Raw genomic sequence first — 144,179 nt, 5'->3', positions numbered from 1 at the left:
GAGCTGATTTATCCCATTAGGCTTTGGTGTAGGCACAGACCCAGAGCTTGTGCCACTGAGGCTCACTAGCAGTTATTGCCTGACATGAAAATTCTTCTTCAAGCGTAAAGTGTCAGAAAGTTAGATTGATGCTTCTACTCATTATTGCTTCTGCATTTTGGGATGAGAAAGGTAATATTAGCTTGGAAAAAAGTATGAATTGCAAAGCCTGTGATTGATATTTCTGAGAATTTTGTATCAGTTGGGACGTCAGCTAATAAGAATGAAGGTATAACAAAATAAACAGAGAATAAATGCTTTTATGTAAAAGTATATTATCTAATAAAACATTACATAGTTAAAAATATGGAAAAAATCATTGCTTTATTTCATTAATTAGCAACAGACAACATTTTGAAACCTTTGTTAGATAGCATATGCATGCATGCAATACAGTGCACAATACATATTTCACAGGGGGTACCCAAATGAGAGATTACAATCAGGAAATATTTTGGGGAAAATGATTATTTATCCTAAGCAAAGTAATAAAAACAAAAACAATGCCAGTCTTATCTTATGGTAATAAATCCTGGACCCAGAGTTACCTTTTTCTGATATTCCATTTTATGATATAAAGTATACATCAGCTTGAAGTGCCTTTCTTTAAAAAGTAATCAAGCTATAGGTCTCTGCAATAACAGAAACAAGAACATATTGGAATGCTGCTGACTTTTTTAATATATGGACTCACTGGTGTGAGACATTGTATTGCAGCAATGGCAGACATCTACTCTAGACATCTTCGACCCTTGCCAAATCAGACTGAAACTATTTGGATGAAGAGATAGTATTCCTGCTATCTGAACCAGTATGACTGTTTCTGTTTGCTCCCAGACTAATATCTGGGAGCTAAAAGTATGATTCAGACTATTAATTATATTTGTCATCAACGGCTTTAAAAAAACATTAACAAACTCTAGTGTACTGAATACAAAATAGATGAAGTCTTTCTTCACACCACAACAGCACCTTCAATTACCTTCATATCAGTATGACCTATGAAGGTACATATAGGCATAATCGTTGCAACACAATAAGACTGTCCCATTTCACGCCACTGGATTTGGATTTTCCGGATGCCTAACAGCAATATAGTAAAGGTGTAATGTGCAGGGTAAATTCAAATTGTAGGTTGAGATATATCTATACGAATGTGGTACAGCTAAGATTTGAATCTTACAAAAACTTTGTGATAGTTTTCCCACAAATTATGACAACTACTGTTTTTTTTTTTTAATAAAAATGTATATTCTGTGAATATACAAATTTCATTTCAGGGTAAGACACCCACAAGCCACAGACAGTTAATTCAAATGCCAGTAAGGCATCTATAGTTTGGTAGCAACCCTATGATAGAACAAACAACGCAATGAAGGGTTCTCACTGGCAACATTATATTAGTTTATGTAATGCACAATATATCTAACAAGGTTTGTATTGATGTTCTGAGAGAAAGAAACACATCATACTAGTGCAGGAGGAGTTCCCAAAATATACGGAAGTAAGTGTGGATAAAAATACTGATGGGTACGTAAAAGTGCCAACGGTTAAATAAAAACTATCAGCAGTGAAAACAACAACAACGATAACAAAAATAACCCAGAAATTGCTGGTTGCAAGAAAAAGAAGATTAAGGTGAGGCAATTATTTCACCAAAAACAAGCAAACAAAAGAGAAAAATACTCTCAGCAACCAGCTGGAGCAAATCTAAGGCTACGTTTGTGCATTACGCTTCAAGAATTCAAGAAGAAGAAAAATACAGAAGGAAAAGCATTTAAATCAGACACAATATTAAAGCCAGGTTAAATGAACAATAAGGACCAAAGTGTTACAATTCAATGATCTATTAGGAACCCTCAGGTCATGATTCCCAGATTTCAATTTGATTGAGAATTTGACAAGTGTTACACATGCAGGTCGAGGCCCATGTTCAGGGATGTCTTAGTGGCTTACAAGGCACCTGAAGAATATTGTATGTGGGTTTAACATTGTGGCTGATAACTTTATCAAATAATTCCATCATCACCCAGAGGTAAACCAGGGCAAGATGCCTCCCAGACAACGCGCACTTGTGTGAACAAATGTGACCCATTAATTTCCCTAAGAGCTTGTATTGGAACACAAACGTTTTCTGACCCAGTTCAAATAATATCACTCAAACAAATGTCACTGAAGGGCTAAAATGCCAGAAGACTGCATCAGTCCACCAAAGTTAAAAAAAAAAAAAAGATTTATAATTTTTGTGTTCGACATACTAAGAAATCCATTTTTTTTTATTTTGCTTTCATGGTGACGTGTTAATGAATAGAGAATATATAGTTTGCATATTAGAAAAATCGAATCTTTCCTGTAGTCTCGCTGTTGTGTGCAGATTTAAAAACAATTATTTGAACACGCTCGTGTTTTTGTTAATAGCTAACGAATAATGAAAAGTGTATCTTCCTCTTGTGAGAGTGAAGATACAAGAGTCTGAATGCGTGTGGAAAAAAGCTCATGAACAAATGTAGAACTCAACAGCTGAAGCCAGTGCACCAACAAGCTAATACAAGATTCTGGAAGAAAGAAAAGAAAGAAAGAAAAAATATCCAAATTGCACTTTTGGTTCTGATAAAACTAGATTGACAGTCACATTGGCAATTAATTTGCAACATAAATTTGAGTTGCAGTATTTTGCATTTTTACCCCCCAAGTTAGTGTAGGATCTTTAAAGCACCTTGAGGCAACTGTTGTTGTGATTTGGTGCTATGTAAATAAAACTGAATGGAAATAAAGAATCCCATCAGTCTTGAGAAATATCTACATGTCTTTGGCTTTTAAAACTAATGCTGGTAAAGTAGTATAAAGCCATTCATTAACCATCTCAAGGCAGGCGTTGCCGATTTGCAACAGTTAAAAACTAACAACCTGATTACCCCACATACATATTTTATGAGTTTGTTTTTTTTTAACTCAGAAGTACCACTGCAGGACTTGGTTGTGCATTAACAACGAAAAGTTTAATTTGAGCCTGAGAGGGTTAATGCTGGAAGTGGCAATGACTAGGGACTGTAGTGATTAATAGGGCAGGCTTGTAATGAAAAACATAGTCTGGAAAATAAATAGCATGCAGCTACAGGTAAGTTATTCCATGCTCACAGATTAAGATGAAATAAACAAAACACAACAGAATGACTTTGACCTCAGTCACACAGGCCTAAGGAACAGCTCGTGACCCCCTCTGGAAAACACTTGTGAAAAGTGTGGTACAGACCATAAATGCAAAACATATCAACTATGTGAAATGTTTGAACCTAGATAATTTATCATTTTAAGAAAAATATTAGCTTACTCTGAATTTGATGGTAGCAACTTTGCTCAAAAAATGTTGGGACTGGGGTCAACAAAAGGCTGGAAAAGTAAGTAGTATCAAAAAGAAACAACTGTTGGAAGACTTTGTAACAAATTAATTTAACTGGCAACAGGTCAATGGGTGGGTGTAAAAAGAGCATCTGAGAGTTTCTCAGAGGTGAAGACTGGCAGAGGTTCACTGATCTGCAAAAACTGCATCTATAAATTGTTGAACAATGTCAGAATAAACGTAAAAGTGCGAATGCTATAATTAATCATAATCTAGAGTTCATAATACCTTCAACAGATTCAGAGAATCTGGAGAAATCTCTGTGCACAAGGTTGAACATCGGTATTGGATGCCAAGATTTTACTGCAAACTGGTGTGTTTCTGCCATGGAAATCACTACATGGGCTCAGGAACACTTCCACAAATACTTTTCTTTGAACACAATTTCCCATCTCATTCAAAAATACAGGTTAACGCTTTATCAGGCAAAGAAGAGGGCAGCTTCTCTGGGGCACATTTCACTAGAAATGGCCCGAGGAAAAGTGGAAAACTATTTTGTGATCTGACAAATTGAAATTTGAAATTCTTTTTGGAAAATGCAGCATCCTTCAAACTAAAGAGAAGACAGAAAATCTGGTGTGTCAGTACTTACTTCAAAAGCCTGTAACTCTGATGGTATGGGGGTACATTGGTTCCTATTGGCAGTGTGTACATGAGGAAGAGCACCATGAATCTTGAAAGGTATTGATGGTGACTTTCCACTGTTTTAGAAAAACACGTGCTCCCATCCAAATGACTTCTCTCCGAAGGTCTTGTGAACACCTTGCATGTTTTAGCACAACAATGCTAAACCCTCTACTGCAGCGGTCCCCAACCCCTGGGCCTCGGACCGGTACCGGTCCGTGAGTCGTTTGGTACCGTTGAGTTGGTAGAGTTGAGGCTCAGGTGTGAAATGTATGGTTTTCAGGGTTTTTATCGGTTTTCAGCATTATTTTGTTATTGTTTTTATCGTTAACACGGTTTTCCTGGGTCTTTTCACGTGTTTTATGAATAAATAAATTCTAATACTAGTTTTATTTTGTTGTATTTATCCGCGACACCTTAAAGGTCGGTCCGTGAAAATATTGTCTGGAATAAACTGGTCCGTGGCGCAAAAAAGGTTGGGGACCACTGCTCTACTGCATGGCTTTGTAGTAGAGGACTCTGGGTGCTGAACTGACCAACTGAAAACATTTAGAGGATTATTAAATTGAAAATACAAGAAGACTCAGAACTGCTAAACAGGACTGTTGAGCAGACTGAAGACCAGTCCAGCAAATGCTCTTTTGTTCCCAGAAATATATGGACTGTTGTTAAAAGAAGTAGGGAAGAAGTGGTAAACATGATGCTATTCCAACGTTTTTCTTTTTTTTATGTGTTGTTACCATCAATTTCTAAAGTTTTAACTTTAGAATACACTTTTAATTCTTATCATTGTAAATTTTCTGTGTCCAAACACGTTTTACTATGGTGTAATGTGAATAAAAAATGGATTTCTGAGATCCATCTTTTGACGGAAGTTGGTCCCCCAAACGTGTTACATTTTTGTTTTAGTGTTCTAGATGAATTTGAACACACTTTTCTCATTGAGCAGATGGTCATGTTAATTACTGAAAAGTGAGGTGAAACTGAAGTAACAATAAGCAAAGGACGATTCTGAGGGAGTATTTCAAATGCAAGCTATCAGATTTATTTCTGTATATATATGCAAGTATGTACATTTTTATTTTATATTTAATTGTATTTACATGTATTATTTAATTGTGACTTTTTTGTAATTTGAGGTTAAAAAACATTAAAATAAAAACAAAACAAAAAAATGTAGTTCTCCATTAATAGCAACATAGTGGTATTGCTCAGCAGCAGCATATTTTATACTTTTATGGTCTAGTTAAAACAGTCACATACTGTGTGCGAATAAATTCTGCTGGCTGTGGGTTTTTAAACCAAAACATTTCCAAAGGTCTTGACATTGTTTAGACACCGTTGGAACCACATGCTGTCTACCAATCAAAGGCACAAAGACAGATGGGAGGTGGAAGGAAACCCCAGGGGAAAGGCCTTATGTCTCAGTTTCACTGCAACAATGGGGCACGTGCTCTCACTATTGTTGGAATTGTTCACTCACACAGTGTGCATCAGCTGACCGGAGAACTATATCACATCCTGTCTCAGAGCTATTGATCTTGAGTTACAGGGCCTCACGGTATTTTAACGGATGAAGAGATTTTCTTGGCAATACTCTGCTGTGAGTGGGACCCCAGCAACCCTGGCATCTGGCGGCTGCATCATTCAAACAGGACCAAAAATCTGATTCCTGCATTTCAACCAATCACATCATGACGTTTCATAGTGTTTAGCTGTTTTGACCAATGAAATATCCCTGTATGAATTTACATTTTCTATATGATATACAACCACTTTCTATCACTCTCCCAAGATGATAAAGGACATTTAAAAATAAAGATATTGTGGAAAATTATTTAACACTTAGACCCCCGGAGAGCAGTCATTTTGGTTTTCTACCTTAGACCCCTGCGGAGTCATCATTTTGCGTTTCTACCTTTAAAAGCCGGAGAGCAGTCAGTCAAATGCTGGAGTCGTTCATGCTCTTATATTGGAGAAGAATGAGTACTATGCAGAAATCGCGTATATATACCATCTGATTATACAGTATTTACAAGTGATTTTAAGCACAAAAATAAATACTGCGTAATGACTTAAACAGAAGTCAGACACTTATAACAATGTGCCAAAATAAAGGAGGATGTGTTTTTCAGATCACTGTATGATCACATTATATACTGATAAACACAAAAACATATAAAGATGTATGTGCATTAGATTAGTAGATATCTTGTAGCATTCACGAGCGTACGTTCAAAATCTCTTCTAGCAAAAAATCCAGAACTCTGTGAGTATGCCGGCAAAGACTGCTTGTCTTTATTTAGTCAAAAATAATAATAATAATGTATTTTTGATACATTACTTGCTCTTTTTATTGTGTCAAAGCCGTTCAAGGCCATAATTTTTGAGTTACACAACTGAATTTGTATGGACAGTTTTGAAAGGCAGGCAGCTGGGTTAAAGAGCAATAAAAGAAGCTTGGGTATTGAGAAAGCTAATGAAGTATATCTTTCTGAATGGGAGGGGCTGGACTGCTGGCGTGTGCTTCACACAAACACAGGCACCGGCCAGAGGGTAGTGTCAATAGACTTCTTGGGGGATGGGCACTTTCTACCGTTAAATTTTCAACGGCATTTATTTCCTTAAGGGTTGTCACGTGGCCCATTTCAAGGAGGAGGTTGGGCTGTCTGGAATAAGTCAAAGTAAAACTGCAGCTGGTTGATTTAATCACAGAAAAAACTCACAAGAACCTAATGGTTTTCATGGCTTTATACTTTATACACACTTTGTTGACTGAATATATGCATGTGATAGTGAGTATATATGTGTAGATGTGTTTATGTATAAGCAGTACAACAATAACCAAGTTTGTTAGCACCTAAAAAACCTGTTCGACAAGTCCTTTGCTTTCAGTAGCTGAAAACACAACATTCTAATTAATATTTGAGAAAATAATTAACAGTTACTTGGCAACACAACCACCAGGCCCACAAAAATAACAGCAATTTTATTTCAAAAAATGCTAAATCCTTATTGGTGTTCAGCAGTGACATCAGCTTTTCTAGCTGAGGACCACCTACATCAAATGAATGACACAGCACAAAGGTCTGCCAGCAACACTCTCTGAAATGGGGCCTGTTGAACATCACACAATAGATTGCTGTTTGTATGCTTCCCAGGGATCCTGAGAAGCATGAACAGTATGGAAGTTTACTTCTCCTTGTCTATGAGTCACATATAATGTACTTAGAAGTGCATTTCATGTCTGCACTGGTAACTCAGGTACCGGGTTACACGTGTCTGTTTTCCTTCAGCATGAGTATCCAAAAAGGCATATATTTCTCAGTAGCCATGTGATGAATTGGCTCCGTGAGTTTTCTTGAGAATAAAAATAAAATAAAGTTCTTATTATATTTGAGGAAGTACTCTAATTGAGTGGTATTCACGGAGAGAACTCTCTTCTCTGTGAGGAAATCAGATCATTCAGCTTCGTTAATGCAACAACGAGTGCCTGCCACTGTCTGCCGACTGTGGTGAGAGTCAACATCACAATGTAAAACTGAAAGTTAGCTGGAGAAGATAGACTGATCTGCTAATAGTGTAATATTTTGAAGCCAAAATAAACAGTGATTTTAGCAGTTTTAGATATTATAAATGAAAAATGTTCAGTATAACCGTCTTTAGCCATAACTTGGCACGTCACTCTTTGGTTAGGCATAGTGCATGATTTGGGTCAAAATACACCCTTTAATAATGTTAACCACATGTTAGACAAACTTCTCTTCCAATTCATTTGCTATTAAGTAGACAAGTGATTGATAGCACAAGCACAGAATATTTGGCTATTTCAGACCTTTAGAAACTTCAGTTAAAACATACTGAACTACCACTAGACCTAAAACCGCATCTTAAAAATGAAGCTAATGGGATACTTGTTCAAGAGGAGAGGGGGTTTTGCATTACTCCCACACCCCTTTAGTGAAAATGGGCTATGGGAATATCACAGAGGTAAAATAAGCCCTCTATAGTAGTTAATAAAATGACTTCAGTGTCTTATTTCACCTGCAAGGGAGCTGGATTTTGACTTGATTTGGCTTTGCTTCAACATTTACTTTTGCTCTTTTTCAGTCTGGCTTTGACAAAAGTATGATAGGGTACACTTGCAATTGGTTGAAGGTAGCCTGTGATAGACAGATGGCTCATCCAAACACCTGCCAAATATGTTTTGAAAATGCCCACCCCATTCCAGTTTTCAAGGTTAAATTCTCAGATGGTTTTGTGTAATAAACCATCTGTCATGTCAGGTTAAGCTTCATCATAAATTTAATCCAACAGAACTAGCAGTAGTTGTGCTTGTGAAGGTGTTGTAGGATTGTGTCCTTGTCACTGCAATCATGACTTAGTGGTTGCTCTGGGTGCTTTCATTGAACTCAGGGAATTGGATGAACATCTGTGTGGGGTGAGGGGTCTTTCTGGCTGGGGAGAATACAGCATTTAGCACCACAGTGCATATCTGACAATTTACATCCCTGTGTAAAGCAGGTGGAGTACAGAAGAACTGTTTTGTTTTGTTTTTTTCAAAGTTGGTAAAAATGAGCAGATAACCTTAAAATGTCTGGATGTCTTAAATTATGGAAACAACCCCCACTGTTCTATTTACTCGATTCATACTTCATTACTCTTACTTATTCATACTTTATTCATTTCAGTTCAGTTTAATGTCATTTATAGAATGACAAACCAAACCAAGAGTCACCTCAAGACACTTTATATTGTAAAATAAGAACATGCAATAATACATAGAAATCCTACCAACCAAACAGCCCCCTACAATGAAGCACTTAGCGACAGTGAGAAAGAAAGACTCAACAGGAAGAAACCATCTGCTGCAGTATCTGTATATAATGTATAGAAATGATAGCTGTGCTGGACACTGAGTTATACAGTCAATGCTCCTTCTTGAAACATTTTTAACTATTGGTAAAGTAGAATAAAATTTAAATCAGAATATGAAGTCATCTTGGCTTTTTTAGACTTTTGTCAAAAACAGGTGGCATGAACAACAACATAAAGCTGACAAACAGAAGGAGACAGCACACTTAAAGAATCCGACATACAAATAGATCCCATGAACAATTCATTTATTTTCATTGTATTTCAATTCTGGGTGAACTACACGATGAGGTAGGCACGGCCATATTGCTGTCCTGCTCTCAGGTGATAAGAGATTGTAACTTTAGCTCACACGAGGCCAGAAAAAAACTGCAGCTGCACAGCTCTCTGTAGAGGTTTTCAAGCATATTTCACTTATAACCACACCCAAATCAGTTATGTGTGGGCGATAAAAAGCTGACTAAAAACACCTGCATGCACTATCAGCCATTATGTCGCTATGCTTGCGTACTAAATGGGTTGCATCTGAAGCTCTTTCAATACCTGTTATTATACAAATTTCTCTGGAAAATTCAGATGGCCAAGTAAACCAGGAGCAGCCCAGTAGATTTCAATGCCATTAGCCGCCCTGCTCAATAATCAGCTTCATTTGCTAAGAAAACAAACTGGGGCCAGATGGCGAGGCTGATGAGTGTTCATCGATCTGGGGTCCCTCTTGCATACTTGCTTAATTCTGGAAATAGAGGGGATGGACCTCTGAAGGTTGAGAAGGGAAACACTGGGGCAGATGTGACTTCCCTCCTCAATGCTGAGTACAACACTCAAAATGTGAATAGTATATGAGCTTTGGAGCAGCCCTTGAAGTATAAAGCAGCCCCACTAGTGAACCTATGTTCACTTTAGTTATTTTTATACCTGCTGCCAGTGAGATGGTAAAGCCTGGGTGAAAATGAACTGCTCAATAAGCTGTGGTATGAATATTTTAAGAATAACCTTCAATTTAGTGCACTTTGATCTATTAAAACATGCAAATAATGTTTTATTAGTCTCAAAGATGTATTTGATAAGTCACATCTGCTAATTAAAGTAGTGTTTGATGAGCTTTATTGGGAAGAGGAGATTGATCCTTCATCTAATGCTATTATTCAACTAACATTTAACCTAGAGTCAGTGGAAATGTTACCTCTGGGACTTTTATGTTTGACTGGACCTAATCATTTTCATAAAATAAACATTTTTTTGCAAACCATGAAAGCAAATATTTAAGTTCAACGCAAGTTTAACTTAAAGAACAGTGTGTTTCATAATGTAGTCATTACGTTGGCACTCTAATACCACAGAAAAGGTTTTAATATTTAATTTTTTTTCCTTTTATGTTTCATTAGATACGATTTTGGAATTAAAAGTGAGCAGCAATTTCATCTGGATTTGACCTGAGTGACCCTGCTACTTAGGCTGAGATATTAGTCTCACTTCCTGAGAGAGAGGCAGCTTATTAAAAACAACCATTCATTACCATAAGACATAGCAAAGCAGTTGGCTTCCTAATCTTTGGAAGCTCCAGATGAATATCTTTCCATGACCTAAAAGCTATTATGTGCAGTGCAGCAGAATGCAGCATTTCCCTGACAGAAAAAAAAAGAAGAAGCTGGCAGTTGCGGCTGATTTTTAGCTGATGTTTGGGCCAAATAACTATTGTCTCTGTGAAATCTTGTTTAGTCACGCTGTGACTGTCCTGTACTTGCAGGAAAATAGCTGTTGCATATTGTTGGCTGTGAGGGGGGAAAAAGGCAAAGCAGAGAAAAGGCAAACAGATGGTGTCAGGATCAGAGCTGCACGCATTAAGTCAACGTTAACCCAAACGACAGAACAGAAATGATTTGGAGCTAATATTAACCTTCAAGAACGAAAACTGATTTTAAAAAAATCTGATTATGACCAGATGAACTGGTCCAAGGGAAAACTTAAATCCATGCCAGGATTTCACAAATATGGAAAAGCAATGAGAGACACTCGCTCAATAACAATTGATCTACTTACAGAGTGATGGCGATTGCCACCTAGAAAAGCTGGCATACATGGCTTCAACTCCACTGTTCACAAAGGACCATGAAACAGACTGAGCTGATTATGCTGCTGATTAGTTAGCAGGAAGAGAGACAAGCATCTTCATTTCGAAGATGCCTTCTTAATGAACAACTGACTTAGTGTCTGACCTAGCAATTTGGTCAAAGTTTAATTATGAATGACACCTAAGTACCTCCCAAATTAAGGGAAAAAAACCACACTGCACTCTTAGAAAAAGACGGTGTAGAAGGTATTGTTGAAAGACATCGGCCCATTTTTGCCAAACGTGAGCATGTTGACTCCTTGCTTTTAACATTTTTGAACACAGGCAAACAGATGGTGTCATGATCAGAGCTGCACGCCTTAAGCCAGTTAGTTAGCCCACCAAAATATGAATAAACAAAGCCCTTTCTCATAGACAAGGCATGTTTGATGGAAATGTATAATAGTTGAATAAACATAGGCTTTGCGCAATGAATAGAATAACTGTCTGCAAACACAAAAATGTCTGCAAAATAACAGCTTTGGTGCCACAGCCCCTGTCCTGCAGCTGTAACCTCTCGATCTTTGTGAGTTAAAGTATCACAGACACCAAAAGAGGCCAAAAAAACCAAAACAGCAACAAAAATCACCCTTGGTAAAGTGTTTACATATCTTGAGTGTCTTAAATAATTTCGAGAAAATTGGACAAGTTGGTCTTTTTATTTGTTTAATTGTTTGTTTTACATTGTTCTGATAGAAAATGTTTTGCTTAGATTAATAATTTGGAGGAAATAGATGGTTGTGGCTCCCTAAAAAAATCATCTCCCTAAAACAGATCAGTATCTTGACTGACATGAATCTGCAGTGAAACATGAGGTAGATGAGGTAGTTATGCTTTTTTTTCTTTGAATATGGCATTGAGGAAGCTAAGCTAAACTGAACAGATTTGGTGAGTCTGCATATTATTATATTTTCAGGCACCCTACCAGCTATACTTATCTCAACACTGACATTACAAATTTGCAGTAGATTTAGATAACTATCAAATCTGTTAAATCCTTTTTTGTTTTTAATCCCAGAATGCACAGACACGCAATACAGCCCACCCATGAGTGACTTTTTAAAATGTAAAACACTTAAATTTTCTTTGTTTTTCTTTCAAAGGAGCTACAAAGAACTGAAAATGGGGTTATCTTATCAAGGCTTCCTTGTAAATGATCTCGAAAAATATAACCTCATGAAATTGTTTTCTGGTAATTCTTTTTAGAATAAAAGATGAAAGCACACACTATAAAGAGATTGTGTATTGTGTTCCTTGAAATCTTCAACAATGTCAACCTGAAGATAACTGGAGCATAGTAAGAGCTAGTGTAAACATGCCTCTATTTGTAGTTCCAGCGTAATCTGTGAGCTTCAAGAAACTGATAGATATGCAGAAGACTGCATAAACAAGGGTTCCATGTATGGTCTTACAACTGAAACAAAGCAGGAGCAATACCTCCCATTTTTAAGGCGTATTTATATGTTTTCACTGTCTTGTTTTGCAGGACACTGTATGTAAGTTGGGCACAATGTGAGTTCTGAACTGCTTTTAATCCATTTCTTTTAGGTGTGCTGGTGTGGCTTGCTGCTGAATCAGAGGTGGGCAATAGAAAGGCTAAGGCTTCAACAGAGAACACAGGGTTTTTCCTGTTCTTCTTCTCCCAGCATTAATGGCTAGAGCATTCCTATTACCTGCTCTGAGCCCTGAAGATGGGATTCCTGTGGTGCAGGCCGGGAGCTGCTCTGCTGCACTGCATTGTGATGAGTTCTCCACTGATGTTTTCCTGCTTTTGCTCCTCTCAACTCTGCCAGTTCTACTTTTCTCTCCTGCCTGTCTTCAAGCGTGGTGACGTTTCTCAATACGTCTGCTACTTTGTGCCCCTTTATTCTAGCCTATTGCTGAATTCATGTGCATGTTATTTGCACTCATTTCATTACTATTTTGCAGTAAATAAATATATCAAGATTCAAAGATGTCACTGACTATTCTAGTGAAGTCATAATACTATTGTATGCACTTTACCTTGGTTTTTGCAACTTTTTCATGTTGAGGATAACATCTCATTTTAAGTAGGGTATGATTTTACGCTTTTTAGAGCACGCGCTTTTTATTTTTAAAACTGTATCTATCTACTCAGCAATCTTAATTCTACAGTTTAAACAGGTTTTTTTATATTGACACATTTGATAGTGGATTCAGAATACCAAAACATTTGTTATATTTATTTCAACTATCATTAACTTCACCAAACTGTGATCCACAGATTTTTAAATAAAGATTTTTTCAGTTATTACTGTGCATATATGTATATACTCCAAAAGCTGATGCAAAACATTCTCATCACAGCTTTCATGGTTCTGCATTTAATTCAGCTTGTTAACAATCTCAACTGCTGCATTGACGTCCATCACAGCTAATGAAGTAAGGCTTTTCATTTCAGCAGGATCTATTTTGGGGTTGTTTTGTTTTCAGACTCGAAAGTTAGACTATAAACTTATACTTGTAGAATTCTTACATCCTGTCTCTAGCTTCAAACAGATAAACTGTAACGTCAAAGATAGATAAAATGAGATCGTTTCTCAAATAAAATGAGGTGTTTTGTAATCACTGACTATGCTGCATATCAGGAGAAAGTTATAATCAGTGTCATTGTGAAGCTAAAAATAGTAAAAACCAACAAAAAACAGCATTATATTAGTCACATGTGCTCAGAATGATATTTTTTAATCATCTCTGCCCAATACTGTCATTTTTTTTTCTCTTTTCTAAGTTCTGTACTCGTTCCCATTCTGCTCTTTCTACTAATTCTTCTCTATGTTGTCACTCCACGTCCTGCTCTCAGACACCATCATTCTCTCATCTGTTCACACTCTCTTGGGAACCCTGTGTGTCTCCTTATTCCCTCTACATACTCCTCTCCAATTCTCCCCTCCTACTTTCTCTTTCTTCCTCAGGAGTCTCTTGTCACTTCCCAAGTTCCCAGCGGTACATCTTGGAACAAACAATCCAGAGATGGAAATGAAATATGGACAGAGTTAAAAAGAATATAGACACTGGAGGATCAAGAATATTGCACTGACAATGAAATGTTTCAGTAACATGTACTGGGATGTAACACCATCTAATTAAAATACAGTGAAGTACCCATTGAACAATGTGAATATGTACACTTGTGTGGCTTTGGATGTGTGTGTTTCACAGGTGGACTTGATAAAGTGAAGACGAAGTCCATATCCATATTCCCCAGACAGCCCCTTAGCATTTCTCCAGGCTCCCGCCCCTCCTAGTTTCACACCCATTTTTTTTCAGGGCAGTTCAGACGTGGGGCCCCTCTTTTGCTCTGGGTTTGACAGAAACCAGTATCTTCCCCATCTGAGCCTGCATGAAGTCTGGGTCTCTCATCACAGAGCTGGTTGCCTGACAGCTCATCCATTCAGCCCAACCCCAGAAGGCTTTGCCCCAGTGCTCACTGCTTTAACTAGGTCTCCATAACAAACCTCTTTGCAGTGTTGACTGTGGAAAGCTGAAGCTGAAACTGGCCAACCTGTATGGTGGTTGGGAGGGGGATGGAATCGAAGGGGTGAACAAGGAAGGACTCTGGGAGTAAGACATGGAAAATGAAGTAAGGCAGAATGAAGAGAGATGCTAAAGTCAATAAGTAACCTAATAGAGCAGGGTGGGCATACCAGACATTCCTCTTTGCAGTCCCTTGTGGGTAGCGCAAGGAGCAATTTTTCAAGTTAAAAGAAGGATCTGGGTTAGATGTGAGGCCCATGAGAGTCAATGTGGCATTTGCACTATGCATTGGGTACCAGCTGAAAAAAAGACAAGAAATACTGTAGAGGAAATAATAATTTGTCAGTGTTACTGACAGTACAAGGGGGAAAAAGCAAACAAACAAAAAGGAGCCATCCTCAATAAAAGAAAATAGTTTTCAAAGTTTTGTTGGAGACTTTGAGAGAAGTGACGATTTAAAAACACCTTCATTGAGAAGAATATTGGCGGAAGCCGCTGTTTTAATCACTTAGACCTAGATACAGAGGAGCTAAACTAAAATAGCTCTGTGTTCCGCCCCGCTTATTCCCTCACGTCTGAGTGGGTGCACGATTGCTGAATAACCTCCTCCACACTCCGATGGTGGCCAGCTTCTACTACAGATGGAGGGAAATTGGATGGATAGAAAAAGAAATAGAAATAGGACAACCTTGGCCTGAAGCAAATAAAACAGAAGTGAGAATCAATTTTATCATCCAATTATCATTTTGGCCTGACCCCCGTGCACTCAATATTAGTAGTTTTAGTAATAGATTTAAAAGTACTTTCTCTAAATCCCAATTAGAGCTAGTACACACACATACAGTAGACATGGGGATCTTATTAAATATCTGTTGTGTGTGCTTGGTATATACGTAGACTTTTGTATAGTGAAAGTTGGACACCCCCGTATCCTTATATTCATGTTAGTTAACACTAAATTAACCCTAATATCATTTTAAACTGAACAGAAGGAACATATTTTATTTCCTCAAAATGAAGCCCACCATGGAATCGGCATGATTAATCATGCTGCGAAATTGCTCCTTGGCTGCTGCCTCTACATGCAGATCTTCACAGAGCTATCTGTATAATTTGCTAGTTTAACATCACTGAGCATCACCATCTGAATCTCTTAGTTTTATTCATTTTGATCTGGAGAACTGACGAGTGAGAGGGCATTTATCAAACTTTCCAAGGGTGACAAAAAAAAGAAAACTGAAGAAATTATTTGTGCAGATGTTTCACTAATGAAAGTTGTCTGAAATTATTTAAAATTTTGTGTTTTACATGAAATCAGCGAACTGCCTAGCTCTCATTGTTACTGTGTATGGGTGCATACATGAAAAACTCAAAAACTATGATGGATCCTCTAGAACTTATCCTCTGAGCTACTCACAGTGGTACTATAAAGCATCACAAATATCTTCTCTTTGTAGTTAAAGCTTGGCTAGCTGACCTTGAGAAAAAAATGAAGTATTATGCACCACAGATGAAATGCTGCCTGCATTTCCCATTACAGTCAATAAGAGCTGGGTTATCTATCAGTTCGTATCTAAAATGTCAAACTTCAGTTGTGTTCATTGATGGGATTGTGTGAGAAAAGGGTGTTGTGGCTACATTTTAATGCATATTATGGGCTTATTGACATATAGCTGCAGGATTCTGAGACGTTTTCTTCAGTTTCCAGCAGCAAACTGTAAACTGGTTTCTATAAATGGCACACTAGTGAAATCTCCACAAAGCTCTAAAATTCTTTTACTTTTCACCTCTACACAAACACATGGCATCGAAGGGCCCAAGTTCTGTGAATTCTGAGGCTGTAGCTGCGCATATGTCAAAGCAGTAGGCTTTTAAAGCTGACTAGGTATGAAGAAATCTGACTGCACTCCCACGGGATCCCCTTCATTTTTATAATGTATAAAAATCTCAGTATGAAAATCTGCCCCTATAAATTTCAGCGCTAAAATTCACACATCTCCTAAACGAGCTCAACATTTTAGAAACTATGCTCCTTACTGCAAGCTCAAAGTGAATGATGTCAGTGTGACATGTAGATAAATACAGATTTTCTAAAGAATAATTAACAAGCTGACAAACCAGACAATTCCCACCACAAAGGGGAAACAGATTCAGATGCTGAAAGTGCAGAAAACATGCATATACAATATGTAATAGCATTTCTGTCCCATGCAAAAGGCTGTGCAGTCACCAGGCATGGTTGCTCAATAGCAGAGGTCATTGACCCTTAGCCCACATTAACTATTTGTGCACCTTAAAGGCCTCTTTATGTTCCCTGTATTTGCGCCTGTCACTCCTGGACTCTGCAGCTGCTTCCAACAATAACCTCTGCCAGCATGCCACAGACCTGAGCTGTTCTTGGAATAACAGAAAATTTATTCAAAGAGCTGAACAAATAGAATGAACACTTAGAACACACTTTGTGCCCTTCAGCTGTGATAAAGGCATGATTCCAGTCCCACACAGAGACAGATTGATTTTGCATGTTGAATTCTGTAAGTCTCATACATTGTTCGAATTGGAAAATTGAACCTTGATTCAATAAATAGTGGGACCTTTTGTGCATTACAGGATGAACACAATCCTGCCAAGACATAATCCTTCTAACCTCAGACTTTGGGGACGTGCAAGCAAAGCAAAATCACAGTGCAGTTACAACGACAGTGAAACATCACAACACACATTTCCATTTGAGGCCCTGAAAACTAATTAATCTCATATGGGACCAAACAATAATGTAGTGGTTACTGTTGCCTGACAGCTAAAAGTTTTCTCTTGTTGGCTTGAGCCTTCCTGTGCACAGTCTGCATGTTCTCCACGTGTGGTTTTCCTTCAGGTTCTCTGATTTCGTCCCACAGTCCAAAGACATGTTTGTTTGAATAAAGTCTTTTAAGCAAAGCACTTGAGCAAAACCACATCCATTTGAGGGCACTTAACGTGTGTAAGGTGGGTTCTTTTTGACACTTGATATTTTCAGTCACGCAAGCTGCAAAGATTCAGTCATCATCTGGTAAAACTCTACAGCTCTGATAATGTGTCTGTTTATTCAAAGCAGTACTTTATGCCAGATGCTCACAGTGAGAACATTAACACAAAAATCTTTAGACTGTTACAGTGTTTGCCATTGTTATTACTTCATGTTAGTATGTAGAAATGTGAATGAAAAAGTTTTACCTAATTATTGGGGTATGTGAAAAGGCAGGGCACGAGAACATTTCCATCACTTTCATGCAAATTCATTCACTGTTTGAATTATTTGAACTGATTTGCATTATTAGAGCTACTCACATGCCAAAAAATACTATAGATTATCGTCAAGTATTAAAAGAAAAAAAAAAGTTTTTTGGCCTTAATGGCATGGGATGGGTTACATCTGCTGGGTAGGTTGGATATATAATTCTACCACTGAACTTGATGTAATTGCCGTAAGTGTGCCAGGGGGACAATGTGCAAAGATGCAGTCCAATATGAGGTGGCTGAGGTTAGTAATAAAACTTAAAGTTATTGTAACAGTTTCCGTGGAGACTGATAGTAATCCATATGGGAACCTTGCAGAGACTGAAGCTTTTAACCTGAAGGCCAGAAAAGTTTAATTTCGCTAGATAAATGGCACCAGAAAGGAAGCTAAAAGTGATGACTGAACTCTTACTCTTCTGCTTGTCTCTTCTGCATGGCACGTCTGATTTTGTCTTTTTGTGCACAGAAACGTTTCATTTACATTTTGCTATGAATACAGCATTTTAAAAATTTCTTTAAATCTTTGCAAATTATTTTTTTAAATGGAAACAAATAGAGGATATTAATTTTAATTCCTGTGGTCAAACAATATCGTAAATGTGGTCAGCAAGTCCATTTCTCTGGAGCAATCACTGATTAAGTGGGCATTCTGTGTTCTTGAGCGTCTTTTTTTAGCTATTCAATTCAATTCAATTCAATTTTATTTATATAGCGCCAAATCACAACAAAAGTCGCCTCAAGGCGCTTCATAGATACAGAGAAAAACCCAACAATCATATGACCCCCTATGAGCAAGCACTTTGGCGACAGTGGGAAGGAAAAACTCCCTTTTAACAGGAAGAAACCTCCGGCAGAACCAGGCTCAGGGAGGGGCGGCCATCTGCTGCGACCGGTTGGGGTGAGAGAAGGAAGACAGGATAAAAGACATGCTGTGGAAGAGAGACAGAGGTTAATAACAGATATGATTCAATGCAGAGAGGTCTATTAATACATAGTGAGTGAGAAAGGTGACTGGAAAGGAAAAACTCAATGCATCATGGGAATCCCCCGGCAGCCTACGTCTATTGCAGCATAACTAAGGGAGGATTCAGGATCACCTGGTCCAGCCCCAACTATATGCTTTAGCAAAAAGGAAAGTTTTAAGCCTAATCTTGAAAGTAGAGATAGTGTCTGTCTCCCGAATCCAAACTGGAAGCTGGTTCCACAGAAGAGGGGCCTGAAAACTGAAGGCTCTGCCTCCAATTCTACTTTTAAATACTCTAGGAACAACAAGTAGGCCTGCAGAGCGAGAGCGAAGTGCTCTAATAGGGTGATATGGTACTACAAGGTCATTAAGATAAGATGGGGCCTGAAAGTGATTGTATGGTGGAGTGTGCTAACACTACCATGAAGCACGGACTGTTTCATAAAGGTGAAATGCAGGTTCAGACATGTCTCTCTACATTTATATAAATGTTCAAATGTACTAGTGGCTTTAAGTTTCCAAATCACAATTAATTTTTTGCTTTACTATAACATTTTTGTCATGCAGGTTATACACACAGGAGCTCATTAAAAATAAGAAAGCAATACAAGGACAAAAGGCCTGAAACTTCCAATAGAGAAGTCCTTGTTTCCACAGTGTCATTTTTAACATCACCATGTCTGCCACATGAGAACGTGCACGCCATTTGATACAAGACCTTTTCATAAGATACACAATAATATGATTGTTCTTGGAGTCTCCTCTTGCTTTAGTCCTCAGCTGATAATGATTGTGAAAGATTGACAGTATGACTTTTTAAATGTAAAATTCTAAATACATTTCCTTTAAAGTATTTGGTGTCACAATTCACATAAAGATAAACAGTTTCTAGCAGTCTGACTGAGTGGGGGGAGTCCAGTGACAGCCAAAGACCTATAAGAAGGTGTCCATGTGACTTACATTTCATTGTTTTTCTTCTACTGGTAGGGTAAAGTAGGCAGCAAAAGTGTTACAACACTGCTTCCAGTTCACACTCTGATTAAGAGGTTTTTAGTTCCCACATTTAGAAAAGCTAAAGAAAAAACAGGTTTTTATCCACTTGTTGTGCTGATGAAATGATGACTGTGTTTCCACACCCGAGCATCTCCTGCACTCCTGCACTTGCTTTGTGTTTTATTTAATAGAAACAAGCCATTAAATTAAAAAAAGAAAAGATATGTGGTCATTGATGGCCTCTCTAGCTTAGCACTGTTCATGTGCAGCACGTCTTAAAGCTAAATGTTTAATAACTCAGTGTCCCAGACACCAAATATTTAAACACTTCAGAAAATAATTACTCTCAGGCGGACTAAGATTTCAGTTTGAACAATAAGCTCAGAATCACTTTTTCATAGTGAATAATCTTATTCATAGTGAGTAATTTATTAGTTGACGTTTGGTCCATTTTCACTGTTTTCTTTCTGCCACATGATCTCTGTCCTCTGGGGACCCTCAACATGAACTTTAATTGAAAACAATTTAACCCTCATCTTACCTGTGCTAATATATACATATTATCCTAGTCATAGCTCTTTAGTTACTTAGTTGTCTATCTCCATTTCCATCCAAATGTATGATTTTTTTTTTGTTTGTTTTTAGAAATCTTTCAGTCAGAACTTGGTATATTATCTTTATTTGGTTGAAATCCTGAATGATTAAGTCCTGTAAGCTATTTTGATGACAACTCTTAAGAAGGTTTATTGTGTAAAACTCAACTTTGTTGCTTAATTCTTGCTCAGCAAGTTGAAATTTTGTTTTTTTACATTTTTTCAAGCCATTTTATTTAGTGCATGTCATACTGTACACACACTTGTATCTCCCAGAGAAGGTATCTTTGGCCAGTTCATAGATTTCTTCTAAACCTCGGCATGAAGGAAAAAAACACAAGAATTTAAAATAAATGTGTAAAATATGTGTATTTACAAGGATCTATCTAAAAAAGGAACAAGAATGCAATAATTGATGTTACCAGATATTTTCAAGGAGAAGCGATGAGCAGATGAATGCTCGAGCTTAGAAAGAAACATGAGCAAAGTGCCATAAACTCATGAGGCAATAAAAAAAAGAAAGTTATAGATTTGAATCTCATGTTGCAAATGAATAAAATAAAGAGCCATTGAAGTTAATCACATTTTTCTGAGACTGAATTCAGAGTAATTTAAAGCAATTTCAATATATATATTTTTATTATTATTTTCAGATGATTATTTTCAGTGTACCAGTGACATTACTTTTACCACGAGGCAGATGAAGTTAAACTGGTTTGCCTACTGCTGAAATCACAAGCTGGCTTGGGAGATAAACACATCCTTCTGTGCTGAAGATGACCGACAATGACACGAACGTCTTCTCCTAATTCAGCTCTGGAGGCCTTCATTTATAGTTGCCTTTCAGACACTCTGACAGTCTGGCCAGAGTAGATGGAGCAGGTTCAGCCAGGGCACAGCCACTTGATTTTGACTTGTCAAGGAAAAAGTGGTTGGCAGGAAGAAGCTGTTAGTCCTTGATTCCTTGATTGTGATTTAATCTCTGTGTTTTTACATTCCTTATCTATATGGAGCAATAGAATCTGTGGCATGGTTTTTGGCTTTAACTTATTAAAAAATAAAGAAAAACATCCACATGGAGAGCGCACATCAAAATTAATTTCTGCAAAACAAATACTGAAAAATCTTTGAAAGATAAGAAAAAATGAAATTAAAGAGACCAACATGGGGACAAGTGACAAAAGCAAGGCAAAAACGCGAGAGCATTAAAGGTAAGAGGTCAAGAGCTACGAGGGCGAAGAAGCTACACACTAAAAAAGGAAGAGTCTAAGAGGGCTGAGGAAGCCATGAGGTGCACACTACAAAGTGAGATTAAAGAGTTAGAGAGCTACGTTGAGCTTAAAGCCAGAGTTTCAGTGTCACGACAGTGGCTTTTTTTCTACGTCACTATGGGAACAGGTTATGCTCGAGTTTTGGTTTAGAATCAGCTACAAGTGCAAATTCTTTTATTTACTGCATGGGTTCAGTGGTTCTCTGCTTGGCAAATATGATTTATATGTGCAACTTATGCTGGGCCTCACTAAAACAACCAAATGAACCCCAGCTGTAAAGTTACAGCATCACAAACTGTGCATTACCTTTTCACTGGAATTCGTATGCATTCAGTTGGTAATGCAAAAAAAATGAATAAATATTTTCGTAGTTCAATCTAATCTGCTGTTACATCTGTTTTACATTCCTGGAATTGCAGATACTATCACGCAGATTAGAAGATTGAAACCGTTTATCACCAAGAATAAATAAAATTAATTTCAAACTAATGTAATTTCCACATCCTCTTTATTAGGCTATGCGGAATTGTCAGACTCTGAAAGTGCCGCCATTACATTGGAAAAAAATATCAACATAAATTGAAAATATAAAATAAATATATTCAGTGCTTAACAGTCCTTTTAGTTATTTACAGTCCCAGATTCAGTTCTTTCCTCCAGGTCCTGGTGTGCCACAGAAATAGGGGAGGCATGATTAGATGATAGCTGCTGGCCTCGCCGGTCAAGATCCCTTGAACCTACTGCACCACCCTGACCTACAGCCAAGCCACAGATCACACCTCTCTATTATTCTTTTATACTTTATTATTCTTATTTTAGCAATGCTGCATTTTACTGTTACAGTTTTTATGTTCTTTATAGGTCTTCCTAGATCATCTGACTAGAGTAGGTGGAACTCATATGGATCATTTTGTGTGGGGAAAAAGAATCATATAACACGTGACCTAAAATAGTGAGAAAACCTTTTTGTCATTCTTCATTTTCCTGTATCTGTATCTAAGTAATTAATGATTAAATTTAATGATTAAAATAGTTTAATGATTAAGCTTCTTTCTATCTTAATATCTTCACAAATCTGTGCTGGTTTAATAGGAAACTACAGGTAAGTAAGTATAAGTTATTTTGATCAGGCCAGTTTCCAGAGGTCAGTTTTATGGTCAGCGCTTTAGGTTATTCTTAGGCATTATGATAAAAATGTTGTGGCTTCTGTCATATTTTGACATGCATAGAAATCATCTTTCCAGCTTGAAACAATGACAATCTTACTCCATTAGATTTACCAATTTATTTAAAAATCAGCAAGAATACCAAATTATCTGATCACGTAAGGGAAAAAACATTCACGTGTAGGTTGGGGTAAGACATGTGATGACGTTTGTCTGCCTACATGTTAACCTTGCCACAGTTGTGCATTTCTAGATGTGATTTTTGATATGTACAGCTTTCATCACAAACACCATGAAAATACCATGAAATGTGGCAGAGAGATGAAAAACATGCAAAATATGACATTAGCTTTTGTGCCCCTCAAGTTTGCCATTGGTGTCAAGCAGAGCAAGTGCAGCATGCATGCAGTAGTTATAACTAACACAGATCATATAGAATTCAGTAGGTGCAGTATTTGCAATGCCCAAATGGTTTCGACAAGTATGTGGTAACTGATATAACTGTGAAACTCAATAGCTCTGCCATCAAACCCATTTTGATTAAGCCCAAGATACTGATGTCTGGCAGAAGCCTCTGCTATCCGGTCTGATGTCTTGATGACAGAAACTTCAGTTCCCTGTTTGGGACAATTACTCCCACACAAGCTCTGGAGACTTGAGACAAGGCTTCATGACTGAAAGAGAAAGTACCATATAAACTGTGACAAATATGACATGCCTGCTGACTGGTATACGACAGAGAAACAAAAGCTCAGTTCTCTGACTATCCTAAGATGTATTTTGTCATCACACCTGGGCTTGCTCAATGCTTTTCAATTTTTAAAAAGAGACTAACAAATGGGAAACATGTTTTGACAAGTATTTCTTTTAGTAAAGTTTTGAAAGGAAGGGACCGTATATCTTGAAGAACTGTTCTACAAAGGCATGACCTTAGTCTCACAACAGCTGAAATTTCACCTTCAACACAAACCTTAAAAAAAATATGTTATAATGCTCATTTTCTGTGCTTCTCTACAACAGATGTCTTTTAAAAGTAGTATTTTGTGCACACAGTTTTTGGTGCAGACAGAGGAAATTAAAACATTGCCTTAGAGCATGAAGATGAGTAAGTCCTGTTTGAAGTTTATTTTTCAAGGAGGGAAGCATTTGTGTATTATACGGTGAGCTGAATAAATATTTAGAAAGCAATAGATTTAAAGTCCATAGCCAGAGTCTTTATCAAAAATAGAGAAAGCAATACCAGTGTGCTATTGTGTCTTCACAACTTCAAGGCTAGACAAATATGTTAGAGGTGATTATTACAAAGAATTTTAGAAAACCAAAAGGAATATTAACCTAAAGACAAAGTAAGCACTGGGTTACAGACAGCTGGCTGACACCTCTTCACATTGTGGATTTAGACTGAGTAATTTGAATTTCCCTAACAGTACAGCTCTGCTCACTGGGCCCCAGCAGGGAGAAGGTTGACTAGAGGGTCATTACAGACTGTTTTTCATTAATTGTTTTGCCTTTGAGATTTGTCCTGCATTTAAATCGCTTTCATAATTGAATATTAAATATTGAAGGTTCAGCTCGACTTTTACCATGACTTCTCGATGTTACTGTTTGCACTCTTATCTTGTTTTTACTTCTTTTCCATCATAAAGCAGAGGTTCCAACTTACGTCATTTTGCAGTAATGTGCCAGTGCCAACCTGTATATAACCTGATATTTCTCAGTGAAAATGCACAGCATCATTATGGATTAGGTATTTCCGCCGCTTGTGGAAAAGAACTGCCTGTCATCACTTGAAGTCGGTGAGTATCGCTCATTTTCTATGTCTCTGGTCACCACATTGTTGCTAATTGCTTCCTGTGTGAATGGAGCTTTAGGACACCAGAAGCAGAAGGCTGGCAGAAACAGAAGAAATAAAGCTTTTTGTGAAGTTGTGAATACATTATCAGCACATTGTCAGTTGAAGAAGCTCAGTATCACATCATCTCTGTTTGTTCGTGTTAAAAGTGGGGAAAAATGTAACAGGCAAGAAAAATAGTTCATAGCTGTTTCTTGTGGGAAAAAAAGATGAATGGAACACTACATTAAAACACACATCTCCAAAATTCTATTGAGGTCCTCGTTTAAGCGAACACTCTTACCATCTATGATTTGTATATAATTAAGAACTCTGAGTTCTTTGCATTTGACAAACTTTTATATTTCAGATCATCCAACAAATTTTAATATTAGACAAAGATAATCCAAAAATAAAGTCAATTTATTTGATCATTTATTAAGGGGAAAAAAATCTATCCAAATCTACCTGGCCAGATGTGAAAAACGAATTGGCCCCATAGTTAAGAATTGTGATGAACCACATTTTTGGGAAAACTGAATTAAATGTCTTTAGCCACAGCCAGGCCTGATTACTGCCAGAGCTGTTAAATCAAGAAATCAGTTAGACAGAACATGTCTGACAAAGTAAAGTGGGCTAAAAGATCTCAAAAAGTAACACATCCTGCCACAATTTGAAGAAACAGCCGCGAAACAAAGTCAGAAATGTTTGGTTCTGCTTACATCTGGCATAAGATTCATAAAAAGAGCATCATACCAACAGACAAATGTGATGGTGGTAGTGTGACATCGGGGGCTGTGTCGCTGCTTCAGGAACTGTATGAATTGATGGAAATTTGTATGAGGGCGTAACACTTTTTCACATAGGACCAGGTAGGTTTAACCATTCAAAAGCTATATTTTGTATTTATCTTTTTCTAACATTAAACTTTGTTTGATGATCTGAAAGTGTGAAAGTGTCACAAATATGCAAAAAGTAGAAACGGTTTCCTAAAAAATTAAGAAAGCATCATATACGTTTTTATTAGCACCATAATTTCTCTAGGCAAGGATTTTATACTCAGTAACAAAGGGCTGTCTCTCTTTTCCTCTTTTATACACTTACCGTAATACCAAAGTCTGAGTATTATATCACTTTCGTCTTGATCAATTCTAGGCAATGACGGTAGATCAATAAGACATGCTGTTCTCCTCTCATGGTGTTTGGAGATGATGTCAGAGTGGAGTGATGAATGACAGAATAACAGGCTCAGCAGTCGAGAAAAATGAGCTGGACAGGGAACAGGGGGTCAACCAGGTTAATGATGTTGGCCGTGATTATTTGCAGGTGCGAATGATCTGAGATTAATCATTTAGGGGCAAAGCTTGAATGACAGGACATGAGAAATGGCAGTGATCAAACTGGAAACGCTCATGAGCTCTGCACCACCTTCACGAACATGAAACAACAACACGAGGCAAGGGTAAATATTGCTGCACTCCACTTTGCACAGTGTTTTCCAGGATGCTCATTGATTTTCATGCACTTAGGTCTGTCATTATCACTGTGAAATAAAACTGACAATATGTCCTGAAATTTATCAGAAATAATGTCGAGTATTTTGTAGATCCTCATCAATGTTAGGTGTATTCAATCCAATTAAATTGATTTTATTTATATATGGCAACAATTCACAACAACAATTGATTCCAACTGCTAAAACTGTAAGTTAAAGACACCACAATATTAGAATGAAACCCCAATCATCAATCACATGGCCCTCTATGAGAAAGTACTAGGTGACAGTAGGAGGGAAAAACTCCCTTTTAAGAGAAAGAACACAACATTGGCTCTTTTCAAGCATCTGCGCAGAGACCATGCTAGCAGATAGCTGCCAAAGAACCCAGCCGCAAAGCTTGAAACTAGACTTTAACAGGTAACGAAGATGTCATTCTTGTAGCCTGTGCATGTTCCTACAGTAAGATCACTGCAGTGTTGTCTCTTTGGACCGGTTTTCAGTTTTGTTTTGTGTCGTCATTTTTGTTGTTACATGTAAAGACTAAAAGAAAGATCATATAGATCATCTGGAACTATTGGAGATTATGTATCGGAATTTCAGGAACGCCACGCCTCCAAACAAGCTCCTTCCGGTTGTCATCTACACTCAACAAAAATATAAACGCAACACCTTTGTTACTGCTCCCATTCCCCATGGGATGGACGTAGAGACCTAAAATTCATTCCAGATACACAATATAACCATCCCTCCCAAACAGTGGTCACAAATCAGTCCAAATGTGTGGTAGTGGGCACATCTGCTATATTGAGATAATCCATCCCACCTCACAGGTGTGCCACATCAGGATGCTGATCTGACATCATGAGTAGTGCACAGGTGTACCTCAGACTGCCCACAACAAAAGGCCACCCTGGAATGTGCAGTTTTGTCTCACAGCAAAATGCCACAGATGCCACAAGCAATGAGGGAGCGTGCAACTGGCATGCTGACAGCAGGAATGTCAACCAGATCTGTCGCCCGTGCATTGAATGTTCATTTCTCAACCATAAGCCATCTCCACAGGCGTTTCAGAGAATATGGCAGCACATCCAACTGGCCTCACAACCGCAGACCTCGTGTAACCACACCAGCCCAGGACCTCCACATCCAGCAGGTTCACCTCCAAGATCGTCTGAGACCAGCCACCCAGACAGCTGCTGGAACAATTGGTTTGCACAACCAAACAATTTCTGCACAAACTGTCAGAAACCGTCTCAGGGACGCTCAACTGCATGCCCGTCGTCCTCATCGGGGTCTTGACCTGACTCCAGCTCGTCGCCGTAACAGACTTGTGTGGGCAAATGCTCACATTCGATGGCGTCTGGCACGTTGGAGAGGTGTGCGCTTCACGGATGAATCATGGTTCACATTGTTCAGGGCAGATGGCAGCTGAGAATGTCCCAGTTCTTGCATGGCCAGCATACTCACCGGACATGTCACCCATTGAGCATGTTCGGGATGTGCTTGACCGGCGTTTACGACAGCGTGTACCAGTTCCCACGAATATCCAACAACCTCGCACAGCCATTGAAGTGGAGTGGACCAACATTCCACAGGCCACAATTGACAATCTGATAGACTCCATGCGACGATGTGTTGCACTGCATGAGGCAAATGGTGGTCACACCAGATACTGACCGGTTCTGGGTCCCCAGACCCCCAATAGCGCAAAAAACTGCACATTCCAGGGTGGCCTTTTGTTGTGGGCAGTCTGAGGTACACCTGTGCACTACTCATGATGTCAGATCAGCATCCTGATGTGGCACACCTGTGAGGTGGGATGGATTATCTCAATATAGCAGATGTGCCCACTACCACACATTTGGACTGATTTGTGACCACTGTTTGGGAGGGATGGTTATATTGTGTATCTGGAATGAATTTTAGGTCTCTACGTCCATCCCATGGGGAATGGGAGCAGTAACAAAGGTGTTGCGTTTATATTTTTGTTGAGTGTATATAGGTTCTGCAAGCTGTTCATTCTCGTTTACATGCCCCACCCTCCCACCTTGTTCTCGATTCTTTAACTTCTTTACTCCTATTTAGTACATGGGGATCTGCCAGGCCTGGGAGCCGTCGCCAGGCCCCTTCGAGGCCTTCCCCAAACCGCAGCTCAGTTCATTCACCTTTACCTACTAAAATGCTGTCAAACCTAAAATGAGGACGTGGGCCCAGCTAGTGAAACAGCTTATTTCAGATCATGTGGCTGAGTAATGCAAAAGCAGTGTAACAAATGACTTTATTTGAGAAATAATTAAGCACAGTATAAGATGTACAGTATTACTTTTAACAAAAGGGACGAGTAATGTGCAATACATTACTTTTTCAGTAATCAACCCAAAAGTGTTTGGTGTCTAAGAGTAGATAGACAGATAGACACGCAATGAAATGTGTAGTCTATTCTAAATAGAGTGGTCTACTCCAGCACGATAAGGTGGCGATTCAAGTGACAATCAATACTTATGCTTTCCTTTGTTTTAATGGTCAGGGCATTCTGTCAGTGATGCGATACTTTGAATGGGGGATACTCTCCCCAGAGACACAATAGAAAAATGTCTGATTAGTTGCACAGAAAGCAACAAAAACAAATCTGTGTAACACTGTGATGTCACAGATAATCAAATCAGTGACGGTTTATATTTAAATCTTAGTTCATTGATTTTTTTTTTTCATCTAGTGAATCCAGAGCTTTCACAGAATACCTTGAAGATGGTTTGCCAGAGATGTACACACGCACATACTGGGTATATTTTCACACTGTCCTCTCAGGGGCATGTCAAGCATGTTGTGCTCAGTTGCCTGACCGGACCAAAGCACATTACCCAAGGCTCTGACAAGAAGACATACATACATGTTTTTAAGACACACTTGAGAGCTCCAGAAAGCAGCTGATATAGATTTATTTGCTCTGCTTAAAATGCGTCTGCACGTACGTCTACCCCAGCTGTCTGTGTGGCGCAATCAGAGGCTTAGTTCTGGGAATACTGTTGGAAAAGGAGAAAGTGTGGGTAGAGTTCCAGAAGGAAAGACTCTGATATTGCAAGCTGTACATTAATATACATATATCTATATGTGTGAGTGTGCATACACTGTCTATGACAGAAATCAAGTTGGGGCTTAAACACTCAGAATGAGGATGCATTTGAAAAGTAGTGGCTCTTGGGCTTAAATCTGTCCTCAGAAGTCAAGTCAGCTCTGTGTTGTCTGCAGCAAGGAAAGCAAAAAAGATAAATTGCCCACTCAGGTCCAGTTTGTGTTCACATTGCTTAATTACAAATGGACCAAGGACAGTACATTTAGTCATAAGAATTGATAATGCATGCTACTGGGTTTCAGTATAGAAATACAAACAACCATCTGCATATAAACAGCAATAATAGAAGGAAAGTTGCAAATCAACTGTTTACTTAGCCTGACACATGCATACACACCCACTAATATGTAGAAGAAGACATTATTTTAAATTTTCTGTAACACAAAAACCTTAAAAACATAAAATGCTGCTATTAAAAAAAATATTGCAAAATGTGATTACATCAAATATGAGATGTATAGGAACAACAAGTCTTGCAGATTCTGTTTTAACAATTTAATTCTTGTTTCTTAATGATTTTTCACCAGGGACATTTTCATAAGGCAATCATTTAATCACGATCAGAACATTTTTCTACCAGTGGCCTTTCACTGGACTAAAAGCACACAGCAGGAATCTAACTTAAATCAATTAAGTGACCTCCCACAGAGTGGTTTATGTCTTATACATCTGACATACAGTATAATGGATTGATAAAAGCGAGATTATAAAGTTGAACCAATAAGATGTTTTTTTTCAGACTCACTAGCTGTTGGTACGTGACTTCTGACTGAGGAGCGTGTTGATGAATGGCAAAGTGAGTCAGGCCACATTCAGTGTAACTGTACAGGCGTGCAGCAACAGTAACTGTACATGTTGGTATTTTGGAAGTGCTGGAGATGATGATAAGTGAATATAACAGTGATACATGAATTTCCATCACGGATGATATTACACCTCATGTTTTATTCCCAACAATGACACTGAATTGAATGACTTGTTCAAATCTACTGATAATTCAATTTAAAAGCAGACCTGCACACAAGGATAACAAGATTTCATGTGAGATTCATGTATGCTGACAAAATTTGCTCTCAGAGCTCATGGATTTCAGAAAAACAGTGGCTTGTGGTTGCATGCATAAGTATGTTGAGACTACCTCTAACAAAGTCCAGACAAAGTCAGTATAAATGAAATAGTTTGGAATTAATAAAATGAATAATACTAAAGCATAAGAATGAATTCTTTGATTATATTTGACCTGCGTGTAATTGTGTGTATAATTGCTATTATTGCTATTATTATCAGTAATTGCCATTCAACGTGTTGTACCAAAGTTAGCTTAAGCTCATTTTTATCTGTAGTGCCTTGGCTGGTCATGTGCAGAAGATCATAACAGTATCACATGATAAGCACAACACACATGACACAACCACACATCCACACATCCACACACACACCCACACACACACACACATACACACAAAACACATCAATGTCAACCAGTCTGTGAATCTTTTAGCATTTCAATTTGTTTATAAAAGTGGTGATAAAGCTGCAGTTCTTAATGATATCTTAATGAGATATACAAATATATATTTATAGGCCGTGTCTGTAGTTACAAAATTATCCTAAATGCTTTAACAAGACTAGTCGAGTCTTTATTCACAACAAGAGAGTCTTTCTAGTTTTCAAATCTGAAGGTCTGAAAGCCTGGACACCAAAAGCTGACATCTACTCCCACACATGCAAGGCTTTAGGTTGAAAAAAAAAATCAAGATAACAGGTAGTCTCATTAATTTTAGTGTAGGATGCAAGTGCTTTGGAACAGTGCATCTTTCAAAGGATCAGAAACATTTCAGAACTGCACTCAGACAAGGTCAAAAAGGGACTTTGTGAAATGAAGAACTGGCTTGTTTGAAAAGGCACCTGTACTGAAAATTCAACATCAGGGCTTTGTTACTCTGAGTGGGATGTGCAAAAATAAAAACAAGTATGTGCACTGTTCCACAACCAGTTCCACAGCCAGAGAGGGAGTTTGACACTGGCTGAGATTAGTGGGAATACATTAGAGGTGGGCATGACAGGGATTGACACCAGCCTTGACCCGTTAATTCACCTGTTTTCATTAACAATAAAAGCAGTACGCTCAGCCGAGTGGTTCCATTACCGATATTTTCTCAATAAATATAGACATGCCTCGAGTGAATATACTGCAACTAAATAATGAGTTTGGTCATGTGAAAAGTTTGGTTCCCTATAGATTGCTTTGAAGTGATATTATCATCATCATTGGCACTAGCTCACTCATTTCTCCCATCAAACATACAGTGAATGAGAATAGGGACTGTAAGCAACACAGGCACAGGAACGTGTACTAGTGTTATTTACTTCACTGGTCAGTGGTTTTAATGTTGTAACTAATGTGGTGCATTATGCAACATACATGCACTTAATTCTATTTCTTGTAATATGATATTAACTAAATTGAATGAAGTAGTTCATGATGATGTTATGAATGGACTATGGCCTGCAATTAACACTCCACCTCTAATTGGTCGTGATGGTTTCTGCTCCAGCATTTCCCTGTCTTTTTTAGGGCCATGTTCACCTGTTCATTTAGATTGCAGAGTAAGTATTAAATAAATAATTCATGTTGCACGACTGGCTGTTAAATATTATATGCCTCACAGGCTAAAACGTGAAAAGGATCTGATTAGTAGTCAAGAAGAAAATTAACAAATGTACATTCTTTTTTAATTTTTCATATTCACACTTAAAGATGATTACCCTTTTTAAAAACTGTCTTAATTGCTTTGTGCTCAGCTTAGTTAAGGAAAACAGTTACATCTGCAGCAGTGCTCCAGTACTGACAATCGCTCCAGTATGAGAATTCCCAATCTTCCAAGTGGCCTATCCTGAACTTCTAAATAGTAGCATCACTTTCTGAGGGAACTGCCATAACTTACATGCTTATATATAGTCTATAGTTCTTCTATGTAATAAAATGTAAAACTGATAGTTACACAACCCAATAGCTTGCAAATTTTATTACTCTTGCAGGCTATACATCTCCTTGACAGGAAGCTTCTGAGAAAGTACCCTTAAACTCTTTCATTTGGAGTGGGTCTCTTGGACTAAAACCACAGAGAGTTGGGGGGTTTTTTTTACAGGTTTTTTGCGCAGGTCTTTAACAAATCATGATAAAGAGAGTATTTGCCATAATATGTCCGTCTTTAAATGTTGAGTGTCTGTCCTGTGCAGTCCTACAGATAAATACAGCTAAATAATTTCCCAAAGTGTTTTTTTTAAAGGCTTATAAATGCAGAAGAAAAATGGACAGCAAGCGGCTGAACATTTGCCCAGCTGGCCTCAAAGTTGCAGTTTTAAGAAAAGACAAGTCAGAAGGACATTTTCCAAAGGACAGCAAATGAATGTTCCTCAGTAATGTTCTGTATGAATAACAATGAGGTGGACTGATGGACGTTTAAAGAGTCAGCCTAAAAACCTTCGTTAGCTGTCCATGAAAATCTAGAGGTCAAGCAAGCTCTGAAATAAAATATTACCTTAAAACACAACACAATATGAAACATACTAATTCATTCCAGTGGGAGTGCCAGGGTTACGGGCAGACACACACACACACTCCTCCCCCTCCTCCTCCCTACTCTAACTAATGAGAAGCTGTAAATGAGGAGGTTTGGATAGTGTTTATCTATGTGACTCTGAGGGGGCCAAGGTGCCCTCATACACAGCAGTGTGTAGAGAGAGCGACTGCTGGGCATAATACTTCACACATCAGCTGCCTCTCACATATGGCTGTCCTCGGCTGGCCCTGGCTCTTGCCCCATCTGCCTTCCCACCTCAGTTACCATAGTTTGTTTTTCCAACCACTGATTGGCTGCCTCTGAGTGCTTATTGTGGTGCCACATCGGCCCCAAAGCTAGTCGTTATATTTTTCAGTGCCCTCTTCTTGACTGCCATGTGCACATAACCATTTTGCCCTTCTCCACTCAGTACAGGCCCCATCACTATCCTACCTCCATAACCTTCCCTCCAACCCTCCCCTCGAATCAACGCCCTAATCCTGCCAAGCTTGGCGCAGGGTCACATCTGGAATGGAGAATTACTGCTGCCCCGTCCCAGCCCTCCCTGCTATCTATTCACAGATGGCCTGTTGATTTTAAGTTCTCGACTGTACAGTGAGTGCAGGGTGTTGGCATGTGAGAGAATGGTTAATATTGGGGGAAGCCTGTTGAGGGCAGTGATGTTGAAACTGTTTTTTGGAAAACAGATGCAAGGATTAGTGCTAAACATTTCACACTTATAATTTAAACCAAAGTAATGATCTGCTTAGATGACCATGGGAACTGGGCTGTGGCTCAGTAAGGCCAAATAGTAACACACTGAGATATTAGATAACTGAGAAAACCATGATTTCAGTAATGATTTCTATTACTTTTGCAGTATTGTTAAGATATCCTAGTGCTTTATTACAGCCCATTATGTGCACAGGAATCTATAAAGAGCAGCTGAAGGCATTCAGCTGAGGAAGGTGATGGCATTTACACTCATGTGGTATTTGATCAGACAACAAAAGCTTCAGGTACATTACTGTGGAAAACTCTTGAGCCACGTGTTTCCACATTTCCTTATTTCCCCACCCAAGGATCCAGACTTGTAATTGTCTGCACTGATCTTGAGCAATAGCTCTTTAGGGTTTCTGAAGGTGGTTGTCTTTGGATAATAGTCGCTTTTTCACTCATTTTCAGTCCAGTCTTGAGTGTCTGTCTTTGTTTGTTAAGACACTTAACACTGACCACTGATCTTGTCAATATTAATGGAAGTAACATAGAAAAATAAGCATACAGAATTGCCATCAGAGTTTAAGCCATGATGCAATACCATCTGGAAAGCATTTGATTGGCAGAGGCTTCATTTTACAGCATGCCAATGATACACACCATCAGTTATGAATTGGCCTCCCCAGAGCTTGACCTCAACATTACTGAAGCAGTGTGGGATCATCTTGACAGAGATCAGAACAAAGTGCAGCCATCATCCAGAGAAGAGCTTTGAAAGTCTTTCAAAAAGACTGGAGAACTACTCCTGAAGACTACTGAAAGAAAATGCAAGAAAGCTTGCTAAGAGAGCTCAGGATGTATTGAAAAGTAAAAGTTGTCATAAAAAATACTGACTTTCATTTTTGTTTTCAATCACATAACCTGGAATTCCAATGACTAATTACAACAATCTGAGCTCACAGAAATACTAGATATATTAAACAATTGGTTGTAAAGTAAGAGTTTGAAAAAACCAACATCTCTGTTGTTGAACATTCCGAAACCTTTTGGAAGCAAAATGTTTCAATAGTAACACCCGAAGGGCAGATAAGACAGGAAAGGGCAATCTGGGTTAGGCTGGAGGAGAACTGGAATATCCTGCCCACCAGAAAGGAAACCCTCTAATGTATATTTGATGGGTATGTTGTTGGTCTGATGCATGAGCAGAGGAAAAACTTCCCAAACCTCCCAAACCAATCAGCGCACAAAATACACGATTAGCAAACATTGTCAATTTCAAAATTTTCGTCTTTAATTCACTGAGCTGGTCGTGAAAATCGATAAAATACCAGATAAGATAATAAATTATGAAGTGATTAAAATAACCAAACGACATGCTAGAAAGAAGTGGAATGTGCAGCAGTGGCAGCACTTAAATCTATGCCCAAGGCAGGCTTCAAATGCACCAATGCACAGATTAGAACATGAAGGAAAGCAGACGCAAGGCAATCAAAGAGGCAAAAACCAAACAACTGTCCGGAAGTTCAATAATAATGAATAATATATTATACAGGGAGTGCAGAATTATTAGGCAAATGAGTATTTTGTCCACATCATCCCCTTCATATATGTTGTCTTACTCCAAGCTGTATAGGCTCGAAAGCCTACTACCAATTAAGCATATTAGGTGATGTGCATCTCTGTCATGAGAAGGGGTGTGGTCTAATGACATCAACACCCTATATCAGGTCGCAAGAAGCGTGTTGAAAAACCAAGGCACCAAATAACTGCCCATGAACTGAGAAAAGTCAAGCGTGCAGCTGCCAAGATGCCACTTGCCACCAGTTTGGCCATATTTCAGAGCTGCAACATCACTGGAGTGCCCAAAAGCACAAGGTGTGCAATACTAAGAGACATGGCCAAGGTAAGAAAGGCTGAAAGACGACCACCACTGAACAAGACACACAAGCTGAAACGTCAAGACTGGGCCAAGAAATATCTCAAGACTGATTTTTCTAAGGTTTTATGGACTGATGAAATGAGAGTGAGTCTTGATGGGCCAGATGGATGGGCCTGTGGCTGGATTGGTAAAGGGCAGAGAGCTCCAGTCCGACTCAGACGCCAGCAAGGTGGAGGTGGAGTACTGGTTTGGGCTGGTATCATCAAAGATGAGCTTGTGGGGCCTTTTCGGGTTGAGGATGGAGTCAAGCTCAACTCCCAGTCCTACTGCCAGTTTCTGGAAGACACCTTCTTCAAGCAGTGGTGCAGGAAGAAGTCTGCATCCTTCAAGAAAAACATGATTTTCATGCAGGACAATGCTCCATCACACGCGTCCAAGTACTCCACAGCGTGGCTGGCAAGAAAGGGTATAAAAGAAGAAAAACTAATGACATGGCCTCCTTGTTCACCTGATCTGAACCCCATTGAGAACCTGTGGTCCATCATCAAATGTGAGATTTACAAGGAGGGAAAACAGTACACCTCTCTGAACAGTGTCTGGGAGGCTGTGGTTGCTGCTGCACGCAATGTTGATGGTGAACAGATCAAAACACTGACAGAATCCATGGATGGCAGGCTTTTGAGTGTCCTTGCAAAGAAAGGTGGCTATATTGGTCGCTGATTTGTTTTTGTTTTGTTTTTGAATGTCAGAAATGTATATTTGTGAATGTGGAGATGTTATATTGGTTTCACTGGTAAAAATAAATGATTGAAATGGGTATATATTTGTTTTTTGTTAAGTTGCCTAATAATTATGCACAGTAATAGTCACCTGCACACACAGATATCCCCCTAAAATAGCTAAAACTAAAAACAAACTAAAAACTACTTCCAAAAACATTCAGCTTTGATATTAATGAGTTTTTTGGGTTCATTGAGAACATGGTTGTTGTTCAATAATAAAATTATTCCTCAAAAATACAACTTGCCTAATAATTCTGCACTCCCTGTACACATGATTTATTCCCAGGACTTTGTCTGCAGATGTGGTTTGGTTAATTTTACACACCAAAACTACTTGCTTAGGTTAATTGAAAGATCTTGTTTACAGGCATGTGAATAAGTGCATATGCAATCAAGGACATTAGAAACATTTAGAAATCCATCAATTTGTTTTCCTATTTGTTTTTCTGTTTATTTAACATTGCATAAAGTTAACCAATATGCACAACAGCTTCTGATGATCAGGATTAATTAAGTGCACACGTAAAGTGCATGTGAAACACAGTATTCTTCCTATCTCTTCTTATTTAATAAATCCAATCTGAAGTGATAGCACAATGAATAAAAATAAACACTTTGCTTTTGTGACAATCTGCTGTTTTGTTATCCGCTCTTTGTAAGTCAAAGCATAAATCTGCTTTGGGATTTTGACAGCCATAATTTGGCATTGTCTCGCTGTAGCATTTGTCCATAAATATGAGAGGAATTCATTTGAAAATGTACCTTCACCATATGTCCCTTTACGCTTCTAAAGCCAAAAACCTATTACTTTGAAACTGCTTACAGCTGTTCTTGCTCAGGAGTTTGGCAAATGCATCCCGTCAACATCAACACACCGTCTAAAGCCAGAGCAAAGAGCGAAGCCAAAGAATGACTTTCCAAATTTGAGCATCATAGTAAGGACACAGGCAATAAAGGGAGATCTCTTTATATGAGAGAACTCCAAGGTGATCATCATTGCATATCCAAATAACAAAATAAGACCAAAATTAATAATAGGAGACACAGGCTTTTGTGTTGGATTTCGGTCTGGATTCCTCTTTTCATTCCTGTCTTTACCAATGCTGAGCTTTGTGGTATTATTTGAGTTCTGATGGGGCTTTTTATGACATTTTGAGATCCTTTTTGGATCACTTTAATGGTTTTATATTTAATTTTTATGAATTTCCGATTTTATTGAGGGTGTTCCTGTGCAGACTTTATTTTTCCTTCTCATGTGTGTAGTTTCCTTAGCATTTCCTGTCTGTTTTCCTTCTGTTTCATCTGTGGACTTGTAACCTCTGATTTCATATTTATTGTCTATAATGTTAGTTTTCTATTCTTTTATTTCTTGTTTTTTTTTTCTTTGAAGGTTAGTTTTCTTTCATGTTCTGCTTAAGTTTTACATCCACCATAGTGAATTTCTGCAGGATAGGATTTGCTTTGCTCCGAAGCAAAGAAGAGCCATGTATGTATCAGCAGTAATTTAACACAATGCCTGCTTTTTTTCTTGTTTTTTGCCAAAACTGCTGCCATTTTGAATTATGAAATTGGAACTTTCCAAGTTGGAAATCTGTTGTTGTTAGCAAAAAAATTCCCCTGAGCTGACGTTAACTGGGCAACTGAGTTTGAAGGAGTTTTTGTTTGTAGTAACTGCTGGTCTGGAAGTTGAATCCAGATAAGATAATCTTAGTACAATGTTTTGTAACATCATACATAAATTTCTTCCTCCCAGCATGAGAGGTATATTATAGTGTCCGCATCTGTGAGATTGTTAGGCTCCACTTAGGCCCGGGTGATGCCAATTTTGTCTTCAGACAGAGCGCTTGAGCAGATGTCGCCGTCCCAATTTTCTGTGAGTGTGCAGAATTATCCGTTTAGACTTTACATTACAATGCACCAACTGCGCATGCACTCATCAGGCAGACTTCAAGCTGACGTCAAAGCAATATAACAGGAATGACTCCTCATCTGTGATGTCTCCAACTGTCTGTGTCTGCAAACTTAATGAAGTTGTCTTCTATTTCAGCACATTTTAAATATGTTTTTACTTTAATAGATGTGAGCACTGTCCTCCTCTTACTATTTGAACATAATGTCACTATCAGAGCTGTGCAGTAACTTTTTTTTCAAAGTACACTGGGAATAAGCTTCAACAACAAAGGGCAAATATTTAGAGGTGAAATTTGTCATTGCTTCACATCCATTTCTGTTAATAAAGAATTAAATTGCTGAAAAAGCTCTGATTTGCCATCATGTAGCCTCTCTAAGCTGGGTGTACATTAACTGCAATGCAGACATTTTCAAAATCTGCATCCTCTTCAGTAATTTTTCAATACAGCTGTCCACGGATGACATGGTCTGTTTGTTTCGCTTTCCTTATTTCATGCATGGAGAACAGGAGACAATCCATTCATTCTATTATTCTGTTACCATCCAAACAGAAGCAATGTAGCACACATGATTTACAGTACATTAATAATAGATTTAAAAACACAAGATGTCAAATGAAGAAAAATACTGCAAAGCGGAGGGCAGCTCGGTGCTTCCACTTAACCGTTCCAGCTTGATTCATCTGCAGCAGCCCTTTGTGCACTTTAAACCCAAATAGTTGGCTTAGTGTATTTCTGTCTGAAATCACTTTTGGCAAGCTTCCCTTAAACACCTCTTTCCCCTGATAGCTCTCTGCTGGTTGAAACTGGCAGCACAGGGTTATCTATATTTAGCATCAGTGATTATCTGAGTACTACTGGCAGATGTTTTATGATGCAACATGTGTAATATATTCAAAAGATACAAATATAGAAGATAATCTTTTTACACTGAGGTTTGCCCTCAAAATGGCCTTAGTTAACTGCAGTGCAGATGGCGAATGGTATGAAAACACACACACACAGGCTCATGGTGACTCCTATATTTACAGTGGTGTTAAATTGACTAAATACGATGTGAAGACTGGAAGTGCATTTAATCTTCATTTAATATTGACCCAGTTTTTTTGGTCACATTTCACTAACAACAGTGGAAAAGGGAAATTATTCTGCTGATGAGCCCATACAGTCTGTGACGCTGCACAAGCTTAAAGACAGTCTTTGTGTGGCCTCCAGTCACAGGGTACTGAAACCAGGCACTCCAGTTGAAGGGTGGTCTCCCTACTTAAATCAGCCTGCTGCTTATGCGATAGCATCTACTGACAGGGAAGGCAGCAGTGTGCTGAGTTTGTCATGTTTGTGTACCCATTTCTGGCCAGACTTAGCCTTGTGGTATGTGACATTATCATGCAATAAAAATGAGAGATGGCTTCATTACTGCAGTTAAAGGATGCACCTACATGGCAGTGATTGCAGTAGATTGTGTGCGGTTATTTCGGTGAGCCATGGCTCATCATTAGCTTGGAAACATAGGATCACTTGGAGATTTCCATGCTTTTCCTTTATAAAAAACATACAAATAAAAATATAGGAAATCAGATGAGGTTTTTTTTCCAGTAAAATGTATTTTGAATTAAATAAAAGTTAAGTAATTTAGCTGTCAAATTTCAAAGTATAATCAAATCAAAAAGTCTTAAAGTATAATCAAAAGCTTGGTTACAATTTTACATATTCCTTTTTTCACTGTGTATTACAAAAAATGCCAAATACTGTAAGATGTTTTGCGCGATGACTCCATTTCCTGTTATCTACTCTGGGTATGTTTGTTTTTTAGGAGAAAATTGATTTGAACATGTTTGGATGGAAGACAAGCAATAAACCCAGAGTGCACATCGACAAAATTTGAAAGTACTGTAAGAAAATCGTAAAAGATAACTCTCTGGACATTTCTCTCTCTGTTGATAAGTGTTAAAAAATGGATTTACTATTTCAACCGCCCAACAAAAATCAAAAACTACACCTTATTTAAATTGGTATGAATCCCCTCTTGGTTTTTTGATAGCAGGTCAAAAAGGTGATGAGACACTGCAGTACAGCAATAGCAATGGATTCATGATTGCTACTACTGGCTGCCTGGAAGTCTACTGCCTTTCTAGTATATGCTTAAACCTGTTGATAGGTGATTTTTGTTTAGATCAAAGTTCAGTGATTTAAACAGGATAGGATAATTGTAAAGTAAGTTGCAGTATGGTATTAAAAAGTACAATTTACAAACCCGTGTTAGACAGGTTTTCTACACTAGTAACTCGTGACCTAATCTGCCATTATTATTCCAGCTTCCTGAATCAGCATTAAGATAGACATTTTCAAAACAGGTTTTCCATCCACCCATCCATCCATCCATTCTCTAAACTAATCATTAAAAGAAAAGAAAACAATAAAACAGATAGTCGTTGAAGTTTAATACATCATCATCAGTTTTCAGTTCTAAGACTTTTTAATATTTGGCAGATAGCAACCTAAAATAAAAAAAACAAAAACATGCACAGTTTGTTTCACCTTACCTTACCTTAGTTAATCGGTTATTGCTTTGGTTATTTCATAATTATTTGTTGTAAAAAAAATTGTCCTATTAAAATAATATTATTATTATTTTTTCAGCTTTCTGACTTCCTGACTAAACAAAGATAAACATCCTCCAACCAGAGTTTCTAGCACTGCACACACTTAACTTTTTTTTAGAGGTTTGAAGGTTAGAGAAACAGCAGTCTGACTGAAAATTTGCCAGATCTGAGCTGATTACAAAAGCTGAGTGAATACCACTCTTACCCTCAATAGCAGCCATCAAAATGCAGTTGAGCAAGGCACTGAAGCATCAGTTGTTCTGGGGGTATTACATAGTTGCCAACATAGAAAAACCTGTAATGGTACTGGCCAAGTGTGAGAGCAAAACCCTGAGTGGGTGTCAGGCTCGCAAGCTTTTGGCTGCCTGCTGTGACTCTTACCTTGCCTCGTTTTGTTAAGTCGACATTAGAAAATCAGGTTGTTTTTTGTTTTTTAAGAGCTGTCTTAAGATACTATACTGTAACCATCAAAGTACATTTTATAATTCATAACATCACCTTGCCTAATTTCTTTTTTTGTATCATTGTGAAAGTGGCAGAAGATGTGAGCAGACTACTGATATGCCTTCATTTTGCATTTGAAAGTTGCAGCGATTTGTGTTATTACGGCTCTGTCAAGCTGATGGAGGCAGAATTGATGGGGCCGCTGAGCTGTTGCCGAATGCTCGTATGAGAATACAGGTTACAGTCTTTTTCTCATCAGCACCTATGACACTGTGATGAGTGGAGGCTTGTAGCTTTGACTGACACCTAAATATGGAGGCCTGCCACATACTTATATTTGGATAAGAGGCAGCATGGGACTCTAATTTCAGGGAAACACTTCAATTCATGAAGCATAGCAAGACATCGTTATAGAGTTGTATGACAAGGAGAGATATAATGGAAGAGAGGAGGGTGGCAGGGTGGGTGGGGGATGAGAGTGAAAAGTTGGCAAAAAGACTTTAAAGCCAAGAGAAGCAGAAACAAAAAAAAATATCATGAAATAACAGGGAGGAAAGAAACTCAAATGAGATTGCAGCATCAGCAGAGTGATGCATAACACCAGCTAACTAGTGTATAGCCTGCTTTATTTTGTGCTAGAATAAGCAGAGGTCTAGACATAGGCAAGGGCAGAAACTGCTCATGGAAGTCTATCAAACTATCCCACCAGGGTTTGGATACGCAACTGATATAAAAGAAGAGGTGAAACAAGCTAGTGTTGTGCCATACTGCAAATTTAGGTTTTAATCTGATACCAAGTAAACGCAGGGTCATTATTATACCAGTACTCATACTGATACTGATACTTTTACAATATAAAGCTTATACAGGGAAAAGCAGTGAGTTATCATTTATGAAATGAATCCTCATTAATTTACAAAATGTGAACATATTTTAATGACTACTAAATCAGTGTAATTTACTATGATTACTGTGATTACTTGCTACATTAATTAGTTAATACAACAAAACAAAACGTTTAGCTTTTAATTCATTTTGAAATCTTTTTTTTTCGTGTAGACCTGAAATGTAAACCTTCCTGTCTCTAAAGCACTTGGAGTCAGCTTCTGTTTAAATGTGCTACAGCATATAAATAAAACTGATTTGTTTGAGGTATATTTCCAAAAATAAATACATAATTATTTAACACATTTCAGTGGGCTGCTGTGTACTGAACTTAGTACTTAAAGTATCAATCCTATTGTGCTATTATCGATCTGATACCAATACCAGTGTAGGTATCAATACTATCGGTATTTCTATCCGCTAAACCAAATCCAGGTGCAGGCAATGGATTCGTTTGAAAGGTATCAAAAGTGATGACTGGCAACCAAAATTTTTGGTTTAAAGGTAAACCTGAGTTAGTCAAGGTAGAAATCCAGTTGTAATGATAATAATAATCATTATTACAATATTAATAATAATAACAAAGTTAGCCTGGTCAGCCAAATGTTACTGCAAATTTTACAGCGGGGCTAAGATGGCTTGACCTTTTCAGTGTCATGGTGTTCATCTGTTCTAGCATCTGTTCTTGGAAAAAACAGCCAAGACAGAAACAAGAATCAGGACATGTGAGTGGAGACTGTTTGATGATCTGCCCTCTCTTCTCCATTTTGTTTACATGCAGCGTTTACAGTGACCTCTACGATTCTGGCACAGAACCTCACGAGCGCCTCAGTCAAAAAGTGAAGTTAGAAGATGCACCAGATGACAAACAGATATTATAGTCAACACGCTCCTTTCCACGCACATGCCGCTTCTTTAATCTTTTTGTCTATCTCTCAGTCGAGTTCAGTCTGCTAGTGTGAGTGGCTGTATCACAGAGCCCACTGCCTTCTAAAGCAGACATCAGTGGGTAGTTTATCTAACTCCACAGCCCTCCCTCATCACAACAGACTTCCAGCTGCTGTAGTAGACATCTTTCCAGCCACCACACTGAGGAGAGAAGAGGTTGAGTCCAGCAGAGATGCTCTCCAACACATCAAGCCCTCCTAGGACGTAGGAAGCAGGAGCAAAGGGAGCTTTTCCTCTTTCCTGTGGCTCTCAGTGTGCAAAGATAGTTATTATCAGTAGGAGAAGGTGAGGGAGCACCTTATAAGGCAATGAGGCGCTGAATGATTGCACCTTTTTCTTCCTTTTCTTTCTTCCTTTCACCCCCTCTTGTGTACCTTCCCCTACAGTGCTTCTCTCTCACCTTTCCTCTCCCCATACCTCCTGTGCTGCTCCTTCTCCACACAGCTGACACCAACACAGGTAATTCTGACTAATGTGACAAATAAAGTCTTCTAATCTCAACAAAGCGGCTGTTGCTTTCTTCTGAGCATTCATCTGTGTTAAATCAAAGGTTTTATGCAAATAAATGTTTTTATGGGGTACTTTCCATCCAAATAAGCAGCTGTATCACGTTGTAAGCTGAACAGTTTTGAATTTACTGCGTAAACAAGTGTCAGGCTTCGTGCTGAAAAGCAAACCTCGCCAACATTCGCCTGTCAAAAGCAGACTTTTTTTTTTCTCCCACCTCTCTAAATTACACCTTTTCTAACGAAGAAACATCTCCTGCAGGCAGAGAGCTTTAAGTTTTTAATCAGGTGTGTCTGCTGTGTGATTCACCTTCTTTGCTATTTGAAACTGCTGTGACCTTAAAGAGCTTAGCACAACATCTCTGCTTCCGCCACGGAGCTGTACTCTGCATGTAAAGCTTTATGCTGTCACCTGTGCAAACTAGATAAATAATGCCGGCGAAATGCTGCAATTCCACAAGTAAAGATGTCAGATTTGTGGGTCTGTGCAGTCTCATCAGTCATATTCAAACTCTCATCTCCAAGGGCTTCACACACCCTATTTTTTCCATTTCTACATCTCATGCTTGTGGGGAAGTACATTACCGTGTTTTTGTATTGGCGTGACAGTAAAAGCGTTTAAACTTTAACAACTATACAACTGAATATATGGTGGCTGTCAGGCTGTATGCTGTGTTTGGCTGGGAAGAACATTGCCAAAGCACAGCTGTCTTGTAAGTGAGGGTAGGTTTAGTGCAGCAGCAAGACAAAGCGTCACGCTGCAGTATTTATGAACAGTTTTTAGGGGGAGGTACTGAGTGCTCTCTCACTCTGTGTACTCTCCAGTCTACATATCCTGGCCTACATAACCTATATGTGACAACAAGCAGTCGTCTGTTGAGTGCTGTCTGCTATCCAAGGGAAAGTTTTGTGTTCCATACACACTGGCAGCTCATGCAATTTAATGTGCAAAATACCTATTCATTGAGCTATAGGTACACAGTGAAATGCCACTTCACAGCGATCATAATATTTAGCTTCTCTAAGGAAGATCTACGCAGACAGTCTTGGGTGTAAAATGCCAAGGTTTTGAAAGTGTGATGATAAGAGTTACTTTTAATTGAGGTCAGTGGAATGTAATTGTGCATTTAAAGTTAGAATGACCAGAAATGTGAAATTGGTAGTTATTCAATTCAGTTTTATGCACATCGCACCAAATCACAAAAGCAGTGGCTTCAAGGCGCTTTATATTGTAAGGTAAAGACCCTACAAAAATACAATAAAGATTTCAAGTACCATAGTGTGTTGTTAATGCAAGTATATCGTGTTAAAAGGCTGATTGATTTAAAAAAAAAAAAAAATCCAATTATGCCAGCATAACCAAAAAGGGCTGTGCTAATTAAAGAAGCAATTTGCCTTAGGACTTTTGATTTTTGGTAATGTAATTTAATATTTACCAATTTACAGGCGTGATTTATGAAAGGCTACCACAAGTATTTCCAGGTAAGAAGTTGCAGTATTATTCAGATTAAGACTTTATAATGTAAAAAAAATAAAAGAATAAAATATAAATTCAATTAAAAAAAATCACTGTAATATGTCATCATGATACCATTTTGGAATCCAAATTTTGTACAAATAAAGCATTTTAATTATTAGAAACATCCCCACAATGTTATTAACTTCTTGTAATACTATTGGTATTGATTTTACCTCGCTTTCTATTATTATCCAGATATTTCCATTGGCTATTATAACCTTTTTACCTTGCCTTAGTTAATTGTATCTGGTTATTACTTTCACTATTACAAGGTATTATGAAATTATTTGTTTTTAATCAATATGATCATCCCAGTATGAATATAGCTTAAAACAAAGCTACACACATACACTACCAAAAAGTTTGTCAAAAAAAGTCAAAAGTTTGGACACACACTTTCTTTTGATGGTTCTTCTTTATTTTCATGACTATTTACATTGTAGATTCTCACTGAAGGCATCAAAACTATGGATGAAAACACAGGAATTATGTAGTAAACAAAAACGTGTGAAATAACTCAAAACATTTTTTATATTTTAGATTCTTCAAAATAGCCTTTTTTTTTTTTTTTGCTTTGATTACTGCTGTGCACACTCTTGACATTCTCTCCATGAGCTTCAGTCACCTGAAATGGTTTTCCAACAGTCTTGGAGGATTTCCCAGAGATGTGCATGATGAGCATTTGTTGGCCCTTTTGCCTTCACTCTGCGGTCCGTCTCATCCCAAACCATCTTGACTGGATTTAGGAAACTGTAGGTTATCTGGTGCACAACTCCATCACTCTCCTTCTTGGTCAAATAGCCCTTACACAGCCTGGAGGTGTGTTTGGGGTCATTGTCATATCAAAAAATAAATGATGGTCCAAATAAATGCAAACCTAATGGGATGGCATTTCACTGAAGGATGCTGTGGTAGCCATGGTGGTTCTGTGTCACCAGCAAAACACCCCCAAACCATCACTCCTTCACCTCCATGCTTCACGGTGTGGAACGACGCATGTAGAGACCATCCGTTCACCTTTTCTGTATCGCACAAAGATATGGCGGATGGAACCAAAGATCTCAAATTTGGAATCATTAGACCAAAGCACAGTTTTTCACTGGTCTAATGTCAATTCCTTGTTTTTTGGCCCAAACAAATCTCTTGTGTTTGCTGGTTTTCCTTAGTAGTGGTTTCGTAGCAGTTATTTGACCATAAAGGCCTGATTCATGCAGTCTCCTCTGAACAGTTCATGTAGAGATGTCTCTACTACTACTGTGTCTACTACTGGAACTCTGTGTAGCATTTATTTGGGCTCTAATCTGACGTGCTGTTAACTTGCCATTTCTGAGGCTGGTGACTCGTCAGCAGCAGAGGTGACTCTCAGTCTTCCTTTCCTGGGGTGGTCATCATGTACTTAGCTGACTGGACTGGTTCTTGCCATAATATGAATTCTAACATTTGTCAAATAGGGCTGTCAGCTGCCAACCTGGCTTCTGCACAACATAACTGACGGTCCCAACCCAATTAAGAAGGCAAGAAATTCAGGCACCTGTCAACACAAAGGTGTTGACAGCAAAGAGCTGTCAACACCTTTGTTGACAGCAAAGAGCGGCTACTTTGAGTAATTTGAGGAAAATATAAGACATAGTTATTTATCAATTTTTCCTTTGCTATATAAGTCCATATATCTTGCTAAAAATAAAGAAGGTAGTCTAAACTTTGGACTGGTAGTGTTACATACATTATTCCTACAAATACATGCATACAACGCTACAAACTACCACCTCATGTAAACTTTATGTCACAGCTGCCCTAAATTAACAGTGCTGGTAATTACCAAAATTATATTTATTGTTTCTATAATCATTAATCTACCAGCATGTTCAAACTCTTTGATAAAAATGATTTTTATAATGCTAAAATCTAATTATTGTTGTTGTTATCCATTAATTTTCATATTAACTGTTTCACCCAAAGAAAAGCTGACAAAATAGTAAAACACATGATTATTCTTTTAATTAATATGCTAAATTGGTTGTTTACTTGCATTTCAGAACAAAAAAAATATTTTTAGTGGTTGAATGTTATGCTTGATTAATTTATGACTTTTTTTTTAAAGAAGTCCATTATGCCGGCGCAAATTTGGGTGTAAAGTTTTGAATTTGATTAGTTATTTTCTTTAAAAAGCAAACAAAACAAAAAACCTACAATTTATAGTTTCAAAGAAGTTTTTGATAGATTTCTAAAATATTTGTATTTTGTTTTTATGACAGATAAGCACTGGACATATATACAACCATACATACATATGTACATACATCACAGGCATGCAGGCATTGGGAAATGCTTTAAATGACCCTGTTAGTCATCACTGGGCATCAGTCTGTACCCCTGTGGTTGGTGCCATCAGGAATGGATGTGGTCTAGATACCGCACAGGCCTCTCACTACCATGCCAGATGCAGCTTTGCCACTCGTGGCACCATCTCAACCTTTGAAAATTTAACGGTTCATGTACATCAGGTCTGAACCATCTGGCCCTCTAAAGAGTGTTTGCATGTCAAAATGACCTTGGAGGTGATGAATGGACAACATGATCAGCGCAAAATTCCCCTTTTTTATTTTATAATTTATGCTTCTTGATCACATAGTTCAGTTTGTCACACTAAAATTAAAAAGGGTGTTGTCGTTTAAATGTTTGCCACACTTTTATTTTTAAATATAATTATATGTCATATCTGTCCTTCTGTGCTTCACGAAATCTGAATCCCTGTCACTGGACATGTTACACAGAGCCAACTTGTCACCTTTTAAGGCTGTTTGCTTTTCCAAGTTCATCTTAACATATTTTTACAATTTTTTATTTCTTTCATCTCTAAAACATCATATTTGAGTTTCAGTTCACATATGTATAAATCAAATAAGATTTGCTGTCAGTTCAATAACCCAGTGATCCTCTATTGCACCTTTGTTTCCTCTCTCTGAAGTAGTTCTTGCTTCTCCGCTCGCCCTCTCCCTGTCTCTTTCTGCCGGTATCTCTGCCTCTTGAATTGCATGTTTCTGATATGTGGTTACTGGCTCCACCACCCTGCCAAGTGTTCATTGTTTGTTGTTTCTCAAGTTTTCATCTTTTCTCACTCTGCGTCTCTCTCACCCCAACCGGTGAAGGCAGATGGTTACCCTCTCTGTGGCTGGTTCTGCTGGGGATTGCTTCCTGTTAAAAGGATATTTTCCTCCCCACTGTTTCCAAGTGCATGCTCAAAGGGGAATAATCGTATTTCTCCTATAATATTGTCTCGTACTGTATTGTTGACCTTTGTAGGTAAACTGCACTGAAATGACTTATGATTATGATTAGTTGTCGTATGAATACAAATGAAGTGGTCATTTTGTGTGGTCTAATCTGCCACCTCTATGATTAAGATATAAAGCTACTTCGTTATGGTAATTACTGACAAGTAAGATTGATCACTCTATGGTTAGAAGAAACACATGTTATATGCATTTACATAATACAGTATATGCATATAAGACTTGCTATACAAAGTGTAGAGGCAGAAAAACAAGGTCATGATAATGTTTTCCAATGCTTCTTTGCTTCTAGTTTCTCCTTTAGAAGGATTTTATTTCCTTTTCTGTAGAAATATGTTTATGTGCAAAACACTGGTATATTGATGTGTCTCATTAGCAAATATGGGCTAGGCAGCTTGGGTATGTGAATCTAGTGTGAAAACAATCAATAGTTTTATCAATAGTGCCATCTGTTGAGCAGTCATCTGGTCAATAAATTGATACATTAATCAACTTAGAACTATACATGAGTTCTAGACTCAAAATGAGCCATTTGGCTTGATTAATTTATCCCCGTTCGCAGGCTTTGACGCACAGTGTGTCACCTTATTGTAAACGGGTGTCAGGCACATTGTGTCACACAGGCAGAGGATCTGAGACAGCACTGTCACTATCCCCCTGCCACTCAACTGACACTCGAAAACAGGGTGTTCAGATGTGCACTGGGCTGTGATCTGAGCTGTAACACTAGCCCAGATGCACAACACACGCACAGTTACACACTCACGTAACTCGTTCGCTGGGTGGTCTGGAGGAGGAGGGAGGCAAAGAGAGGCAGGAAAAGAGCAGTATATCTGAAGGGTGAAACATTAGAAGGGCATCTCTAATGTTTTCCATTAAGGTAACGGAGATGTGATGGCAAGGATGTTTGACCAGATAAGCACAGAAAGAGACATAAATGGAGATGCACCAATGTTTTTTTCACGGATAACCTAAGGGTAACATGACTTAACTGTGACTCCTAATGCACAGCTTGCAGCAGTGCTTCAGTGTTAAATTGCGCTTTCATATAAAGTTGAATTACTACCCCGCCCAAATACAGGCAAAATACTGTATGTGCAGTGCATTACCCATTATGTGCAAGATATTTTAATCCAATATATGCAGTGCAGACATTTGTGCAGTGGAACCTCAAACACAGACAGGCAAATGGTAAAATGATTTTACTATTGTTGAGCCAAACTGAGAATCTTTTAAGATAATTTCCGTGCAACTGGTTAAGTAAATGTCAGATAGCAGTCAAACAAATCAAACACCCAAACCAGGGAGCCTTTGTGCTATGTGGCACACATCTCTGGGGAGTGCCTGTTATTTACACCCTCTCATCCTGTCGAGGTTGGTGCTGTGCGGATTCATCACATTCTCACTTTGTTGGAGATCAGCTTTAGACTGCTTTAACTGTCAGCCGCAGCCCTTTAAATCCCACAAGGCCCATTCTATTTGCAATAGCCATTAGCCGAGGAAAAGGCCTCTGTCTGTCGCGCTGCTTATTTAGCAACTCTTTGTTTGTTTTTCCCTTGCTGATTCTTATTTGATCGTTCAGTTTCTCACTCCTAGATGTGGACTGCGTATTCATTGTGTTTCATTGTATAAGTTTGGGGAATAGTTGACGGTGGAGTTGGGGGGGTTCAAAGCTCTAAAGGATGGTCTAATCATATGCAGGCATGCTGTCAGAGGCTTTAATCGCCTTTGTCAGCCATGCCTCTGAGTTAAGAGAGGGGCCGACATCCCTGCATGATACCCACTGCTGTGCTCATACTGGATATACATAAACTTTGAAAACAATGGTGCAAGGCAGAAGAATAGGGGTTTCATCCGACTAAAAGTTGCCCGTTGCCATTGTTGTATACGCTATAGCATACCAAAGCCAGTAGTTTCACTGAAATAGAACAATTGAAAATGTGCCAACAGACAAATGTCTCACAGATTTTCAGCGGACAGTTGGGTTTCAAGGCCAAAGCCTTAAGCCAACACAGTGAAGAATTTTCCTGGTAAAACCATTCATCATGCAGTTCATGCAGACTTTCAATGAGCTGCCATAAATTCTCCACTCTATAGATGACAGGAAATGTGTAACATTTTGTTTAAAACTGCAAAGCATATTTTCACTGGATCAGTGGATCTCTGTTTAATGGTTTGCCATGTATTTCTCTGCCACACCCTCTACCAACTACCCTGCGTAGGCCACTTCAGGATAGCGGCAGTGCCGGCGAGGAAAAAGCCCACAGACCAGACAGAACTCGTAGCACTGATTTGTATAATTGCTTGGAAATGTCATTCATGTTCTTACTTTTAACAAAGAGAGTCAATATGGCAGATAAAGAGCACAAGCTAGTTAAAATTAATTATATGCCCCACTAATTTATTTTCCTTATCATGAGATTTATTGTGCAACAAAACATAATTGGAGTTTGTATGGAATCACTTCAGTATGCGTGTGTGTGTTTGCTTTTCTGCCTGCATACATATTTGAGTGAAATTTAACTCAGCGTCGTGCACGGTTTGTTTTTTGTGTTGCGCTGACCTCAGATTGGATGATGCTTGTTCTTTTTAAAGTTTTCTAACCTTGTCTTTAGTCCTACCCGGGAACTTATTTCACAAAGATGACTCTTGGACAAAGAAAGTTTAAATATAGAGTTCACTGAGTGGGTAGCTCAGGATATATTCCAAGGAACATTGTCAAAATGACATTGTGGTAAGGCTCAGTTAATGATGGCATGGCTAATTGATATTAGAGCATAGGATCAATGGTGCAGCTGTGCCAAAGGAGAAAAGCTTCAGTAGTAAGAAGAATATCCCGAAGGTCATATTCTGTTACTGTAATATTGACCTTCCTGTTCCCTCCTGACATTCTGTCCAAATCACATCCTGTTGTTATCGTCCAGCCATTTAGGTATCTGTCTTCTCTTTCATCCAATACATCCTTTCTGTGATGGCCTCTGTGGCAAGCTATCAACAAAGCCGCAAAGCCTAACAACCAAATCGCTTGCTTGTTCACTGTTAAAATAACGGTGCGAGCATAATGCAATAAGGAAGTGAAAGGAAATTGTCATCATGTCCACAGATTTACAGATTACAGGCAGCAGTGTACTGCAGATGTTTAGTGGAACGCACCACTTTCTATCTGCTATAAATGTGAACAAACATGAAAGACCACATGTTCAAACATCCATATGTACAGTAGTAGGTAGTGAAACTGCAAGAAATTCAGAGACTCCAACAACTTCAGAGTTCTCAAACTTGAGCTGAAACATCAAAAAGTAAAATAAATAAATAAATGAGATAAAATGAAGTAATCATAATACCCATAATGGGAAACAAAATAGGTGAACAGCATTGCTTTAAAAGTCTAGGTGGCATTTAGTGAAAGGTCCTCTTAACACTTGAGTGTCTTACACATGAGACATTGGATATTTATTGATTCAGCAGTGTCAGTCAGTCCTGCACTTTGCCAGGGGCGCTAATCCATGTGATGGAATTCATATGTCTACTTCATATTAAGTTTCCCGTGTTGCTTATTGACCTTTTCATCTAGCATTTTCCCTCACTGATGTGAGCTGGCCCCTTCACGGAAGCTGTCTAGAGCCATTATTTTGCTGCTTTCGATTCTGCTCCGGGTAAGAAACACGTGGACACTTACACACTTGAAAGGAGGGTTTTCATGTGTAGAGAACCGACAGTCTAAGGTACTGGGTGCAGTAATAAGTACAGTCAGGTCCATAAGTATTTACACAATGATGCAGTCTTTGTAATTTTGTCTCTGGACGCCACCGCGGTGGATTTTAAATCAAACAATCAAGCTCTGATTGAAGTGCAGACTGTTACCTTTAATTGCAGGGGTTTTGCAAAATGTGAACGGATTACAGTTATTTTCATGCATATTCCCATTTTCAGAGGCTCAAAAGTAATTGTTCATTTGACTGACAGCAGTCTCACAGCCAGTTGAGGCCTGTTCCCTCATTATTTCATGACAAACTAAGCAGATAAAAGACTCCAGTTGGTGAACTTGCATTTTGGGAGCTGTTCATTGGAATGAGGTCCAAAGAGATGTTGAAGAAAATTAAGGAGGCCACCACAAGGCTACCCCCCCCCCCCCCCCCCCCCCCCCCCGCAAAACAAACAAACAAACAAACAAACAATCAAACAAACAAATAACCAAATACATCTTAAAAAGAAGGAATGCATTCACAAGTTCAGCAAGCCTGAGAGGCCTTTAAGACCAAGGAAAACAATAAAAGCAGAGAATCACAGAAATCTTTCTTTGGTTAAGGAAAGAGCATTTTCAAGGAGGTAGGTGTATCATTCTCCAATCAGAATACTTCACCATGAATGCTGATAAAGAGGGTTTACCAACTGGTTATACTCAAGATTAGGAAGGCCATATTAGACTTTGCCAGAAAGGATCAATAAGAGGCTGCTCAGTTCTGGAAAAACATTTGGAAATAATCAACTTGATATAATTTGTACCAGAATGATTGGGACTGATAAGAAGGAGAGATTCTGCTCATGATGTGAACCATACCACATTACCGTCAAACATGGTGGAGGCAGCATTATGGTATAGGCATGTATGGTTGCCAGGGAAACCGGCTCACTAATGTTTATTGATAACAAAAGTAACAGGTTGACTCCTAAAGTGTACAAAAGTGGAATAGCACTTAAATGGATAATGAGCCAAAGCATACTGCAAAAACCAACCCAAAAATTTCTCAAGGCAAAGACATGGAATATTCTTCAGTGACCCAGGCAACCAACTAATCTCAACCCAATAGAGCATGCTTTTCAGTTACTGAAGACAAAAACGAAGGCAGCGAGACACACAAGCAGGCAGCAACTGGAGAAAAAGCAGATTTTGGTGATACCTGTGGATTCTAGACGTCAGGCAGTCATTGGATTTTTATCCAAGTGGTAAAAACAAACGTTCACATTTAAAATGATGTTAGTTTGTCCAATTATTTTTCAGCCTCTGAAAGTGGAACAAAATAAATTAAAATGTAAATGCAATACTTCTGTTAAACCCCTTGAATTAAAACTGAAAGTCTGCACTTCATTTAAAAGTTGAGTTTTAACAATTGGCAAGTTTTAATTTTTCTCATCTGCCAAACTTTTAACATTAACTGAGGGTGAAAAACGGTCACAACAGACGGCAGAGAGACGGGAATCTTTCCGGACATTTGCATGCTATGGTCAAAGAATCGTGAGCAGTTCCAAAAGTATTCAAATGAAGTCATGTTTAAATCATGTTTAGTAGTAATTTGGTGGCAATGAAGCTATTAAGGCTAATGATTTATAGGTGCATTGATGCTTCCGAATAACAGAAAAGAAATGTATAACAATCAGCGTAAATAGCTAACGATGATATACACGTACAGAATGGGGCCATTGCCACTCCTTCTTTTCTCCTGAGTTATACTTTCCTACTGCATTTCTAACGTTTCCAAATTGTTAGTAAATAAACATTTTCTTTTTCTCAGCTGTAACTGAGTTTAATGCATGCCGGGCAGAAACAGCCCGTAGCGCTGGTTTTCGCTAGGTTATATAATGGAAATAAGGAAAGTTAGAAAAAGGTCATCTGGTTTTAAAAAATAAATAAATCCACAATTACTGTTATTTAAGGCGTAAAGGTGTTGCACTTTGTAAACCTGCCATCCAACACAACCTTCTCTGGCTGACTCCAGTAAAGCTGAAGCTGGGAAAGCACAAGAAAGGAAAGCAGTTTAACTGTATAGGAACATCATTTTTAGGTGACAGGGTTGTGTTGTGAGGCATACATTTATATTACCAGGGTCCCTCACGTCTCTTTTATGAAACCACACACACACAATTACAGCCATACACATAACGCACATATTTTCAATTTGCAGTACCTTCCTGACCACAAATGAAAGGAGGATCCTTGTCCTTTAACAATACAATATGATGAATACTTTCTTGTCTTCATGTTGAAAAGATCTTCTCTCCATTTGCCCTTTTAGCCAGCTCAATACAGAACAGCACTTGATTAAATCCCATCAGCACAGTTATTTGGATCAAGGACCTTGATTAAAATGCTGAAATATGAGTTTGCTATCTTGTGTTAGGCTTAAATCACAAACTCATTTTAGTGACTGCGGTCAATATATATAACAAAACGAGCAAACAATCAAACAAATAGAAACACCATGTTCCTGTTCTTATTACTGAAGCTATAAATAGAATTTATGATTCTGTCCTCTCTTTGACATCAGTTTGTTTTTTTACTCATGCATGCTGTGAAATACAGTGTACACAATGTACTAACAGACACTGAGAGGTGCCTATTGCGCACTTGTGGCTTCTACTTATCGCGTATTACATCACGTCATTACTGTTTCGCACTTTACTGCAGTTTCAATAACAACTTGTGTGAGTTCAGAGAAATTCTGATTAGAAACGATTGGCACATATAATATAGGTAGGAAGGTACAATTTAGGTTGAAAGGAAACTCTTATCACTGGGCCAAATGAGACAACCATGCGATGCGTGTACAGCCACTGCAGTCCTACAAGCTGTGTGTGAGCGCCTCGACTATCTTTTTAATTAATATCTGCCTCGAGGCAACTAGTTAGATGAAAAACATAGAAAAAGCTTTGGTGCATACCAATGGTCTGTAAATCCAGGCTGGAGTAAAACACTCTCACTGTGGCCAAAATAAAAAGAGTTTGTTTGAGTCCAATTCAAAAAAGTTTTTTTTGTTCTTTTTGTTATTGAAATGTTGCACAGATTGATATTACTGATACAATTCATTTTAGCGTATTTAGAATAAAAAACGCAAGTATGTGGGGAAAAAAAATCGTGATATTTTATCACATCAGCATTGAGAAATGATCCACTTTCAGGTTGTAGGACATCTCCGTGTGAATGCTTAGAAGGACCGCAGTCTGGAAAATTACTGACTCGAATCCTTAGACAGCAGTACGCTGATGGATCCGTGGAGTCGCAAACACAAAGAGCCATATGTACTTCTGCAATTAAACAGTAATGATGGAATAGGTTCCTTAGATAAATGTAATGGTGTATCATTAGCTCCCATGGTCTGTCATTTTGTATTGGGAAACACTGAAATAAGACATTAAAAACCCATTTCAAAGCAATAATACTTTAAGCACCAGTCAGCAGTTCAAAAGAAAGAAAAAAGTTTGTCTACACTAAACACTAAAAAGAAGGTCAAACCTGCCACTCGGAGCATCTCTAACGTAACACACAAACAAATTAGGAATTAAGCAAACCAGATTTGGGAGCAATGTGGTATATCTAACCAGACCAGCATTGAAAAGGCATCAAATTGGCCGCTGAATGAAAATCTAGCTGAAGGGTAGAATACAAAATCTTATTTGAGAAGCAGTAGTAGACATAATTTCAACCGCCAATTTGTTTGCCTCTAAGCAATTCAAAAAAAAAAAAAGAAAAAGAGGCATGAGCAGTAATCTTTATGTGGTGAAAATGTGAACTAATGTAATGAATCGAGGATCATTTGCCCACAGCAAGTTTCTATGTGTGTGTACTTTGGTAGGATTTGCTCTGCGCATGTGAATTTAACATTGAAGAACACAATTGGAAATATTTCTGAAGTCTTTTATCTGTTCCAAACTAATCTGGCACTCGCTGAGTAAACAATGCATTTCTATTTGACAAGAAAAAGATTGGCTCCGTGGACGCACATGTGAGGTTATCGCTCGGGAGACGAAGGGGAAATCAAAACAAAGCTGCGACTAACCAATCCTCAACCGGCTCATAAAAGGACAAGAGCAAACGTTATTAGTAATTGCTTTTTTTATTTGAACTTTTCATCTTTTTTTTTCTTTTTTTTTTTCAGATAGATCACAATGAACACAGCCTTTAGACAATAGCAGTTGAAATAATCCATACAAATGAATGTCTCTGGTCTTTTCACCAGCTGCCCATTGTAGCGTGGAGTCCTATGCTATCAGTGCGGGCCTGGAGGGTGAGGGGACAACACTGACAAACATTGGGTGCTTGCTGTAACTACCAAAAAAAAAAAAGGCATGTTGTCTGTGTGTGTGAAGCAGTGGCTGTCTGAGTCCATGTGCACCTGCGTCGGTGTGAGTCAGAGACCAGAGGTGGTTAGCCACATTCAACAAGGCCCTGTCCTAATCACTTGATAAAACCAACAGTCTCAAGTGGTCAAAAATAACCCACTCTAGAGTTCAGTAATGCACTGCTAACAGTGTATGATGCCAACAGTGTGTAATTAGACAACAATGAAAGGCCTTACATTGTGCTCCACCTCCCACTATGTGTTGACCTCAGCAGCAGCCTCTGCTTTATTAAACAGCAAAAAGCCTGAGAGAGGGGCCATGGCTTTAAAGAATACCTTCTGTCCACTGAACCCAGCTCATTTCCCCATTTGCCCTCACGTTTGGGAGCGTACAGACAGTGGCTGGGCCTGTGGAACGCCATTAGAGGGGACAGCACTTTCAGCAGCAGGGCTCAAGAATCCTGGGATGACCTCTGACCTTTGTTGTTCAGTGAATGTCAAAGTAAAAAAAAAAAGAAAAAGAAAAAAAGAAAGAGACAGTGCAACAAAAGCGGTTTAATTTAAGGGCGAATTAAACCTCTCGAAAAGAAGGAACAGAAATCAAGGAGTGTTTAGTCAAAATATGAAGGCATGAAAGTGAATTCTGCACGCGCACACACACGCACAGAAAGCTTGTTCGAGCATGAAGACTGAGCACAAAGAGATAAAAAGAAAAATAAAGCATGAAGAAAAGTGTGGAAGTGTCACATTTGTCTGGGTAGTGTTTTGCCCTCTCTTTGAGCCTTTACCTCCAAGGGGCTAGCATTTAAATAAAAGGCAGTGTGTAGCTGAAGTGCCTTGGTGTTATTTTTGTGTATGTGTGTGTGACAAGACTTTTTTTATGGATCACAGTTGTAGCGTGCTCGTAGAACAGCACATTTTAACTGTTTGTATGTTGTGAATGTCAGGTTTGCTTGATTTATCCAGATATTTGAAAGAGATAACAACAAGGAGAGAGGAAAAAAACTCATTTAAAAAGAGCCATAAATATTTTCTTCCTCTGTCAAAATCCTCCAAGTCCTCTCTAAAAACAGCCTCTGCCATCTCCCAGGAAAAAGAGCAAGGGTAAGACGAAACCAAATACTCTGCAGATGAAAGAGAGGAGAAAAAGGCAACGCATACTTTGCTCCACAGAGGCGAGAAAGCCAGTGGCTTAGGAGGAGAAAAGTAAGCAAATGAAGGGTGGAATGCACAAAATGTAAAAAAACATGGCAAGTAGGTACAACAAAATGGCAGACTGACAAGAGAATGTCCAAACATGCATCTCAATTAAGAAAAAGGAAGCAAAAGAACTCAGATGTGATGTGTTCACAGGACTGAGGGTGTTATATCTGCTGTTGAGATTCCCATTCAGCTCTTCCCGGTGTTAAACGTACCAGGAGTCGTATGGATCTGAAGTCACTGTTCCCTCTCATGGCTGCATCTCCACATACATTTGGTGATTGTGGTCACATTTTTCCAAAACACATCTAATCTAGTAGCCTACTGTTCTGCGTATTTTACCACCAGAGAATATTAGAAAAAGCACCTCCCGCTATTATTTCAGAGAGTGGCCGAAATGTGCCAAAATTGTTTCAAAAATAAATGTCTGTATCTTTTTTATTCCTCTTAAGAAAGCCTGAATGCGAAGTCACATGGCTCTATAAAACCATGTACCTAAACAGCAAAGACATCAAAAAAAAGGAAAAAAAAGAGAACTTCAGATAGAATTTTAGATGTCAAGTTTCTCTGCAAACTATGATAATTCTAACAGGTATTGAGTACATACATAAACAACACAGACTGCTGAAAAAAGAACCTCGTTTGGTCCTTTATAGAAAATGCACATTCTGGTGGACCAGGGCTTTATAAGCAGTCACAAGCTCCACAGATACAACAAGCTCTCTGCAGAGACAGTAAGGCAGTTTTATGATCACCAAGGAAACCACTCCACTTTCCATATGGCAGGTTTCTTTTTTTGGAGATAAAGTAAAAACATAATGAACAGAAAATACGTATACTAGTTAAAGAAAATAGCTGCCCTGTAAAAATCTGCTCAGCAAAAATATTTGAACTGTTTTTTTTCTTGTGGTTGTTGCTTTTTGTCGTTGGTTCGAACCGTATTCTAGATCAGCTGGCTCATGAAGCTTTCAACAGTTATTGTATCTGATCCAGCTGGATCTCAGGGTAAAAAGAGGCGACATCTCAAAAGCACTGAAGCCAGCCTGCAAAGATGCAGAATAGAGATGGAAAAAAACGAAACAAAAGAGAAAACACCAACATAAAACCCAAACTAAAGCAAACTCACAGAGTTCGACAACTACTAAGGCAACTTTTGCCAAATACAATATAAGCCCAAGTATATTGCAACACAACTATATATTAATTTAATAAAATACACAATATAGCTTTTGTACACATAACAATTTGGCTCAAATGCACAGAAATTGCAGTAAAATCAATAAAAAATATGTCAATTTTTTTGATGTAAACACATCTAAATTGGATACATTTACACATATAATGATATTATGTATAGTGAGAATGTGAAGGGACATTTTCTTCTTCGCTTATATTTTTGGATATTTGTCTTTGAAACAATGGCAGTGTCCTCTGTAGTTCTTTCAGTTAATACGCCGCTCTCGACCTTAACGCCAGGACACATTTCGTTTAGTTTCCTCATTTCGTCTTCTTTTTTTTTTCGTTTTCTTACAAAATGTATAAATATTTTTGTTAATATTTGGACACTATACATGGATTCATACATACAGTCATCTATATAATCATATAGATATCATCTTTTCACAGTTGAGGAAAAATGTCCCTTTTTTTTTTTTACAACTTGCCTTAAGGCAGAGCCACACACATGATAATTCACCGTACACAAGGGACTGAAAGCTGATGACGTACATGTATAGGACAATTCCACAGATGGACAGTTGTGTTTAAGCATTTGTGTCTATGTGTGCGTGTGTGTGTTTGTTTGAGTGTGGTGAGGCATCAGTGTGTGTGTCAGCGTATGTTTGCGCAAAGTGTAGTGCACGTGTGTAAACTTGTGTGCGTGCAGCTACACCGGTCAGCAACGTGAACATTTAAATAGAGGTGTGAGACAGACACAGCTTACACATGTAGCTACAGATGACAGAAGAAGCATGGTTACACTGGTAATAATTCACCTTCAGCGGGACACTGAAGCCACTCCGACCCCCCAGTTCATAACAAACCCCTGCGAACACACCCCTGATTAACCAATCTTTTCAGACACAGGATCCAAACACTTAGATTAAATTCAAAAAGGATAAGGTCGGCTTGTGGATTTCGGTCTTTTGACTGCCCCAAAACGATTAGAATTTGTTTCTGCGTCCACGTCGATTGTCGCATCTGACCATAAATAGTCCTTTTTCGATCGTTTTTCATGTCCATCACACATAACAGAAATCCACCTACACACTTAAATATGTAGGATTTCACGAGACCATGAACAACACACTTATGAGCTGGTGGGCACTTAGATAATAAGCTTGCGAGGTGCCTGAGGCGAGAACCTCTGCAATTTGCTTAGGAATCCAAAACATAAGAGTTTATAAATTCAGAAGAATTCAGATGTTTGTTACCAAGTTCCTTTCTGTTGGTAGGGATCTCAGCACCGAAACTGGTGCTGAATGACTGATATATTAAATGTTCAGTGTTTTCTTACGACAAATACAGTGAAAAGAGCTCCTGTCATAAGAGCCATTTAAGCTTTTTTCAGTTTGTTTTGGTGAGAGTTTTGGTATGAGAGTTTGTGGAATAGCACCCTACTCCTCTCTCTACCGTCTTGACTTCTTTTTGCTGCAGTTCTTTGTGTCACTTCCTGAGTGTGCCAGTGGCTTCACTTCCCCTGCAGTCCTGCAATAGTTTGTCGATGTCTCTCACCACCTGGTCAGCGTCCATTCCGTCACGGCTTGCATCTGGCTCCACCTGCTCCAGGACACACTCCATTTCACCTGCTGCCTCTTGGCTGATCCTAGAGCGAGCCTCTGCGAGCACCTTGGCCACTGGGTCTGAAGGAGGCAAGGAAGGGTAGACCCCCTGTTCTCTGGTTTGTTTGGTGGGTGACAGGTACTGACCATCAGGAGGACCATAGTGACCAGAGCAGGTGGCCGGAGGTGGTTTGCCTTCGGCCCCGTCGGCGGGGCTTTTGACTGAGGAGCAAGGAGACATGGTGAAGCAGCCCTTGGTAGGACTGCTGGAGGCTGAGGGTACCTCTTGGAGCAGTGGGCTGAGAGCACGTTTCGCCTTCAAGTAGGGCTTGACGTTGGCAACCAGGACGGTGTGGTCACGTCTCTCCTTGCCAAAAGTACAGAATGTTTTCTTGCCATTGGGGTTGACAGTCTCGTAGGTCTCTGTCTCTGGCACAGTCTCCATCCCTGCTGGCACAAACATATTGTTGCGGTAGTCGATACCCTCTGCCTGGTTTCCTCCAGTGGGGAACTGGGGCATCCAGCAGCGGTCAGAATGACCGAGTACCCGGCACTCCTCTGTACAGTTCAGACAATCCTCATCTGCAGAGAGAAAAAAAGGGAGAAGGAGTGAGTGGACGGAGAAGAAAGTGATCTTTATGTCAGTAGTGAGCACAGAATTGAGTACAACCACACAGGGAGAGGGTAGAAGATTCATAGAAGTATCATGGAACTGAGCTGCACAGGAAGTTGGAGCCTTAAGTCTTAGAACTAGAGCCAGTCCTAATGAAATGATGCAAAAAAGGAAGTGCCCGATCAGGCTCCCCCTATCAAAACACGCATGCACACACACTTATATTCATGAACACATGCAGTACGTGCACATAGCTTTTCAAGGGGACTGGGGGACACCTGCTAGCAATTTCCAAAGCCCTGATCAAGGGGATGGCAAAGCATACAGAAAGGATGGGGAGGGAGCAAGAGGAAAAACAACAACAGTTGAGGTTTGGCAAAGGCATAGTGCCGTTATCATAAATTCATGTCAGTGGGCTTTGAAGCCCTCCCTAGACAGAGAGGCTGTGCCAAATGGCTTGTGCTTCTTCCCTGTGTGTTTGTGCCTGTTTATTTGTGTGCTCTTGTTGCTGGCGTGTGCACGCATGTGTGTATAAGTGTGTGTGTGTGTTCCCCGCTTTCATCTCTATGCAGAAGGATGCACACTCTGGCTGATTATGGGAGTGTTCATGCCTGTGTCAAACGGATCCAGAACTTGGTTTTAAAAAGAATAATAATAAAAGAAGAAGCACTTTTTTCCCCTCCTTTTGGGCATAAGTGAAAAAAAAATGTGAAAAATGAAACAAAACAAACAACCAAAAAAAAGCATCTGTTGTCCCATACTAAATGGAATTTCTACATTGGCTGGGTGGGACGAAATCAAGAGGACACACAGAAAGACAATATCTGAACAGTTCCAAGAGCACAAATAAAATGAACACAAATAGGTCCTTGTTTCCCATCATCATGAGATGTGACCGTGAAATATACTGTAAATGTGACAGAAAAACATTATCACGCCATTAGTTAAAGACGCATAAACTTAAAAAGGGACAGGTTGGGGCAATCTCACAAATGTTATAACACACAGGAAAATTTAACAGCCATCTCCGGTATAATAGAAAAGGTTATTTGCACAGACGTCTAAAGAGCTCAAGCTAATTGCATATTACTTTTGAGATACGCCATGCGCCTCTTTCTGTTTGTGGAACCATATATGGTAAACACCATATTTCCAATTTCTTGCAGAAATGCAACACTAAGGCAGCTGTCTCCAGGGAGAGAAGCAAGGCAGTTCTAGTCACAGGATTTTCATATCTGTTTATGTAGCCCAGTAAAAGTGAGAGCAGAACAGGTGGCAGACAGAAATAATTGAACATAGCCATCTCTCTTGCTCATTTTCATTACAGCTTGTCACCTCTTTCACCTCTCTGGCTGATAGGGTTGCCAACTCCCTGAAAAATAAATAAGGGACACCTCGTGGCCAGGGCCGGGCGACCCAGTTGTCTTCACCCTTCCCAGTGTGGTGAATTTTCTAGCTCTTTTTTTGTGTGTGAAATTATTTTTTTAACCATTTGACTTGAATTTGATTTAAGTAGATGTGTATTCTTTGTGATATGAACACATGGGAAACAAATGATCATTTAGCCATTTATTTTTAGCTCAAAATGACAACATTAACACAATAAAACAGGTCTCCTTCTTAAACAGAAGCCTGTCATGCTTAACTTTTGAGAATATAAGTAAATCTTTCTTTAAAAGAACTCTGTCCTGCTTAACTTAAAATAATAGAAAACAATAGAAAGAAAAACATTCTTGTAACAGTGCACATTTAGTGCATTTAGTACAATTGGCTTCAGTTGAGGTATTATTTCAGCTTTTCTAATGCTAATCAGCTGCTCCTGTTTGTAAACCCACTTGCTCCGATGATTACGCATCATAACTCATCATCATTATTCATCTATGTATTACTTTTATGTATTAGTCATCAATTTGTTGTAATCATCTATCCTTGCAGTTGTTTATTACACAAAATAAATTATATTATCACACTTCTGGCCACATAGCGCTGATATTCACTGCACATGCCCATATTAACTTTTTCCAGCCAGGTGTTTTCCTTTTCCCATTCTTCCCTTTCTCTGAGGGGGAACAAACATTGCTGCTCTAAAGCTGGGCTCACACTGTGCGATTTTTGGCCCATTTTGAGCCGATTTTTGAGTGATCGGACCGATTTTGGCCTTCATCGTGCGTCGTGTAGTATACGTGGGGTAACGAGAAGTGATTAACACCTCACGACCAGCTCCCGATCATCAATCGCTCGTGAGGGTGTCACCACAGCCGCTCACACTGCTCGCGCGCAAACACGTAAACGTCGGTGAAAAAGATGGAGCAGCACGGCTGTGCAGCGTGTGATCTGGACACAAGCAATGGAGGCACAACTTGTAGAACTTTGGAAAGCTCATCCGAGCCTTTTCGATGTGGCATCACAAAATTATCACGACCACAACAACCGTGAAAATAGTTGGATTTACACTGCTGCTCAGTCACAGCTGCCTGATCATGTTTTTCATTAGCAATTTAGCAAAGTTGATGGTAGTGGTGTGTGTGTCTGTGTGAGTGTAAGACGGAGAGAGAGAGCGCGACAGATTTTCTGTTATAACCTTCATTTTATGGAGGCACAGTGTGAGCACTCAGGTCGCATCAGAGCATCGGGCGGTATAGTGTGAGACCTGCGTCGTGACCTACCAACTGCGAGTCAATCGTGCAGTTTGAGCAGGAGCTGAATAACGTGACTGAAAAAATCGCACAGTGTTTGCCCAGCTTTAGGTGTACTGTCGTCCGAGACTTGCACCGCAGTGTCGGCGTTTGTTTCCCTGTTGGCCATGCTTCTTGTTGTGGTCATTTGTTGTCTTCCGGTATTTTCTCCGTAAGCGACCTTTCCTCGACCAATGAGATGAGTAGTAATCTGAATTGTCATACTCGTAAGTGTGCTGTCAGCTCATTGGTCACAAAGCAGGAGAGGGGCTGGGAATTATGTTTTCAAACAAAGCGTTAATTCCATTAAAAGTTATAGACTACTTTTGATTCTCACTGTATTACGGGACAAAGTGCGTCCCTTATTAGCTCAATACGGGACGTGTACTTTTGTTTCGAAATACGGGACGATTCCGTATTTTAAGGGACGGTTGGCAACCCTACTGGCTGACTGTTAATGATTTAAACCTTGATTTCTTCATTGTTGCACACTAAGTTTGGAACCAAAGCACATTTTAAAAATCAGCGTAATTTATCTTCGTCTAACAAGCCTGTTGTGGTTTCAGCTCTTGAAATGCAAATCGGTAGGTGGAATTTAGATGAATTTGTTACCAAGGAGAGTGTTTGCTTTGGCTTTGTTTTAAAGGCAACATTAATTGCAGTTAAAATGAGGCTACTAAGTGCAGCATTCCACTATTGTTTCCAACTAAATGTGAAAAGACAACATTGCTGTTAAGAGCTGCGACGCTACCCCCATCAATTCCATTGTGCAATGCATGAACCTCTGCAGCACGGTGAGAGTGCTGCTTTAGAGACCACAAACTTGGGACTAATACAATCTTTGGTTGATGCGAATGAGCAGGCAGAGTGGATGTGCTTGAGTGCACTTGGCTAGGCTGTCTTTGCTGTGTTGCGGGTCAGCAGTCTAGATTCCTAAGAGACTGCCCTCCTAAGCTGTAGAGATGAGCTTAACACTTCACAAATGTTTGAAGAAGCCAAACAGTGCTGGCAAAGAGAGCTTGACATTTCCCATGCTGAAGCAGTCATCTGAAGAAGAAATAAGGTGAGCTGGAAAGCAGAGGCCAGACCAGTACGAGACGGACTACATTTAAATAGTGTGGGGGTGAGTGCATGCGTCTGCACGCACTGAGAAATGGGAGAGTGTGTGCCTGTGTTTTGTGCAAAAAGTGATTTGGGTAAGAAAGTATAAACAACATGTCAAAGCGATTCGGTCCAAAGCTTGTGCATGAAAAACAAAAAAACAAACCTGAATGCACTTTCTAATGACAACGCGCTGTTATTGTGATCCATCACCAAGCTACAGCGTACAGGGAATACATGTAACCACGCTTGGTTAACAAACCAGTGTGTGAATTCCAGACACAAACAATTCATCTGGCCTCAGCAATGTCTCGTGATTGTCCATTCAACACGTGTAAATTAAATTATAAATAATCCATTTTGACATATTTCCCTCTGTTTAGTTGGAGGAATCCTCTGATAGATTATTCATGTCTCAGCTGCACGTTCAACCTTGAGGCGTTCTCCTCATATCTATGACTACCAATATGACATATGAGAGCAGAGGTGACATTCATCTCGCACTCTCCCTCCTTCTCTCACTTTCTTCACCTAGGCTTCACCAGCTCTCTGGGATGGGCAGTAGATGTCTGGATCAAGGACACATTTGCCTGTGTTGATATGGCCACCAGGGGCATGCTCAGCAGGTTCTCTCTTGCGATTATGTGGTCCAATATAAGCTACACCGATTGACTGAAAATCTGCTCATCTGAACTGATACGGCAGTATAAATATTTCCTATTTATATTAGCCAATCATCGAGGAAGCACATTACCTGCATTATATCTCCACCGCTTTATACCTGCACTCGTTTGGCATCTTCAATTTGAAGTCGGTATTCTAGATATTTGTTGTAAAATCAAAACCTTGAGATGAAAATGAAGATATTAATATATACTTTCACCATGCACAGAGATTTTTTTTTTATCTTTCTTTGTTCACTCATTTACAAAACTGGCCTAAACACCAGGCACTGACATTATAAAGAGATATATATATTTTTTTAGACTTCATCTTACATTCAAGTCTCAAAAAGGCCAGTACAGTGTCTGTGAAATAAATGGGAATCCATGAAAGGCAGGAGGGTGATCCACTCATATTTAGCAAAAAATGTGCGATTGATGACTAGAACATCTTATCGTTAGAAAGAAGAGGTAAGATTCAGCTGCAGCTTCAAGGGAAAGTGGGACTGTAACACTTATCAAAATTCCAAGTCAAAGTCAGGCAGGGTTGATTTTTGTATCTTTGTAGCCATATCGTAGACTCTTGACCTGAATCCTTTATTGAAATCAGATATGTATTATACCTCTATTGCCAGCAAAAAGGTTTAATTCCACACACACCTTTTTTTTTAAACTTCTGAATACTTTCTTAAAGAGAAACAGAGCTGCTACGTTTAGCAGGGTTAATTGCCTTACTTACGGGCAAAATTTCAAGAATGCGCGACAGTGACTTTGATAGGACATCTCTGTAGCTGCCAGTTATCTTCAATGCTAAAAGCACATTAAAATGGATATAAAAGTCAGAAAGCTGCTCTAAGAAATATTTCAGCAATAGCAAAAGGACACAATGTTTCAAAAGAAAGCAAATAAGTACATGATTCGTGTTCACTGTTTTATTTGTCAACATCAGTTTTGTGAGATGAGCCAGAATAAGATAATACGTTTGGTGAAAAGAAAAGAAAAAACGCTGAATGAAGGAACTTTATTGTCTTTAAAATGACCTAATGATCAGTAGTAACACCATGTAACCCACAACATCATTAAGGCTATGTTCACACTGCAGGCGAAAGCGCATCAAATCCGATTTTTTTGACCCTATGCAACCCATATCCGATCATGCTATGACAGTGTGAACGGCACAAATCCGATATTTTCAAATCCGATCTGGGTCACTTTCGTATGTGGTACTGAATCCGATACATATCCGATGTTTTAGAAAGCGACTGCTGTTTGAACGGTCAAGTCGCATTAAATCCGTCTTTTACGTCACTGACACAAGACAGACGGCAATTATCAGCTCCAGAGAAGCACCCGACAAGACATTGCGAACGCTTCCTGGCCATCCGGTGAAACTGCTGGGAAGACAACGTTGGAGAAACGTTAACATTTTATTTGTACTGCATAACCTGCAGATTCTGACAGAAATCTGCAACTATCCTTTGAAGCACAGCTCCTCTAAAACAGCAATAAGGATCATTATTAGGTTATCTACATTATTATGTAAATAACAAAATAACAAAGCAAAAATTGGGAAACATGAAGTCCAAAGTCTTTATATTAAGGGCCATCAGTCAAACAATATTGTTTGCTCTTGGTCTAAACAGAGCGCGTTGTGTGTGATGTCTTCTTTTGCGCATGCGGGCCGCTTTGAGCGTTCACACTAGAGCGTGTTTGCTGTCGCATTTTATTTGTAGTGTGAACGAGCAGACAAAAAAAAATCGGATTTGATCAAAAAATCGGAATTGAGCATTAAGGCTACGTTCATACTGCAGGTCTTATTGCTCAATTCTGATTTTTTGATCAAATCCGATTTTTTTTGTCTGCTCGTTCACACTACAAATAAAATGCGACAGCAAACACGCTCTAGTGTGAACGCTCAAAGCGGTCCGCATGCGTAAAAGAAGACGTCACACACAACGCGCTCTGTTTAGACCAAGAGCAAACAATATTGTTTGACAGATGGCCGTTGATATAAAGACTTTGGACTTTCCGTTTCCCAATTTTTGCTTTAAGTTATTTTGTTATTTACATAATAATGTAAATTTACATAATAATGCAAATAACCTAATAATGATCCTTATTGCTGTTTTAGAGAGGAGCGGTGCTTCAAAGGATAGTTGCAGATTTCTGTCAGAATCTGCAGATTATACAGTACAAATAAAATGTTCACGTTTCTCCAACGATTTCTTCCCAACAGTTTCACTGTCAGTTTCGATGTCTTCTCCGGAGCTGATAATTGGCGTCTGTCTTGTGTCGGTGACATAGAAGACGGATTTAATGCGACATGACCGTTCAAACAGCAGTCGCTTTCTAAAACATCGGATATGTATCGGATTCAGTACCACATACGAAAGTGACCCAGATCGGATTTGAAAATATCGGATTTGTGCCGTTCACACTGTCATAGCATGATCGGATATGGGTCGCATAGGGTCAAAAAAATCGGATTTGATGCGCTTTCGCCTGCAGTGTGAACGTAGCCTAAATCTCTCTGAGAGCTAGCTAAACTGAAAGCTAGCCATTACCCTTTTTTGTTATGCTACATTTGATCAAATTTAGAACAGAACATTTTGTATATGATTAATACTTATTAACACCAATTTGAATTCCTCTGTGATGTTGTCCTTGGCCTTGTTTTCCAAGGAAATCCATGTACTGTAAATAAGTTTTAAGAATTTAAGAATTATCGCAAAAAACACGTCTTTTGAGGAAGATTTAAAGCTGATTTATTAGTAATGGTTGAATTAGAGTCTTTACATAGTCCAAAAGTTTGGTTTACATTTTTTTCTGCTTTCAGTCAGTTCAATAGGTCGATCTTAAGGATCTACCGGGCTGAAGCTGTGTTTCACAGAAGTGTAGGATCTATAATCGGGAACCTTTCATAAACCTACTACATGAATAACAATCGAGTTTCCAGAGTGAAAAGCCAAGAAAGAATGAAGATGATGTTACCAAAAAAAAAAGAGGCTGAAAAGTTACACAACCAGTAGATTAAAGAACTGTGTCGTGCTATCGTTTAGTAAGTGATCACATGCATTCACACTCTTTTACTGTTTCACATTTTCAGCTTAACAGAAATTTCCATTCACCTCAGCAGCACAGCAGCAGTTAAGGTGTTATTCTTTAATGAGCCGCAAACACCTATTGAGTCTTTCTAAATTGCAAAAAAACCAAAAACCTCCCTCTCATTTGCTGACAAAAAGAAAGTCTTTCTAAATTAACACTTCATTAACAAGGACCGGACCACATGACATGACACAAGCAGGCAAAGCAGTGACTAATAGAGAGGTAATGGTCACATCTCTCTAAATAATGAGTTGTTTTTTTTCTCTCCTCTTCAACTAATTTTTCAAAGTTTTAGGCTGGATGCTTTCAATATGATGTGCACAGGGTGTGCAACGAAACCTGTGAGTGTAAAAGTGTGCCTGTGTATCAGTGTGTGTCATAAAGCATGGTGTGATTTCCCTAAACAGCCTTTTCTCCCTCCAGACGCCTGCCCCCCTGGCCCTACATGCCCATCCCTCCTCGCTTTATTACCCAGCCCTGTGATTAATGTCCCACTGTCACACACTGTGGTTCCTGAGAAGGGAGGGGTGAACCAAGAGGGAGGTGTACTCAAAGGCTGCGGCTAGCAAAAACATAACACTGGGAAAATCCATAGCATGTTAGAGTGCTCCCTAAGTTCAAGAACTTGTTAAAAAGTTACAAATCATAAATTTCATCAGTCGTTTTCCTCACAGTCACACCTGGGGAGTCTTTAGACAGCTCTATAAGCTACAGAAGTAGCCTATGAGGCTAAAAAAAAAAAAAAATCAGTCAGTGCATTTGTGTATATTTGCGGTTGTGTTGTGGTGAATTTCTCCCATACCACCCAAGGTGGACAGGAGGAATGGCAGCTGACGAATCGCGCAGAGCATCTGTGACAGACCATGACTGCACCTGTTCACCTGGGGGAGCTCGCAGTGTGGGTTTAGGTGTGCATGTGTGTGTGTCATTTTCCTTTTAATCTCCTCACCTAGTTCTATCTAGCCCAGCTGATCCATCCGTATACACCCACCCACCCCACACGCACACACATTCCCACATTCTCAGCCAATCAGGGTAACTAAATATTTGGACTGCACAGATAAGAGAGTCTCCACTCTGACTGAGCCTAATGTTTGCTAAATATCTGACTTCTCAGGTCGCCGGTCGACCAAAAACAGTACTTAAATAGAGTATTTCAGACTTTGGGCCTTAGTGAGCCGACTGTGCTACATTATCTTGTCAAGAATTCAGTTGTCAAGGTAGACTGGAGGGGCTACACAAGAAAATAAATTATATATAAAAGAAAGCAGTATTAATTAATGATTATTAATGAAATAGATTTTAATGTAAATGCATTTAAAATCTATGGAAGTGGTTTTATGCTGCCTCTGTCATTTAAGTTGTTGACAGACCTGTTATGCTTTAGTTTCTTCCAGATTAAAGTCAGTCTATATTTCTTTTTAGCAGCACAGTTTTGCTGTGTTGAAAATGAGGACATTACTCAAGTGAATTACTGCATCCGATACTGTTATGAATCTAAAACAAAGCTGTGCTGGGAACGTTGGCTGTTCTCTACAGTTGGCCAGTATATTTTGCCAACTTAATTTCAAGAGGCTGGAAAACAATAGTATTTCCATGAAACTGCTGCTTTGGTGTACTCATCACAGGCTGCTAGGGGACCAGCATTTTACGCCGGTCTACTGCTCCGCTTGAAACCAAAAACAACACTAAATTTTGCCTGTGATGTGATATAAATTGGTAATTTGGAGCAAGCTGAATGTTTAAATAGACTTTTTTGCTCCTCTTTAACTTATGTTCCTGCTAAATTGTGGAGTCGATGTAAAGCATACCTTAGAGATGTTGAGTGAGTAGATTTTATTTTTCATGTGCAGTGGGTGACTTTGCACAATGAGAAGGGTAGTCCTCTCCAGCGTGATAGATTTTATCTCAGTTGGAGGCATAAGAATGCCGACTTATAGGCAGAAATGCTTGGCAGCGGCGGTGGGGAGCACTGGGTGGCTGGCACAGAAGAGACAGAATCAAGGGCAGATATCTTAGGATCAAACACGTCCTCTCTTCAGGCGTTCCCTCATGAGCTACAAGTCCCTCCGTCAGCTAATGCCTGGCTAAGTTGTTCAAAGAACACCTTGGGGAAAGAGTCTTTGTGCATAGGAGAGAGAGGGATAAAAACTCAAGAGGAAGAGGAAGAGGAGCATAAGCTCATATTCAAACAAAAACAAACACACAAAGCCCAATCAATGATGAGCAAGCACTGCTGTGTGCAGTGGGTGGCAAGAAGGGTCTGTGGGTTGTGTAGATGAGGGCAGGCGGATGCTCCTTAGCTTAAATGACACGGTGTGCTCAAACAGCACTTTTCCTTTAACACAAAGCAGAAATGAGGGCAGTAAAATGTGGAATGCAGTCCTTATAAATACAAATGTGTTTGCAAATGATTTACGTGGTTTTATAACCGCTGCTGCTTGTGAGCGCACATGTGTGTGCCTGTTGACGTCCTTGCGGAGTGACCACTTACAGTTTTCCCGTGCCAGTGTGCAGGCAACTTGAGGACATATCGATTGGTTTTTAATGAACCTCGATTAATATACCCAGTTCGAATATGAATAGACTTCCCTGAATTTAGTGCATTTTGAGAACATGTTTTAGACTTGCAATTCACACACAATCCATGAGCTCCCTGACAAAAATATCAACTACAGAAGATTTCCACCCGCTTAATTGTTAGCAAAGGTCAGCCTACGCACAAGTGCGATAAAAAAGAGGTGAATGTCAGCATTTCTCTGTTTGTTGACAGGCAAATCTCAGACTAGAAGAACAGGTTCCACAGTAATAAACGGCCACGGGAACCTATTCAAAGCCAAAAAAGAGCTGAGGACAGACAAACTGTTGTTTATCTGTAACCACATCTTCGACATGTGACAAAGTTCCCACTGTTGTGTTTGAGAAACCCGCTCAGCCAAGTTCTGCGTGTTCTTCAATAAGAGATTTTCAATGCTGGAGACACAGAAACAAAGGAAAAGAAGGCTAACCGCAGAATAAACAAAGAAAAAATATATATTATCGAGCATGCAGCAGCTCTGAGTATTCTGTGTTCATGGCAGTCAGAGACGCTCACTAAATATTGTATGGTCAGTCAAGACAGATTCTTTCCACGGACAATCCTCCCAACCCCCCGAAAAAAAAGTCTTCCTTTCCAACCTGTGACTTAAGACCTTGTATAATTCACATTTCCTCTGGCAATAGATCGCTCCTCTTTCTTTCACCCTGTAAGTGTTTTAATGGTGGAGCAATTTCAGGAGAGTAGCCACAGGGAAGCTATTAGATATAGATGTCTGAGAGGAACAGCCCTCAGACATCTATCCTACTGTCATTAAGCTATTTATACCTAGCAAACAATAAATCTGAAAAATCTATAGCATTGAAGAACATTAGCCATTGTTTATACAAGCTAACTCTACAACAACTCTGCACTAATCAGCTCCAATGCAATGTGTTTATCATAAGTTAATTTAACAAAATCTTAATGTTGCCAGAGTCCAGAGGACTTTAAAGACAATTCCTCACAAACATCCTGCAATGGGTTATCAATATGCATTTGGCATAAGCCATATAAAGTCATATAAATACAGGATTACAAAAAATATTTTAAATATCTGTAAAAATAAATATAGAAATTGTACTATAAATAATCTTTAAATGTTTTTTCTTATATTGAAAGCATGTAGAACTACATAAATGTTCAAAAACAGATCCACAGGTGAGTAATATTTTCAAACACCTCTTTAAGACTCTTTATGGCGACGTGTTTGAAAGTAAAACATGCTCATGCTCTCTGAGCCTGGCATGCCGACAAGATGTAACAAAGAAAGAGAGAAAGCCGCAAGTCAATAGTATCTTGCTACCTTTACCTGGAGAGAAAGACATGGAGGGTGGCACAAAGGGTGGCAAGGAGACAAGAAAGGAACTTATTAGAAGATGAGGCGAGAAGCGTGGTGAATCAGTGGCTAATCCTCCGTTTCCTCTAAGCCTGTGTAATTAGGACATGGGGGATTGCACCGTGACAGGGGATGCTTCTGGACCGCCTTGCTTCTCTCCCCCCCTCTCTCTTTTGTTTATTTCTTCCCCCTTTAGCCTGGGTTTATGGCAGTTTGTCATCTAAATATAGCGTACTTGTGTGTGCCTTGTCTTTAGAGTGTGCGCATCACAGCATGTTCACTCATAAGCAACACAAATAGACACAGCAGGCCTGCACAATGCTTTATTTCTACTCACTACTACTTACTGTTTGCAGATGTGAAGACAGTGCACTCTATTTTTTCTCTTCTTTTGTCTTCGTCTCTGCATGACACTTTTAAATCGTTTTGGGGTATATTTGTGCGAATCAAATGGGCTTTTCAGTTAAACAGCACTTCTTCCACCGCATGCCAGTTCAAAACAAACGCAATGTGTTCAAAGGGAGCCTATAGCCCAGGATCCTCAGGAGGAGGAGAGCACAGTATGGACCGAGCATTAGAGCAGAGACCAGAAAGGCTGATCAGCATCCTTCTGCCTGTTAACAGCCTTAATCTACTTCCTTCCCCCAGTAGACGGCAAAGAAAGTTGCCTTGGCCCATTTAGAGAGACAGTGAGCACAAGAAATAAAGTGAGAGCGAGAAAGAGAAAAAAAGAGGGAGGAGGCAGGGAATTAAAAAAAAAAATTAAGCCGAGAGAATCAGTGACTCACCAGCTCATTACAGAAATCCTGTTTCTATCCAAGGAGAAAACAGGTTTAAAACACCCTATTAAAGAAAGAATGAAAGGAAACCTTTTGTTTCTAATTCACATAGGGTCGTCTTTTGAAGTGCTTCCCTCCGACAAATTTTTACATTTTAGCCATGCTGCATTAATGATCCACTTCCATTGCTCTAGAATTGGGGGATCTTTTCTTAAACTGACTCGATTTGTTGCCTAAAAATAAAGCGCCGCGGCCCTGTCCTGATAGCCGACCCAAAACAACACGAAGAACTGTGGAGGCTTCATTCGGGCAACCCATACAACAAGAAGATCAACTAGACATAAAATGATGTCACATTTACTGAATTAAATCACTTTCTTTTATTGTCTCCCGCTCTCTGTCTGCCCCTCTGTTTGTCGCTCTCTTTTGAACAAAAGGATTTGAACAACTCAGAGTGTCATGGCTTTGTGCAAGTAATCATTCCCATGTGTGCTGCTTTAGCAGGATTAGGGAAAGTGCTTCTGACGCTCTGTCTCCACAGAACCATCACTGTAATACAACACTTACACACACAGCATAAAGCAGAATAGTACTAACCTTACTATTGCATTAGGACATGGTTCTCCCTCATATCAAATGATAGCACTATTCTGCTTTGCAACCGAAGTCTGAGATAAAATGCATTATCATACAAAAGAAGGGCAAATGGAAAATTCTGCAAGCCTTGTGGATATTCGACAGGTTGTTGCTACTAGCAATACTGTTTCCTTAGCAAGTAAAACAGCAGAGCCTGATCAATAATATCAGCAATACATATTATATATTAGCTGAACCGCATTGTTATGTTGTCATAGAAAGAACTCATAAATAATTATACTTGATAAATATTTTGGAAATTTGTTTAATGTGTGTGAAAGAAGAAAATCTTGTGCAATCTATCAAATTTTTCAATTACCAAGTATCAGTATCGGTGTTGCAAATCACAATTTTTTTAATCGTAATTTTTGCAAGAAGCCTTAAATATTACTAGATGACGATGGAGGACAAACCCTTGTGATTTGCTATGACATTCGTTTTTCTCAGACTAAATTCTACAGAATTGAAAAACCAACCAACCAGAGCATTTCGCATTTCTTAGTGACACTTTTAAAAATGTGTATTTCTCTTACATTACTTCGGCTGAACTAAAAGCATCCCCTGGGTGAAAATCCCCCCACAAAAAAAAAAAAAATAATAATTGTGAATTTAATCACGTACCTGACATGACACCACTCAGATGTTTTCAAACAGACTAATCTGACAGACCAAGCCTGCTTGTTAGAGTGTGCATAATATTTTCATTTTTCTTCCACTTTGACTCACTGGAGCACAGAAAGTCAGTCTGTCTACATTAATCGAGTGTAATCACAATTCCTTTAATCAGAATCGGCTTTACTGGCAAAGTACGCGCACACATACAGGGAACTTGCCTCCGGATACGGACAGTATCAGCGTGACATATGCTCTACATATTGTTATTGTCTATTTATATGCGCAAAGGTCCAGAGTGCAAAAATGTTGGAGTAAATGATGAAATAAATAAGGGATGGATCAGCTGTTACATCATACGGAGTATCTGATATCGCCGTGTTGTCGTTGTTGTTCCTGCATCATCATAATAATGTTGGTTCAGGACCAACATTAGTCATGTTGTTCTGATGTCATAGAGAAAAAGGCCCTCATTTATATAAGAAATCTTTTAGAAGAAATGATGCACACTTTAAGCTTTTGCTTTATTCATTAATAAAATGCAGTAAATGCTGGGTTTGCTTTTGATAACTTCCTGGTTAACAACATCATTGGTCATTTGCGATGTTGATGCTTAACTAACATTACTATGATGGCGTAGGAAGAACAGCAACACGAGAATATGAGATCATGCACAATATATATGCACTATATATATATATATGCACTACATATATATATATATATATATATATATATAGATATATATATATATATATATATATATATATATATATATATATATATAGATATATATATATATGCACTACCTATATATATATATATATATATATATATATATATATACATATATATATATATGTAATTTCTTTACAGGAATGTACACCATTTACATGTATTTTTAAATATTATGGCACAAGTTAATACTAGCTACACAATAAATGGCATATATTCAAGTTAAAATGACTTCTTCTGTGTGCATGATCTGTCATATAAAAAATAGTATGATGACTTACTGTCATAAAATGGGATCACCCACACCCCGACTGCCTGCTGAACACTGGAGCGAAGCTGCCAAAGGAGGGAAGTAAGTGTGAAAGCACACCAACTGTAAAGCTACCTGCCACGCTGCATACCACCTACCTTCTCTAAATTCAGCACTTCAGGACGTGTACTCATGAGACTAATATGTATAATAGGAAAACTGTACACTTTAGCACCGAGTCATCTGATCAGTCGTGCCAATGAGCAGCACTGGAAAAACCCCCACACCCCCAACCATCCCACCCCACCCACCCCCTCCAAGGATATTGGCGGGTGTTGAACAGAGGCTAAGTGGAAAGGTGAAGTGCGGTAGGTTGAGTCGATGGTGTTGGCTTTCTCAGCTCCGGGGCCTAACACATTTAGAGAGCTAACTGACACACTTTGGATGTATTAGCAACAGCGAGCTCTGCCAGCCTCTCTATTTCTGCTGCGCCACCTCCTCCTCCTCCTATCGCTCTCTGTCTGTCACTGCAATCTCCTCTCCATGCAGAAGAACATGCCTAGTGTTTCAGCAGCATTGCTTTAGCATTGATGTTCCTCCATGCGCCAGCCAAATTGGTGTTTGCCGTCTAGACACTGGTTGCTTATGTCTCTGTATGGATGAATATACGCAAACACTAACACTCTCACTCATCTGTTTATAAGCATGATTAGATTAAAAGAAACTGACGGAAATGCAATAACAGTCTATTAGTATAGCCGTCGGGGAGGATAATCATTTCAAATAGAAATGTGTTTTCCATCTCACTATCTAATTTATACTTTCTTTGCCTCTCCATCTGTTTCACTCCTGAGACTAGAGGGTTATAAGCGCGAGGCTTTAAAATAGGCTGGGTTCAAGTCCCGGCCACTGCAATAAAACACAAATAAATAGAAATATATAACAATAAATACCTTTCAGACTCAACTCATAAGACAGAAAACCCCAAGGCTGGAGGACCCCAGCTCTCGCTGACAAATGTATGCATTGAATTTGAAGGTGAGAAAAACAACTCTTGTCAATCTGCACTGCCCCATTCTATGTGACGCTTTAAGATTAGGGTCAAAGATTAGAAGGCTTACACAAGATAAGAATGGGATTAAAGGAGCTCAGAGATGTAAAATTACAGATCACAGAACCACTAAAAACACACCTGAATTGTAAACAAACTCATAACAGAGCAGCCACCTGTCCTGCCGGACAATATCAGCGTCGTGGGGGGAAAAACAAAACAATGTATTCCTGACAAGAGAGAGGGAAGTGGGTATTATGGAAGCAGCATCCAATATTCCAGAGAGGGATTCAGCACACATCAAAGGCTGCCTCTGCAGTAAGTCTGTTAGATTTGGGATTAATGGACTCCAGAGGGGCCTGGACACACACACGCAGGCACACAAACTCACAAACACACACACACACACACACACACACACACACACACACACACACACACACACACACACACACACACACACACACACACACACACACACACACAATCCACTACCACAACTCTGCCTGATAAGATTCACAACCCAGGCTAGCAAAGCACTGCAGTGCAGACTGAGCATCTATCCTAGTAACTCTCCTCAGTAGGCTCTCAGCTGCAGTGTGATACAGTGTAACAACATGTGATAAGTCAGCGAGGGGCGGTGAATGTAATTTCTTAACATTCCAGTAAATGTTGGAAAATAAACGCTTTGTATTTCCAGGTGATTTGGGGCCAAGAACCCAGGGAATGCGGCGCAGCTTCTTTCGGCCACGTTTATTAGATTGTTTGGACTAGTTCTTTATTTTGCTTGTCAAAGTACAAAGCACATGCCAGGAACGCACGCATGCCTGCACATGTGCACACACAACCGTAAGTTGCCTCCGAGCTCCAATGAGTTCATGCAAATTGCGAAAATGCAAATACGGGTGGGTAGTAAGGCTTAGCTGGCCTCTGATCCATTTTGAGGAATCTATTACGTTTAATCTCGACAGACAGAAAGACAGTCTAATCCGAAATCTGACTTCCTTTCCACGCCAGTGCCCAGCCTCTTCCTTTTTTGCCCCCCACCCCCTTCATGCATCCCATGCCCTCTGGGCCGAAACCACAGGTGCAGGCAAATGCAAACCACTGGGTGGAAAATGCTCGTTGACAGCATTCTGGTGTGTTTGCGATTGGTCAGTGAACAATGAGGGAGTTTCCTGAACCACTTGTCGTGCTGATGGAACAGCTGGACGCCAACACCAGACACAGATCAGGGTGGGAGGAGACCATGCAGAACAACAGGGAAGTTAAGACCTAAATGAGATTCAGCAGAGCTTAAGCTTACTGTCATTTTGCAAACTGTAAGTCGCAAAGAAATGCAAAAAAACCAAACAAACTCATAAACAAAGTCCCAGTTTGTTGCTGTTTCACACTGCAAATGTTGGGGGTTTTTTCTACCAAAAGAGGTGCACTGGATGAACATAACATCTCATAAACTGTTGAATTTTTCAACAGACTTGAACAACCAAACACTGCAACTTTTTTAAAACAATGGCAAGAAATAACAGTGATGCTCCTGAGCAAATGGCACCATCTTCATTATTTAAATAAATTGTTAAAAATTAATTGATATAAATTTTGGATACCTTTAAAGCCATAAAGATTACAATTATGTGTTTCATATTAGGGCAACTAATAAATAGCTCCTTAGGATCTGACAGATACAGCCTCGGTGCTTTAAATCTCTTTTGGTTTAAAGCATGTGGTGCCATCGTGGCAGAAGAAGAAGAGCTCTCTGTTTTAGTGATTTTCCTGCCAACTTATTTCCTAAGAAAGGAAAAGAAAAAAAAATCGAATGTAAAACTGAGAAAACACTCCGAAAACTCAAAATAAAATTGAGCACAATTTAAAGCTTCACACAACAACAGATTGGTTTGCAAAGTGAGTGTTTGCTAGCACTAGCAGCTTTCCATCATTTCAAATTAAAATCTATGTTTTTTGCTAAATCGGTTTAAATACTGAACTTGCTGCAGTCGTAACTAGAATAGCCAGAGAACCTGATGACGATTCAGTCATCCAGTCTAATCCCAAACACTTCAAATAATCACTAAGATCTTCAAAAGTTTGTGATCCTTAAGATTTCAAATATCTGCCAATCTGATCCGGTATTGGTCCCCTCTCCAAATTCAACAAGACCAACAAACCAACCAACCAGCCAAAGCACAGCTAAGACTTTGTTATTCAGCTCTACTGGAGAGACGCTGAAACTCCAAGACCATGTGACGATCCAAGAAGCTCATAAGAATCCCTCAAAATTCAAACGATTGGATCTGCTGCTAACTCTTTTAGTCGATGATGTCAAGGCACACAAGTCTAAAGTCAGAACAAAATTTGGCAAATCTGATGTATTTGGGACATGTGCCACAAAAATGGCCTTTGTTGGCCAAAAAAACCCATTAGAGCTAAATTACAGATTGGAATAATGCAAACCAGGCGTTTTTACAATAATGTGTTCTGGAAAGATGAATCAAAGATAGTTGCAGGGGGCAATGAGTGCTTGGCAGGTGTTAAACTCGATATAACGTGAACCTTTTTTTTTTCATTCGTGCACTTCAGTTAAGTTAAAAGTTAGGAGGAAATGAAGCACATGAAAATGCATACTTTAAAGTTTAGTAACCCCATATTGCTTGTTAGGTAAATGAATAATCATGTGAAAAAATCAAGATGAAGATACTGATCACAATAGTTTTTTGTCAAAATTGAGCCGCTTTAAACCAACTCTGAATCTTTGCACAGGCAGTGTCACAGACTTTTAAAACTTGCAGTCATTTGATTCAACTAGAAATTATGTTATGAGTGCTAAATTTAACCTGGGGTCATCCTTTGTTGAATCGTAAGCTGGCTATGAATGGCCAAGTTATCAATTCTAATTAAATGCTTTTGAAGAGGCAGCACCTGCTAACATCTCACAAGTGAAGCACAGTCAATGTCAGAGACTTGTAGAGACTTGTGAAAAATGTTTTAAAGGGGTAATTTCTTCGAAAAGGATCTATTAATTGTATCCACATAGTAACACATCATCTATTGAAACTTTGTGGAATAAATGAAAAAATGATAACCGTCCTTGTAGTCTCATGAGTACACGTCCTTCACCTTCATCTGTAGGTGCTGTATCAAAGAGCAGTACCCACGTATGTCTGCCTGTCTAAATATGTCAAACTGCAATTTGTTTGTAAACAGCTGCATTGTTGCAAACCATCAATTAATATCTGATCACAATTAATCCGCCTAAAATTAAAAAGGAAGATGGTGGCGATCACCTGTTGTTTGATATGTCTTGAATTCTGATGTGGTTGCCTAGATACAGCAACATCCTATTTTCCATCAGGCTATGTGTACTATTCCAGTGGCTCACTCTGCTATTGTCTGCCTCTTCTCTTTTAAGCACCAACACATTGGCGCACAAGTACATGCAAGCATAAAACCCACAGGCAAGAGCACGCCCCAACCCGCTCTGATCCACACGATCATCCCGAGCAGCATTATCACAATCTAGGGAACTAGATTATCCCTGGGCTCAAAACTTCATCCTCTTTGATCCCCACTTGGGAGGGGATGAGAGTCAGCACAAGGGACCATTACCGAGATTTCCCACTTGTTAATCAAGGCAGATTTTGATCACCTCTAGGGGCAGATGGACAACTGTTTTCAAAACATCGCCACTGAATGGGCGCTACGCTATCAAGGAAATGTCCTCCAGCAACACTAACCCCACAACGCCGCTAAAGAGCCTACACTAATCTCAGCGGTGCTGATTTTCTAAAAACGGCATCAGATTAAAACATTTCAATTAACGTCATTCATTGTGTGTCCGCAAATTGCTGCCACTTCCCTTTAAAATGAGTAACATTGAGTGTTTATGCGTGATAGGACACTCTGGTAAATACTTTTAGCTTCCTAAAGTAAAAGCAAAACTTGAATGGATCTGGGGGATATGTGCTTTGATCAAATGCTTTCTTTAAACCTGTTACAGAAAAACCTACACATCAGCAAAACATCAATCCGTCTACCTCACTGTGGCTCTGAATTTCAATGAAGCACATGTATGCAAACACCCATAAGCACTGTAGGAAGATCCATCGCACTTAGTTGTTTACACTGCAAGCCTTCCAAATCTCCATAATAGATCTTTGTTGTGGTTTGAGGTGCGAAGGTGAGGTCAGCTTGTTAATTGGCTGCTGGTGATTACAGATGCATCTTAAGCTTGCTGACATTGTCCACCGGGCTTTGGAGACCCTTGCAGCTAATGCACTTAGGAGACGCCTGCAATGTACAGAAGAATTACACAAATCTCACTCGCGCATACTCAAGTAGCAATTAAAATCTGTCCCGTTAAGTCTAACCTAGCGTTAACCCTGTAAAGCAGGAAGCTATGGGAACAGCATTTACAGTAGCACATTAGTAATCAGATCAACCTTTCGTTGGCTCCACCCCTCTTTATTAAAATGTTCATGTCTGTCATTCGTGAGTCTTTTGCCAGTAGCCATGAGGGTGTTTCTCCCCATCTGTGGGGCTGCTTCGCGAAAAAGAGAGGCAACGCGGGGACATTTGCAGCCACCCAATTAAATCTGTGTTGGCCTGGCAATTCCTCAAGGTATTGCCATGTGACAGTTTAATTAACCAAGCCCCTTATCTTAATTTAGCAGGATCAAAAAGTAACAAACTGAGGTTATCGGAGAAAAACACTCCCAGTCGCCATCCTCACATGCTCGCAAAGAGACACATATACACATGCTCTCGATCTCCTTCGGTAAGGGAAAGCTATAGTGCGCCATCAAGCATGTGAAAAAGATGTTTGATGAAATTCTTGCGGCTACTAGGGCAAACAGCACAAAGTTACATTTATGTTACAAATGGTTCATCCCACATTTATCAGGGCTCTTTCTTTTTATGCTGCTGCAGTGACACCAAAGAACTTCCTGATTTTGTGTGCATGTGATTGGGTTTAGGCGTGTATTAGAAGGGCATGTGTTTGCTTTGACAGGTTTTCTTTCTTTTGAATTTGAACTTGAGGCTCAGTGACTGCAGGGGAGCCAGGCACCATGCTACTTAAGCCAATCTCCCATGGAGCCTGCCTGCTGTCCCGCCCCTCTTCATCCATCTTTCCATCCAACCACCCATGAGATTTTCTCATCCTCTGATTATTTACAACTGCCTGAGATATTCTTCCTTCCTTTTCGGCAACTGTTTCTTAGATTTCCTATATTTTAATCCATTTATATTTGTCTATATATATATTTCATGCATTCAAACCCCACTGCTATTTCTCTATATTATATCACATTTGCTTCTCCTCTGACATTTTTGATTATCCCATCCACTGCCATCACATAAACCACATCTCGTCTCTTTGTTTTAGCATTTCCTCTTCTTCAAATACTCCATTATCTATAGCACTGCAGGCAGAGGATGAAAGGACATTACTAGTTATGGTTGAGCAGAGAAGAAGTCCCGATGCCTTGGACAGGCCAAGCCCATTTATCTCCCTGGTTCCTGATGCTGTGTAACATGGGGAAACAATGCCCCAGGGCACCACAGATATTCATTTACATCAGCCAAGAAAATAGCCCAGACAGAGGGGCACTCGCACTCGCATCTCAGTGATTCAGAGGAAGATGTGCAGAATTCACTGCAGGAATTTTCACATAATCAAAGCGGAGTAATTCGCCCACTTTGTAGCCGACTGCACAGAATTGATCAAACAATCTGTCGTTTGTTGTTTTTATAATTTATATTGGTACTTCACTCAATATTGTATAACTGAGCACAATACAAGTCCAACTATACAGCATTGTGGCATCCAAATCTCACAAAACATTTTAGTCAACTGATTGTGACCACCCAATTAAATCGCACACGCACAAAACCACTGGTATTATAACATCATGTTGAGATGCCCTCTTTAAGCCGGGTCTGTTTTTTTAAGTTAAATACTTTCAGAAGAAAAGATATCCGGTGTAATGTTTACGTTTCAGAGGACATGAAACATGCAAAACATACACCAACTCAGACCTGGAACCTCAAATAAACTATGCACCTGTTAGAAACGAGGGATTCAGTGTTCAGACTATTATTGTCAGTAAAAGCAGATATCACTGCAGAAGAAAAAAAAATGCACCAATATCTGCAGTCTCCGAATCCAGCACCGGAGCTTCTGCCTTAAATGAGACAAGAATTCATTAAGAGATAGCAGGATGGTGAGATCAGAAACAAAGTCATGTGGAAAAAAAGAAAGATCTCTGCAACCCATAGCTTTACCTCCCACGATATTGTTAAAGCTGACAAGAGAACGGGCATCTCTACTTGTGTGAACTGTCTAGAGGAGTGAATCTGACATATGTAACACGGCCCCGCTTAAAGGTAAAAGCTGTGTCTTTCCGTCAGTCACTCTGTAACGAAGGCAGATGTTATATGTGCTTCATTTAAAGCCATAGCATAAAGTTGGGCTAAAGTAAAGCATAGAATAATCCTCAGCCCATTAAAAATACGAACTGTACCCAGAACAGGCAACTCTTGCTGTCAAAGGCACAACTTCCAATTTCTAGTATTTTACTGAAGACAAAAAAAAAAGTGCAAAAACACAGCATGTAAATACAATTATATGATCGTAAAAACTAAAACATGAACTGTCACATGTCACTTCCTGTGACCTTTGTAATGTGTCTCAAATTTTATAGCCTTTATCCTCTCGGCTCTTTAGCTTCTCGTGATTTGAAAGCGATCACGCTCGCTGGAGGTGGGAGTTTAATCAAATCAGTATTCTTTTTAAGCAGTCTGATAGGTGTTAACTTAAAGTAAAAACATAACCTTCACTTTGTCACTCACTATCATATTCTACTCACATATACAGTGGAACCCCGACTTACAAATACCCCATTTAACAAAAAATTAAAGTTACGAAGGCACTTAACGGCAATATTTCTGCCCGTGTTACTAGGGCTGTTTGATAAAACAATATATATCGGATGACGATATAAAAACATCTATCGTTTCATTTTACGTTTAGCGTTTGTTTCGTGGTGTCGCAAAATAAACTGTTTACGGCAATATTTTTTCATCGTTCTGATGGTCACTGTAGTGGCTATATTCATTTCTTAAAGTTCTCTCTTTCTCTTATATGTAATATAACCACACTACGGACGGACAAGCGCCTGTTTTTATGCGTTGTCGTTAGCAACAGCAATGGTAACACCTTTGCGTGTCCGCTTGTTTATATTCCACGTAAACCTTTCACAATAAAGCTCAAAATCCTGTTGAGACTTTTCAAAATAAACTGAATCACGTGAAAGAGCAGATTGTTTACGGATGAGAAGTAAAAAAGCCGTCAGGTGCTAAAAAAATAAACCTTAGACTCAAACGTTAGAACAGGCTTTTCCCCGCAGCACGCCGTGTAATAAATACAAAGAAAACGGCGGCCGTTACAACTTATGTCTAAAAATGTATAGTTTCATGCATCTGTTAAAAAACTCGACTCCAGGTACACGACGCGCAGCTGGAAACACTTCACTCAAGTCGAGCTGCCCGAGATTCACAGAATTTACAGAAAATGTTCAATTTTTGTGATTTATATCGTTATCGGGACGATAGAATTCTTATATCGGGATATGAGATTTTGGTCATATCGCACAGCCCTACGTGTTACGGCAAAATGCCGCGTAACGAAATCCGCTGGCTCTGATTGGCTGAGCCCAGAATGCCCACAATACCTTTCGAATCATGTGACTTGCGCTTCGCTGTTGTTGCAGTCAGCAATTAGCTTATAGCCTATCGTTCACTCAAAAGGCGCGATGGGTGCTTTGACTTGCGAAAATTTTCGACTTACGAAAGACCCTCGGGAACAAATTACTTTTTTAAGTCGGGGTTCCACTGTACTCCGCTGAGGCCTTCAACTGTATTTTTTTATAACAGCTCTGGACATTATCATTATCTCCGTGCAAACAACTGCTTTCCATTTGGTGTTTGCGACTCACTGCCTGGCCATGCCGCAGCTGCAGAGAGCGAGTTTTTACTTTCACCTCGTGTTGTCCATAGCAAAGGAACAGCACAGTAGAAATTATATTAAGCCCTATCATTAAGTTCGTGTGCAGTGCATTTAAGAGCATAACGGCTGGCAGGTAACAGCATGTAGGGTTAATACTAGTTATACAGGATGTTCCTGAAGTCTAGGAGCTTTCTTTAATGACAGGTAAGGTCAGATTTACTTTCATAAATAACTGTTTGTTTGTTTTTTTCTTCTTTGCAGGTGCTTGCTGACTTGGAAAGAGTTAAAGGAAGCTATTGTAAGATGGCATATAAAAGATTTAACTTTGGCCTCAAAAAATAAAAAATAAATCAAATCAAATCTGGATATTTCACCGGTGTAAAAATGTTTCCAAAGTGGAAGTAGGTCATAAATTACCACAAAAACAAAAAGGCAAAAACTCCCGAGGCCAGCACTGCTCTGAGTGCCAAGATAGCAACAGATATCTGCAACAGCAGTAAACCTTCAAGGACTGTTTTTCCCCCACTAACAAACTCATCTTTTGCCTGTAAGCACTGCAAAGAATGACAACCGTCAATTAGTCAGTTAATTAATTTCCATTTGAATCTAATGTATAATGATTTGAAGAGCAGCAAAACAAGCAGCGCCTTGCTCATTAACAGTACAAGTTAGATATTTTTACTTTGTAAAACCCTAGCGTGCCTCAAAACTGGAAACCCAGAGGTGTACGCGAGAGAGCGCTGAGAGAGAGAGAGAGATGAGAATGGTCATGTATACGGCTGAAAAATGATAGGGGGAAAGCAGAGGCTATCAAAGCATATGTAAAAGAGCTTGGTTAATGTCTAGAATTACATCGGAAACTCTCTAACACACACACACGCACACACACACAAAAGCACAAATGCCCGGCTGTCCATGGAAAGAGGACAGATGGCCGCGGAGTGGCTCTGGTCCAGGGAGTGACGATGTTCTGTATCATTATAATCTGCTCCGTAGTATCCTCCCTACTGCTGTGCTGGACAACATGTTTCACCCACTGAGAGCAGATACTGGAACAATTCTGCTGCTGCTCTGCAGCACATACTCCAAGAGTGGCGCTGTGACAACAAACTTGCCTCGTAACTGTTCTTTTGTTTAACTTTTGGATAGTTGGGGGTGTGGAGGGAAAAAATGATCATTTTGCAGCCCACAATTCAGTGTCACACAATGATCGATGATTTTGTTTTTAATGCAGAAAAAGAAAGCCACAAGGACGGTCTGACTGTAATACACTGCCCGCTCTAAAACCCACTAAATCAGCCTTTTGCAAACCAGGGTGACAGGAGTTATTGCTGCCCTTCAGTCTGTGCATCTAACAGACACACACCACTTCCGAATAACCGTTTAAGCCTGTCGGATGTTTTTCGCTAAACGAATACTCCACGTGCCACCCAGGAGCTGAAAAAACCCCAGAACCCCGGGAATTTAGCGTGCGAGATCTTCTATCTTAAAATATCTTTGAATCAAAAGTTAGAAAAGATAATACCCTAATTGTGTTTGTTGTAATCGCAAATTTAATTTCCAGGGAGAGGTTATCGCCTGGAAAAAAAAAAGAAAAAAGAAAAGAGCTGCACAGCCATGGGGCTCAGGCACACAATGTTAATTTAATTTACAGTACAGACACTACATCTACAAGGTTGTTGTTCATGTGATTACAACGAGAACAACTAGGAGAGGAGACACGTCTGTCACGATGATGGAACTGATAAATAACTGGATTGTGTCTCTCTCTCTCGTGCACGCACGCAGGGTGAGTGATGGTGTGTAGAGCGCAAACACGTGTGGCAGTTATTTTTTTGTTACGTTTGCAGAATGAAAGCCTACGCTCCCTGGATGATGAACACGACGATGATGATATGAGCTACTAGTGTGTTTACAGCAAGCAAGACTGTGTGCGTGTATAAACTGTAAATATGAAACATGCAAACTATTCAAACCGCCCAGCCCAGCTTTCTGAGCTCTATTACGCTCAAATGAGGCAGTAAAACAAACGCATACAAATTCATCTGCCAGGTGTGGCGTCTGATACAAAACAAAGAAGATAGAAGCAGTTCTGGGTTAACAGTTGAATGTTACAGAGTGTTTTAATACTCGGTATCGTCCCTGAGGTTTTGCAGTTGGCCTGACAGTGGATGAAGCCCTAACAATATGGTTGAAGTGTGATTATGTTTAAATCTCCATGACTCTAATCCCTATACTTAGGGCACCTACATTTTTTTCATCAAGCTTCCAGTAACATTCTCACAGTGTTTAACGGCTTTGTGTGTCCTCTCGATGTATTATGAGCGGGCACACACTTGGATTAATGCCCTGTCATGTTCTCATTACACAGCGGTGCGAGGAGAGAGGGGTCGGGGCACCTGTAAGCATTCAGGTTCAGCGGGAGAAACGCATTCCCTGTGTTGTTTTTCTTTTCTTTTCTTTTTTTCCTGCAGAGTTTTTAAGATCAGAAGTCCAATCATGCTATGTCGAGAGGTTATAATGGTGCTTAGAATGAAATAAGACGTATTTTTACTCACTGCTTCCATAAACATGCCGTAATTATTCATTGCGGCTACCAGGGGAAAGGGATAATGTCAGAGATTTACGGCCCGAGTGGTAAGAGTCTGAGATATTCATCAATCCTCTCCAACACTGTGGTGCCACAGTGCTTGAGAGAGGCTTCACTAGCTGAATGAGGATCAGGGGGTGATGCGCCATGCAGTCGGGCCCAGGTTTAGAGGTGGAACTCGCACTCCTGCAGCCAAGCTCATCAGCTGCAGCTCGAGAGGAAGGACACAAGAACGGACATTACCCTTCGTGAACTGCAATCATAACAGTGGAATTTAATAAAACTTTGTGTATTGAGGAAAATAGAATAATCCCTTTCAATCTCCCGTAATGAGAGAGAAGAAATCCTAAGACTGTGATATTTCCCCTCCCTTCACCCCACAAGATTTTAGGCTTTCAACAGGATTCCACTAGCTTAGCTGCAAATCGCCTCACTGCTGTGCGATACCGCCACATCCTCTAAGAACGGGGTGAACACAGGATCTGGCACATGTGTATGAACACACAAACACTCACAAATCTTATTTGACTTTGAGTGAGAAGTCCAGATTGCTGATGGTTCTCATTTTCCCCACAAGGGAAGTGGTTGGTGATGCTGCCATGAATCAGACTATCAGCCCAGTCAGGGACAGGACACAGAAAGCTGAGAAGACGAGGAGCACGAGAAGATGAAAGACAAATCCTCGCTTCTCAATGGCTTGCACAAACAGTAAGAAGAAACACGAGCATCTGCTGTTTTCAGATGACGGTCGATTTTCTAATCTACTACCCAAGGCCATGCTACACACTTATAAATGGATTCTCTAGTGGTCTGATACTAAGACAGGACAGATACTTAATAAGGAGAAACTAAAACTCTGCTTGTTTTTTTGTTGTTGTTATTTTTTAAATTACTGATTACTCACGAAAAGAGCCAACAGGCATAAAAAAGACGCTCACGCTGCAAGAGTTCATCAGAACCATGCACATGCATGTCTCTGCTGGTGTAGACACAAAGCACTGGGTGTAAACATACCTCGATGGCCTCAATTAATCATGTTTAAAAAGACAGATGTGACGGCATCACACGAAACTATGACTCCTCCATATGCTACCTGTTTGGAGTAATGTTTGCAAACTGACTAATTACAACAGTCTCTGACGAAGCCTCTCTCTCAGCAGATGTTTGTCCATTAACCTGCAGGAAAAAAAGACTTTAACATCGTGTGAAGAATAACATATTACAGTTTTTCTCAGTCGCTTTGGTGCATTTCTCACAACAGAATTAAACATTGCACAACAGTTAGTTCAACCACCACAACATGTAGTCGTTTTGGCACAACCCTGTGGCGGTTTCACGTTCACTGCGTCCAAAGGCAAATGCCTTTGGACATGAAGCAGTTGAGTGAGTACAAATATCTAAAGAATGGTCACGTTTGACTTCCTATTCATCACTATCTCCTTTCTTTCATCATGAATGTCACAATTATTCATACTTGTACCGGCTGAATAGTCATTGTCCTTACAACTAATAGTCTTCATTGCATTGCTTGTGTCAGTGCACTCAAAATTGCTGAACAGCTTGTCAAACGATTCATACACCCATTTTGAAAACCCTATTTTGGAGGAGTTCCCATGAAAATCTCCATAAACTACATGTCTCAGGTGAACCTTATCTCACACTAATGAAAATTGGTGTGTGTCACTCCTACTTGCAACCAATGAAAAGCCTCTCCTACCCAGTCACAGGTGAACCGCGGCACAGCATCCCCCACTCCACAAGTACATATATACTGCAATGTAAACCAACAGACAGGATTGGCATGAGGTGCATACTGAATCTACAAAACAGCAGAACATGGAACGTCAGCCTCGTGGAAGAGGAGTGAGGATCGGTGGAGGACGAGGACAAAACCGGGTGAGAAGAGGCCAACCACATAGACACGTTCCTGACGAAATCAGGGCAACACTTGTGGATCATGTGATAAACCATGGCCTCACAATGGCCGAGGCTGGTCGAAGGGTGCAGCCAAATGTTGGGAGAACTACTGTAAGTTCTATCATCCAGACATTTCGTCGGGAAAACAGGTGAGCACACCGTAATCTAGTTACAGTATGCAGCACAAACTAATTTGCTCTGCACTTTCATAGTCATACAGGAGACTTGCATTAGGACATGACCTTACAGATCCTTACACATAGACGTACTGTAACTGAAGCGCAGACTTGGCCCAGGTGTGGCATAGTGTGCTGTGGTACAATACAGTAATGCTGTAAAGAAAGGAGTTTTGAATGATAGTCCTGTGACAATCACTGTAAGCATGTTTGCGCTTACATGTGTGTGTTTTCCCATCTGCATCTCAAAAAGGACTGCCAGACAACCTAGAGGAGGTGGAAGAGGTCGACTTATGACTCCGCAGCAAGAGGAAAGAATTTGTGCAATGGTGGCTGCAAACAACGCTTTGAGACTGAGAGAAATACAAAGAACTGTCGTAAACGATGACACCATCTTCGGAAATATTCAGTCAATATCAATTTCCACCATAGACAGAGTCCTCAGACGGAATGAAATGTCCATGAAGCAATTGTACAGAGTGCCATTTGAACGGAACAGTGATCGAGTGAAGGAGCTCCGTCACCAGTATGTACAGGTAACACATGTTCGCATATGTACCTCTGTTCACTGTAACAGTTTAGGCCATGTACTCAACCTACATTTATGCATGTTACTGTAATCCTATGTACAATTCCAACTGTACAATCTGTTCTGCCAAATGCACCATTACAGACCTGTCTGATTCTCATCCTTTGTAAAGCATATCCTGGAGTTGGAGGCCAGGGAACCCCTGCACATGTTTGTATATCTTGACGAAGCGGGATTCAATCTCGCAAAAGGCAGACGGCGTGGACGGAATCACATTGGTGAAAGAGCCACCATTGATGTCCCAGGCCAACGAGGAGGGAATATTACAATGTGTGCCGCAATCTCAGAGAATGGTGTTCACACCCATATTCCTCGTATTGGTGCATACAATTCACAACACCTGTTGGCTTTTCTGGATGCTCTTCATAGGGACCTGATCCCACAAAATGGAAGGGATGATCCTGGTGACAATCGGACAATGTATGTAGTGGTTTGGGATAATGTAAGCTTCCATCACTCTGCTGTAGTCAGGCAGTGGTTTGCAGCACACGACAGGATGCTTATGGAGTTTCTTCCTCCTTACAGTCCATTCCTGAATCCAATTGAGGAGTTTTTCTCTTCCTGGAGGTGGAAGGTATATGACAGGCATCCACATACCCAAATGACCCTGCTAGCAGCTATGGATGCAGCTTGTGATGACATCACAGCAGAGTCCTGCAGAGGGTGGATTCGACACTCCAGAAGATACTTTCCCCGATGCATCGATAGAGCTGACATACGCTGTGATGTTGATGCAAATATGTGGGCAGACAGACGGGAGCGTCTAGATATCAATGATTGATATGCAGCAGTGTCTGTTTTTCAGTTTGTTTTTTTTGAGTCGTAACTACTGCAGTGAGGTTTACTGTCTAGGTGAGTTTGTTTGCTGTAAAATGTTTGATTTACTGTATTTCCCCAGTTTGCACAATGCTGTGAACAGTTTCAATTAAATATTATCAAGAGTGCATATGGAGTGTCTTGATTGTCCTTTACAATTTATGGTTTTCAACATGCCATGCATGCGGTCCGGACTTGACATGTCATTGGGAAGCACCTACAAAGACATCCGTCACAATGGGAACATGTTCAGACCATGTGATTTTGTGACCAAAGGTGCTGGTCTAATGACTTGTAATTGTGACAGCCCTGACACTTTGTTTGGTATCAGTACTTGCTTTTGATGAATGTATTGTCTGTTTTGCTCAAGGGATTTGTTGTTGATGCATTGACAACTTATTTTGGACACCTGACTTTTCTTTTTGATGGAGTGACTCACTTTTGCAAGTTATCCACCATGTTTTGCAGTTTGCACTAATTGTTTTGAGAAGTGCCTTAGTAGTGGTGGAGAGTTCAATTCTGTTGTGAGAAATGCACCAAAGCGACTGAGAAAAACTGTAACAATGCCCCTTCTCTCAGGGTGCACACTAAAGTTTAGCTTTATCTATCTATCTATCTATCTATCTATCTATATATATATATATATATATATATATATATATATATATATATATATGCGTTTCCATTTTCATTTACTGAAACACATATATGTGCAAACATACATTGAAATACAGAATATGATGCAAAATCAGTCTTCAGGAGTATTCTTCATGCTTCTTAAAGCCTACAAAAGCCAAACTGTTTCTATAATGTTGGTTGTGGGGAGGCCAGTCCATCACTGATGGTGTTCAATTGTGTATTTTTCTAGTCACATATGTTTTTTACTGCACTTGCAGTGTGTTTGGGATCACTGCCATGCTTAAAAATGAAGCCGTTGCTGATCAGATGCTTTCCAGATGGTATTGCATGGTGGATCAAAATCTGATGGTACTTTTCTGCATCTGCAATTTCATCAATTTTGACAAGATCTCCAGCACCACTGGCTATAATGCAGCTCCCAACAGTCACTGCTGTATCTCTCCTGACCTCCATCGTACAAACATATGATGATTTGAATCAAAGGCTTCTAATTTAGATTCATCACTTTAGTCCAGTTCTTGTGTAACTTGTCACACCTCAGCCTTTTCTCTCTGTTTTCCTAAGAATGGTTTGTTGACTACCAAACTTGTACTGAGACAATCTGATGAGGCTTCACTAAACAGTACTAAATGGATCGAGTGAAAGGCCATTTGCATCTCTGAGGTCCTATGTCAGGTCCTTGGTGACTTTTTTCCCTGTTTCTTCTGGTTTTTAGGTACTGATCGAATGTGGAAGATATTTTTCAGGCCTTCCACTACTTTTTTTTTCATCCTCCACTGGTCCAGTTTTCTCAATTTCTTATGACACACTGGACACCACGCTGAGATATGCCAAGTTTCCAGCTAATAGCTCTTTGGGAATCACCTTGTTGGTTCACAAATGCTATTTTGTGCCTGTCAAACTGGCATTTTTCATTCAGCTAAAGACATGGGAGGAAAATATGTGCTTTTGTGACATGCTGATGGTAACAATGTGCCTAAAGATACAATTTAAAATTGGTTCCATCTAAGTTGTCTATTTTATATAGACACAACACTAGTTCATTCATTGAATTAGGTGCTTTTTTTATTCAAAATGATTTATAGCTCAGTGGTAATTGCTTTAAAGAAAGGTCAGATACAAGAACTGGACGGAAAATGAGTTAAAAGGCAGAAAAAATGAAACATACATGAAAGGCTCAGTAGTAGCAGTACTGTGCAGAAAGTTCAGTGCTTCTGCACAGTACTGAAACTATTATGCTGCATTTGTCGTAGCTGATTATGTACAAATGTTCTAACTGCACGTTAAGATTTATAAGAGGTATGAAGATGAATCTGCAGAAAAATTTGATGCACATTAAGCTGTGATATTAAGAGCAGATTTGAAAACCAGCGAGTTCTAAAGCTCAAACCCTTCACACCTAAGCAGCCCACTATTTGACAGGCCAGAAGGATTACAGCTGCCCTTTGTGAGTATATCCAATTGTAATATTCATTTTTGCCTTTGCCTGTTAAACCTTTTAATGAGCAGCTCATGCAGGACAAACAGAGTACTGGGCAGGGGTTAAGTTAGGTGCAGGCTACACTGTGTAGAACTATCACAGGTATGGAGGATCTAGTAATAGGAATGTGAACCATTAACCACGTTTTCTGATACTGAGTCATCATTTTTCAGCTCCTTCGTCGCTGTTGCTTTTTAGTTTCATCCGATAAATCGGAGTCACGTTCTGGCTGTGCCGTAATTTCATCAAGACTCCAATTTGGATTCAATGCCCAGCGGAAATGTTTCAAGGAGAAGGATGCATCTTCAAGCAGCTTGTCTTTCAGCAGTTTGACTTTTTTTTATGACTTTTTTTTTTCTTTCTGATTGCTCCGTCTTTCACTCACTTTGACTGAAAACTTTACTTTTATTCTAAGCAACAATTCATCCCTAAAAGGAAACCCACAAAAGAATTATTATTTAAAAAAAGAGTGGCATGAACTCATCCATCAGACTGTGACAAACCGTAATTCACCATAACTATTTATAATAAAACTTTGCGCTAACAAATACAACCAAGAAAACAATGATATCTCAGTAATATGTGTGTGCAGTGTTTTTGTTCCTTGTAGAATTAGTTGGCCACAAAAAAGGCTAAATATGAATATCTTCAAATGACATAAACACTGTGATCATGATTAAGCACAATAGGCACCGTTTACTGGCCAAAATTCACTATTTGTATCAATAATGTACGTGCACATAGCGAACAGACAGTGTACTTACTGAGCTGCATTCTGAATACAATTTCAGAAGGATTCAAATTAGAGATGTAATACACATCTACCCACCCTATGAAAAACGTGTCTGCATTTATCTGTCCATGAAATATGAATGATGCTGAATGGAACGGCCTTTTCCACAAGTCAGATAAAGGTTTATTGAAGGCCAGAGTGAGAAGGATAGAGGTTGCCATGGCTACAAGTGTGAAAAGGGCATCTGATCAGACTTCTGACCAGTCAATTAATCTTGGAATTGCATTTTCTTTTATCAAAAGGTTCACTCGCGATTCAAAATTAATTGCTCCGAATAAAAAGGAAAAAAAAAGAAGGAAATTGTGGGGAATCAAGACCCTTTGAAAAAATACAGTAACGCAGGAGTCTTAAGATTAAGGCTGCCACGGGGGGAAGATGGGTGAATATTTAAGATGGATTGAAGTCTGAATAGTTAGTTTGTTTCCAGTGTGCAATGGAAGAGAAAGCTTATTATTCAACAACATAACTTTTAAAAGACTTAATTTCCTCCTGATTGTTTCGGATGTAAAAATGTAAAGTCATGCCCTCTTTTATTTTTTATCTCCAAAGTGTTGCAAGGCCATAGTGAGGACTCTATGATATCCTATACGTATAAAAGTAAGGAATTCATTATATACTTTTATACTGAAATTGCAGATATTCCCCACATTATGCACATTATGTTCACATAACATAACAGAGTATGTTTTTAGCTATTCAACTGTCTATTTGAATAGCTGTATTCCCTTGTGTTGTCTTGTTGTTGTGTGTGTAAGTCGGGGGGGGGGTGGTCCTATTCCTCTGTGGGGCAACCTGCATATGGCCAATAAAGCATTCATTCATTCATTCATTTAGCCACCTACTAAGCCACTGTAGCAGCAAATACCTTGACCAAGACATAGTATGAGTACTGACAATAAAGATGAAGTCAATCTGAAGCCAATGCTGACCAACTTCAAATTTCTTGGGTTCTAATTGTAACGTTCTTGATCCCTTACCAACTTTTTAGGCAAGGAAAATGTTTAAAATCCACCAGGGAGGCAATCCAATTTCATAAAATGTACCCATTATATATATATTTATACATATAAACTGTTCGCCTCCCAGCTCCCAGGACTCACTCTCTTCTCATCACCATAAATTGCTGAACACCTACAGAGAAGACAACCATCTTGGAAACAAAGAGCTAAATACGGCATCATCATTTATTTATGTAGCAGATCTGTGCGTGCACTTACATCACTGTTTAGTCATATTTGTGCCAGGAGTTTGTGTGCGTGCGAAAAATTGACAAAAGTCTGACATTTCCCCTTATTCTGAGACATTCACGAGCTGTGGGATGCTGTGGGGGTGGGGATTTTTTATCACCCCTCAACAAATAACAGAGGAAAGTACATTTCATCACTTTCTACCATGCCGTCACAGAAACACGTCTCTCGCTGTCTTCCCTCACTGTACCCACACTGTCCTTGTAGTATCATATCCTCCCCCTGCCCCCCACCCCCTCCTCTTCTGTCACACTCGAGTATCTCTCTTTAAAACAAGGCAAGAGGCGTTTTGATTATCATAATCCAGTCGCAGCTAATTAGGATAGGTCAGCTGGTACAGTTAAACAGCATCCGGCCCCTTCTATTCTTTCTGCTCTTCCTCAATCATCAGCTCTCTCTCTCTCTCTTTCTCCATTTGCTCGGACAGCTATATCAGTGGGTAACATCTCCCAACACCACTGCCGCCTGTCTGTTCGTGATAGCGACTGTGGCAGTCATCTCCACAGAGGCGAGCGATGTGCTGCCAGCCACTCCGCTAGAGCCAGACAAGCCCACATTAATGTCTGCTGCAGCAGGCACGCTGGAGCATCAATTAATCGGCGTTTAAAACTGGCAAAAAAATGCATTTGATATACGCTTAATTATAAGCTCAATATAAGCTTAATTAATACATTGCTACCACTTTTGCGGAGCTAATTAATCAATTTGAGAGTGATCTGTGGTGCGAAGATGTCCAGATGATGTTGTCTAGCAGGATACTGCTGAACACTGGGCATCAGAGGAGGCGATGGATTGCACGGACGGTACGAGGTTAATGTATGTTACTCGTGGCAGTTACTGAAAAAGAGGAGAAAGGAGGAAAAAAGCCAACGAGAATGTTAAAAATAGAAATTAAAATAAAAAACAAAGACACAGTTGTAGATACGCTGTAGGCTACAACCTAGCAAGTATAGGGGCTATGACTAAAACAGGGTTGGGAATTGATTGGGACTTGAACTACATGCTTTGTGCACTTGTAGTTCTGTTTATACGGAGCCAGTGAATGAGGCCGCAGTGTTCTGGCAGGAAAGCAGAGAGAGCTACAGAGAGTAATTGGGAGGGCTACGCTTAGAGGGAAACAGAGGACTTAAGATGGGATGAACGAGGGAAGGAGAGGAGGGGGGCAGAGAGGGAGAGAGAGAGACCTATGAAGGAGATGCTAAGTGCTGAGATCTGAAGAAAATAAGCCTGCAGGAATACGACCCCAGAGACAGTGACCAATGACAATCTCCCTTTTCTTTCTCCTTTTTTTCTCCCATCTGATAATAGACAGACCTGCGTCCTTCCATGTGGAGCACGAGAGTGCGCGCGCGCACACACACACACACACACACACACACACACACACACACACACACACACACACACACACACACACACACACACACACACACACACACAGAGTTTTATTTAAATATTAGGCAGAACCTGACTGTGGCCACATCATATTCCCTTTTAATAGTTCACGTTTGAGTTTCCTCTATTGCATTTATTCTTTGATTTTTGGTTATTTTTTTAAAAGAAAGTCTCATCAATTAGGCATAAAATGATTCAGTACCAATAAAGACAACAGTAGCACTAAGAGTGACTGACCATGACTGCATCGTGTAATATTTAGGTGTGGTTTAACTCACAGCGAGGCCTTTCAGCATTCAACTGGTATTTTTGCAAGTTAATAAAGACAAGCTGGAACACCGCCAGAGCGATGTGTACCACACCTCACTTCTCACTACCACTCCAGCACCAGGGTTTGGCCTCCTGCTCCAGCCCTCCCCCACAGGCCTAGCTAAGCCTGCATGTTATTGGCAAAACACAGCCAGCTGCAGCCAGTTAACTGTCTAATCTCACATCAATCGATTTCCCCAAACAAGGAGCGGTAGAGAAGTGTAACGAAAGTCATGGAGCGGGGCTGAAAACAGAGCAGAGGGTGAGAATAAAGTGAGCGAGAACAGGCAGTTTATAGCCCTTCACTGAGCTTCCAGCACCGCTGGCCTTCGCGCGTATATGTGCGTATTGATGCGATCTTTTGTACGAGAACAAGACATTCCTGATCGAAGCAACACGCAGGAAGGGCGGAAGGACGGGTCGCAGCTGGCGCAAAGGCCGACGGGGTCAGCACGCATTCGTCCGACACCACCAGCAACAGCTTTTGCACGCCGACTAATGCCCCAAACTCTCTCGTCTCCCTTTGTCATGTGTCTTGTGTGTAGAAATGCGATCCATTTACTCCCTCTTGGACAATTAAATGAGAACATTTTCAAAATGAGAAACATATGGAGCTTTTTAATTGTCCAATTTCTCTTGCCAACATGTGTGGGCTTTTTTTCCCATTCTAAAAACCAGTGAAAAGGAAAAAAAAAAAAACGCTATCCAGTGAGACATGCATATTGCAGCACAGAGTGTTGCACAAATTGTCATTGTCCTTCCGCAAGAAGTAAAAACAGCCCGTCTGTTCCCTGGATTAATAGCGTCATTATTGAGAATCCATGTTCAGGATACAGGACTGTACTGCCGCATCCTGTCAGCCAGACTTGGGAAATCTGTATCTCTGTGGGAATCTGTGTTTTTCCTAGCAGGTAATGATGCACGCCGATGTACACGACTGGCTGAAACCGCAGGGAGAATTTCACCTTCCCGCCCTATCACCTTACACCACACCCGTGTGTGATCTTGACTTCCTGCTTCCTTCCCCTGACCCTGCACGAATCATGTGAGGTCGCTGGGGTGCGAGGGACCCCAACAACTCATATCTGGGGAGTTATTGTTCTACACATGTCATGTGTAATCTGCCCGACCCGCAGCGCTTATAATTATTCATATTTAATCACCGCAGTACAAAGCTACATCGCCTGCCGCTCACTAAGTCATTTTCCATGTTACATTATCAAAGTTTCAGAGATGGGTGCTCGAGGAAGGGGACTAAATGGAGAAGCTGAAGTAGTTGGGCTTATAAAAACATAATGGGCTTGTCTGCTTTGATAAACTGAGGACGTGTATAGAATGCACACTCGCTCACACCCTCCGATACAACCGCACACCCCCATGCACTTTAAATGTGAAAAGTGCAGAGAACAAAGTTGGGGAAATAAAGTAGCCAAGTATAAGTTCAGATTGGGAGCGCTCAGGCAAGTCAAAAGCTCAACCATTAATACAAATAACTTGAGCTGAGCACAGAAAACGAATTGAGTCCTTTTTTTCTTTTTCCCTTATTCAAGTGTGTTGGCCTGCACGACGCTCCTTTATTTCTCGTGTAATCACATTTTTTTCCGGTAAGGGCTCACCTTGCTCCAGGGGTGGTGGTTTCACGCCTGCAGCCTTCAGCTTGAGGGCTTCTTTTGCAGACATATCACAGCAGGAGCCTTTGTTGGTGTCCTGGTCACTGTCAGCCTGGTCGCTGTCACCATGACCGCTGTCTCTGAGGCTTGCTCGCTCAGGGTCTTTGAATGTTGAACTACTACACAAACAAACAAATAAAAAAAAAGGACTGTGAGTGCTGAGTGTGGTGGAGGATTTCTTAGTGGGTGTTTTTTAACCCTCCAAGGAAGTTTAGAGACACCATTCTTGAATGCCAAGCAAGGAACATTATTATAATGATTTAAGGATTTAGGATGTAATAAAATGCTTCTAAAAATACTGCACAAGCTTTGCTGTCTGCTTTGAGTCCAATCCTGTGTGTGATAATGTTCTAGTAACACAGAATATTTTTAGTGACCGACTTTCAAGCTAATTTAATGTACACGACCGTCTTCTTCCTTTTATTACTCACTACAGTTCATTGTCAGCGCAGTTAATGTTAAAGTAGTTTGTGGGGAATAAAATAAAGCTGAAAAAAACGAACAAACAAGGGTCTGATGTCTAGTCAAGGCCACAGATCTCAACCCTTACCTTTGAACAAACTGTTGTCTGCTACCCATATAATTAGGCTCCGTGGGGAAATTGTCCGTCTGTTGAGAAGAGAGAGAGACAAAAGTATGTTGTAAGCACGAAAGAAATGAGTCCTGCTGCGAAACAAGAATTCCTAGTGACATATGATTAATTATGCATAAAAAAATAAGGCAGAGGACAGATTAGGGGTGATAAAAGCTATAAAATTAAAAAAAGGGAGCCCTACATGGCCAAGATTTGAGCATTTCATTAACCACATAAGGCAGGCTAATTAGCCATTTGAGAGTAAACCACAGAGCTGAACATCAAATCTGGCAGACATCATATAATCAATGAGCGCTAGGACAACAGTCTCGATGAAAATAGAGAACATTGCCGATACGGTTCTGGAGTCCTAGTCGGACTGTTTGTGCAGAATTTAAAATGCTATTTGCTCCTTGTTCCTTTAACAACATCTCCACGGGAATCTGCTGACACTCTAAGAATATCCTGCACTTTTTTTTGTCCTTTCTATTTTTGTGCACAAAAATAAATTGTTTGTGAGGAAGCGCATCTTGCATGTGCTGGACCCTGTGGTGCTTTATTTCATATGGGTAACCCGATCGCACACAGGGGCCTTCTACTAACGTGAATCGATAGGAAACTAAAACACATGCACATGGATGCAAAGAAACAGAATGACGTCTGTGATAAAGCATAGCAGTATAATGAAATACTGGTAGAAGCCCTACTGCATAAACAGGATAAAGCACTGTATGACTTGAAGTTTTACAGGGTAGATCAGTGTCGTGGTTTTGATCATGTTAAAGGAAAATCTTCAGAATTTCCAGAAATAGCTAAAGTTACAAAAAATGAAAAAAACTTGCAAGATATATAGACTTCTCAGCAAAAACACAGGGAGAGGGAAAGTTATATGCTTATATTTAGGCGAAATTATTGCGAGGATACAAACCAAGTCATGCTCAGGTAGGGAGGAATGGCGGAAACAAATGTCTTTGAGAGATATAGCTTTCATAGTGTTGTAGCAGTATTCATCACAGCAACACAAATAATTACCCTGTGTTGTGCACAACTCTCTGTGTCTTGAATTCGTGGCGGTTAAATGTCATGTTTAGTGAGTAATGTCTACTTGTGCCAGAGTTTTTCACATGCACAGCTTGACTCACAGTCGATAGAGTATTTCAATGTCATCCGTGCGCAGCGGTGGCTCGGTATGAAAAAGGGTGTGTGAAGGTCAGGCGGGCCACCTCAGTTCTTTGACCTTCCATGCTTTCACCAGCACCTTTATCTCTACCTAAACACTTTATTCTGCCTCAGCCTTCAACCAATACTAAAAGAAAACACCCACAGAATATATCAAAGACTGGAATCTGACCACGAAGTAAGGAGAAGAATGAATGAAATCGTTTGGCATTGAAATGATAACAGCCTGCGTTTTTTTTTTTTCTTTTTTTTGGAAAAGAGAGTTGGGAGTTTTTATATTGATGTGCCCCTTCTGTACTTTTATGACCAGGGTATCAACCTTGGGCATATTTTTCAATCAACTCAGCTCTGTTAGCACTGAGCAGGAGGAAAGGACATTAACAGAAAATAGTTTTCCTGCCGGTTATATGGTTTAATTTATTTTCCACACCTGTGCACACAAAACAAATAATATCCTTGTGAACAGAACTTTTACTTTTTCATTATTACAACAGACTCAAAAAGTTATTTTTTGTCATCCACATGGACCAAAAAACCTTGAAATGTCAACGGTCTGTTGTACATTAGCATTAAATTTGCTTTGATTAGCACGATGAATGGAAATGCACATCCCCATTGCACGGTAAATACGATGGTATTTTGTTTGGTTTGTTATCAAAAAGGGAAAAGAGACATTTCACACCTAAATTACATGCTCCACCCCGCACGAGCCAATAAAAAGCACATTAAGCCACTTCATAGGACCCTGTTTCCTGCCAACTATTCCAGGCTGATCTTAAGGCTCCATCTCTTCCTGCCTGTCTGTACTGCCCAACCCTTTCACTACAATGGGCCCCTTTCTAATTAATGGGTCGATAATAGCCGGCACGAGATGCTTTGTACTGAGCCGGTCAGCGCCCGCAATGAATACAGGATAATCTGAGGGAAGGTGATAAAAAGTGGATCATGTCTGTTATCTTACTGTTATGATTTCTAGTAGTATTATTAAACGCTGTATCAAAGAGTTAATTAATTAGTTTAACATTACAAGTGCAGCTGACTGTTTCATACTGCGTGTTTCCCAAATGTGAAACCTCATGAAAGTGATCTGAATAAAAAGAAAAAAAAAATCTAAGTAAATTGAGTGGAACTAAACTGACCAAAACTGCAGTATCTGTATATTTGGCCTATGATGGTTAAAAATCTGACTCATTTACTGGCCTAAAATATGAGTTTTAGACCTTAAAGGCTCAGAGAAGCACTGAACCCATTTAACGCGAGATGAATTCAGTAGTTCTGGGTCGATCTACTTTGTGCAGATATGATCAGAGGTTAGGTTGTTTGGTAGCGTGGATGAAAATTGCAAAAGCATGTTGTCGATTTGAAGTGAATGATGCGTTGTATCTGCTCCATGTAGCAAGGCCACAGAGGTCAGAAAGATACTGAGTACAGTGAGGCTGAGTAAGTGTAAAAAGCTGCACTCTATTCTGTATTCCCATTCAGGTCCCAAGACTGACCGCTCAGACAGCCGGCCGATTGAGACAAATGGGACGAGCATATTGGAGTGCTATTCTATTCTCAGGGCATGCTGGTGCATTTTGGGGCACTCTTCATTTCTATGGGGCTATATTTGTGCATATCAGCCTATGTTTGTGTTTGCGTGTGTATTTGATATCTTAGGTAGGAATGGTGAACGAGGACAAATTGCAGATTCTCTTTCACACATCAATGGATTGCTCTCTTTTATTCACAGGAACAAGAGTACACCCCCTCCCTCCACCTACCCTGTTAGGTATGATACATGCATTTGTCCTTTACTGTCTGCCAGGAAAACACACACGCACACACAAACACACATTATTCTCATTCAGTGTATGCTTGTGAGCACATGCGTTTCTTCACATCAGGCAGTGCGAGTGGCTCCTACTCAACCCCTTCTCTGTAAGCTAAAAGATAAACCCTCTGTTATTATGCGTTGCTATGTATCTGAGTGACATCATTCCTACTGGAAAACTTAGAGCGGATTAGCTAAAGCTATACAGAAAAAAAAAACATGTAAAACAGAGAAAATTAAAGGAACCGATCATTTTTGTGCAGTGGAAGCTGGAAATACATGAAAACAAAACACACACACAAAAAAAAAAAACAGAACGTCAGTAACATAGTAGCTCTTTCTGTTCATGACTCATCACAATTTAGAGGTTATTGTAATGTGCAAAGTGCAAACACAGAGTTACAGGTTTTGTTGTCTTTTGGCTCTATTGCGCCCACCAATAAGAACTAAAATCCAGCGAGAAGTCAAGGAGGCTGGCAAACAGCAATGTCCACAACAAACTTATCTCGTTTCACTAAAATCTGACCAATCCTGTAGGGGAGCAGTGATTCCTGTGAAGCAACAAATGCAACCTTGATTAATAAAGGCTAATTAGTTGATCATTGTGTGCAAGTTTCACCAACATCTTAACTTTACCCAGGAGGTAAAGTGACAGGAATAGGCAGACGGTGGACGCCTCGCCCATAAAAACTGAAAACGAAAGGCATAAAAGCAAAGGGAAAAACATCTTAAGAAAGGGGTGGAGACAATAATTACACTGCAATGATAATCAACTGGCTCAGATGCACAAGGGATCAGATCAACTTAACATCCAAATATCTTCCTAGAGACAATCAACCAATCAATCAATCAATCAATCAATCAATCAATCAATCAGTCGTCAGTTAAGTAAGGCTCTTACTTAACTTCTAAATAACCTAAAAGGGGTCCAGTCCAAACAAGTAAACCAATGACAACTCAACAACCACAGTTAGCCCGTGTGAGTCTAGATACTACTTTAACATTGTTTCAGCAACAAACTGGTGATTTGTGCAAATGGATGTTTAGTGTAAAGAAAGGCCTCTTTTTGCTATGTGATACAAAAAAAAACCCCCACTGGACTGTTACTTTCTGTGACTAATCTCAAAGAGAAGGTCGTCCGATATAACACTGCAAATTTAAAGGTTTTTTGATACATTTTTTTTATTTGTTTTTTAACTACCAAGCACACAGGTAATGGTGAGTGACCTGCAGGCTCTGTGTGTACATAGTCTAATGAACAAGGAACAAGAGAGAATAAAAACAATCATAATACACCAATGATGGCAGAGCCTTTCACCATATCAGAGTCAGGTTGTTTTACACTAGAGTTCAGGTTTCAGGTTTCTCCACCACAGACAGAAGAAGCAGCGCTCGCAGCATCAGAGAGGGGTGCGTATCTGCAGCATCCCCCTTCCACGAGCACGTTGTGCGAGTGCTACGCATTACAACTCTGCCACAAAGCTTCCACCTTTTTCGACAGCATTCCACGTGCCACTCTTCCCTCGACACCACAGAGACTGGCAGTGGAGGAGGAAATAGCTTCACTCCTGAATAAGGAAGCAATAATGACAGTCCCTTAGCCAGAGGCACAGAGGGGCTTTGTCTCCAGAGTTTGGTGCTTTAAAGTCATTTACAGCATTATGTCTGAAGAAATGAGGCACTGCATTCAAAAAAAATTTCAGTAAAAAATTACAATTTCAGATGAAACGAGATGCATTTTGTATGCAGATACAGTCATCTACAAAACCGCCCTCATTAATATAGTCAGAACGATTAAATCTTTACTAATAGCACTCCTTCAGTTATACAGAGAAGCTTCTTATAGTTTTACACATTACTACGCAAAATGCCATACCCTCCCTCCCCCCTGGTAATGGGCTGCTCTAATGTATAAACATCATCATAAAATAGTCTTTGAAAGAAGAATTTTTCACATTAAGACAATTTTGGATTTCAAGGTGACATGGCATTCTTTAGACATATGTGGCGCAGGCACGATACGCAGGCTGAAAATATGCCTTTCGATAGGACTATGAAGGCTTTCTCTAAGGGAAAACATCTTTTTGCAACGTTTTATGGTATGTTGCACACGGACCTATCTGACTCCACTCTTCAACTCTATATCTTTTTTTAAATGTAAGTGCTTTTAGTTTGGCTTTGATTTAGCCCTGTAAAGCCTCAACCATGAAATAATTGCTAGAAAGTTCACATTTTGGGGGGAAACCTGAGATTTTATTGAACCTTCTGACCTAAAAAACGTAACTGTAATAATGTAATTATTAATTAAATTGTATCAAATTAAAAATATGTGCCATTGATTTAGTTCTTTTGTGGGGGGGAAATCACACTTATATGGAGGTCTCAAATCATCTCATGTATGCAGGGACAAAAGAAAAATCCTTTGCAATTATTTTGAAGTCGCTCTACTCAGAATGACAAGCAAAAAGGAAAAAACTCTGTAAATTTCTCCGCTGGTTGCATTTCTACCACACGTCAGCGGCACTCAAACACTTAAATACAACCTCTAGCATAATTCTAAGGTGCCCGGGTGAGCCGTGCTGTTGACAGAAGTTCAAAGCAGTAGTTAAACTGGTGTCTCCCATGTGTGAGCGAGTGCAGCTGTATAAATGACACGAGGCACAGCTAAAATCAAGCATGCGTGCTCAGCAGCCCTCTGTATAAAGCAGAGAAAAGGCTAAAAAAAGGTTTCTTTATGCAGTGCTGTGAATCATCAGGAAGGGGCATTCACACCTGGCCTGTTGTTGTTTATTTTGCCACACCTCTAGTACAGCAACCTTTGAATTCAGCTACTTTAATTTTACAGATATGCTGATTATGTGTACACATGAAAAGAAACCCTGTGGTTGTCTTTTCTTATGAAAACAAAAACACATCGATTATAAGAACATATTGGGAAGCAGGTTTGATATTTTGCTTCCAATGAGCCAAAATTTTAAAGACTTTCTGAAGGTCTTTTCAAAGTTATTTCTTTTGACACTGGCTGCTTTTTCACTAACTTCAGCTCAGTCCTTGTAACTGACCGTTTTGTTTGAGCCACAACACTGACCTATGAATCATTCAAGTACAAAAAAGGGCACCTAAGTGGAGAAAAGAATCAGTGTTTTGTCTACATAAAGCAGACACATTAGCAAAAAAACAGTTTTAAATGTATCTTTAGCCACTTTGTTACCAGTAGAAATGTTGCGAAAAGGCAATTTGTTTAGTTGACTTGATAAAAATCTATTTTAAAAAAAGCCAAAGATAACACAGTGTCACAGACATAAAAGACTATTTCTGCTCCAACAAGGTAATTCTCAAAAAGCTATTAGCTAAAAACCATATGCACATCATAATGTCTCATTATGGTGTGCATTTGAGAAAAGTGGAGCAGTGAAAGACAAAAGAAGAAGTGGTGACCCTGAAAACTACGCACAGCAGATGAATAGTATCTGAAAATCGCAGCCTGACTAGACCTGACTAGGGCTGTGCGATATGACGAAATATATCGGATGACAAAATGAAAATATCTATCGTTTCGTATTATACACTATTGTTTGTTTCATGGTAGGGCTGGGCGATATATCGAGTTTTTTAAAAATATCGATATATTTTCATACGAGATATAAGATGTGACAATATCGTTTATATCGATATAGTCTATGTTACGTTATAATTATACTTGTGGAGCCGCAGGTTTGCCTCTCTTTCGTCCACTTTTGTCTCTACGCAACGTTACTCGGCCTCGCCTCTCCTTCACTGAACACAACTCCCCCTCCCCCATAGCTTCACCTGCAGGCAATGACAAGATGAAAGCGGAAAATCTCCGTTAGCGAGTTACCATGTGTGGGGCTGGACGGCGTCAACGTGTTAGCGAGCTAACCGCGCTAACGAGCTAACCGCGCTAACGACATGCAGCCCGGAAGGGCTGCACGGCCTAAAATCCTTTCATTTTCTCAAAAATCGACAGTGCGCAATATGTATGAATTCTGGTTGTGCTTACTGACCGCGAACCGATTTTATGTGGTACACAGCGCTCAGCAATCTGTCAAAAAATGTTTTAATATGACTTTGCTAAGCTACGGAGCTGCACCGCTTGATGGATTGTCGGAGGATTACGGCTACCGGGGAGGAGCCTCGCGGAGTGATACGTACTGTGCTTCAACGTAATATTACCGTACTGTGTGTGTATAAGGACCACAAATGGCACCTGTTCAGAGACGTGGTGCAGCTGTGAAATCTGTCTTTGTTATTATGCTCAGCGTCTTCTAGTTTACATTTTGACTGCACAATTGTGAGCTTTTTGTTATGCACAAAAACAACATTGTTTTCTTTTATTTATGGACCATGATTATTTAATAAATGCTGATAATTTATTTTTGAGTAATTTCTTCATGTACATCTACGCTGTATGTAAATGGGACACAGTGTGACTAAGAACTCTCTTTTTGTTCTTAACTTATGGCTTTAAAAAAAAAATCGAGATATATATCTTATATCGCCATGCAGCTAAAAAATATCGAGATATGAATTTTGGGTCATATCGCACAGCCCTATTTCATGGTATCGCAATATTTTTTCATCGTTTAGATGGTCACCACGTGGATGCAGGCACAGAGAAAACCAGCATGGACAGTGAAGATGAGGCAGAACCAGGTAGCTCCAAACAGAAGGACCAGTCACAAAAAATCGAGGACCTTATTCCTACATGAGCGGCTACCTCTGCAGCATGGACATGGTTTGGTTTTGAAAAGTCTGACATGGACAGAAAACTGTACTATGCAAATTATGCCACAAACTGATCCCCACCACAAGTTCAAACACGACAAACCTCTTCAACCACCTAAACAAGAATGACGTGAAAGGGTATGGAGAGAGTTTACAGATGAGAAGGAACAAAAATGCACTATTTTGAGATGTATCGTTATCGGGATGAGAAACGTCTTATATTGGGATATGAGATTTTAGTCATATCGCACAGCCCTAGACCTGACTCGGGACCTGAGAAATGCATCTGGCCCTTCAGTTTATCCACCTACTCTTTCAAAAAAGTCTCATCAGAAATTGTCTCATTGGGAGGGGAGTGTCAAGAAGCAACTGATAGAAGGCTGAGGTACACAAATTACACAAGTACTGGTCTGAGAATCAGTGGCAACAAGTCTTATGGAGGCCGAATCCAAATTTAAAGTTTTCAGTTTAAACAATATGCACAGAAGAGATCAACAGTAAGCATCTACGGGTATCTGTAAAACATGGTGGAGACTGGTTTGGGGCTGCATTTCAACCAGTGGTGTTGGACCACTGGATGGCTGGATTGACAAATATGAATGCAAAAAAGTACTACTACTACTAACTATTCCTGAAGACTACTTATAGAAATTACAAGAAAGCATACCTAAGAGAGTTCAGGCTGTGTTGAAGAATAAATGTGGTCACACCAAATATTGACTGTCAAGCTCGTTACAATTGTACAAGCTCTGTTTTTGTCTTATATGCTGTATTAACATCTATGTTTGCGTGTATTTCAATAAATCACAGCAGCTATTTCCCATTTTTCTATCAAATCATAAGGAAATGAAGGTTGACTGAAGAATTTTGAACATTACTATATGTATTTCCTGCATTCACAATGCTGCATCCTTTTGTCCATGCATTATGAAAGAGGGTTCATTTTATTTGATTTGTTTTTTCAGAAATTCTAAAGGAAGAGAAGAAAGCAGAGTACATCTTGTGAAATCAGTGGCAGCACAACAAAAACATATCAGTGGGGCTTATCTCAGAATATATTGATTATTTGTCCCACTTGTAGTGATTTGTCATTTAAAGCATCTTTACCGACAGCCTTCCAATCTCTTGTACTGAACTCCACTTCGGTACCATGAATCTAATAAACTCGGGCTGAATAAACTTGGCCACTGTGTTAAAGGTGCCACTGCCTTGAAATACTGTGTTTTATTAAAACTACTACAGGGCTTTTTGTAAAATTGCTGGTTTATTATGTAGCTGGTGACTCAGACAGCTCTAATCCAACTCAATAGTCTCATCTTGTTAATCATGGTTTGCCGCAATTCATTATTCATAACAAATGCATTTCTTTTTATTCTTATCATTTATAAATTTTTATATTTATTGTTCATATTCATTTAGTGGGAGTGGGGGCTTTTCTTCATTAGATAGGGCTAAGTAGCACTTTAGAGGCTTTTATGTATAGTCGCATAAACAGCGTGACCTCTCCATTGCATATTCATTCCTCGCCAGCAAACACACAATATTCATAATTTGTATGCAACCACTCTGATTGATTGTCTATTATTTTTGGTTGACCATACAGCAGCATTAGAGAAACTATTAGGGGCCCAGCAGAGTGCATGGAGTTGCCCAACTGGCACAAGGGCTTTTTTAAAATTATTATTCTTAGTCTTTATTTAAGAAACGCTGCACTGAAAAGAAAACAGAAAAGAAAGAGATGAATTGTTATTCAAACCACACCATAGTATAAAAGACTAAAATCAACGATAGGTGAGAAGAAAAATAGAAAGACAGCCTGTGTGATTACTGATGATATATCATTCCATTTGAAGAAGAGCCTCAGCAAGTGCATAATATATATAATTTTCTTTTCTGTCTACAAATGACTACTTTGGTAGCATTTCTAAGGTAGGATCTTTATGTGCAACTGGGATTGCTGCATCTGCCTTTAAGAGTAACAGCTATGAAAGAGTCTATCAGTTCTAAGAGCTGCTTTTGTAAAGCACATTCATCTATTTGTAATAATGTTTGTCGTTTAATTTTCCAGACTAAATTACTTGGAGAGCATGAAAAGAACACTCTGGGGGATAAACGCAGCCTGAGTCTAAGAGATGGTCAACAAAGCATTGTTAAAATCTTATTCTTAAGCCTGTCATTATCATCTTGAGAATCAACTCACGCACAATAAGAAAATGCAAACCTCTGGAGAGAGTGCATATCCTTGAACTTGTTTCCCTGGCTTGCACTTACACACAAACTTCACACACACACTCTCACAGGTACAGGAGATCTGACAACCTAGCCTGTTTTATAATGCATGAAAAATCAAACGATGGGGTAAACTACATCCTGCATAAACAAAACGCCACAGACGGCTTGTGTCTTAATACGCAGTGATAGAGAACAATCTGTTTACCGCAAAATTATAATACATATATATAAATATAATTACCAGTTTTTAACTCCTTTGCAAGTAATTGTTTTATTAATTGGCTGATTAAGCCCGTACTGAGCGAATCATCCTTATCTAACTAAAACGAACAACATTTCATAAACAACAATAATGCTGACCAACATCCCCTTGGGGAAAGATTACAATTATCTGCCACACTGGCAACACACAACACATGCTATGTACTATGGCAAACTGTCAGTGTCTCTTTTTTTTTTTTCATTCCTTTTCCTAAATGAAAGTAAACAAAATGAATGTGACCCACTTTATGATGCATCTGTGGTATGAAAATGCTCCATTCATAAAGAAGATTGATCTGATCAGACCATCAATGAGGGAAATGCAAATGACTCTTAATAAATATTTAATGTTAATAAAAGCATCCTCTTCCTATACATGTTAGAAATCTTGAAATCCAGACACTGGAGGTTTTGTGTATACAGGTGCATACCTTAAAAGCCAGTAGTGCGATACTAGTAGTACTATAATACCATGTGGGGTAGTTACTCCATTAGGCATTAGCGAATACTGCCAATCAGAGGTATGACAGTTTTGTCATTTTTTTAATATTTTTTTTTTTTCGTTTACCTATAACATCCCCCAAAAATAGAATCATTCTAGACATATTTTTCAAACATAAGAAACAAAAAAGAAACCCTAAGAATGCAATATTGTAAAATTGCACTGCCTGCTCACCAGCTGCTGTACATTTGTCTTTAGGCAAACCAAATGTGGGATTGCTGAAATGCCATGCAAGTGGGATATTCAAGCAGTAAAATTAATTCCAGTTTCATAAGGGTGGCATTGGCACAATTCACATCCTAACAAGCTGCAAACTAAATTCAAATTGAGTGAATTCCTATGACTGACCGTGGGGTTTTGGAATTGAGTGAGAAGTCTGCCATAATCCTCTTCTACCAGACCGGGGAATTGGTCTCTACATGTGTCAGGGTATCAGTGTATGTGTTCATCTGTGCATGTGTGTGTCATTGTATTATCCATGTTGTGAGGAAATAACACTGTTTACACAGCCACATTATGAGTACCTACAGATCTTTTGGGGACAAAAGCAGGTTAGCATAAACTTAACTTAAATGAATTCATGTTTAAAGGGCAAAACTCAGTTTAAGGCTATACTTTACAAGTTCTAGGGCACCTAAGTAACAAATTCAATAGCATAGTCCATGTAAACTGCATATATTTAACTCAAGTTGAGAAACTCAGACCTATATAGGTAGATCATTGTATTATAAACTATATAATAAATCCAAGCTGTTACTAGCCAATAGACTGTGTTTGCTTGATATGCCCACATGGACTGAAACTTGGATTTTCCTGCCAGTGTTTTGATATAAACACAAACTCATGACTGAAGGATTTCATATCAGCCTTTACTCCATTTTTGCTATTGTTTTAAATGGCCCTGAAGTATTGGACACCATGAACAGAGGTCAAAGTTCAAGCAATGTGAGCTTTGACCATTGTGAGTCCACAAACTCATGACAGCGCTTACTGCAGGTGTGCTTTGGTCAACACAGCAACAAACTGTTGAGGTGTCGCTTAAGCCATTTAAAATTATTGGTTTCAGAGCTCAGTGGTGTTGCTGGCACACTGTGTCTCAAAGGGCCACAGAAGTTATGATTAGGCGAGTAGGGTAGGTCTGCCAAAAAAGAATCTAAGTCAGTATAAATGTCCCACCGTGGGAAAATGTGTGCGTGTGTGTGTGTGTGTGTGGATCCAGTGAAGGAATATATTTATTAGCCAGTAAGTGTGCCTTTAGTGATGTCATTCCAAAACCAAACTCACCAATTTTCAACATGTTTATTTAATTGCTTTATCATATCATATCATAAACAGTTAGGAATTAGGCACATCTTGCTCATACTGGGATAAACCCAATTTTTTCTTCTGAACTGCCACGATTCCTCCTGATTTAGTTGCCGTCATTGCCTGATGTGAGCCCATAAGAAGATGGGTGCACAGAGTGATTAAGCTGACACCAAACGTGCCATCCAAATGAAGAAAACTGCAGAAACTGAGACTCAGCACCGACAATAGTTCATTCATCTGATCAGATAAATAATGTGTCATTTCAAAAGCTCTTTCAAAAGATCAGATACACCATTAGAGGATCTGTTGGGAAATTCTATGCTATGCTACCTAGCAACCCTTCATATCTTTTGTTAAAAGTATGGCAGCTTATTAACACATAACCCCAAAGTTATTAGTGTACTCGATGTGTTAGATAAAATGACTGCTTATTTTTATATATTACTGAGAAAACATATCAGTCATTTCTAAGTATGTTTATATCCTTGTTCTGGTGTTCTAAGGGTAGGCGGGAGGAGGTTTGAGATTAAATTGTTTTCTCATCTCAGTTTTTATAGTCTTTACTGTATTTTGCCGTGGAAAAGATAAAATAATAGGACGTTTTTGGCGAGCCACTATGACCTGTAGCCTCAGTTTTCCCGGCCTTAGCTGACATGAGTGGCACTAAGTGCGGTCTTCTGTATCGAGATGCTCTTCTGCACACCGTGGTTGTATTGAGTGGTTATTTGAGTTAATGCTGCATTTGTATCAGCTCTGTAATATTTTATCGTTTTTTAGACCATCCTCTGTAAAACCTAGAGATGGCTGTGCAGGAAAATCCCAGTAGATCAGCAGTTTGTGAAATACTCAGACCAGCACACCTGTTAATACCAGGCAGGTTCAGAGTCTCTTAAATCACCTTTCTTCCCCATTCTGATGCTCAGTGGCTATAATGTGATTGGCTGATTAGATATTTGCATTAACGAGGAGCTCAACAGGTTCCCCTAATAAAGTGTGCAGTGAACGTATGTGAATGAAGTGGTGACTGAGACGAGTATATATTCATATACTGTTCTGGAGCCAGAATAATGAAGTGCAGTCGCAGTTATGTGCAGAGCAGTATAATGAGGCAGCCTGTTCGGTAGTTGGCACTCAAATACCAAGCCAAAAATAATTATATAGGACCTGCAAATTAAATAAAATTGCCCTAAATTACAGCCTCCTAAAAAAAAAAGAGGCAGACTGGAACATGTTGTGACCATATCTCTATTTTCCAAAAAGTACGCCTTGTTCTAATCTTACTCAAAAATTAAAGGCCTTGTTAAATTTGCAGTCATCTTCTGCAGTATTACTGTATGGATGGAGTTCCTACCAGCACTGCCGTTTAGAGCAGGGCGATATGACAAAAATATTCATCACGATATAGATTTGAAAATTTGCAATAACGATATAACTGACGATAATTGACACTAGACAAAATACTTTGCAACTCCACAATTTTATTAGTGCAAAAAAACCCATCAATGTATTTTCACTTAAACAAGCAGCTGTTTTTTGCATTAAATTTATATAAAAATGTAACACTACAAATGCAAATTCCTTCTTGCTGACAGTTTAACCAAAAGGCATTTCCAGTGGAAATTGGCCGACATATCCTCAGCATACCCAAGTATAATATCCACAAAACTTAAAAAGAGTTTATACACACAATACGGTAATATTATGTTGACACACCGTACGTATCACTCCGCGAGGCTCCTGCCTACGATAGCCGTAATGCTCCGTCAATCCATCAAGCGGCGCGGGTTCGTAGCTAAGCAAAGTCGTACTAAAACATTTGACAGATTTTTGAGCGCCGTGTACGACATAAAATCATTTTGAGGTCAGTAAACACAACCAGAATTCATGCATAAGGCACACGGGACTATAAGGGGCACTGTCGATTTTCAGAAAAATCAAATGATTGATTTTAAGTGTGCCGTATTTTCCAAAAAACACGGTAATAACGACGGCCCGCTGGCATGCTCTACCAAAAATAGTGCTCTGTTGTGTATCTGATGGACGAAAGCTAAACCAGTTTCACACCACTGAAGTTGCAGCATTTTTACAAACCAATTCTGGTTCATCCGTTTCATTCAACGATCCGCTTTCGCCCTTGTCATTCTCCGTCGCCACCGTGCCTTTTTCGCCATGTGCGTATGAAAACAAAGACACTGCGCATGTGTGTTTTACCCATATTCTATCGCGATATTTCATGTTCTTATCGTTGCCCAACATTATACCAGTATTACCGTGAACGGTATGATACGGCCCAGTCTTAGCTGCCATCTCTGCAGCCAGCTCGCAGAAAACTTTTCTGAAGAGGAGGGGCATCACAACACGGCATGTTTGTTCTTCTATCAACACAATCCACATCTGTGGCAGTTTAGCCTCAGGAGTAAATGATAAATGTGGCTTTTGGCATACATATTTATTCCAACACACAAAAACCCTTAACGCAGCAGTTTGCCAGCTTTCTAAAATAGCAGTGTTGTTTTCCCTCAATGCTTGAGACATTTTATGTAGACTAACCAGCTGGTCTGGGAAGCTTACAGCTGGGACCAGTCTTAGTATTATTGATAAAAGAAAATATGTGAACTTGGGGTAAAAGAAAAGTGAATGAGGATTGGGAGATAGAGGACTTTAGCTAAAGCTACATTATTTATACACCTTTGAAACTGAGGGGAAAGCATGAAAAAAAGAAAAGGTGTGTAGTGTATGATGATCTTGATGCACTAGATACTAATCATTCAGTACTTGCTCATCAATAGTTACAAAAGCTCTGCAGTTAACTGAAGTCATGAGTCAGCTTTGACCTTCCTTAACTCATTATTCCAATGCCAAGTCAGCCCGAAAATCTAAAGCAGAGCTAACACACTGTTCATATCTAAGTGTAGGAAGAAGCAGGAATATAGTATTTGAGCACTAAGCACTTTTCAATTTGAAGTAAAAAGTCTGACAGCTTGATAAATATGCTTGTTTGTTTTGGTTCAGAAGACTGACAGCCCCCTAATGTCTGTTCACTAAATATGAACTTTATGGTGACAACAAGACTTGAATGTTCAGCTATCGAATCAACCAATCACGGCAATTCAGTGCATTTAGGCCTGCACTCTGGTCTTGAGCATCAGAATGGGGAAGAAAGGTGATTTAAGCAATTCTGGATATGGCTGGTCTGAGTATCTGAGAAACTGCTGATCTACTGAGACTTTCTCCACACCACCATCTCTTGGCTTTGAAGAAAAAGGTAGTGAAAAGAGAAAATGTCCTGTGAGCAACTGTTCTCTGGGTGAAAACGCCTTGTTGATGCCAGAGATCAGAGGAGAATAGCCAGGCTGCTTGGAGGTGATAGGAAGGCAACATTAACTCCAAAATCCACTTGATATAACCAAGATGTGCAGAAAAGCATCTCTGAAAACACAACATGTTAAAACTTGAAGCAAATGAGTCTCGGCAGCAAAAGACCACACCAGCTCACCAGAATTAGACAACAGACGGGTGGATTTGGTGTAAAGAGCATGAAAGCATGGATCTAACCTGCAGCCGTTCAGATTGGTGTTGGTTGTGCAATGTTTGCAGGGATTGTTTTGGTTTTGGTTTTTTTGCTACACTTTGGGTCCCTTAGTACCAAATGAGCATTGTTGGTGGTTTAGTCCATCCCACTATAACCACAGTGGACCAGTCTTCAGATGGATGCTTCAAACAGCATAACACAAAATATCACAAAGCTCAAATCATCTCAAACTGGTTTCCTGAACATGACAATGAGTTCACTGCACTCAAATTGCCTCCATAGTCATCAGATCCCAATCCAATAGAGCGCCTTTGGGATGTGGTGGAACAGGAGATTGATATCATGGATGTGCAGCTGACAAATCTGCAGCACGTCAATATGAACAGAAATCTCTCTGAGGTGTGCTTCTAGCACTTTTTTGAATCTGTGCCATAACGAATTTAAGGCAGGCCTGAAGGCAAAATTGTCCCCAACCCGGTACTACCAAAGTGTGCCTAAAAAGTTTGCTGGTGAGTGTATGATTACTGATAATAACTATTAAAGGGGTGATAACATTGAAAGGGATGCACAGAGCCAGTCCATCCAAGCACAGTTGTTAAGCTAAGTTAAGCAAACAGTCTGTTTGCTATAGCAAGAAATAGTTAGCAAATAGCAACAGCCAGAGACAAAGGCTATGTAATCTCCATGTGTTTATGTTTAAAGTGACTACATTGAAACTGTAAACTGCCCCAGGATAGCCCCACCCTCACCTGCATGTTTCATACGACAATGACAAAAGCAGTTTCTTTTAGGCATATCACCTACACCTAGTTAAAATACTTGTATATGGCACACAGTCAAAATGAGGCTCAAGCTAATATTTTGGTAATATTGTCAGGAACTGCTGCAATTATTATGCAAAGTTCATTCTAAATGGGGAAGAAAATAATTCTTCTTTAATATCTAATTAAATAATGGGGATTTACACAAGTAACTAGAAATATCTGCAGAGTAGGGCAAACACTCAAGAATACATAAAAGACATTCATAAAATAAACTCACCAAGTCTGTATCCTTCAGCTTTTGGAGTCATTTGTAATAAGCTAGTATTTGACTTCAGCTTATGTTCACATTTTCCAACTAATTATTAAACCCTCTCATCGTGTACTTATCCAACATGTATTCTATTTTTATTTAGGAAAAAAAAGAAAGAAAGAAAAAGCTTTTTTTGTAATTTAGTGCTAAAACAAGCCATCATAAATTGTGGTCTTGTTTGTGGGTTAACAAGACAGAAGCTGAGCGCTTGTGAACAAAATCATTAAAGAGCAAATTATTCCGTTTGAATTGATGGAGGAAGAGCCATTCTGTGGATGAAAGGATTTTAGATATTTCCCCAAAGCACCAAACCAAGGCCAGACGCAGATACATAAATACACACACACAGAAAAAAAGGCACAGAATGCGTGCATATGTCTAATATCAATACATGCACAAGTGCACATACACACACCTGGGTTCTCCCCGTCTGCTGCAGATGGACTATGTTTCACTTCAAGGTGACCTATCTACTGTACATGTATCGGGTCAGCGGGGGTGAGGCAGCTTAGCCAAGGAAGGAATGGAAGACAGAAAGGATACTGTCCGTGCACCTGGGTAAAGGCTGACAGGAAAGGCTTTAGGATAATGCTCCGTTGTCAAAGTTCCGGACGCTGGTTTCTCTCGCTCTCTTTTAAGTGTGTCTATGGTGCATTAAGAATCTGTCAGAGCAGCTTTAGTATTAATCAACGAGCCCACAGAAGAAACAATCGCACATAATCTCGCGCTCTAAACCCCGGTGACCTTCTCTTCAAATGCATAGATGAACTCCCCTTCAAACCACAGTCATTTAAAGACACACGCAGAGGCAAGCGCACACACACACGCACACACACTCTCACAGGCCCTGGCACCAGCGCTGGTAATTTGTTTCCTCCCCACTCTCACCCTCCCTTGCAGACTACCTGATTGGTTTCTCCCACGGCTGCACCCATGTCTCTCCACCTGGGAGTACATCGACTCAGCATGTCAACGTGACCTCAGAAGAGGACGCATTTTTAGACAGTGTGTATGTGCATGTGTGTGTGTGTGTGTGTGTGTGAAGAGAGACATTTTACCCCATCAATCCAGGGAGTAGAGACGAGGGGAGAGGGAGAAGAGAGGAAACAGGAGAAAAGGAGACAAAGTTCCATTCATCATCTCAGCAGCGTTGAGAGTGTATAAAAAGCAAGACGCATTCAGAGTCATCACTGAGCCAACGCTTCCATCGTGGTACTTCATTTATTAGGACAGTGCGCAGATCAATACGCCAGACATATACACCCTGTACTGTTGACAAGATAATCTCATCATTATGAATTTGGCTTGGGTCGTCAGTAACATGAGCAATCGCGACGCTTATCAGAGATGACAAGAGCAGAAAGAACGGGAACCCTAAAATGGGGAGAGAAAGAAAGCACGGGAAAGCCAGGGAAGAGCGAGCGAGCGCGAGTTCTTCTTTTACTAAACAATGCTCAGAGCGATAGATAATGAAAAACAGTATTTCAGTACCAAACAGAGCAAAAATCAATAAGAAATGGAGCAAACCAGCAATTGATCTGTATGCTAAAGGCCCCAAAAAGATTTCTTTCTAAGACATAAACCCAGAGAGGGGGGCCAATTGAGTACATCTGTGTAGTACAATAGAAAAAGATGAGACCGGCCAAATATCCCATTTTCAATACACCATTAGCACTCTGCATCGCCGTCGCTATACCCCGAAGAGCAGGCAGAGGCGACGTCTGACAACAAATCTTGTGTGCCCACCACTTAAAGGGCCTTTTGTTTAGACAATAACATCTGAGAGCGCCGACTCATTCGCCTCTGTTGCCACAAACACATAACAGCCACTGCAAAACACAGCGGCTGTCAATTCCCTTCAGACGCGCGCAGGGCTTTAGACATGGGAGTCAGATTTCAAACTGCGCTGCAGATAAGCTGGAACAGAAGAGACAGTGGGATCTCTGGATCGCTCTTATTAGAGCGTCAGACGTTCGCAGAGACATTCACAGCACGTGCACGCAAAAAACAGAGACTGGCAGAGTGAGGAAACAAAAAAACAAAAAAAAAGATGCTCCTCATATTGCAGCAAATTGTAATTTCCTGATTGGGAAGAGTGTAAGGAGAGAGTGTACTCTCCCAATCGGTAGTGATTGCGTAAAGGGAAAGAAGTTGTTCGGAAACAGACTGTTTTTGACACGCAGTTAGGTGAATTTAGAGGACATAAAACGGTACTCATTGTGTATCCCTCCAATCAATTAATCTCATTACTAATGTAGCTGTGGAAGTGCTGAACTGTAAAAGGCAAGGACATGGGGAGAGAGTGAGAGAGAAGGAGAGAGGCGAGCGGGATAAATCACTCCTCTAATACTAATGAGATAGAAGGTGAGAACAGATTCGCATAACTCATTCTTTCGGCTGCGTGTTGTTTCTGCAGCACATGCCTAGGGGGCACGGTGAAGGAAGATGTGGCAGAAATAAAAGCTCTCTCCGGTTGGACCGGCGCCAAGACACAGCGGAGCGAGCGAGTTCTACTTTGTTTGACTTTGAAAGTGTTTGATTTACAGCAAGGAGACCCAGCTGCTGGCAGCTCAAAGAATGCATTGCCACGCCGTGTGCAGCACGCAGCCGTCGGTGTGCTTGTGTATGTTAGCGCGCATTACTGTGTGGTCACTTTTATCTATACCCATCTATTGCTGCGGCTGCGACTCCCCGCTGCCTAAAACGTTAAGTCTAAAGACCCCAGGAGGGATCTAAGAGTCTTCAGGGGGCAGGCGGCCACTACAGGGAAGCCCATTCCAATCTGAGGGAACCAGCAAGACCGGTGCTTCAGAGCACAGCTGGTGGTAGCTCTGAGGGTATGTGTGTGCACGCACACAAACCCCCCACAAACACAGGTAGACACATGGTAGCTGAATGCTAGATTCCTCCACTGTGAAGGTTATGCTTTATGTTGTGTTCTCGTTTGTTTGGGAGCTCTGTTAATGCCTGGTTGGCTCCTTGTGCCTGACTTGTTTGAGCACAATGCCAGCAGCAACAACGTAACTAGGGACATGCACAAATGTTTATTTATCGCAATCATCCGTCTTCCTTTTTTTTCTCCTCCTCCTTTTATGAAATATGACACGTCGGAGGGTATTCTCTATAAAAAAGAACACCTTACAGTAGAATGGTTGTAAAGTGACAGCATCGACGGTGTAGGCGTGCACCTGCCAGTGTCAGCGTGGTCAGGAAAATAAGACACAACGGCAGCCAACATCAGCTCATGGTCTCAGCAGCCTTGTAATTACAGAACAGCAGAGTAATTAATAAGTCGCAAAGGACTCGCCAGCCCGCATATGAAAAGTAAACCAAGCTAATCAACGGCACTTGCTGCTCAATGGAATGACATGATAAGTTGAAGCTCTGGTGTCAGGGAATTAGGCAGAAGAGTGCTGCTCATCCACTCCACCTCTATTACACACAAACACGCATAGAGGCACACACAAACACACAATAACTAAGGAGTGGATGTCTACTGACAGGCCACAGTCTTATTATCATGCCCATGTCATCTCCAATAGGCTGCTTCCTACTGAACCAAGCAAATTGGTTTAATGTGTCCGGCCAATTTGGCTATCACAGAGCTCAACTTGTGTTTTCATATCCTGTTTCTTTCTCTACCCTCGCAAAAAAAAAAAAGAGAATACAATTCTTCCATTGCCTTGCACTGTCACCCTGGTGGGTCTGTTAAAAATAATGAAATTACGCAGCGCACAGGCACGGCAGCTCGCTAAAAGGACATCTAAATAACACCAAAACGTGGCACTCTATACATACAGCACGTTGTTTTTGTCTCTTCTATATCCGTTTCAGTTTGATCCACAGTTTGATTTGACTTGAGTTTAAGTTACAGAGAAGGAGTGCGAGTGTGTAGCGGTGAGCATATAGTCAGGGGCCAACATTTCAATTATTCTGCAGGGTTACTTGGATTTTTGAAAACTTGCAATAAATAAAACATTGACTTCTACAGCTGCAGTGAAATCTCAAGCAAATTCACCGGATACTCGTAGCATCTGTATTTGCAATGAACTGTTAATTGCACGAATGGAAGTTTTATGCCTGTGAGCCTGTGTGATGTTTTCTGTGTCTAAAGAAAACATTAACAGTGAGCGAGGAAGACAAAGACAACAGATGTGTGCGTTACTACCACACCGGACTTTTCTAAAGTCTTTCAGGTAACTTTTCTAAAAATCTAAAAGCGTCACAGCCCCACAAGCAGAGGGGAAAACGAAACGCACCCTAAGGACCGGAACGAAGCGAATGAACGCTCAAATTCTGCTTCTGTCAGAGAGTCTGCGTCTTCTGTTTCCATCTTGGCCGGCGTTCTTGCCCACCGTCTTCCGCCCATTTCCACAAATACGTAGCCAGAGACCATCGATGCTTATCGTGACATCTTCCGCTTTCCTCTGATTTGTTAAATGATTTATTAATGAAAGAGGATGCAAACATAGCTGCTGTTCTGTGCATTACAAGAGCTGCTACAGCAACGCTGTTGAAGTGCGCACCTTTGCGAGCACCACAGATGAAAATGCCAATAATGGCAACTAATAAACAACAGCGTTTCTGTGTTTTGGCTTAAGAGAGATGTCCTAATTTACAGCACTTCCCTCAGGCAACGTTCTACTGGTATCTATCATATGAGCTTTGGGGAGATAAAGAAAAAAATAAAAGCGCTTATTAATAATTCAGATTTTTAGTGTGTAGCGTTATGTACAGTAGCAGCAGGTTTATTTGAGGAAATATATAGATATACCCTGAGGTAAGCTGATATTTTTTAAGGACTGGCAAGCTCAAATAAAATTAATCTTGCCCAGTGACTCAGAGCCTCAACTGGGGGACAAATGCACACAAATTCCAAAAAGTTTTTTTTTGTTGTTTTTTTTTTTAACTGTCTCCCATTCCTGAAATGACTGCCTGCGCATCCAGTTGCTATGCTGTCGATCAAGGTTTCAGTGCGTACAGGTTTACCAAACTTGTTCCAACAGAAAGCTCTGGAGGAAAGTAGTTATCTAAAGATGAAGGGAGAGAAATGAAATAAAGAGTGCTTTTCTATTCACTGCCTCAGTGGCCACTGAGGTGTGGGAGCAATTTCAATACAATGCACAGCGGAGGCTTTGATAAGACTTTTCAGCGGAATCCTCAAAAACAGTCTTCACACGTGCATCTGTGTGTTTGGGTGCATGAGCGCGCGCGTTTCTTGGAGGAAGGGCGTTTCAACGTTCGGACAAATACAAGATTGTCACGCTCATAAAAGAGTAGGGGCTCTGTCACGGAGCCTGCCAGCTAAAGGCTTAAATCACACGCCTGGAATACACAATGACGTTAAACCTACACACATCCACACACACTCACACAATCTCCCTAAATTATGCAGAGTAAGACCATTCCTCGAAGCATCAATTTTCAACATCTGCTCCGGCTACATTGCTGGCAGGTATGTGCTCAGTCTAAACAGTGATTTTTTATTTTGTTTGTTTCTTCTTCTTAGTAAGTACGCTTTTCAAATGATCACAGTCACCACACTTGACGTTTGTTTTTATTCCAGGAATATTTAATTCACCGAATAGGATTTTGGATCTTTTTATTGTGTGTGAACTCAATCCCAAAATTCCATAAATTCAGATATTGTCACTCAAAGAAGTGCGGCTGCTCGCCTGGCAAATCCACAAGAAAAAGAAAATGCTATATTTCATGTGTATGAATGTCTGGCATTTCTCATTAGAGCAGCAGGGAGTCTTCTTTGCAAATGACAAGTGACAGTGTCAAGTCAGCAGAGACTGGAGCCCCGTTCCTCCCCGTCACCCCACACAAGGCAGAATGCCGCCACCTAAAGGCAGCTCTTATAGCCTTCCTCACACCCCCTTTTCATTTCTTTTTTTTGGCCTTTGTATTACTTGCACCTTATTAACGCGAACGGTCTCCCACTAAGACGAGAATCTGCTTAATTAGAGTTTTGTGGTGAATCTAATTAGAAACAAAACGAATCAATATGATAAAATATGGGCCGTTTGAACGCCATGACACAAGGTGTCTCTAACTGTTTGGTTACAGTGATGATGTCAGCTGTTCACAAAAGTAAAAGAAATGGAAAAAAGAGGAAGGTGCATACTAGGTGCACATGGCTGCCTAAAGCATGCTTGTGACAGATTGGACTTAAGTGTGAAGTGATGAAAAGTAATTCCTTCTTCCCGAACACTGAGACAATTTGCTGCAGACTGGTCTTAACCTTGATTCTACGCTAAGTAATTCCCTTCAACGCCTTAAGCAAAATTAGGCATCATTACTTATCATCCATCTTCTTATTCCAGGAATTCTCTCTACAAATGAATCTGGCACTGTGGTGACAATGATAAGGGCAGCAGAGCTCTGCTGATGTGTTCGTATTATTCCCTTCTCCCAGCTAGAAACCAACCCTAGCCTTTCTGCCAGCTCACTGCTATAAAACATCATTAGAGGCCGGAGTATGGAGAAAGACTGGAAGTTGAAGACAACTACAGCGGCTCTACTTGGAACAAGTTTGGTAAACCTGTATGTACAGATGAAGACAGCGGCACTGAGGTGCCCTTGTGAAAGTGATTGACCATGCGATATGCTCACCAAGTTTATCCATCTCCTTATTTATTTTTTTCCCATATAGCCTCTCCTTTGTGACAACTGTAGTGACAGATGGGCTGAGAGGCCTTGGGATCGATAGAAGGGGAATTCTGTCTTTGTTTCCTGACATTTTTCCCATAGCCACGCTAGCCGACTCAGGTTACTTACTGTCCACGCGCAGGGAGAAGCGAGGATGGAGTAGGGAGGAGGGAGGAATGAGATACGCTTCTGTGAAGCCTCTGAAGAAACTTAATGCCTCAGGCCATCTCCCTCTACACAGGTTTCTGTTGAATAATACAACAGAGCACCCTGAACGCCTGATGCGTCGAAGGGGACCGTCTGTAAACAAGACACCAAGGAATGTGTTGTTGCCTTTCCTGCTAGTTTCCCCTTTGACAGTCTGAATAAAGAGCGAAAAGGAAGCTCTCAAACTGTATGTGTGTGTGTGTGTCTGTGTGTGAGACAGCCTTGTGTTGTCCAATTCATCATCACTACATTAACAGAGAAACAGCCTGCAGAAAGGCCCAGCAATTATTCTCTCTCTCTGATTAGGAAGCCTTAACGATCTTTTTGCTGACCCTTGCCCTGTGCAGCTGGTTCATAATAGAAGCAGGGATGAGGCTGAGAGTGAGAACAACAGACAGTGGTCTTCCTCCCTGGTGGGAATATGTCACATCTGATCACCGTCACGATCAAGTCCTCATCCACTGAAAGCAGTGGGGAAGCAAAAAATGTAAAACAGAAAAAAGAAAAAAAGAAAAAAGCTAAAAATTAATAAAGTGCAACTGGCAAAAATGTCATGCCCTAACAGTGTCAAGCAGTATAAGACTATGATATAAAATTCAGTGCCAAATCATAGCATATGTTCTCTCAAGGTATATGTTCTCTCATAGCATTGTCAGATGAAAAACCAACAAGCACTTGGAGAGAGTGGGGAAGAAGATGGAGGTTCTTTTAGCAGGAAGAAACTTACAGAACCAGAATCAGGGTGGGCGGCCGCTTTGGCCAGAATAACGGGTAAATATCGTAATAAGGGTAAACTGTGCCACGACTGCCCATTATCCCCAGCATTACATACCAATGTCTTAAGCAGGCTCTAATCCTTGTCTGACACGACAGACTTTTAATGGGCTTAAGGCCAAAGACACAGAGAAGTTATCACATTAGAGGCTTATACACCCAGTACTCCGCTCAAAGACTTATGAAGTAGCTGTGAAAATAGGTACAATCTCCTAATCTCTAGGAATTAAAACCCACTAGAATAAACCTCATATAGCTATAGAATTTCATGTCTCACCAAAAGAAAAGGGAGAAAAGAAAAAAAGAAAAAGCATCAGTCATTACTTGGAGGAGCTTCACTATCACTAAGACATCTGTTGCTGTCACTCTGTATATGTTTAAATTTAGAAAATATTCAGGTAAAAATCATTTAAACAAAACTGATCTAGATGTAATTTTTTGGATTAAAGCAAGAACATTTCTTTGGAATTATGACAATGGTCCAAAATAGGATATATACCTGCTTATAACACACGCTAAGCTCTTGACTCCACAGCAATGAGATGACAGCGACCGAAAACTGATTTCAAAAGCCTGCCGTGACATATTCCAAGCACAACCGATTTGTGTTGATGTCACTGGCTCTGTTCTATGAGAGCACCAGAATGACTGTTTAATCCTTCTAATGCTCACCCCCCCACCCCCCCCCTCCTTTCTTGTCTTTGTCTCAGTGCTTCTGGGCCTCTCTGCCTGTCCTTGTCCTTTTTTTTTTCTTTCATTTTATAAAACAAGGGGTGGGGGGCCGATACAGGAAGTGGGACCTTTGTGAGTCCTGTGACGTAAAAATGGTGGCACAACAGTGAAGGAGTGCAATTTCTCTTACCTGTATGATGGACATGCGGTTAGTAGGTGTGTCTGTGGTGCTGGTGACTGGGCCTGTGAAGCTGGTGTGGCATCCCACGTGGCCTTGGGGCACGCTGAGGTTATTGGCAGTGGGTTTGAGGTACATGACCTCTGACCTTGGTGAGCTGAGTGGCAGACGTGTCTGGTAGTCAAAGTACATGGGAGAGGTGGCCAAGGAAGGGCTGCTTACCACATTCATCACATTCATGGCATCCCGCTCCTCCACCTCGCTCTGCACCAGCATGATGTCGTTCTTGTTAATCTTCTTCTTCTTCCCTTTCCCCAGCTGCGGGTGCGAGTACTCTGCAATGCGACAATTGTAAGTGCGAATCTCCTTGTTTTCCCGCTTGCACTTGATAGCTATGGTCACCATGGCAGCCAAAAGCATGATAGATATGATGCTAAGAGTTACAATAAGAGGCAAAGACATGTCCCAGTTCTGATTGTCCTTCATGTGCGGCAGTCCATCAGGAGGTCGTCCATTGGAGGCCTTGATGATGAGCCTGGCGGCAGCGGTCAGAGTCGGCTTGCCGTGGTCCGATACTCGAATGATCAGCTCAACAATGGGGCTCACGTCGTCCCAGAATGGGTGAGCCGTTCGTACCTCGCCGGTCACTGGATCAATCTCAAAGAGATGTTCCTCATTGCCATCTGATATCTCATAGGTAAGCCGCCCACTTTCACCGTAGTCATTGTCTACCGCCCTCACTGTGGTGACAATGTAGCCAACGCCAACATTACGTGGCACGTGGATTTCAGCGGTATCATTCTGAAGAAGCGGCAAAACTATGACAGGGATGTTGTCATTGACATCCAGAACACTGATGCGCACTGTAGCATTGCTCTCCAAGTGCGGAGATCCTGCATCCTTAGCCAGAACCTTGAAGTCAAAATATTTTATTTGCTCATAGTTAAAAGATCGAACAGCATAGATGGCTCCATTAGCAGCATTTACATTAACATAGGTGTTGACATCACCCCCACTAACATTGGAGTTAATTATGCTGTAGTACACGGTGCCATTTTGCCCAAGGTCTGGGTCATGTGCCAGAACTGACCCCAGGTATTCCCCAGGTATATTGTTCTCAGGAATCTGAAGAAGGTAGACTGACTTGGTAAAGCGAGGGGTATTGTCATTCTCATCCAGGATCTTTACTGTGAAGGATTTTGTGGAGTTCAGAGGAGGTATGCCGTTGTCTTTGGCCACAATGGTGACATTGTACTCGTCCTGCATCTCCCTATCCAAGGGCCTGTCTGTCACCACTGTGTAAAAGTTGTCATAGTTCTCTTCGAGTTTAAAAGGTACATTACCTAGGACTCTGCATTGAAGCTGCCCATTCCTGCCTGAGTCCTTGTCTGTGACACGGACAAGAGCAATGACAGTGCCTGGAGGAGCTGCCTCACTGATGGCCCCCTGTCTCACAGACACAAAGCCTATAGATGGCCAGTTATCATTCCTGTCAAGCACTTTAACGGTCACTTTACAATGGCCTGGGATTGGATTGGGACCTAGATCCTTTGCCTGGACGTCAATCTCAATAACTGGGCTTTCTTCATAGTCAATTTCACCCTGAATCTTTATGACTCCTGTTCTTGAATCTATGGAGAAAAGCTCTCGGATTCTCTCTGGAGCATAGCCACTAAAGGAATAGACTACTTGTCCATTGTTCCCCTCATCAGGATCGGTGGCATTTAGATCAATCAAGACTTTTCCAGGAGGTGAATTTTCAGGAATTTCCACAACATACGAGGGCTGATCAAACACAGGGCTGTTATCATTGGAATCAATAACTTTAACATTTATCTGCATGGTGCCTGACCTAGGATATTCGCCCCCATCAGTGGCTGACAATATAAGGGTGTGATGGCTTCTTTCTTCCCGGTCCAGTGGTCGTTGAATAACTAATTCTGGGAATTTAGTCCCGTCACCACGGGATTTTACCTCCAAAGAAAAGAGATTGTAGTCATCGCGTGTTATTTGATAGGTTTTCAGGCCGTTTTCCCCTGCATCTGGGTCATGTGCGCTGGTCAGGGGAAAGCGTGTCCCTGGGACTGCATTTTCAGAAATGTCAATATCAATCTGATCCGAAGGAAACATAGGTGAGTTGTCATTGATGTCCTGAATATCTATCTTGATCATGCATATCTCCTTGTCGTTGGCAAACACTTCCATTGAGAGCTGGCACTTGGGGTTTCTCTTACACAATGTTTCCCTGTCGATGCGCTGTTTCGTATACAGCAATCCGCTTTGTGGGTCCACGTCGATGAGATGCGGGGCTGAGTTCTCCAGCACTCTGAAGTTGGCTTTCTTACCCTGTCCTCCCTGCCCAGTCTGTTCAATTCCAAGTCTGGCATCTTTGGCAATGTTCCCAATCACTGTACCCGGACCCTGCTCCTCTGGGACAGAGTAATTCAAGTTTTTCAATGTCAGGGCTTGAGCCCACAAGAGCAGGAAAAAGAAAATAGAAAGATACATCTCCACTCAGTTAAAAGCTGCTATGATCTGTGTTGAGATTAGCCCCTCCTTTTAACTGTTGATATTTTGCTCAAATGTGGTATTTCTGTTATCCAGGACAAAATAAAGAGTTCTGTTCATCATGCGAGGCCTTGACATTTGTCTTTGTGGATTGTTTTTGCTCTGTCGCTCTCTTCCTCTGCGAGCAATCAGTGGCGCTGAGCACCTAATTTATATTCAGCTGAGCATCCAGACTCATCTGAGCAATAATCGGGATCCAGTCTCCAAACAGAATAGTCACTGCAAAGTGTTCAAAACCACCTAAGAAGGAAAACAGAAACAAGATATAGATGTTATAATATACATGAATCAATTAGCCACTCAAATGAAAAGACACTGAGCCGCACTGGCCATTCTGCCAGTAAGAAATCAGATCCACCTCTGAGCCAAAAATGAAACAAAGCTCATGTGTAATTCATCTCCACATTTACGGAGGAAGCTTGTCAATTAGTTAACCTTGGGAAGACACTCCACGCAGCATAAAATATATGGGCAAATAATGATTCTCCTTGTAGCTTATTTACTCCATAAATACCACATCCTCAGTGCATGTTTTTTCAATCTATCTCTAATGTACAATGGACTACCTGACCCGAGCGCGATAATGGCCCATTCACACATTAGGAGAACTCAAACTGGAATAGGACAACTTCAATAATGTGGTATCACTGCAGGCGTACAACTGAACACGGCCTATTGTGGCGGCTATTTGAATAAGTGTGTATAAAATGAGCCTCTTACACGCATTAACAAATCCGCATAATCCGGATATTTAAAATGAGCCTTATAAAAATTCAGAAATGAGCTGCCAACATCTCAGCACAGCCGTGTAATTCTCTCCACTCGTGCTCTCTGCCTCTCTTTCTCCCTCTTTCTGTGAGAGAGATTCATCGCTCCTTGGAAGAAGACGAAGAAGCTGTTGCATCCGCATGCATGGGGATGGTTGCGAGATAAGGTTTGGAAACGAGCAACAGACAGCGGAAAAATAAGAGAAGAGATGTCAAATGATTACAAATATATAACTTACCAAAAGAAACTGCGCAAATAGTCCAAGGATAGAACTGTACAAAAAAAGAAAAAAAGATAATAACAACAAAAGGAGAAAGACAAAAATTAAAAACAGTCAGTTCCAGCAGGGTTTAGGGAGAGTTTCGTCTCCTTAGCCCACTTCGGTAGGTGCCACCCGTATCCTCCTTCTCCTCTTTGTGAAGAGGGAGAGAGGGGGGAAAGCCACAAGCCTCCAATGCACACGCAGGCTACAGTGCAGCGCAGTGGAAATAAAAAAAAAAGTGCTCCAGAAAAGTATGACTGTAATGTCAATGAGCTGAAGTCCTCTCCGCTGTCTGATTAGGATGCAGCGGCTCGCCTTCTGCCTGCAGTGAGTCACCGTTCTTCAGGAAGGAAAACTGAGAAATACTCTACGAAGAAGAAGAAAGGAGGGGAAAAATCCAGATGTGTGGTAAGGTAGATCCAAAGTGAATATTTGAAAGGCAGTCAGTGTTTTTTCCGCCGTTCGAGACAGCACAGAGTTACTGATTCCCGTAGTGGCATTTTTGTCCTTGCCCGTCGTCCCCGTCAAAGTCCACGCACACACACATGCACACACACACACACACACATATATTTATATATATACACACAGATACACAGAGAGACAGCTGCTGAGGTGGTCAACAACAACGCCGCATTCCGGCACAAGTCTCCCCTATATCTGTCAGGAAATGTGTGATTTCCTTCAGCACGCACGCACAGTCGTTATTTACTACTTCGCACACGCAGCACAGCCCTAAGCCCACGGAGCGCTTCCTCTCACTGACTGAACTCCGGACACCGCATGGTGCATTAAACATTGTCGCTACTCCTCTGGCAGCCAATGAATTTGAAGAGGTGGGAAGAGAAGGAGGGGATTCAAAAGCCGCTGTGGGTACCGACTACAAATGATTGGTGGCTTGCAGTTCACCGGTGGCGGATGGGTTTTTTTTCAAACCGCACTTCATTGTTGTTTACAATAAAGGAAACGGTGCGTTGGGGAGGGGGGGCAGGCTCGCCGACATATGCACTGGGGCCAGGATGAAGTGGTTGGAAGTGTCCGTTAGAGCATCAAAAAATAACAAGACGACAGATTTGAATCCAGTGGAAGTAAATTTCTCTGGTACAGAGAACAGAGACCTCCCTGATCCCGACGTAAAAGCGCCAGTTTAGTTCTTTGGTGCACAACTGTCTTAGTTTTCTTAAGAGGGATTGTGAGTGTTTGGGAAGTGCACGTTTTAGGAGCTACTTATTACACTTCGCAATTACCGGTCTCCTTTCGCGGTTTTTATTTAAAGTTCTAGCTAGAGGCTTTATTTGCCGTGCCACCTGAGAAGCAGCAGAGATTGCGTTAATCATTTCCTATGTAATTAAAGCTGCTAAATGTCTAGGCAACTGTGTGATGGGAATTTATGATACATTTTGAATTAAGGACTGCAGCAGGCAGCCTATTCGATAGTGACAGTGAACTGTCATGGCTGTTTCAAACGAGAACAATTAGCAGTAAATAGGGTTGCCAACTCCCTGAAAAATAAATAAGGGACACCTCGTGGCCAGGGCCGGGCGACCCAGTTGTCTTCACCCTTCCCAGTGTGGTGAATTTTCTAGCTCTTTTTTTGTGTGTGAAATTATTTTTTTAACCATTTGACTTGAAGTTGATTTAAGTAGATGCATATTCTATTCTTTGTGATATGAACACATCTGAAACAAATGATCATTTAGCCATTTATTTTTAGCTCAAAATGACAACATTAACACAGTAAAACAGGTCTCTTTCTTAAACAGAAGCCTGTCATGCTTAACTTTTGAGAATATAAGTAAATCTTTCTTTAAAAGCACTCTGTCCTGCTTAACTTAAAATAATAGAAAACAATAGAAAGAAAAATATTCTTGTAACAGTGCACATTTAGTGCATTTAGTACAATTGGCTTCAGTTGAGGTATTATTTCAGCTTTTCTAATGCTAATCAGCTGCTCCTGTTTGTAAACCCGCTTGTTCCCATGATTACGCATCTTAACTCATCATCATTATTCATCTATGTATTACTTTTATGTATTAGTCATCAATTTGTTGTAATCATCTATCCTTGCAGTTGTTTATTACACAAAATAAATTATATTATCACACTTCTGGCCACATAGCGCTGATATTCACTGCACATGCCCATATTAACGTTTTCCAGCCAGGTGTTTTCCTTTTTCCATTCTTCCCTTTCTCTGAGGGGAACAAACATTGCTGCTCTAATGCTGGGCTTACACCGTGCGGTTTTAGGCCCATTTTGAGCCGATTTTTGAGTGATCGGACCGATTTTGGCCTTCATCGTGCGTCGTGTAGTATACGTGGGGTAACGAGAAGTGATTAACACCTCACGACCAGCTCCCGATCATCAATCGCTCGTGAGGGTGTCACCACAGGCGCTCACACTGCTCTCGCGCAAACGTAAACGTTGGTGAAAAAGACGGCGCAGCGCGGCTGTGCAGCGTGTGATCTGGACACAAGCGATGGAGGCACAACTTGTAGAACTTTGGAAAGCTCATCCGAGCCTTTTCGATGTGGCATCACAAAATTATCACGACCACAACAACCGTGAAAATAGTTGGATTTACACTGCTGCTCAATCACAGCTGCCTGATCAATGTTTTTCATTAGCAATTTAGCAAAGTTGATGGTAGTGGTGTGTCTGTGTGAGTGAAAGACAGAGAGAGCGAGCGACAGATTTTCTGTTATAACCTTCATGTTATGGAGGCACAGTGTGAGCACTCAGGTCGCATCAGAGCATCGGGCGGTATAGTGTGAGAGTACATCGTGACATACGAACTTCTAACACCTGCGAGTCAATCGTGCAGTTTGAGCAGGAGCTGAATAACGTGACTGAAAAAAATCGCACAGTGTCTGCCCAGCTTTAGGTGTACTGTCATCCGAGACTTGCACCGCAGAGTCGGCGTTTGTTCCCCTGTTGGCCATGCTTCTTGTTGTGGTCATCTGTTGTCTTCCGGTATTTTCTCCGCAAGCGACCTTTCCTCGACCAATGAGATGAGCGGTAATCTGAATTGTCATACTCGAATTGTCATAAGTGTGCTGTCAGCTCATTGGTCACAAAGCAGGAGAGGGGCTGGGAATTATGTTTTCAAACAAAGTGTTAATTCCATAAACATTTATAGACTACTTTTGATTCTCACTGTATTACGGGACAAAGTGCGTCCCTTATTAGCTCAATACGGGACGTGTACTTTTGTTTCGAAATACGGGACGATTCCGTATTTTAAGGGACGGTTGGCAACCCTAGCAGTAAATGTCCCCTAAGCAGTGGAACAAGGGCTAAGCTGTTCAGTCATAAGTAAGAGTATGTTGACTATCTGTGCTTTTAAATGTGTGCTAGACAAAATAAGGAATTTAAATAAAGCATTTCAGACTTTAGGAAAATGTGATGTGCATTATTATTATTTTTTAAAGCCTTTCTCCCTAGCAGCATCGCAGACAACTAACTCAGGCAATATTCAGATTCAACAATATTAATAATACAATTAGCTTTTAACTGCAAGCTAACTCAGAGACACTTCCACCTTAGCTGGGTCAGGACATGCATTCAGAAAAACTGATTAGAAAAAAGTAATAAAAAGTTTTCCAATCAACCCACTGTGTCACACTGTTGCTCGTCATCATCCGTCCCACGGTTAGTAACTGGTGTGTATCTGCAAAAACGGCAGATTACAGGTCAAGAATTTTCAGTGGTACTTTTGGCTCAACTATCGCTTCATCATCACTTCAGCGCCAGCAGAGCTTCTGCCTCGCCAGGGCTTTACTAAACCTTTCATTTGGTGTTGCTATTTCAACACGTCAGCTTTGCTCAATATAATCATGTATATACATGGGTCTCAACCTCTTTGACTTTCCCGCTGACCTTTCTCCCTGACAGGGGGAATGACAAAAGTGTCAGATACGTTCAGTCAGATGGCGACCAAAGCTCATTATTAAACAGCAGGTTTGATGTACTAATGTCAAGATGTTGATAACTGATGAAGGTAAATGTCACATCATTGTCTCTATCTGTGCGCTGTGTGTGTTTGTGTGGATCTGTGGTGCATATTTCCACTCCCTCACTGTGGCCTTCTTTAAACTTTCTCATGTGGGTGTTCACAGAATTAAGAGTTGACGTGGTGGACTTGTACCAAGCCAGTTTTTTTCTTCTTCTTCTTTAAAGTCGATTGATTAGCAGCATTCTCTGAAATAATTTCTACATAATTCAGCCTGCTCTTGAACTGAAGTCGAATTAGTTGTTTTCCTCAAGACCGCATTGTCTTCACCGTTGGGTTTTTCATAATTTTCCTAAATAAAATGATTGCTTTATTTTGCTTTTCAGCTATGAAATGCTACGTAGTGAGCTCGAACAATGTCTGGAAAATCACCTGCCTTGATGAAATGTCGCCAGTGCTGCCAGAGATAAACCCAGCCATTAGCAGCTTTCTTCATTAGCCCAATTAAATGGCCCTCAGGAAATGCACTGACAGAAACCGTATTTGGAATGGGCTGCTGGTGAACAGCTGCATTAAAACCCTATTTTGTAAATTAAATTTCAATCTAATGGCAATAGCCTTTCTTCAGGTGATAATAAGAGGAAGAAGGCCTCTTCCTGCCACACTGTTTAACACATTTTTTTTAATTCCCTTTTCCTCCTTTTCCTATAGTCTGATTCCCCCCCCCCCCCCCCCCCCCCCCCAACAATGAAAAGTTTAACACTCCTGCCACTACAAAGAAATTTAAACCATACGAAGCCAGAGTTTGTTCTTTTTCTCTGCTACCTCTGTCAGAAGAAGAATGGAGAAAAAAAATCAGAGCTGACTTTTACACATGGAGAGTTTTTTCCAGCAGCAAACTGTCACCTCTGTCACCACTACTTTTTACTCGGCTGTTGTTTGTCTCCCACATAAATTCTTGCCATGTTGCCATCTGTATCTATGTCTCTCTTCTTCTTTTTCTTCTTTACGCTGTTCATCTGGTTTGCCACATATAAGGAGAGGGGGTGTTTACATGACTTTGCTGGGGTTCAGCAGGAGAGAAAAGCTGGTTTCCTGTGTATCTATCAGCCCACTGTATGGCCATATTGGGTGAACGATGTATCAGTAAGGCTTTGTTTTTACTCACATGACGGTATGAAAGCTTAGAGCTTCACACTGATGATGTTTTTTAAGGAAATGTGTCTCCTTTGTTTTTCAAAGAGATAAGCCTTCGGCACTGTACATTAGCTACAGCACCCACCCAGTCTTGCTGCTCTATAAATATTAATCTCTTTCCAACAGGTCGCTTGCATGAGATCCGCTTTACTGAAAGTTAGTTCAACCTGCATTTGACCCCAAATACTGTATATTTTACAAGTTAATCCCTGAGTGTCTAAAAGAGGCTGTTGAAGCGGTAGCTCTCTGCACTTTAACGGCACAACATATCCTCAAATTGAACAGCAAAAAAACTATAAAAAAAATGCGCAACATAAAATAATACCCTTTCAGCTTCATTTGTTTTTGTCTTTTTATTCTCTGTTTACTTGCAGTTCTTTCTCAATACCTTAGTATCTAAAGGTAAAGTGTGTGTATGCTTCAAATGAAACACGTTGTTATTTTTAAGGTAAATTGTGGCCGTATTGAAAAGCAGGGTGAAAAAGTCAAAGAAAAGGACACCATGAATTTTGAAAAGGAGATAACATTTTTAAATTCATAGTGAGTCACTGAGTCTTAATAAATGTAATTTAAAGCACAGCCCTGATGTAAGAAGTTCATTTTAGATATCAAAGCTGTAGAACCCAAGTTCTACAACCGTGTCATGAGCAGAGCGGGACGGCAGTGTCAGATACCATTGATCCATTCAGCAAGATGGACAATGTGGGCTTAACTCACTTCTGTAATGCTTGGGCCACAGGAAACACTGTTTCTGTGTGTTCACCTTGCAAGAGCAGCTCCCCGACCTGGAGTATCATCAAACCTGAAGCAAAGCAGTGATTTATGCAAACGAGATCATAGACAAAAATAGTGAATTTCTAATTACTGATTTCTAATTCATCAGTAAATGGGCCGTGTGTAACAAACGCTTCTTTTACTGTGGTTGAGCACAATCTGAATCTGTTTGTGTGCCTGTTTTCTCTTTGGTTTAATGTGTTTGTCGACCAAATGTTCAGTGTTTGTACGGGTCGAGAAATATTTCCTGATCAATGCTCGAAAATGATTCTGCCTTATCAGTGAAGAAGCTTTTTTGTTTGTTTTGAGATTCTCACTTGTGAAGCAGCTTGAAAAACAACGAGTTCTCAGGTGGTTTTTTGTTAGTTTTTCTCTGATAGGAAAATAACACGGATGCTCTGTAATTTTACAGCTATAACCATTGTTTTATTGGAATAATGTTTGTCAGAACATGTGATTTTTTAAAAATATAGATTCCTAAAATCAACGCTCATTGTTTGGACAGGACTTAATGAAAATAATGGCCACAGTTTTAGACCTTGGTGTGCTTATTATGAATTTGAACAGGGTTACTCTAATGAGTAATCTTCATTGCAACTATTTCAATGAATTCATCAAATAACTGGGTACATTTGATTCATTTTCCTAATTTTGTCTAACAAGTATTTGGATGTGGGTAAGAAAGTCAAAATGTCCTCCTCCTGTTGACGTTTCCTCAAGTTCAATTTTGAGCATTTCTGTTTTGCCAGGCGGGCTTTAATCGGGCAGAAATGTAGGAGTCCTGTACAGAAGAAAAAAGATTTGACTATCCGAGAAAAGTCGAGTCAAGTTTAACAAAAGATGCAATCTCCGGCAGTGAATGGGGCCTGTCTAGACGCAGAGAAAGCTTCTGGTTAGCAGCAAGATGTGTGGAAGAAATGATTCTCGTAACATGTTTTCCTTGCCGAGCTCCTTTCTTGCTCAAATATCATGCCTGTAGAGGCAAACATACAAAAAAGCTAAAGATCACAAAGGCAAAATTTGCACAACACAGACATTCAAACGGACTCTCTCCATGTATACTGTTACAGTGGTGGATGCTCATGTAACCGGTGTGATTCTGCGTTGTGTCTGTTAAAAAAGGTAAAAGAAAGAAAGGCCTCCAAGTAAATCATTTGCCCACTCCAGCTCCTCTCCCACAGGGGAATTGTAGAAAAGGGCTGGCATTTATTTTTACATTAAACATAAAGTATGAATTTACACGTAAGATATTTGACATAAGATAAAACAAAAACAACATGAAATCCGACATACCTGATAAAAAAGGTAACAGAAAGAAAGGCCTCCAAGTAAATAATTTGCCCACTCCAGCTCCTACAACCAAATACAAGCAGTGGGGAAGAGGGTTAGCTCAACCCACCACAACTTCCAAGCTAGCAAGGAGTATATATTCATGCTAGCATTTATGGCGCCTAAAACACATTTATGATACACACATACTACACACTTATAACATCTAACAAAAAACAGGCTTAATAATGACAATAATTGAACTAAAATCAGAAACATCAGGGTGGCTAAATATGAATTATATGTGTGTTTTAAAGTGTTGGGAAGAAATGACACCCACCTCTCTCACAGGGGAATTGTAGAAAAGGGGAGAAGCCAAATGGGTACACTGTATTTATAGGGTTGCACCAAAGAAGAAGAAGAAAATAATGAGGAGGGGCTCTAACTGATAATGAACATAACTACAGGCTTAGAGGTCCTAAAAGTCGGGAATAAAAGGAATGGTTTGTGTAATTATAACAAGATGTGATTTATGACCCTGTTACACTCATATTAACCCTCCTGCCTTCTTGGGACCTTTTTGTGCCACTGCTATGTGTTAAATGGCTGCCATTTCCACTGTGTTCAGTGGAATATAACCAAACTTGCCACAGGATAGTTTTTACCTGTCAATGTTAATATTCCAGTGTGAATTCCTTAAATCAGCCTAAAATGGCTGAGCAGCAGAAATCCCCACACCCATCACCCTGGGGACCATTTTCTGCCCATTGACTTCCATTATAATCGCTATTTTTCAACCCCAAATTATCATCATATGATTTTATTTTTTCTTCTTTTCTTGGATGTCAATGAAGACTCAGGGCCTTGAAGTTTTAATTTTTAAATTGCAAAAAAAATGCAAAAAAAATAATGGCAGGTCAAAATGTATGTTGGTGCCAATCTTTGGTCCATCTAAAGGCCTACTTATAATGACAATCACATATTACTTCAACTGGTTTTTTGTAGAAATATTTAGTTTCGTTTTTTGGTTTTTGGGGCTTATAACACAGGGCGCTCATGTAATAACACTGGGATTTGAAGGGTTAAAACAACGAAAATATAATTAAAACTTTACATGAATATTTCAGGGAGAAGTAGTTTTACAAGGTTGGCTAATTTAAAGTGGAATAAAATATGGATATATGGTCTTTTTATGGCGTGGCTGAGAATGGTCCCTAGGGTGATGGGTGTGAGTTTTTTAAAGGATGGCAGGAGGGTTAAACAGTTTCAAACAGAGTATTTGGACTACTAACCCAAATTAATATGTTTTCAACCAATTACAGTTTATTTTGCTTGTATATGCTACATGTAGCTAGTTACTCCCAGCATATACCTTTGATCCTATATACACACGCCTGCACAATGACTTTTATTCACTTCAAAGTGAAAAGAAAATCTGTTGAATACATAACAAAACAACCGATACAACCACTTACAGCTTCCAACCTTGGGAAGCTGTGGTTTTGCTTATTAATATTAGCAGAGATTAATTAAAGCAACAATCGTGTGTTTATTAGACGGCATAAAGGGCTTACTGATGTGATAGAGTAGCCCCATGAGAAACAAGTCACAGGCAAAAGCGTTTCATCAACACTTATTAGCAGGACTGAGGTTTTTTTTTTTCCTTTTCTTTTCTGGAATGCTGACAATTTCAAACTGCTCACTCTAATAAACCATCATTCGCACATGTTTGTTTCACAACAGCAAGGACATCACAATAAAGATGGTGATATTCAAATGATAGCAATTCGAATGTTCGCACTAATGATGCTTCTGGCAAATAATGCATAAAATGGCCTTAAGAAAGTGATACTGTGTAGTCTATAATTAAAGCTGTTTAAAGGCACAAATTGATGTTGGATACAGATCTGAAATTCCTGACTATTTTTTCAACCTATTATCTTTCTTGCTCTTAAATGCAACACATTAAAAAAGTCAAAAATATGCATGTTTTAGTTTTGTATTTTAGTCCATAGAGCCATTAAAAGGACTCTATCAGTCAAAAAAAGTTTAAAAACTTCAAGCTTAGTATCACATATCATGTCAAGCACTGTTGAAAAATGACTGTTACTATACTTTCTCAGTCTGACTTTGAGTGCATTCAAGAACCATAAGTATTTCAGGAATATATATACACACACAGCACAAATGGACTGTTTTTTATCACTTGACTCATACACTGTGCTGAAACAATAAACTAGATCATTTGATATACTGATGCTGATACTTCTGCCAGTGTTAAAAAAAAAACTTGCCAGCACAGCTTTATATGTTTAATGCTCAATCTTACCATCTTATCTCAGTCTAAGATAATACTAATTTCAGATGGTGTTGTTTCCTTAGATTCTTGCTTGCAGGGAGACGTGTTTCTCAGTGACACTGAATAATGTCTATACTGTTCAAGAATATACCCAGACTTGTTCCTCCGTTTCATCCGCTTAATCTAATTTATATTGTAAAGGACAGAAATAAGAACATGGACTACTTTACATCAAAATAGGTCAAAGTGATTTTCTACTGCCGAGATAGAATCATGTGGGTCACTGCATTATTTCTGGAAATTCAGACAGAACAAGTGTTGTAGGATTGTTGAAAATTACCAACCAATTTTATATAGGTGACCCAGTAGAGTGTCTATATTTGTCGTGAATAGGGTTTACTGTATTGGCGTGAGGGAGAGGATTTGTCTCTCCCTCTATTTCACGTTTCATCTCACCATATCTGGACTTGATCATCTTTGTTCTCTCTCGCTGTTACATGCCTGCCAGTATGTGTAGCTGCCCATGCCTGTCAAAGCAGAGCTGCGGCATTACTGCCGTAACTTTTCATTTAAGAAAAAGAAGTACATTTTAATGGCTCACGGTTTTGGTGTCAACCAAGCAGTTTCAGGTGCAGTGACTATTAATCATGCTGGATATCAAATGACTGATCTCAGAATTAAGCCCAGATATCTTAATTGTGCTATTTTACTCAACACCACTTCTGGGTAGCGCTGTCATTTTGATTTTAACACATTGGGGATTTGCAGGCAGGATTTGAGATTTCTTCTTTGGTGTTTGGCTTGACTTGGACTCAACTGGGCCAGCTCAATTTGTCTTGTCTAAGGCGATTTTGACTCTAGGGATGTTCACAGTATCACCCTCTGTAGCTAAGAATGTCTGTCTCTTCCTTTTTATCGCTGTCTCAACTGCTACTTCTTGCTTCTTCCTTTTTTCCCCGTCTGCGCACTACAGCGACCACTCCTACTTCTGCTTCCCTCTCTGCGACCTCTGTCTCAGTCACCCTGTAGTGAACAGGTGTATCTGTCTCTCTCCTGATGAGTTTATTACTCTGAAGTGTCTCCATAGTCCCCGTGGACCCCCTGCCTCCTAATACGCTTATCCCTCACAGCTTATGTCAGCCGGAGTGGGTGGTCTGATAATGCTCCACTTGATCAAGCCATCCACATCAGGGTCCATCTGGTCCGCAGTCACTTCGGTCAGCTTGCATGTCAGTGGCTCGACACACAGACAAACACCCATATAGAGTAACCTCCCCCTCAACTATTAAAGGTGATGGGGTGACACTGCAGTGTGGAGTCAGTGATAAGCTCTTCAGACCTTTGAAATGTTTCTGGAACCTCTTTTTTTTTATTGTCAGTGAACTTGTATGGAGATTAATGCAGAGTGACTCAGCTTGGTTCCTTCAACACATCAAGCTGCCTTGCTCTCAAGAGGAATCAGGAGGGAGTTCATTGCATATACAGCAGCTGAAAGAATGAATTCTCAAGTCACTCTGAAAAGGTATTCACCATTTTTACAATTTAAATAGGTAAAGCTTTATGTTTATCAAATAGAAGCTACAAAATAAGTTTTTTTGGTATTTTTTTTTCTTTGTGGTTTGATTTGATTTTTTAATACATCATTGAGGCAGTTTTACTGATTTCAAATATAACCTGGAGCATTGTAGGTGATGTGGGACAGCAGTAGAAAGAGGAAGACTTATGTTTTCTCCCATTTCAAATACAAAAGGCCAGCTGGTTTAGCAAACATCTGCTTAATAGGATACCCCACAAATCCAAAGCAGTGTTATCATTCATTTCAATTTTTAAATATTTTTTGATTTTGTCTTAAGGGTCATAGTTGTTAAAAATTATCCTGAAAAAGTAAATAAAGTGAGAGATAAGACAGTTCCTGAAATGGCCACTTGGGGTAGGCTTCAGTGGAGAGTTAGTCTCCATAGAGTCCCATGTTAAAAGGTCCAATGTTACAGCAGAACAACAGCTGACAGCCTGGTACAACTGCACAGGTAGTGATTAAAGGTGTAGCTGCCGTCTGTCTTCTAAAGCAAGTCACTGATTGTGACTTCTCGACCGTGTTGGTGACAGCGGTGGCTTTCATGCCATTTTTAATGCAAATATCTGACAATATCGACTGCCCAAGGAGTCTGTTTTCCAGTTTCTGTGAGTCAAAGTGTGCTTCAACCGTAAAGGTTATGGATGCTCCTTGCTGATTGCTAACTTAGTCATCCATGCACCGGGCCAAAACATGTCATAATCCTAGAATGATGGCTTCAGTATGGAACCACATAAACCCATGGGTGGTGTTACATGTGTTTTCGATGCAGTTTAGGATTGAAATATGTTGAAATGTTCCATAAACAGAGGAAAAGCAAAGTTGCATTAAGGCTCATAACGTGGCTTCACTGGTATCAGAGTCAAATGTTTTATACGTACAGTACCCGAGTTTACAAGACTGCATCTTTTTTACATTCATCATCTCACTCTCCACAGTATATAAATAACAGCAAGCTAACACTTGTACTGAGTATTTCACTGTGGCTCTGTGCTATGATCCTGGACAGCAAAGGCAAAACAGGAGGCTTTTTTTTGCTTTGTGTTAAGCAAGATGTGATACCAGCCCCCACCGCCTTGTCTCCCTTCCCATCTCTCACTTGTGTGTGCGTGTGTTTTTCCCCCCTCTGTCTTCTACTTGCAAATGCCTGCCCCTCCACCTTCCCACCAGGAGATATCAAAGGGCCTGAAAGCAAAACAAAGATTGCTGCCCATCCCTGATGGAGCAGCGCGGCGCTCGCGCTTAGATGTGCATCACGCTCAAGTTAAAGTGCACCACCTGATTCCCTCTGAACTGCTGCAAGTCTTTGTACACTCTCAAGGCCTTGAAGTATGCATATGGGTTGTGTTCATCATCAGTAACTGTAAACAACAGCAGGAGACAACCTTTTGACTTCATAAAGAGCCTACAGGTGCTACTTAAATGTGATGTTTCACACACAAACTAGCATCAACTGCGGTGCTTACATTCAGTGCATTCCCCACAAGCATCTTAGTGATTTACTGAACCAGAGCTGCTCGCACTCGCCTAAGATGAATGGACTGAGTAATAATAGCTTATTTACAATGATTCAATTTATGTTGTTTTCATTATCCATTCCCCGTGTTTTCAGCATCCACACAGTCCTCATCAGCTGAAAAAAACAAAACAAAGCACTCTATACTTTGCACCTTTACTTTAATATCTGGTTGTCTATGGCAACCGCACATTAACCTCCTTTTGTGGATGCAGAAGATGCACACAGCTCACACAGCCCCGTCAAGTCTTTTCTCTCCGTCCTTCATCACATTCACTACAGACATTTTAAACAATTCTGTTTCATTTGCATCTTTAACATTAACGGCCCAAGTATTAGAGATGGAACATCCATCTGCTGAGAGGAGCGGAAAGGCAAACACATTAACACCATCTAGTGGTAAGCCTCGAAGAGCCTTTCTGAGCCTCTTGTGTCCCGCTGCATGAATACACATGAGTGCTGCGCTGCTTCACTGACAGCCACTTTATTTAGAAGACCTTTAATAACACAACCACATTCTCTATTTTGCCTTTGGTCAAAATATTAGGAACAATTTCACCCCACACTGCAGAGAATTTGACCTCAATAAAACATAAGCACTCCCGGCTTAATATCACCCATCAAGCAAAACTGCCACGAAAAGACTGTTGCTGTACTTTGCTTTACATTTCACTTGTTACGAACAAGGTCACCAGTGAGTGTATGTTATTATGAGCTGCGCTACCATAATGTATATCAGCAGATAAAATAGGATCTCAGAAAATGAATTAAATTGTCTATTCTGGTACACTATCGTCATGCCTTGCAGATAAGTGCTGTGATTAAGAAAAAACTAGAGCTAATTAGCCAGATAATAAAGAATTCTGAATGTCAAGTAAATTATGAATTCACTTCCAGTGTGTTCAGGCATTTATCTTCAAATGTGTCCTTTTTAAATCCCCCTTTACCTGTTAGAAATTGCCAGTACTCCATGTTTATATAATAGATGAACCCATTTGCCGGGGTATTTAGAGACTGCTAATAAGCCTTTCTTCTAAAAGTCACGAACCCATCTCCAGACCATCAAAGACATCAATGCACATAACCAGCTTTTCTGCGCACATGCCACGGCACTCTCCTTCCATGATTAGCAGACATTTTCTGGTTTGTGTTGCTCATGAAGATGGGGATGTTTGTTTAAAACTAATTCCATTTTTGGAAGGTCCGACTTATAATTTGGTTGTGTTTCTTTGAGCGCAGGATTGGTAGCAGCAGACTGAACTTCAGCAGATTAAATATTGAATCTGTCTGGGATCTTGTAAAACCAGCGCCTCACTGCCGTTTCTCTTTGGTATAGCTGTCACGTTTAAGTCCATTTTCACTGCCAAATGTTAAAAACTCAACACTGTAAAAATAATTTGACATTTGAGTAACAGCAATTACTTCTTATTCAAATACTTTTCAGATTTTTGCATTACAGTTCCTTGATATAAGAATCTGACTGCTCTATGTTGGTGCAGTCAGTTTTTAAAGTATGTATATTGTTGAGTTAAATGAATAAGAAATATAATATAATATTAGAAATTATTCCTACTAAAAATTATTAACAAGCAAACATGGCTACAAAAACTGGAAAAAAGATCCTATATGAAAGACTGTGTTGTAAAACATAGAAGATGAATAAGAAAGCAACACGTATAAGTGGTTCAAACTCACAACATGTATTTGGATGAACTGACTACTTTTTCTGTGCCCCTTTCATTTCTCTCTTCCAGTCTACCATTTTTTTTTCCATCTCTAGTCCTCTAAGACCTCTGATGAGGGCCACGCTAGAAGCATGAGTAAACATGGCAATTTAAGGACACTGCATGTAATTGTAGTCTTCTGCTAGTACAAAAGGAAGAAGGAGGCATGAAATCACAGCGTGATATTTTTTGGGGTCTTATTATGGACACACACATGGAGAGGGTAGGAGATAAAAGGCAAAGAGAGAAAGCAGGGAAACATGTAGACTGAAAAAAAACTGAATTTGCAAATTTTTGGAGGCCTAGGTAGCTTATTTGTCGAAAACACAGCCGTAACTCCGAGAAATTAATTTAGGAAAGTATGGCAAACCTAATGGGGATGCTGGGTTCTGTTCACAGACAAGGTTTTGAATACTGCAGAGTAGTTTATTTTTCCTATATGTATATTATGAATCAGGACAGATGCTTTTGATAAGGAGACTTCCCATAAAATTGAATGACACCAAAACATGAAACACCAAACTGTATAGGTCTTTATCAGTTTTTATTTTTGAAACTTTAAGAGCTACTGTGATATGCTGCTGTGTGTCTTCGCTTTGAAGTTTCATAGCCAGTTTAGACAGAGACCTCATGTCAACACGCTGCACTCTAGCTCTCTCCATGGTGCTGATCTTGCTCACAGGTGGCTCTTGCTGTGCGCTCTCTCTCTCTTTCTCCTTTGCCCAAGCCAGCGTGAAGGCTGCAGTCAGCTGGAGGTTCCAGCCAATAACTTATCATGTCTAATCACTGAATTCACTTGTTGCCAGGCTGTTAGTGTTTCCTGTTTGCTGAGTCTTTAGTTCACTTTTCACGCCTCCCTCTGCCAGAAATTACCCCTCTCAGTTCTGCTGTTTTCAGCACAGCCTCGTTAGTTGTTGTGGTTTCCGTTTGCCAGGATTCAGGTATTCCGCCTCCTGTCTTGTCCTTGTGTCTATGTCAGGATGACGCTATTAACTTTCTCTCTCTTTTTTAAAAACTAAGGAATCAAACATTTTAAACTACCTGCTTTTACATTTTAGTGACAAACCACATCTCTTGTTTAAAAAAAAAAAAAAAAAACTAAACTAAAGACACCAGTGACCTCCTTATTTGAGCCTCCCACATGCTCATAAAAAGGTGGTCAGAATAATTCAATGGGCAGAATTACTGTAAAAATATGAGACCATGTGATTTTGTTTTTGATCATGGCCACTTTTTTTTTTTTAGCACATTCACTCTAACCTTATATATTTTATTTGCTTAACTGAGCCAGTTATACCCTTGTTATTTAGCTAAAAAGATGGTGGAAATGATCAGTAATGTTGAATGGCACAGAAACTCATTAACAGAACCACTGAGACAATTCAGATCTCCTATAGGACATTTTGGCAGTGTTTTGTTATATTTCTGATGTGTTGTTAAAAAATAATTTACATGTGATTACCGAACACTGGGTGTCAAACTCCCTTTCTCTTATTGAGATGCACTGGATTTGTCATTCTGTCAGGAAATGATCTTTTTTTTTTACCCTTAAAGGTGCATGATATGCATTTTGATACACAACAGTGAAAGTAAAAGGACTTCACCACCTAAATATTGATGGTTTAGTGTGCTGATTTTGGCAACTCACAGCTTCACCTGCACACCCTTGCCAGTGCAACTGCAAAGATTGGCTTGATTTCAGTTTTGGTTTTTTTTGTATATTAGACTAATAAGTGGGCAGATTTTGTTATTTATTCATCACATGGAAATAATGCTGAACTTTGAGCTATCTCAAACCTTGGAGCTCTGTCTACTGGGTGAATGCCCCCCACAGTTTTCTGTTGTTTTACTCAAGGTTTCTGTCACTTTCTCTTTTTGCCCTCTTTCCCTCTTTTGACACTGGGACTTTTTCTTGTCACTGTCTAAGCTACATGTGGAGAACAAACACATCTTCCTGTTTTGGTTGTGTTTGCGTTGTATTCTTGTAGGTAAACCATCTAAGCGATAATTCTATAGGCACCTACATTGTGCAGTTAAGTGCTGTTTAATAAGGATTAGAATAATAAAAACTTACCCAATGCAAATTTAACGAAGTGTTATTTTTTAATTGCACCTTCTTCTCCCGCCGCCTTTCTTTTCTTTCTTTTGATGTGCCACTTTACATCATCCAAATCATATACAGTGATGCTGTTTTTCTCCTCTGTTGTTGATGCTTGTTAAGTTTGCTGCTTAAGTCTCTTCTTTCTTTTAGATTTGCTGCCAAGTTTAAGTTTATTTTTACCTCTAATTACTTACCTATTTTTAATTATTCTCTTTATTTATTCTTTTTATTTATTTACTGTTTTTTATCCTGGGAGAAGCCAAACCAAGTTTCATTGTACTATGTATAATCTATGTATAATAATAATAACAAAGCTCATTCATTCATTTATTCATTCAGTTGTCACAATCTGTA

General features: G+C 39.9%; 2 protein-coding genes across 3 annotated transcripts; one reads left to right on the top strand and one right to left on the bottom strand.

Moving 5' to 3' along the window:
* Window positions 1–56,148: 56,148 nt before the first annotated feature.
* Window positions 56,149–128,188, bottom strand: pcdh17 (protocadherin 17). 2 transcript variants are annotated; one of them, XM_085403591.1, is made up of 5 exons: window positions 127,397–128,188; window positions 123,835–126,630; window positions 98,667–98,725; window positions 98,063–98,235; window positions 56,149–60,942 (listed from the first exon to the last, which is right to left on the bottom strand). In XM_085403591.1, exons 2-5 carry the CDS (start codon window positions 126,328–126,330, stop codon window positions 60,245–60,247), a joined length of 3,426 nt encoding a protein of 1,141 aa, XP_085259717.1. In that variant the 5' UTR covers window positions 126,331–126,630; window positions 127,397–128,188; the 3' UTR covers window positions 56,149–60,244. The 2 variants fall into 2 exon arrangements, with proteins under 2 accessions (XP_085259717.1, XP_085259720.1); XM_085403594.1 differs by having other exon boundaries at window positions 124,045–126,630.
* LOC146678832 (uncharacterized) lies at window positions 88,636–90,557 on the top strand. The gene is made up of 3 exons (XM_085411506.1): window positions 88,636–89,151; window positions 89,432–89,714; window positions 89,880–90,557. Exons 1-3 carry the CDS (start codon window positions 88,922–88,924, stop codon window positions 90,546–90,548), a joined length of 1,182 nt encoding a protein of 393 aa, XP_085267632.1. The 5' UTR covers window positions 88,636–88,921; the 3' UTR covers window positions 90,549–90,557.
* Window positions 128,189–144,179: the final 15,991 nt, after the last annotated feature.

The sequence above is a fragment of the Rhamphochromis longiceps genome, linkage group LG1, assembly GCF_057381845.1.
Source record: "Rhamphochromis longiceps isolate RC_006_pf linkage group LG1, R_longiceps_female_GT1.1, whole genome shotgun sequence".
NCBI lineage: Eukaryota > Metazoa > Chordata > Actinopteri > Cichliformes > Cichlidae > Rhamphochromis > Rhamphochromis longiceps.
The sequence above is the reverse complement of the archived record's forward strand: the minus strand, read 5'-3'. Positions and strand labels throughout refer to the sequence as shown.

Coding starts and splice junctions, on each gene's coding strand:
- LOC146678832 (XM_085411506.1), top strand. CDS start 88,922: ATGGAACGTCAGCCTCGTGGAAGAGGAGTGAGGATCGGTGGAGGACGA. Junction 89,152..89,431: donor ACATTTCGTCGGGAAAACAG/GTGAGCACACCG, acceptor CATCTCAAAAAG/GACTGCCAGACAACCTAGAG. Junction 89,715..89,879: donor TCCGTCACCAGTATGTACAG/GTAACACATGTT, acceptor TCCTTTGTAAAG/CATATCCTGGAGTTGGAGGC.
- pcdh17 (XM_085403591.1), bottom strand. CDS start 126,330: ATGTATCTTTCTATTTTCTTTTTCCTGCTCTTGTGGGCTCAAGCCCTG. Junction 98,236..98,666: donor AGACAACAGTTTGTTCAAAG/GTAAGGGTTGAG, acceptor TTGTTTGTGTAG/TAGTTCAACATTCAAAGACC. Junction 60,943..98,062: donor ACCACCACCCCTGGAGCAAG/GTGAGCCCTTAC, acceptor TTCTCTCTGCAG/ATGAGGATTGTCTGAACTGT.